This window comes from Natator depressus, chromosome 10, assembly GCF_965152275.1.
Source record: "Natator depressus isolate rNatDep1 chromosome 10, rNatDep2.hap1, whole genome shotgun sequence".
NCBI lineage: Eukaryota > Metazoa > Chordata > Testudines > Cheloniidae > Natator > Natator depressus.
The window spans coordinates 70,775,960-70,920,138 of NC_134243.1; the positions used below are offsets into that span (position 1 = coordinate 70,775,960).

General features: G+C 42.3%; 1 protein-coding gene across 2 annotated transcripts; it reads right to left on the minus strand.

The window, feature by feature from the left end:
* Positions 1–569: 569 nt before the first annotated feature.
* AKAP13 (A-kinase anchoring protein 13) lies at positions 570–106,530 on the minus strand. 2 transcript variants are annotated; one of them, XM_074966492.1, is made up of 31 exons: positions 106,435–106,530; positions 96,897–96,978; positions 89,093–89,229; positions 79,642–80,006; positions 76,481–76,534; positions 72,665–72,727; positions 69,533–69,725; positions 67,079–67,184; positions 57,087–57,129; positions 54,734–54,866; positions 44,968–45,139; positions 37,266–37,333; positions 34,355–34,421; positions 32,748–32,883; positions 31,667–31,779; positions 31,182–31,328; positions 29,696–29,946; positions 28,453–28,596; positions 28,220–28,337; positions 26,230–26,478; positions 21,366–21,442; positions 19,737–19,918; positions 19,571–19,653; positions 16,930–17,109; positions 15,846–16,010; positions 13,305–13,375; positions 12,737–12,781; positions 10,850–10,900; positions 9,892–10,341; positions 7,466–7,769; positions 570–6,428 (listed from the first exon to the last, which is right to left on the minus strand). In XM_074966492.1, the coding sequence occupies exons 1-31, from the start codon at positions 106,513–106,515 to the stop codon at positions 6,379–6,381; spliced, it is 4,380 nt and encodes a 1,459-aa protein (XP_074822593.1). In that variant the 5' UTR covers positions 106,516–106,530; the 3' UTR covers positions 570–6,378. The 2 variants fall into 2 exon arrangements, with proteins under 2 accessions (XP_074822593.1, XP_074822594.1); XM_074966493.1 differs by lacking the exons at positions 72,665–72,727; positions 76,481–76,534 and having other exon boundaries at positions 28,453–28,578; positions 79,642–80,003.
* Positions 106,531–144,179: the final 37,649 nt, after the last annotated feature.

The window sequence follows — 144,179 nt, forward strand, 5'->3', positions numbered from 1 at the left end:
CTGGGGTCTGGAGGCGTTACCATCATAAATAACAGCTGTAGCACGAAGAAGCTCTAGCTATAATTACTATGTCTGCACCTAGCCTATGTATTCTTCAGGGATACAACCAGACCTATTTTCAGTGCTGATGATCCCTGGAGGGTAGGGTAGACACAGGAACACAGCAATTGCCAGACTAGATCAGGCCATCTCATCCCATATCCTGTCTCTGATAGTGGCCAGCACCAGATGCTAGAGGAAGGTGCAAGAAACCTTGAAGTGGGCAGATGTGGGATAATCTGTCTCCCACATTATGTCTCATCCCAATCAAGACAATTCCTTTTTCTCCAGAAAATTTAAACTTTACAGAGGGGAAAATAAATATTCACATATTTTAAACATCCTCAAACATACACATAGGGATTCTTAAGTTAAAACTGGGAATATCTATTACTGGTAAGGTCAGTTCTGTTCCTCCCCATTCAACCTCTTTCATTGCAATAAATCCCGTCAATAAAAGGAAAACTACAGGGATGGCAGTAAATCAGACACAATGCTCAGACTCAAAATCAAATTTATTTAGAGGAAAAAAAATGACTTTACAAGAGGATGCTGCTGCTAACTAGAAAGGAAGATAAATAAAAGCTTGTTACAAAACCTGATGGTTTCTGGCAAATTACAGAAAAACTGAAGAATTTACAGTCAATAACCTGCTCACTTTTTACATAATTACAAATTAACATACAGCAATTATTGTTTTACCCTATTTTTTAAATTTCATTTTTGCAACGTTTAAACTTTTTTATTTTTATTTATTTTACAGATTCAACATGAAAAAATGCAAAGCATAAAAAACCCCCCCCAGAACTGGATGCAGAGGTATAGAGTGTTATTATAACGCACATCCTCTACATTCTGTGGATTGCTCTAGTGCATTCCAGATTAGTACAAAATAAACACGAGGCTAAACTTTAACCATAGGCAAACTGAACTGGACATGGATGTTCTGAGTCAGTGTTTATTATCAATAAGGAACAGAGTCAAAAATACGTAAGAGTGTGAATGTGATCCGTATGTATAGACTCCTAAAAATACACACAAAGCTTACTGCTGTATGCAAAGCAGCGAACCACACCCTTTTTTCCCTCCAGGCAACGGAAGCAGAATATTTTAGGGCTGAACTTCAATGTCAGTGAAGTGCACGTGCAGGGAAAAGGCAATGAGACCCCAAAAGGTACACTGATAGTGGTCTTCCGATTACTCAAGAGCATGAGAGGTCCAAGACTAAACCAGTTCAGCTTGCCTATCTTTAAAACTTAGCGAGATCACTGGATAGAGAACTAATCATGGATCGCTGCCCCTTCTGACAAATAAAATAAGAATTACGAGTACTTGGGGATGATTTATTTCATAGGTTAACTTAAATTATTTTAAGTTTACAAACCTGGCCAGCAGGCAGAATAGTTTCCAGAGTTCTGGTTAACAAGGAATGTTATGCTAAGTTTAAAGGGGCAATCAAATCCTTTGTTGCCACCTCTGACCAGTCTTCCCTTGCCCAACTATCCAGCTATCCCAGACAACTCCCATGAGATTTGGCACCCACTACGCTCTCCCTAGCCTGATGTCTTCAAGGCTCTCTGGCATAGTGGACTGGATCAGTGAAAGCTTCAGGGTGTTTTAGGAACCCAAAGAAGATGTGAGATTACCAGACTCTACAAATACCCATGAAAGAAACTATAAATCAGACCAATCTAAATTTATACCTGTGGTCAGACTTCAAGAGCTGTGTGTAGTGAAAAGCTCCGGCCACCTCAACTGAAAGCAAGTGCTCCCATCCCAGAGACATAGCCTATGAGATCCATGGATGTTCTGTATAGTAAAGAGCTTAGTTCAGGGAAATAGCCTCATTGCACTTCACTCATTGGCTATACCCCTTACTCTGGGTTTCTTACTAGAGAAAGAGGAGATAGAAAGTGAGACTTCAATGGAAGTGTCGCTCTTTACACAGCATTCTCCACCCTTGCTAGGGAGGTGATATCGATGCCAATGCCGTATCTCTAATTTACCCCGCGGGAAGCCAATCCCTCCTGCCCCACCTAACCCTCTGGCAGCATTGCTGCTCTTGATTTTCCTCCAGCGTCACACGTAAGATGAGTCTTCCAGGCTAGGGAGCTGGGCTAGGTTTCCGAAGGAATTAACCAAAAGGCTGAGTAATAGATGAATCCCACAAGGAAAGAGAGGGTTCTCAGCTCACTACATTTCCAAGGGGACAGAGGTAAAATTCATACTTTCTGAACTTTGGGCTAAAAAACATAATTTGGAAAGATTCTTTCCCACCACGGCTCCTAAATCTCTTCAAAGTCTAAATTATGCAGACTTCACACTTAAATATTTTGTAACATCTAACCTCCTTCCCAGATTGTACTAGGGATGGGGAGGGGAAGGAATTCGTCTGATTGTCTCAAAATAACCAAAAAGCAGCAAAGAAGTGACAAGACAGATTCCATTTAAAGCACTTTATGGCACTGAACAACATAGAAACATATATTGAGATGATCACTTCATTTAAAAGATGCTGACATCAAATCCCAGGCAATCCCTTTGATTCTACAGACCGTTTGCTACAGCTGCAGTCTGATCACAGATTGCTGGCGTGGCCAGAAGTTCCCTAACACTGACCACCTGACATATTTCATGCCGAAATTGCATCCCTCACTATGCTATTCACTGAAGCTCCTTCTACTGTGTAGTAACAGTTACCATGCCAAGCCTTGACACAGGCCTAAGGGAGATCTGACTCTCCCATCAATGACAAACTAGCGAAGGGAGCTCAAACTGCAGCTCCTTGCAAATTAATCTTATCCCCGCACCAGTATGGAATTCATGCAGCCACTTCTGAACCAGGCTGTCATGCACAGCCGCAGCACGATACGTAGTGGGTGACTTTTGAGAGGACCCAGGCCTTAGAAGCCCAGTGGGATGTCAGGTTCGCGCTAAGAAATAAAGTGCACTCAACAAACACAAGTTAGATGCCAAGCATGGAAGGGGAACAAACATAATTCATTAATTAAGGCCAGGAAAGGAAATTAATAAAACATTGGTGCTGCAAAAACTGACCCACTTAACACTACACCTGGGACCGTGCACTAACTGGGTAATGCTGGATAATCTGCAGGGATCAGAGTGGGAATCCATCTCCATGGACGAATTCCAACCTATCAAGGAAAACTTGAGCAAAATGGATGAAAAATAAAAACCTTCAGTTCCCTAAAAATGAAAGAAAATGGAGGAAAGAGGAAGGTGGGACTACAGGCTTTAATCTAATATAATCAAATCACACAGCAATTTGTATCCTCCAATGACAAAGGGTTTCTGTTCACCACAGTACAAACACAAATAACTGATAACATGGGCAGCCAACCGCTTGGTGAAATACAGACTGAGTTTATACAGTTCACTGAATGCCATTCTATTTACAACAGGACTAGAGAGACAAGCAATTCAGCCATGGTTTCATCCCCACTGCCCCCGGGTGATGTGCCTCTATTCAGGAGTGCTGTTTTGTAAGTTCAAGAAGTGCTGGCTTTGGGGAGAAGAGATGGACCACTGGGGCAGAAGAAAGCACTCCCACGGGCAAACACTCCTACAAACTAAACGGAATCCTTCAAAAATATTAGCCAGCTAAGTTCTGTGTACAAATCGGTAACCATGCCATACACTGGACTGGGTTCCAAAATTTCCTTTTAGCACATTCACTTTCACAAGCAGGTGAATATTAGGGCAGAGGTTCTTTAAATTAGCTGTGGCTGTTGTTTTTTCCTATTTCTAAAAATCACACTCCAGCTTTAGGGCATGAACCAATGCCCGCTGAAGCCAATGGAGAGACACCCATTGATTTCCAATGGCAGCGAATGAGGCCTGTACACCAAGAGCAAAATTTGGCTTTTTACCTTGCTTCAAAGAGGTATGGGAATATATAACACAAACCTGTTTAAACAAGAAAATGGAGGGCCAGCAAGGTTCCAGACAAAAAACACTGCCTCTCTTCCCAAATTTTTGTCTGGCCTGGAGATACTTTGCCTTGAAGGCAGCTCTCCAGTTCACTTGTACCTAACTGCTCTTCAGGCAGCACACGGGCTGCTATGCAGCACTGAACACACCCTGGTTTTGTGTTATGCAATGACAAAATAAAACCATTGGGTTGATCAAGCTCATCTTTAAAAAAACAAAAGAAAAATAAAAAAATAAAACAAAATAAATTTTTCTAAACCAGACCTCTTTCAAATAAACAGAAAGATAAATATTTTTGCAAGCCCAGCTTGCAATTAAGAACAAGCACCAAATAATATTTTAAAAAACAAAACAAAAAGATAACCTCAGAAAACATCTTACTTCTTTTTTTTGTTTTGTTTTTTGAGCATGAATTGTTTAGAGAGCTTCAAAAGCAAGCAGGCTATTCAGGAGTCCCCCACTGATCGAGACAGACCAATCTAAGCACCCATGTTGCTGTTGCTCATTATTAAAAATGCTAGCACTGAATTCTGAAATCTACTGCATGTAACTAGCTTGTGATGCGATATAAAGCAAATCAGAATCAAAACATAGTGCAAAATTTTTTAAAAAAGGAGAATCTGTGGGAAAAGAAATGACCACAACAGCTTCAAACTGCTCAAGGGATTGAAGCGGATAGAGTCTCATGACATTTACAAATCTGCTTAGGTAAATCTCCTGAGGCGTGTGGAAAGAACAATGAATTTGGAAACAATTCAGCTTTGTGCATGTATCTCCCTTGGTCTTCACACATGACCACCATACTTAGCATTTGTATAACACCTTGCATCATGAATGCATTGGGGGCATATCTGCTAATTCTCACAGGGAATGATTACGATCCCAATTTTGCAGATGGAGAAACTGAGGCAAAGAGTGGCTAAGAGACTTGCACACAGTGCATCAATGATGGTACTGGGAGCAGGACTCTGGAGCTCCTGACCTGAATACAGTGTTCAGTCCATTAGGACACATGGTCTCTCCAGTAAGTGTATGTAAGCACACACTACTGTACATGCATAATTACTGGGCTTTGTGTTCCTTCTTGTTCATCTGCTCACACAAGTTGTTCCCCATCTCAGGTTACAACCTCTGCCATCTCATCTGAGTGCTCTGGAAATTGCTATGATGTTGCTTTGGGTTAGAAATGAGCTATAGGAGCTGATGGAATCTGGAGAAACAGAAGCCCGGTGATCATACAGGTGGCATCGCTAAGAAACGCCAGGGGAAGGAAACCACAGGCAGTAGGTTCAAAAAAGTGATTCCCAAATGGAAGGTTCTCACAGGTTTTTATGATGGGACAGTGAATTTGTAACAAAACAGTGTTGATCCCAAATGACATCTTGCTGGAGAAACGTAAGTTGATAAAGAAAGCCTTGCTCGGGAAGAGGAGGGAATAGACTAACTCACACAGACACATTAAGAAGCAGTTGTCACTTGAACATGGTCTGTTCTGGCTTCCTGGGATTACTTCACAAGTACAGCATCCTTTTTCCTTTCCGGATCATGTTTTTAACACATCCAAAGACATTCTGTTTGGTGCTGGAAATGGATTAAATTTTAATTCCTCTGCCCCAAAGAAATCCTTGGGAGTAACTTTTGATTGTATTTTTTTTCCCACTGTTGCTGCTGCCTAGTGTTTGGTACCTTTCTGAAATGAAGAATGTAACATACAATGTGCTTGGAAGGGGCATGAGGACCAATAAAGATACACTCTGAGCATTAAGGCTAAGATATTTAATATCTACATGCTCCCTGAAAGTCATCAGGTATCCTTGGGCCGAGCTAAGCTAACCCAGCTTGTCTGTACAGACTGTAAGTATATCCCAGTGGATACATAGACACATACATATATATATATAGTATATCTATATGCCAGTGTGTACGCACCATTTGCAGAGTCCTGGCCTTTTGCTAAATGCTTGGTTTTGGTTGTATTCCCCAGGAAAGGAGAATTTGGAGGCACAGACCCCTTGGGCCATAGTCTTTCATCCTTTAGCAATAAGAAGAGACTGGGAACATCCATTCCTACTTTCAACCAAGATTTGCACCCGAAGTGGGTGCTGTTTGCAGTGTGGTCAGCCTCTGCAGCCAGAATTCATTAAAAAACCGCAGGGCAGAGCCCCTTTCCCACCATCTGCAGCCTTTACAAATGTTTTATTTAACACACAGAGAGCTGGTCGGGTGCAGGAGCCAGGAGTGTGCAGCAAAATGTGCTGTACAAAGGCTGAGAATGACTGATGTGCAAGGGCGAGCTGCTCATGCTTTGGCCCCCTCAGATGCCTGTACAGCTTTTAACACAGTACAGTGGAGAGGGAGGCTCATCCCTGCAGAATTAGGAGCAGACATTCAGCAGAAGATCTCCTCGCCCTCTGGTGGTGCTTCTGATGAATGAGCATCTGGGAAAGGAAAGCCAGCCATGAATAACCAGAAGGAACAGGGAAGGAAAGGGTCTATGTTAAAACAAACAAACACGGCCTACCACCCACTGTCCCATTCCCAAGCACATGACAACCTTTTTGGGTGGCTGACATTTAAAATACACCTTTTAGTTGCTAGACCCACCAGTCCCATGACCGTGTAACTGGTGTGCAGCAAAATTCCTGTGAGTAATCCACCAGCAGCCTTTCATCCCTGAGGTGCTGAGTTCCAATCTTCCCTGGGTCACAAGTATGATAGGTTTGAGGCTCACAAGCTAGTCTCCAGTTAACATAAATCCACATGACAAAGTGATACAACTGTATCACTTTACACTGGCAGGTCAGGAGTGATGTGCATCAGCTCAGAGGAGGAGAGGCAACCGGACTAGCAAGGGGTGCTACCGTCAGGAATAAGGTGCACTGACAGAGAAGGGAAGGACTCAAACAGCAGGGGGGCATTGCAAGAGAAGATTTCATGGACATAAGCACAGGTTTCAAAAGTTTTCCTAAGACCTAGCCCTGGCTCCAGGCAGTGTTTACCAGCACCTCCGTTGCATAAACATGGAGATTGCACAAAAGAAGTAGAAAAATATAAGGAGAGCCCAAGCTATGAAGCCACCTGGGTTAGGTTGGGAGAAGGGAGCACTGAGTGCGCCCTTGACATCTGCTGACGGGATGCAACCCATCAGGCTTGGTGTCAGCGTAACTCCCATGGGTGCAGAAAAGGTGCTCCCATATTGAAGCCCTGGAGAGCAGCAACAATGCCATATAGAAGAGAGCGGGGGGGAAAAAAGCAGAGAATGTTGTCACGTCTGTTCTCTGCACGCATGGGACAATGCCTCTCCCTCCCAAACACGCAAAATCACCTTCTGCCGGAAAATCCGCTCACGACCTCCGTTTTTCTCCACCCCTTGCTCAGTTATAACCCACCCCTTTGGGCTCCATGGCTCCCTGAGGTAAAACAGCCACAGACTGTTAACCCCTAATGATCTCCTCGGGCCCCATCTGACACTCACCAGCAGGTTGGGAGCGGTGTCCTTTGCCCTTTTTCTTCTTGTCCTTCTTCTCCTTTGGCTTGGATAAACCGAAGAGGCGGGTGGGCTGCTGCACCTCGGCTGCCTTGTTAGTCTGGTTCGTTGCGCTAAGCAAGTGGAAAGTGCCTTTCTCTTTGTGTGTCCTTGAGAGACTGTTCCTTTTGGGTGACACAGACAGTCCTGCATCAAAGTGCCCCTGTTTGGGTAGGGAAGAACCGTGCTGCATGGAGTCCTCAGCAGTGGGCTGGGAGGGGATCCTCACTGTTTTATCATGGGGATTTGAAACCTGCAAAGAGGAGAACAGAAGTGTTTTACTGGTAGCAGCAGGCAGGGCTCAAAATCATGGGGAGGGTAATATTACCACGACTGCTGCCAGAGCCAGCCTGTTGCCCGGCATGCCACCTATAACCACCACCCAAAAGTCATCTCCCAGTCAAATGGACATCCTAACGAAAGCCGAACACCCAGGGGCAGCGTTCTCCGTCCAAGGGGGAAGAGACAAAGATTTTAAAGATGAATCCTTCCACTCCTTTCCAGATACAGGGGTGGCACAACCACCTATGGGAGAGTCCTCTTTAAAAATCTAGGAAACCCAGGCTGCTTCCCCCTCCCGGATGCAGATTGTGGTAGAAGCCCTGGGAGCTTCCTAGGGAAGAGAATGTTGTAGGATGTACTGATGCATGACGACAAGTGGAATCTTTCTAAGTACAAAAGACAAGGCAAAATATTGTACTGCTTTTCTAATGTGTCCTCCAGCAACATAACTGAACCCAAGGTATTTAAAGGGGGGGGTTTCTATCCCTACACGCGCCATCAAACGTCCCTATTAATAGCTTTGACATGTTCTGGATGATTCCTGCCTCCAAGAAGTTGCTTCCTTTTGATGACCCTGGCATCTTATTGGTCTTCAGCAGTATTTTCTCTCAGGTGTTCCTATAGCCCCCCGGCCAGATTATCTGAGCTTCCTCCAAGTAAGTTAGATCTACATGACAATGCATACAACTTCTTTGCAGAACGTGGCATGTTTATCTGCTCTCAAATAGATCACAAGTCATAGGGCCGTGTTCATTATTCAAAATTGCATGAAGAAATTTCAGCTCCTGGGCTGCTCAGGAAACTGGGGGTAGCAAGTATTCCTCTGATTATCTGCTATTCAGAATTTACTGTTGGAGATAAATGGTTGGTCTATTAAGTCACACGGTGCTGTTTCCACTCCCTGAATGCACGACACCACTTACGCTTCAGCCCAAAACAAATTACATTTTGTTATGGAATTAATTCTGTGTCTTAATTAAAGATCTGCTCCAGGCCTGAAATCAGATTTCTGCACGTCTGTATGAACTACGGCTCACTGAGAAGTGTACACGGTCCCTGCATGCAGCTGTAACTCTGTACAGCTCTGTCCCAAGCCCCTCTGCTCTGTTCCCACCCTCGCTTGCTGTGTCGTGTCTATATGCTAGACTGCGAGCTCATGAGAGCAGGGACATGTCCAGCTAGCTGTTTGTTAGGCGCCTTGTTTTCCCCAGGAATTGAAATTAGAGGGAGTGTTCGAATTTACGGGTGTGTGTATGTGTGTGTGCGTGAAAATGCCTACATTGGCAACATTGCATAAATAGTTGACCACAGGAGAGGGTATAGGGAAACCACACTTTTGGGTGCTAGTTCACAAATATAAATATAAGGCTTAGCAATGCAGTGGCAAGGCTTAGACTGGGGGAGCTGTTCAGCACCAAACTTGTCACCACCAAGCTGCTTTGGTGAATGCTGAGGGGTGTGGTCAGCCCAACAGCATGTCCCAGGTGAATGGACTGACTGCATATGGAACAAATCTGTGCTTGCCTGTACGTTCCTCACAGGGGAGCAAAAACGGTATGAAAAGGCCAAAGTGAAATGCACCAGTGATTTCCCCATCAACATCCCTGTATATGCTCTTCCCTGCCATTCGCTATCAGACCAGTGAGGAACGTCTCAAAACAAGCTGGCCAAACACAGATACATTCACAGATGACCCCCACTAGAAAGACAAAAGGCACACTATGATTTCACATACCCAGCAGGACCTGCTAGGAATCTTGATTCCACAACACTCTGAAGAACGTCTTTTGCCAGATGTCTCACCCTGCAGCCTTCTGAGACATAACAGGCAAAACATAGCCCCAAACATCAGGTGCAAAAAGAGATGCCACTGTTAGAAATCAGGCCCCACGTATCAGCGTCATAGCTTCTAGATTTCTAGATCTTACATCTAGTCTGACTTCTTGCATCACATGGGCCACAGAACCTCCCCTGGTAATTCCATTACTGAGCCCATCAATTGTGACCGAACTAGATCATCTCTTTTAGGAAGACACCTTGTCACCCCAGCCATGTGCCCTGCCTGAGAATTCAACTGGGAGCAGGGTGATTACCTGTCTGAGGTCAGGCTCCATCTGCACTGGGGGTAATCGTGACACATCTCTCTTGAGTTGATCCTTCTCCCTCTCCAGTTGTTTCTGTGCTGCGCGCAGCCGCTCCAGATCCACCTGGTAGGCTTCTTTCCTCCACTTCAGCTCTTCCCTATCCCTTTCCAGATCCTTGTGCCCCTTCTGTGCCTGCTCCTCTCGCTGGGCCAGCCGCACCTCCCGCTCTGTCAGCTCCTTCTCCCGGGCCTCCCACTCCTTCTCCCTCCTCCGCTTCTCCTCCTGGTGCTGGGCCTGCTGCTTCTGCAGGTTGGCCAGCTCCTGCCGCTGCTTCTCCAGGCTCCGCTGTTTCTCCTGCTCGATCAAGGAGTTTGGCCGGGAGGAGCTCCGTGTCAGCGCTCTCTCACTGAGAACCAGCTTCTGATCCTCAATATAAGTATCCTGCTGCAAGACTACAGCCTGAGGGGAGAGGCAAGGACAAAGTCAGTGTAGTGCCTCCCTTTACTGAATGCACAGACATGCAAAACTCTAACATCATGAGGCATCTCGCAACTGTAGTACGGGCGGGGGGGGGGGGGGGGGAGGGGGGGGGAGGAGGGGTATTTCATTAATCATTGTTAACCCTTCTCTGAGTCCAGAACCTAGTAATGTTGGTTTATTTGCCCTGATGAATCAGAGGGCCCAGTAGGGCTGGTTTATTTGAGGTACTTATTTGTAAGACACAGAGTAGGCCTGACCTGCCAAGCACTTGTAGCCCCTTCTGGCCTGGGCAGCAAGAGAGCAGGAGACAGTACAGAGTCACTAGGACACTGGACTGGACCCTTCAGTCTCACTATGGATGGGCAATGCAAAGGGAAGGGGGTGGAGGTGAAATGCTGACCTCACCACAGTCAACACTCACTGAGGGGGGCTGCTGTTTGGGAAAGAAGCACGTCAAAGCAGGGTACTATGTTTACGACCGACCTACCTGCAAAGTGCTGAGCAGCTTGTGGAGGTAGGTAATGCTTTGGAGAACGTGCTGCAAGGAAACAAAAGCACAAGAGTGTTGCTGCTATACCTCACTTTACTGTCTGACCACAGGCAAGGCCCATTTTCTTTTCCATTGTAACTCTAGCAACGAGCAGGGCTCCGTGTTTGTCATGGAGGTCGTGGAAGTCCGTTTCTTCCTGTGACCTCCATGACTTCTGCAGCCGTCAGTGTGGCTGGCCCCATGCCCAGCTGCTGCTGGAGCAACTCTGCAGCCAGCCACTCTGGCGGCCCCGCAGCCAGCTTCTGCTGGAGCAGCCCTGGGGCCAGCCGCACCGGCTGCTGCTCTGGCGGCCCTGGGGACTGCCCAAGCAGCGGCCGATATGGCTATCCACAGGGACTGCATGAGCAGCTGGGCCCAGGGCATCTGGAGCAGCTGCTCGCCCCCACAGGGCTCCCCACACCTGGCAGCTGGCCCCACAGGAATCCCGCCCCCGGCAGCTGGTGCCGCAGGCTCTCCCCTCCACCCAAAGATTCAATCAGGAATATTTATGGTATAAGTCATGGACAGGTCATGGGCGATGATTTTTTGTTCCTTGCCCGTGACCTGTCCATGACTTTTACAAAAAATACCCCTGATTAAATCATAGCCTTAGCAATGAGGCTTACAAAGCCAGGCCATTTTATTTAAAGCCACACAGACATCCTTCTACTTCCCCCGACTCTTCCCATGCTCTCTTCCCTGTATTTACTTATCCCAAACACACGTACTGGTCACAGGTATCTATTTATCCATCCATTTCTCTCGGGCATCTCAGAGACATCTAAGATAATCTCACCCTGGCCTTCCTCAGAGACCAGTGCAGCAACCAGTCATTGAAAGAACCTGACCATGGCATCTGGTGTGCAAATACTCTCACAACAAGGTGCGTGAATCATGCACAGAACCATGGGATTGTTGATACCTCACAGGAATTTGCAGATTGTTTCTTTAAACTATTTCCTGTAGTATTAACTGGTTAAAGCGCTAATGATGCTAGGGGAAATGATACAAGGAGGGAAAGGAACTGGCATGAGCTGACCATATTTTCAGATGTGCAGGGAAACAACTGTTAGGGTAAAAATCATAAAAAAGGCCCAGAATGTGTGCCTGTAATGTCTGTTCACAAATGCAAACCCCTGCATTTATGGTGCAGGGAGACTGCAAAATAATGGGCACACAAATGCTGCATGACTATTATTGGAGGCCTTTTGAAAATACAGTCCTTAAAGGCAAGCGCTCTAATATCATATACTGGTATAGTGCCAACAGAATGCCTGATGCTTTGGGTGACTTCCCGTATCTCAAAACGCTGGCTAAATGCTTCTTTGAATCCTGATGAACATATTGTAATTACTTGTTTAATACAAAAATTCAATTGACAAAAAACTGCAGTATTTCCAATACTTGTGTAATAAATGTTATTAAGGGAACCTTTGCTCACCGTGATACTTAGCTGCTATTAAAGTTAATTGGGAGTTACCGATGCGTATCAAAGGGAGAATAGAAACCTAATTACCTCAACTCACTACACCTGCATCATACAATTACACTCATTCTATCTGCAGATGCATGGTAAATACAGTCATGTGCTTTCTAATTGTAATTAAACCTTGATGTCTACAATCAAGGTGTATCCTACAGCTGGCAATTAGATGCCAGTAAGCAAATCCTTAGTCTGAGCATCCAAGCCTAAGTGCACACATAACACAGTGGGTTTAGCTCTCAGTTTACTGTATTTAAGAGTCTTGTTAAACTTTAGCATCACCTATTGAAACAAATACACTTGGTACCTAAACTGAAGGGGGGAAAAAACCCACACACCTAAGCCAGGGAGATTGTTCTTACCTCGTTGTTTCTTTTCAACACGAACATCAAATTCGCATTTCCGCCCTGTAAAAAGATCACAGATTTATAAAAAGGCAAATGAGAAATTATAGTAAGTCTCTTTCTAAAAGTAGGATGAAGCATAGACAAACACTCCCGTTTTCCTTTTTGGAAGGGCAGAACTCATGTAGTTTGTAGTAAGTGAAAAATCATTAAATCAAATGTTAATTAGCGATCATTCTGTAGTGATCCACAGCGAGAATGGGTGTGAGGGTATGTTTGGCCTTGGTATTTCAATAATGATGCATAATTAGACATGTTTTACTTGATTTGCAGACAGATGGCAGATAACCAGTGCCACAGAAGAGTATATTACCCAGTAAAATTGTTTTAGAGAGGGAATTTTAAAGGGGAGTTAGAACAAAATTGGTTTGAGCATGTGCCCCCCATTGTTTTTTCCAGGGGGGTGAGTTTTAACTTGTTCTAATATGTCCAGAAATATACTTTTTCATATTAAAAAAATACAATTCAAGTGTTAGAAGTGTCAAAGGCCCATGGATGACATTTGACACAAACACAACAATAGTACCTTCTTCAAAATGCTGTCTGATTCTGTTCTCCGAAGATCCTGAGCATCATCACTTTCATCTTTCTCTCCACCTAAAAGAAACACACCAGGTTGGCACAGGTCATTTAGTTTTTCAAACCCCAGATAAAATCCTCAGTCATTAGCAACTGTAAAATGGGGAAAAAGGACTTTAAAAGTGGATGCACGCAGCTGAGCCATGCTCTTCACATATGTATGTTTGCTTCCTATTTGTACCAATAAATATCAGTCATTGCTGACCGTGAGTGGAGAAGAACATAGGTTGGGTTCCAGCTTTGGTTTCAAATAGTATGCTGAAAATTTAGCAAGCTGACTTCTGGCTCAACTGTTAGTTTATGGGAATTGAGAGACTTCTGTTTCCATTTCTCTAGCATATTTGCTCTGGTCTCCAAGACAAGTTGTTTTAGAACATGTAGTGTGAGTGACAACTATCAAGTCAGATCTTACTACATCAAGCTGTTTCACTGCTACCCATGCAAACTGGACTTGGAGGACTTAGACCAGGGATCAACAACCCTTGGCATGCGGCCCACCAGGGTAAGCCCCCTGGTGGGCCAGGCTGGTTTGTTTACCTGCTGTATCCGCAGGTTCGGCCAAACGCAGCTCCCACTGACCGCGGTTCGCCGCTCCAAGCCAATGGGGGCTGTGGAAAGGGCGGCCAGCACATCCCTTGGCCCACACCGCTTCCCGCAGCCGCCATTGGCCTGGAGCGGTGAACCGCGGCCAGTGGGAGCTGTGATCAGCCGAACCTGCGGACGTAGCAGGTAAACAAACCGGCCCGGCCTGCCAGGGGGCTTACCCTAGCATGTCGCGTACCAAAGGTTGCCGATCCCTGACTTAGACACTAGTAGTGCAGTATGTGTGTGCAAACAGGTAAGTTATTTTTTGTTAGCAGTTCACCCACAGTGTCGCACATTAGAACCCTGGAATTTTGATCAGGACACTCCATTTATCCACTGGGATCTTTAATTTCCAGCTGGACAGCTCACGAGAGTGCCTCCAATTGAGACATACCACATGAAAAACCCACCTGTGCCCATGGCACCCCTCTAGTAGTTTTTTTCCATTGATTTCAAGGTGCTTTACCAACATGGTGTAAGCATCCAACCCTGCTTTGAACAACCTACAGCACATCACATGCAATCTAACCATATCCCCTTCCTGGAGTCTGGCTTTACTGGTAACTCAAACAAACAATAACCAACCCTAAACCGCAGCCTGTGCTATCTATCCAAGCATCCTTTCATTCCTTTGGAGGGTCCTAGAACCTGCCACTCTCCTCCATGTAGATGGGTAAATGATCATTTACTACTATTTTATAGATAGGGAAATGAAGTTATGAGGCTTGCCCAAGGTCACATAGGGAGTGAGTGGCAGAGTTGGGAATAGAACCCAGGTTTCCTGACACCCACCCATGTGCCTTCTCCAGTATGCCCTACAGTCTCCTCCCAAAGCCTCTTCAAGATCTCTCATTATCTAATTAATGTGAACATATCTCTGCAGAAGCCCAGGAAAGGTAAAGAGTGGGCTAAGCAGTGAACAATTTCACCAGCCCGGCTGGAGGCTGTCCAAATTATTGCTGCACTAAAAAGCAAGGAAGTGCAACCTAAACAAAATCCCTAAGGTTCCTTGGGCCAATGCATTTTTCATTGGTAGGAGAGGACCTGCTGGGAACTTTGTGGCCTTCCAATGGCTAAGAAACTCTTACATACGGCACACAGCAAATTGTTTGGAGCTTAAGCTTAGTAGTGCAGGAACAGAAGGCTGGAAAGGGGGTCGGGGAGTCCAGTGCTGAGACAGCGATGCTAGCATAGCAGAGTTTATGACAGTTGGGGTGGGAGGGTAGGAGAGAGCACACAGGGCTGAGTTCTGGGGGGGGCGGGGTATGGAAATCTCTGGAGCCTGCTGTAGACAAACAGTGAGTTGGGAAGCAGTGAACTGTGCTGCCAAACTAAACACTCATTCATTTGGCTGTGGGAGACTAAATCCACTGCGGGATTGACATGATCGATTGCGTTTGGTTTACGTGTGTGTAGAGAGCACAGGGAGGGAGGACGGAAGGTGGTGTCAGGCCCCAGCTAAGACCTCAGTTTGCTCTCAGCCTGGGAGGCGGGAGCCCACTGGAGATGAGGGAAGAGGGCTGCAGATATAGAAGCACTGAAGCGGAAGTGAAAGAAACAAATACATAATTAAGGCAAAAGTGTCCAAGTACTTTGTGTGTAAAGAAAGAAGGATGGTTTGAGGGGAAAGCACAGGACTAGAAGTCAGGAGAGCTGGCATCTATTCCCTGCTTAGTCCCAGACTTTCAGTAACCTGGGACAAGTCATTCCACCATTATATGCTGCACCTTCTGCATCTGGCAAATGGGTATAGTGATATTTACCAATCTCACAGGGGGGGCTGGGAAGCTAAATTCATTTAGATATATAAGAACTTTCAGTTTCTTGGCAGGTAGCTGCCAACCAGGTATAAGGCATTATTAATACACACCTTCATGCATGCACAATGCACAGAGATACTTACACTTGGATGCATTCATCTGATGACTGTCAAATCCTCCAAAAGTTTCTGCTCTTCTAGGAAGGGAGATGGGGCCAACTCCCCCTTCTTGCTCAGCGTTTGGCAGCAGGTCAGCAGCCCCAAGTGCACTCCCTAGACTCCTACTGATCAAGCTTTGCAAATATTCAACTGAAAGGATAAAAAGCCACAGGAAAAAAGGTCCATTAAAAAACATCCTCAGTATTTACTGACTAGTGTGTTGTTTTTTCTGGCTTAGAGGTGTCAGGTCAGTAAATGTACACACTTGTTTATAAAAAGATTTAATGGGTTTATAGGAGGACCATGATGCAATAAGAGAGGTGCAGGTGCTCCACCTGCAAAAATGTCATGGTACATCAGGCCATAACTCAAACACACTGAGTCTTACACATGTGCTTCCCATCACCCTCTTCCCCCTTGGCAAATGTTCTTGGTGTATTCTTGTCCAAAGGCAGGATTTCTAACTTCAGCCTGCTGTGTAATTTACCAAGGGAAAGTGGGCTACATCTACTTGTTGATTTTCCAAAAGACTCAAGTGCCTCTTGTAGATACCAGACCCATAAACTCTTGCTGTGGTATGGAAATCCGTTTAGCCTAGCTGTTATATTCCATTATGTGGCAGGAGGGGAGCGTAACCAAAGATAGCATGGCCCATGTTTCAAACAAAAGACCAGATCCGGGGATGTAACTGAGTTGCACAGAACACAGACCAGTGTGTGGTGGGCAACAGGATGAAAGTTCATTTTTGCACTGCCCTGACACACGGCACACATTTCAAACTCTATGAAGGGCTGGCTCCCCCTGTGGTGGGTTAGCAACCTCCACTGCCTTCTTCTCACCGATCATTATCATCCCCTTCCTTTCCTGAATTAGTAAGCCTTGTCTGTCTCACACGCTTTACTGTCTGAGGATGGGACTGTGTCTTTAATTATGGTCAATATTATTATTATTGTTTATTCATTAACAGAGAAGGGTCATTCTCCTGAAGGTGGCATTTGAGCACTCATGGATTCAACACAACACTGTTGTTTTGGACACTGTAATTAATGGTACTGTTTAGTTTGTTTACCCTCGTTTATTGCACTTTTCATAATGGTCTCCCCTTTGTGTGCCTCCTCTGTATTGGACCTGAACAGCACTCTGGAGACCGAGCCATCCTCTGGCATGCTACAGTCAGTCATATCCCGGAAAATCTTCTCCTTTTCCTCCAGCAGCACTAGGATCTGCTGATCTTTCTGCTGAAGCTGTTCTGTGGGTGAACAGGGGAACACAAATTTAAAACAGAAAACAACGCTACCCTAAGGAAACTGAAATAATCCCTGTGACACGGGCCCCATCATGTGGTAAATCAAAGAATAGCAGGAATTGTGTGCAGTTTACAATCTACATTTAGGCCTTGCAGTGTTGTCGCAGCCATGTTGGTCCCAGGATACTAGAGTGTATACAGAATCTATAAGCAGGCTTGGCAGACTTTGATTTTTATTTTTTCTAATAATTTTGATGGATAACAACAACATTAATTTTTAAGCTTTTCCCCCCCAATTTTCATCTATTTAAATTTATATAGTTGCAGGAAATTACAGCTTTTCCCATTTTTATTGATTTGAATTTTCACTGTTGCAGGAAATTGCGAGGGGAGGGGGTGCAGTGTCAGACAATAGGGAGTGTCAGAGAATTATTAGTGACAATAGATGATGAGATTCAAAAAGTTGAAGCTTTATAACCATTAAAACACAAATTGTCAGCATCACATGTCAGAAATATACAAAGTAAATATCTTCAAATCAAACTAAGTTCTCAAGCAGCACCTTTCTTACTTCACCTATCTGCAGATTTAGATTTTTATTGATGGGAAAAAAATTTGTTGTGTGTACAGTGAAATTGACATTTACCAATAAAAAATTAATCCTTCCAAGCCTAGCTATATGCTCTCACAAGGAGCAGTCCCCATGGAGTCAAACTTTGTTTTTCCAAATGAGGTTGGGGGACATGAAAGTAACACAGATTGAGGAGGTGTCACTCAAACAGATGCATTTGATACACGTTGGGGGTCATAACCTCATGTCAGACCATCCAGGTTTAGACAAACTGTGACAAAGTATAGTTACTCTACACAGCAAATATCAGAGTCAATCACCAGTAAAAAATAACAAATTCTAAACTATTTGGGGCTAATACCCATAATGAAACGTTTCAGAATCCCCAGAGAGCTGCGGTACTCAGCAATATTGCATTCCTAGTACACAGGCTGCTCAATGCTCAATTTTCAATATAAATTCATACACACAATGGTGAAAACACCACAGGATAACAGTCCTAGAGGATCATTGCAATTCCCAGGTTCTTGTATTCACTTGTCCTTTGACCTTTTTTTTTACATCTCAGACCTGAGGGGAGGCTACAACATAGGTAGGCACTAGGCACAGTCCTCCTCTTCGTGGTACCGAGGCACTATGCTTTGCACTCATTTCTTTGGCCTCACTTCTACTCGTAGGCAGGAGTAACTTGGCAGCCATGCTGCTGTACTTGCATTAATCCAGGAATGGGCGCCCTTGTGCTCTCTGCCCTGCTTGCTGGCTCTTTTACTTTGCAGTTAAACATACGCCCCTGCACCTGTGCTACCACCACAGCCAGCAAACAGAATTTCTGCAGCTACGTTGGTCATTTGGCATCTCAGAAATAAAGTCAGCACAGCAGAGCTCTGTCCCAGGCTCAAGGCTCCCGCTTCAAAACTACACATCTCATCCTGGGGGCAGTATTTGTCTGTTAGCAGTAAACAGCTACCCTGTGACAATGCTCCCACCTGAATGGCATCTTAGCTTTTACAGTGCAGTAAAGGAACCGTGCTAGCGATACTTGCAAAGCCACATATCTGCTTGACCCATGATGCGGCAGAGGAAACAATATAGAATAGGTGTAGTTCTTCACTCTTTACTCCTCCTTCCACAGCCAAAACACCCTGCGTGTTGGGGCCATCCCCCTAGAGAGGAGGGCTCTCTGAAGAACCAGTGAATGTACCTCCAAGCCCTGGCTGGTGGGGATTACAACAGCAGCTCTCTCAGCTGCCTGTACATCTAGGGGCTGAGAGACAGGGACCTGAACCCTAATCCTCTCCCAAATATCTTGCCACTCCTAGACCATGCTGGTCTAGGCCACAAAATTCATTTTCTATACAGCTGAAAGCCACTGGCACCTGAAAAGAACTAGAACTGCTGACTAATAGAGGCAAGAGAGAAGCAGAGTACTTGACATATCAACGATCTGCCAGTGCCTCACATGTACTGCACCACAGTTATAAGACAGCCTTTTCTGAAGGCGCCAGTGGAGGCCATCACCCCATGGGAAGTCATTTCCCTGTCCTGAAGGACACGTTGTTGTTTCACTTCAGCTGCAGTTCTGTTTTAGTCCCAGTGAGAAGGGGAGAACTCATTTTGTCAAATTTGAAGCCCAACTGAAAATTGGGGGTTCTAGATTTGGACCAAAATTTGAAACTTTGGAGGTTCAGAGCTTTCCTTGGTACTGGCCCCTGGCAGCCTTACAACCCACGACAGACTGTCTTTGCAAACAATTAAAATCCTTGTTTGCAAAGTGCAGGCTTCTATCTTCCCTGAAAACCCATGGTTAAAATCAGGGATGAAAAAGTTTCACAAAACTCAGTATTAGGTTTGCAAAACTTCACCCAATGATTCTCTGAGCCCCAGCAGCCTTACCTTTTAACTCTCTGGCTTTGGTGTCCAATACTCTCTTCTCCAGTTCTGATTCACTCGGGATTCCTTCATCTTCATCTTTGTCCCTGCATGAGAGGTACCCCTCAATTACTACCACAACAAAGCATGTGAGAAACATCTAAACCACACAAATAGCACGTTAACTTACATGGTGTTAATTGTGTCCTGAATTATTTGTATCCAGCTATTGCGTTCCTCCTTGGAGCTGGCGTGGACTTCTACCATCTCTGGATCTTTCACTACGGTGGTAATCAGGAATAAACCCTTTTCCTCATGGGCCACTTCTCGTACAATCAGTTTCTTCAGAGAGATTACAGTGGATCTCTGGTCCTTCAGATGAGAGGAGATTGGTGAGAAGACAAACAAAAAGCCTCAGAGCTTTAGGCTGGCAATAAGTGCTCAAAAGCTCCTAATACCTGCAGTCACATCTCCTTCCTACTTGTGAGTACCTTTTATCAACTACAGGCCAAAAAAAGTGCGAGGCTCACCAAACATGTATATTCTGAGAGTAATTTATTTCACTGTGCCCAGAATGCTGGTGTCACCTCCCTCTGTCAATTCAGGAGGAACTGCCCTCAGATGTCCCTGGATACAATTCAAAATTGCCTTTGTGGTTTTCCAGACTCTCCAAGAACTCGCTCTGATCTCACATCCTGCTGCCTATGCTCTCTATTCCTGGACTCTTTATACCCACATCACCACTCTCGGTATGGCTTGCTGGTCCCTGTTTCACTGTCATCGCCTTTGTTCTTCCTCCCCCAGAACCCTTGCATCACATCCTCTCTTCAGATCTCACCAAAATCCTTCCTGTTCTCTGTAGCTTAAAACCGACTCCTGCTACGTAAATTTGTGTGAGACTGTTGCATCAAGGATTCCACAGAAGAGTATGTGCAATATGCTGCTAGGGTCACTGTAATATCACTGTGTAATCTCTCTGTTAGCATTGAAAGCCTCTCTTCCCACCTGTGGCATGCAGTGTCCAATGGGCTCATTTGTGGTCTTTACAGAATCCCAGCAATTTGTGTGTGCGCTTTAGCAGAGGTTTGCCAGCATGAGCCGTGTGTGCACCACAGCCAGCTGAAGAGCTAGGAAATGCCCTGCGCTGGCAGCAGGGGGTTTGGAAATGTGGCTCAGTGAATGGGAAGAACAAGAGGAACGGAGAAAGTCTCCTCTTTGAAGCATGCATGCCAGACCTGTGGCTACTCACTGGTTTGGGGGCCACTAGCATTTTTTTTTCATCAGGTCAGCATGTCTCATAGCCTGTCTCTTTCATCTAGGACTTTCTCTGAAAGTTCCTGTTTTTGTTTACATCAACTGGTCCATGACAAATATATTCCTATAGCATGCTGCTTTGTGAGCTTCTTGAACTTTATTGCAGCAGTAGGCTTTTGTTCCTGTGCTTTTTGCTTTTTAGATTGATTTATTAAGTCTGTTCTTTCTGCTGGGATTCATTTGTACACAGTTCACGTTCTTCCCTCCTAACTGAGCAGGATTTGCACAGGCTGGTGAAGAATAAATGTATCCAATGACAGGCTTATTTTCAGAGCCAATTACCAAATGTTCAAAATCACTGTAGAAATCACCGAGTGGGGGTGGGGTGGGGGAGAAATTAAGACATGTTTTCAATAGAAAATAATGGAGTGTGCTAAGGAAACAAAACTATTACATGCAAAGTGATCTGTCCAATAAAAACTAAGGAATGTAGCAGGCAGTGACATGCTTTCATTGCAAGGATCATCTATGTAAAAGAAAGGAAGAGAAAACATCAAAGCCTTACCAATGAGGCAAAGACATACTTCTGGTCCTTTTCCTGAAGGAATATCAGCATGTCTGAGAGGAGGACAGCCTGGACCTCTACAACGGAGAAAAAACACCAAGGTTTAACCATCAAATATATATCTATGTCAATCACTGGTTCTTGTGCCTACCAATACCTTTTATTTAGCAATGCCGTGCATGCTAGAGCTCCTGGTGAGCATAAGAGTGATAATTTGGGCTACCCTAAGAAAGTGGATTAGTCTGCTGTGTTTTGCTTCCTAGTTAGTAGGAACCGTAAGCATTGCAGAGGCAATATGCTCAGCTCCTAGAAAGAGAATGGCCTCTATCTCTATAGCGACTCCTGTGGGCAATGTAAAATCACCATTGAAAGAAGTCAGACGGAATCATATCTACTCGTTCTTGGCTGGGATGTTCTTTTCAAACCACAAGCCCTCTGAGAGTCATGGAAGATTGGGGAAATGGAAGCAAGGGATGCTCACTGAACATATACCCTATTCATTCACATAATCAATATTTTTATCCTCAAGCAAAATATCTGTTTGGTTTTATTGCTCTCCTCTCTTGAGTGATGCAAATTAACTTGTAACAACACTTGTCAGCTGCAGTTTCTTCCCCAAGCACTTTAACTTCAGCAGCTAATGTTGACTCTGCCCACAGATGTATATGGCTCTCTCTGAATTCACGAGGAGCCAAACGGGTGTGCCTCAGAGGGGAGAATCTGACTCAAACAGGAGAAAAGAAAGAAATGCAAAGAGGATGAAGAGAAAATTCTGAATCAGAGCAAGGATATTTCCCCAAAATACACATGCTACCTTCCAAATCACCTCATGATACAGTACATCACAAGATTACATAGTAAGTATTGAGTGCGATGCCCCACCCAAGCCCCACCGCACAAAGAGTTTCTGTGTAATACACTACAAGACCTCGTGACATACAGATGAGGTAAACTCAAAAGCTAACTCATCCCCTGCGTAACTCCTTCCAGGCATTTTGGAGGAACAAGATCCCTTTCAGATCAAATACGAACCAAACTTTTGCCAAAGCCTCAAACCAAACCCAAACCTCTTTGGAGGTTTGTAAAAGTTCAGGTAAGATTTGTTTTACTTTGGTTTGTTTTTGTTTCCAACTGCACTTTCTGCTTTTGGTGCAGAGGAGGAAAGACCAAAATACTTCAAGGAAAGCTATTTCTGTGTTTCTCCTGGCTCCAGTTCCAAATCCCAGAAGTTAGGGTAAGCAGGTTCTAAACTTTTGGATGCTTTCCCATCTGGAACTTCTGACTCATCTCTACTGGCTAGCTATAGGCTCTGGTAGTCGGAGCTATTATTTCTATAGGAAATGCATAATAAAACGTATGCTGAGAAATCTCATGAAAGTGTAACCCACATGCCAAATAGGGAGATATCTCTTTAAGAGATCTATTGGGTAGGAATGAGTTGTGTCTGCATCACTGCTGCTAGGCAGATGCACAATTAACATTCCACTCAGAAGTTTCTGAAATTGGGTGTGGTAGTTTTGGGTATGCTCAATAGGTTCCCCGTTGCTGGACTCAGACTTCACGAGGGTAAGTAGTTAGGGCAGCTGCTTTGCAACAGGCCATGTGCACTCTGTGGGTTGGGAGAAGCTGAGCTCCAGGAGCAGAAAGCAGGCTGTTTTCCCTAACTCTGAAGCATTTTGCAGCAGGTTGGTGGTGCAGTTCACCCAGCAGGGAAGCCCTGACAGTGTTACTTATAGAGAGGAAAATGGGAGGGAAAATTAATTTCTTTTATTTTAACTGTATACTTTGAATGCTGTTTAATTTTAGCTAAACTGTTTTAGTTTAAATTGTCTCAACCAGTATGATTTCCCTAACTTCTATTTAAATGGGATAATGAGGAAAGAGTCATTTATATTTTGTTATTCTCAGTTTTGTTTTCTTATAACAGGATTTTTTTAAATCTATAAACTTAACTGAGTGGTTAGTTAATTGGTTAGCCGACTAGCTGAGTGATTTCAGCAGAGGAGGAAGAGTCTGCATGGATTCCAGCTGAAGATTTCTACAGGCAAGTGGAGGCAAGATGTTGGTTTTGACTCAGCGGACTGTATAGATTTGGTGATCAAAGACTAATTGAGACTCGGGTGAACTCAGCCTAAGCTTTTGGGAACTCTGAGTTTCTTCTCGCTGTGTTTCGGTGGGGACTGACCTGTAATTTTTTTTCTTTATGTTTATGTATAACTGTAAAGGTAATACATGTGGATTATAAAGTAACCATGTAATGTTGCAGAAATTACGTGGTAATTATTATTATTATTAATTATGTTTTTTATCATGTTATAAAGTTGGTACTTAAGAATTAAGTTCATTCCTTTTGTTCTTCTGGACTTGATTGTGGGGAAGTTGACCTTGTGGAATCCTTGCTGAAAATCCTCAATGACTAAATGCTGGGTCTCCAGGTGCTTTTCTATGGGTTTTTTAGGCACTGGAGAAGGGCAATGAAGTAAACTCTATCGTCCACCCAAAGATTACAATAGCAAGAGAAATAATTTGCCTTACCACCGTCCATAGTCACAAACATTCCTAGGAACTAGGGCTGTCAATTAATCTCAGTTGACTCAGATGATTAACTCAAAAAAATTAATTGTGATTAATCACACTTATAACAATAAATTGAAATTTATTAAGTATTTTTGGATATTTTTCTACATTTTCAATATTGATTTCAATTACAACACAGAATACAAGTGCACAGGACTCACTTGATATTATTATTTTTGATTACAAATATTTGCAATGTAAAAATGATAAACAAAAGAAATAGTATTTTTCAATTCACCCCATACAAGTACTGAAGTGCAATCTCTTTATCATGAAAGTGTAACTTACAAAAGCAGATTTTTTTTTGGTTACATAACTGCACTCAAAAACAAAACAGTGTAAAACTTTAGAGCCTACAAGTCCACTCAGTCCTACTTCTCATTCTGCCAATCGGTAAAACAAACAAGTTTGTTTACATTGACAGGAGATACTGCTGTCTGCTTCTTGTTTACAATGTCACCTGAAAGTGCTGATGATGCTCGTTAAAAAAATAATGCGTCAATTAAATTTATGACTATACTCCTTTGGGGGGGGCGGGGGGAGAATTGTATGTCTCCTGCTCTGTTTTAAATATATTCTGCATATATTTCATGTTATAGCAGTCTCGGATGATGACCCAGCACACGTTCGTTTTAAGAACACTGTCTCAGCAGATTTGGCAAAATGCAAAGAAGGTACTGATGTGAGATTTCTAAAAACAGCTACAGCACTCGACCCAAGGTTTAAGAATCTGAAGTGCCTTCCAAAATCTGAGAGGGACAAGGTATGGAGCATGCTTTTAGAAGTCTTAAAAGAGCAACACTCTGGTGTGGAAACTACAGAACCCGAACCACCAAAAAAGGAAATCAACCTTCTGCTGGTGGCGCCTGACTCAGATGGTGGAAAATGAACACGCGTCAGTCCGCACTGCTTTGGATCGTTATCAAGCAGAACCCATCATCAGCATGGAAACATGTCCTTTGGAATGGTGGTTGAAGCATGAAGGGACATATGAATCTTTAGCACATCTGGCACGTAAAAATCTTGCAACGCCAGCTACAACAGTGCCATGTGAACGCCTGTTCTCACTTTCAGGTGACATTGTAAACAAGAAGCAGGCAGCATTATCTCCTGCAAATTGTGATCAACCTTGTTTGTCTGAGTGATTGGCTGAACAAGAAGTAGTACTGATGGGGTTTTTTTGTACATAATTCTACATTTGTAAGTTCAACCTTCATGATAAAGAGATTGCACTACAGTATTTGTGTGAGGTGAATTGAAAAACAATTTTGTTTTGTTTTTTACAGTGCAAATATTTGTAATCAAAAATAAATATAAAGTGAGTACTGTACACTTGGTATTTTGTGTTCTAAGTTAAATTAATATTTGAAAATGTAGTAAACATCCACAAATATTTAAAATAAATGGTATTCTATTGTTGTTTAATCTTGAGATTAATTTTTTTAATCATGCTATTAATCGTGATTAATTTTTTTAATCGCTTGACAGCCCTACTAGGAACCTAGAAACCATCTGTAAACTTTCCCTCTCCAAACCCTCAGAACAGATCATAGCATATTTGGAATCTAATGGCACAGAATATGGAGGGATCCACAGGTAAAAACCCTTCTACTTCCACCTCTACAATCAAGATATTCTTTGGAGCCACAACATGGAAGCCCTCCCACTGCAAGCCCTCAGCGAACAGCTGTGCATCACCATTCACACCAGCAACGGCACTATTGCGCCCTGCTGCTCTCATTTTTAATTTACTCTTGGTGGCCAATTTTCTATTAGTCTGGATCCCAGGTCTCCCAAGGAGGTGCTCACTGGAAGAGTGGGGTTGGTTCTATCATGAGCTCCTCCATGACTGCTAAGGAGCAAGTGAAGCCCAGATGACAGTGAGCAAGGTTTCCCTTCCCTGGGGGTGGATTCACCATCACACTCATCACTTAGCTTGCTGGGCAAAGCTTGGAAGGTAAATAAATAAGCAGCATCAATGGTGAGCAGTAACAGAAATAGCAGAAATATTTGTGGCAGTAATCTAGGGTGTTACTAGGAGCACAGGGAAGGATTTTTCATGGTTTTTACTTTGACAGCACCTTTCTAGAAACAGAAAAATCAATAAAATAATATGAATAATAAATGGGCCAGCGATTTCAGAAGAAACCCTGTGTAAAAGGCAGAGGAACCACCAAGCCAAAGGAAAGGGAATGAAGTGGAAGGTCATAAAATGGATGAGCCCTGCCATCATCTGGAGACAGGGAGGGTACGTCCTTTGGGTGCATGATTTGTAGGATTTTCTCACCTTTCAGTCTCCCAGCTGAGTTTTTCAGTGAGACAGGCCCATCTCGGATAAGTTTCCTACGTCTCAAGTCCTCCCTGGCAAACATCTGGCCGCTCTTCATCCTCATGATGGACTTGCTGTCCGTCCGGGTGTAGATCTCAGTAAGACGCGTTTTCTTTTCATAGTTGTTGACTTTGCTATTGACTGCAGCAATCACATCTTTAACCAGGTTTAGTGACTGGGTCAAGTCTTGATGTTCCACTTCGTTTTCTTCAGGAGTGAGAGAGAGATTTCAATTTCAGTTCACCCTTATTGTGAGTATGCAGAGCCTAACTTCTTACTTCTCCCCTTTCCCTTACCCGTGAGTCATCAAACGCTATAGCACATGGATGCGCTATTTTAAAATATCTTCCTAAGACAAGTTCCATTTGGAAGAAATGAAAAGTTTGTCACAAACCTTAAACAGACACCAAGACAGTGACGGGGAACCATAGGAAATATACTCTGCATAAGCTATGGCAAACTAGGACAACGTAAGTAAGGACCCCATTTTCAGCCTCTGCACGTGCATGGCTGCCTGACCGCGTGTATAAAAACGGGCGCGCGCTGTTATGATGCCCTGTGCACATAGCCGTTTACGTGAGACTATCAGGTGCAGCCATTTTTGAATACCAGATTCGCTTAGGAACACTCAGTAAAGCTGCAATGAGAGTTTTAAGGGTCTGGATTAATGGTCCCCCTCCGGTAGCAGCAAAATTTTCATCTGTTTGGGTCTTGATGAAGGGACACATTTGTGAAATAAATTGTTTCACATTTCACATTCAGAGATGCTCACTCACACTTCTATAAACCACGCCAGTGAGACAGACGACTATGTATGAGGAGGATAATGTCCCTTGGGAACATAAATTTACTTTATAAAAAATGAACAAAATATCTGAAAACTTTTGAAAGGTATGAATGATAGAACATTAATGATTATAAAGACACAGTGGTCAGCCTCTGCCACTCCTTGGCTCATCAATGTTAGCTGACATATCTGTAGGATGCACACCTGCTGATAAACTGGAATAGAAAGCATTACATATACATAATTCTCCAGAGGATTTTGTGGGTGAAATCATATAAAAAACACCCCTGGAGTTTACCATATCTTAAATGAAGTGGCACAGATAAACCACACCTCATCCTCACCTAATAAAGGGTTTCCACAGAGATTAAACAGAGTGCACCAGCAGAAAGCAGGTGAGATTAAACTGTAAACTGAGCCTTTTTGCTCTCTAAGTGAGAGACTGAGAGAAACCAGGAACATAGTGAGCATGTGCTCTGCAGGCTATTCCCACATGTTTCTACGATTCTAACCCCTGATCCCCTCTGGCATTAAGAGTCTGTGGCCACTCCTGATGGGTTGATCATGCAGAATCAGAGAGGTGCTTACGTGACACAGAGAAATATGCGAGAGAGTTGATTGAGGACCTATCACCTGTAACCACTTGATCACAAATAACTCATGAAGAGTCATATTCGAGGCCAAGTTCTTTGAATACAGTATTTAGAAGTATGGTAATGTAGGATTCCTGGGATGGAAGAAAGGTTCAAAGCGAGTGTGTGAATCCTCTTGGAGATCTGAGAATCTTATTCTTCCTTATTTTGCCCCTTCCCCAAGGCCCTTTATCGCAGCCACTATCCGAAGTGGACAAGACAGGAGTCTTTGGAGTCCATGCATGTTGCTCCATAATTAGCTAGAGATCGCTGTAGTGATGAGCCTACCAAGGCACTTCACTTCTACAGGGGCTGAGTGCTGTATCTCTGCAGCACTCTCAGGCCTGTCTAGCCTGAGGATTGAAACCCTGTTGGAAGAAATGAAATCCAGGTCTCTAATTACGGCAGTAAGCTGGGCACTAAACACTGGGCTAGCTGGCTGATTCTGAGTTAGGCGGTTTTACTGGGAAAGGTCCTGGAGAAAGATACAGAGGAAACAAATGTGCTTAGGAAAAGGAATAGGCTCTACCTTTGGTATATTGTAATATTCTTTGTAGTATCACGGGATACTTTGTGATCCTTTGAGTTACTAGTAAGATGCACTCAGGTATCCCCAGGCGCCTCACCACCGTGCTGCTCATTTTTTTCTAAAAAGACAAGACGTAAATTAAAACGTTGCCACTGAAGCGCCCTCCAAGATGTGCCGACGTGCAGTATGCACCCCCTGTGGGGGTCAGCCACAAATCCCCCACCAGTTCCTACCTTGATGAATGCCTGAAAACGCTTCTCTTTTGACTGCAGGTCTTTGAAATAATTGACAGCCTCATTGTGGTGCCCGCAGAATTTGCCGTAAGTTTTCTTCATTCGCTCCCCATTCTCACCGGAAAACTGCAAGACATGAACAAACTTTTGGCCCCTCACTGAGTTCTTGGGATCAGTCACTTGGCATCACCCACCATCCATCACTGAAAAGGGCGGCTACACAGTCAGTACAAATCTAGCCCGAAGTGTAGCTTTCAAAAAACTAGATCGATGGAATTTAAAGAATGGAGACTAGGCAATGTATAAACCCAGAGCGAGAGACCCTACCACAAAGAGCTGGCACTCCAAAGAGACAAGATGGACAGAGGGAGGGAAAAAGAGCTACAGAGGTGTGAAGCGGCTTGCTCAGAGTCACAGAGCAAATCAGCAGCAGACCCAGGAAGTGGAATCCAGATCCTCTGCTTCCCAGCTTAGTCCCATACACTACAGTCTGTACCGTAACCAGCGCTGATGCTTTTCCGCCCATGAGGCATAAACAAACAAAACAGGCATCGACCCTGACAGCAACCCTTTCACCTGAAAATCTCTAAGTGCTTGACAAAGATGGACAATTATTGTCATCTCCATTGTATAAGCGGGGAAGCGGAGGCACAAAGGATATGTCTACACAGCAAAGAAAAACCCGAGCTCTGGGGCCCTCCCACCCCATAGGGTCCTAGACCCTGGTCTTGGGCTGGAGCCCTGAAGTCTATACAGCAGTGAAACAGCCCCACAGCCTGAGCCCCACAAGCCAGCGCCAGCTGGCATGGGCCAGACACGGGTTTTTCTTTGCTGGGTAGACATACCCAAAGAGGAGATGCGACTCACCTTAGGCCACCAATAAGACAGCACAAGGACAGGTCTACACTACAGAACTACTGCAGTATAAATAACTATGTCGCTCAGGGGTGTGAAAAATCCACACCGACCTAAGCACTACGTGTAGTGTGTAGGCAGCGCTATGTCAGTGGGAGAGCATCTCCTAGTGATGCAGCTACCGCCTCTTGCTCAGGTGGATTAACTGCACTGACAGCAGAGAGCTCTCCCGTCAGTGTAGAGCATCTTCACTGAAGCGCTACAGCAGCGCAGCTGTACCAGTGCAGTGTTTTAAGTGTAGACCTGCCCTAAGAGAGAGAACTGTAAGTCAGGAGTTCCTGGCTTGCAGTCTTGTGCTTAGGGCATGCAGGTGTCTCTCACCACTCACCTGATTCACCAGGATGTCTCCTATCCTCTTGATAACAAAGTTCTTTTCACTTTTGTCCATCAGGGACTCTTTCTTCCTCTCCAGAATCCGCTGGAAGAACTGGTTGTGGATGTTCAGCAAGTCATCCAGGCAAGGAAAGACCTTTTCCACCATTTGCTGTTCAAACTGCAGCTCCTGCACCATCCCCCTGCTGTACACATCACTCATGATCTTCAGAGTACGGACATGATGCATCTCTGTCTGCATCAGTTCTGCATGAGACAAGGACAGGTCCAACAGAGGAAGCACATGGGTCAAAATTATTATCCTCTAGGACAAGGCGCTGTATCAACCCAGAGTACTTGGCATTGCTAAGACAAGGAAAGGCATTCACCAGATCTAGCTGGTTAGAAGGGCTCATAGAAGCTAACAATGTAATGAAGTGCTATGGGGTCATAATTCCCCATTCTGACATGTGTGTTACTTGCACTACTATTACTGGGATTTATACATGTGAACTCAGGGGAAAACAGTCTATAATACATTAAATGCAACACCAATACCATTGATATATACCAGTTTCATTCTTTTTTTACCTCTTAATAGTTGCTGATTAGATCATCAACGTGAAAACATTTTTTCTTTACAAAGTGCATGGTAGGGCTTAACTTGGGGGTGGATCAGCCCTCCCCATACTGTTTATATGAACAAGTGCTCGCTCTCATTACTGCTAGAACACTGGTCCCCAAACTTTGGGGCCTGCCCCCCTAGGGGGGGCACGGAGGAACATTTGGGGGGAGGGGAGGGTAGAGCATGAAGTGGGGCCTGAGCCAACTCCACACAGGGAAGAAGGGAGTGCCACCCAGCCCCACTCTGGCCCCAGCTGCAGCCCTGGTCTTAGCCCCTGGAGCGGCGGCGGCTCTGCTCCCGGTCCCAGCCCAGCTGCTGCTCTGCTCCCAGCCACGGACCTGGCCCCAGCCTCAGTGCCTGGCTCCCAACTGCAGTTGCGGGGGAGGGCAGGGAGCAAGGGGGGCGCAAGGTAAAAAGTTTGGGGACCATTGTGCTGGAATCTGAACACTGCAGAAGGACAGATAACAATACCAAAACACTATGTTGCTCCTCTCAATATAGTTATTTTTCTGTGCAGCACAAGAGGACTCTTATATCAAGGGGGAGAAGATGCTAAAACAAGTAATTGACTACTCTGTACTCATGGATAACTGTGTATAAAGGTCATCACCAGACAAACCAGGAGATACAATTTGTTTGGATGGTTCAAGGTAAGTGAAATCCAGAATTCCAAAGCTTAGTAAGATGGTATTGGAGGTCTTCATTTCCAGTAGACACCAAGAGTGAAACTCTGGCCCCAGTGACGTCAGTGGCAAACTCCCTTTGACTTAACATTTCCAAATTTGTCACAAACTAAAAGATATGAACAGACCATCCAAACCTAGAGGTTTCTACAAACTAAATTGGATCACTTCTCTTTAACCAATACACATCTCACCATATATGACATCTTGCCGTTTGACGACATCCTTCTTTTGCTGCCGCAAAAACTTGCTGTCCACTACTTGACTCCAGGATTCTGCCTCCAGCTGCTTGGAATCCATCTCGAAGTCCCCCATGAGTTGTCCTTCATTCATGTCTGCACCTGCATAAAAGCAGCATAAAGAGATGTCTGGTCCCATCTGAAATTCCCATTGGCTTTCTACAGCTTCAGGCTTTGTTCTGAATGCCACAAACATCATATCTACTCTCCTTTACTGACATGGAAACAATTATATCGAATTTTACTGGGTAAGTACCAAACAATGCAAAGTACTTTTATAGGTTACTTGCTAGTTGCCCCAAACAAGTCCACAACTATCATGTATACTGAACTCTGGTTTACAAGACAAGCAAGAACCAGTTATCTGTCATGCTTCTGTGTTTGGATGAATACGTTGGGATCTCCTTCAGTGTTTGGATGAATACATTGGGATCTCTTACCCTCATCAGTTAGTGACTCCGTGGATTCATTCACCCGGCTGATTTTATGTAAAGAGTCTGTTGACTGTGACAGGAATTTCCAAGTATGTACTATGCTTTCATCATTGCCAACTCTGCAGAAAACAGGAAATGCAGAACCCCATTCAGGACTCCAAAATTCAAATCAATCACTTTTTAAAATACACAAAACAAATATAATTTTAAATAAAACTGAAAGCTGCACTAAGTGTTGACGATTATGCACAGGTATATGTATTGTGTGCACGTGTATTTATATATTTTATATCTAATGCTAATAACTACAAATTAGGGCTCAACAAACTGGATCATCTACATTTCTAACTGAAATAATCATTTCCCTAAAACCTGAAGTGAATATTTGAGGTCTGAAAGAGTTTGGTAAACTTAATTTAATTATTTTCATTTTTGTATTGCCATTCCACCACCTTATTTTCAAGATACTGTATTTCCAGCTCAGCTAATGCTGAGGAATATCGGAAATCTCTCAAGAGAGTCTGTACATGCAAAGTTCTAGATGAATGAAATTCATCTAACATTTGGATAAGCAGTTAATCTTGTGGATGTTTTTCTAAACTAAGCCTTTTGATAATTTTCCCCTTCACAGCTCTGCAAACACATATCCAACACAGTTTTCTAAAATCACTGGTGTTAGGGAAAATGGAAGAGAGAATTAATGATCATGGAAACTCTATGTATAGCAGCACTCTGTGCGTGTGTGTGTAATTATTTTATACATATATACAAAATGTATGATGATGTGTGATGGTATGCAGCTTCTACTAGCTTGAGTTCTGAATGGCTGCATTACATGCAAACTTCTGAAAATTTTAATTCCCAGCACACAGGAAATTTGAAGTTATAATTCTCACAGCAACTGCATCTTGACCCCTTTCCTCAGACAGTATGTGGTATTTGTCTTTCTGTATATGTTGTGATATTTTATACATCAATATACGTGACACACACCCATAAATGTATTCCTAATGAAATATGGGGAATAATGTAGGTTGCTTACACTATGCATACTGTATGTATATCACACATACACACAGAGGCTTACCCTGCAATGTTCTGTATTGAGACGCTTTTTGAAAGTGTTGTAGTCTGCTGTGATCTCCTGTTATTGAATATTGAGGTTACGGTGCTTTCATCAGGGGCAAGTATTGCAGACCGAGGGCGCTCCTTAGGTTGTGAGGCTAGAAGAGAAATGCCAGGTATCTGGTAAGAAACACCATCCAAACTCCTTGCTAACGCATTATGATGACTCGACCAAGCAAGATTCTCAAAATTCACTTCCTCTTTGCTTAGAAATAATCACCTCTTCAGCTGGTATCAACTGTCATAGCTCCACTGAAATCTAGCCTCATTCTCTGTCTTTACTGGTTTGTTAACACAGGGCCCATTCCGGATATCCCTGCTCAGGACATAATTTTCATTCACTTTAGTAGTTCTGCCTGAGTAAGACTTCAGAAGTAGTCCCCAGGTAAGTCTGGAGCCTACACTGAACACCAATGTAATTTACATTTGTTTGACCTATCTGGGCAGTTCCAAACTCTTAAGACACAATATTCTTATGTATAAATAACTTCTACGGCAATATAGGAAAAAATGAACAATGTAAATGCTCAGTCATCATCTTCTGTGAGACTGTTCAATTGTTCGATTGTGTTCCTGTGCAGGGAAGTGGTGACCAGAGCAGCAAATGGAACACTGGGCTTTCCTAATGTCGGAAAAAAGACCTTTGACTCCTCACTATAGTGCCTGCTGGAAGGGAGGGTTGGGTTGAATACACAAGTCCAGAAACACTCTCATGGGAAGCTGAGCAGAACTTTATTACAAAATGACCAAAACAGTCACTTACAGCAACTCGTCTTGGTGCTCTTATCACCTCCTTTGAGCTCTTCCAACCCTCCATTTGCCCTGACCCCCTTAGGACTGAGTTTCTGACTATCCATTGGTTCACACGATGGAGAGAGAAAGACCCTCCAGTTATGCAGAAGGGCTTGGTCATCTCTCCACATCATCACTAGCGACCGCATCTCACTCCCTCTTTCTTCTTTCCCTGTTCAGCCTTCCTGTTTCCCACAGTGATGCTGCTGGTCCATCTGACAAAAGCAGCTTACTGAAATGGCCCAGTTTGGAACTACCCCTTCCATTTTAACTTCCCCATTGAACAAAACACGCAGTTCGATGTCGTTTTAAACATTCTCACAGTTTATGAATAACGCAGGTAACACCTATGATGTCATCTTTCCAGCCGAGAGCTCACTCGCTCCAGGAGAATTGTCAGCTGGCCAGCTACAGCCAAAATCTAGCTCCATTGCATTGTGTAAACAACAGAAAGGAGCTGGATCACTAAAAATACGGTGTCTCCAATACTGAAAACATGGCCTCTTTCTTCCATAGCTTGTATCTGCATAAGGTTATATGGGTACCACAAAACTGGGCCAACCATTTACACAACATGAGCAATGCCTCTAAAATCCCAAACGTTCCGTATCACACAGGATATAATCACTTATTCCTATATCCTAAACTGTTTTATCTTTCATCGTATTGAAATGGATAACAGTTGAACATGAGGGTAAAAGATTATACTGAATACAATGAAAAATAGCAACTTTTAAGGAGCTACACCAGAAAAAGAGGGAAGGGAAGGCTTCTTACTCTTGTTTCTCATAATTACTGTGGGTAACGAAGAGGTATCGTGTGCCTGAAGCGTCCCTTTTTGTAGCTGAAAGAAAAAGAGATAGGTTTAATTTTTCCCGCTCCCAACATAAATGAAGGGCCGTGTATATCCACAGACACCTTACTTTAATTACGCAGTAACACCATTCTGAGTTCCCTCAGAACAGCTTAGATCCTAGATACAGTACCCATCTACAAGCAGCATTATCTTCAGCATGGTGATACAGTCTGAGCCATCACAAGGTATGCAATCAAATATGGAGAAATATTTGCAATAAGAAGTAAAATAGGGAGACAATAATTCTGATATTGCTAGATAGCTGAAGAGTATTAAAGCCAAAAGGATCATTGAGGGAACAGTATACATAATTGTAGTGACTAGCTGTTAAACGTAACTATGTGCTCAGCACAGTGAACACAGTCCTTGCCTCAAACAGCTTATGATTGAAAGACAGGACAGCACTGTTCCCTCTCAGCTGTGCGTGTGCGCGCACGCACACAGATCCTAAACCCCCACGCACACGGCAAAACACCACGTGCACAAAAATTTGCACAGAAGCACAATAATTTGCACAGAAGAAACTTTTTGAGCACACGGCCTGTCAAAAATTAGAGGGAACATTGGACAGGAGCGAAAGACTTGAACAAGAAGAGCATGGTGGCTTGGTGAACCAGGATGGGAAGGGGGCTCCCCACACATGGGACAACCATGAATTCCAATCGGAGGCGCTCATCTATATTAACATACAAAAACTGCCTTGAAAGAATATTAAGGTTGCAAAGTCTAGCACTTAAAAGTTAAGAAATGCCAAAATTAAGGTTGCCCATGTAACCTTAATTTGACTCCATGGTGCACATGCATTATGTTGTAGTCTAATTACAGGATCAGATGCTATTTTTTTTTTTAAGAGGATCCATGCCTCATTCAGTGCACAGGATGGACGGTGCTCACAGACTGGGGAGCTATTCTATATTTCATTGCAACCTCATCCCAATCTCCCTGCTCACTGTGCCCACCACACCCAGGCCCGACTCCTCTCCCTGCTGTAGTCCAGACGGGCCTCTTTTCCCTGCTGCCAGGGGAGTGTGGAGGGCACAGGAGAGAGTATCTTCCTGATCTGGGTTCCTGTGCCCATAGCCACAGCGGCCCCTGGTACCAGGAGGAGCAATAGCAGGGGAAATCCAGTGCAGTTGTGGGCTGCAGCATTCTCAGTTGCTCGGTGGGGATGGTACATGCTCACTCGGGTCACACAGAGGTGCACAGGACAAGGGGTGCTCCATTAACAAACAGCTATTCAATATCTGTTTTATCCTCGTTGTTCAATGCATGGCTCCGCGCTGTGCTTACTGCACCCTGTTCAAACCCTACTCTGCAGAGAGAAGTATTAATCTCCTGATGGCCTTTTCAATGGTGCTGTAGCACCTGAGTGTTTCACAAATGTTAATTAGTTGATCTTCACACACCCCATGAGGTAAGGTATTATTACTCCCAGGAGTGTAGTGGAGGGTAAATATGGGCAAACTCTTCTGATTTGGGGAATATGGAGTGTAGGTTAGAGTAGTTTACTCAATTCTTCTTTTTTACCGTTTTACTGATAGGGAACTAAGGCACGGAAGCAGAAATGTCAAAAGTGTCCATTAATTGTGGGTGTCCGATTTGAGATGCCCGTAGCCTGATTCTTCAGAGAACACACCACTTTATCTCTTCAGAACAGAGCTCCCACTGACTTCAGTTGGAATTCTGCAAATCAGACCTCAGGATCTCAAGTTAGGCACCAAGAAAGGGAAGGACACAGGGGTCACGTTAGAAAAGTTTGGTTTAAGTGACTTGTCTAGCATCACAAAGGAACTCTGTGGCAGAGGCTGGGTGGCACTCGAATGACTAAACAAAAAGACTATCCTTCCTCTTCCTGCAAGCCCCAGCCTCATTCACCACACACCTTCCAAGTTCTACAACAAACGAGGCCAGGAATCCTAAGTACAGCAGCCACACTAACTACACAAGTCTGATTCATTTCCTGAGCACTGTCCATCCTCTGCACTGAATGAAGCGGGGGTCCTATGGAAATATAGTATGTGATCATGTAAAGACTGTATCATCATGCATATGCACAAGAAGGAAAATTAAGTTTGCAGAGGCAAACCTTAATTCTGGCATTTCCTAACTTTTGAGTGCTTGACTTTTCAACTACAATGTTCTCATACAGTAGGCTTTTTTGTAAGTAATTTCCTAGCTTTTTTTAAACTCAAACCAAAAAACCAAATTCTATATTGTGAAACCATATTGACTCCCATATTATATATATATATATATATATATATATATATATATATATATATATATATATATATATATATATATATATATATATATATATATATATATATATATATATACATATAAAATCAGCAGCATTGCTGGAGTCTTTAGATCCACAGCACAGACCTGTCACTTGGGCTCACATGGTAACTCACAGCAGTAGTAGGTTGGCATCCTTTATATGGGACAGTCACTAGAGGGAGATGAGCAACCTCCTCCCCCTCCCCTGTGCTCGGCTCCAAGTCCCAGTCCTTGTTTCCCTCTTCCTCCACCACTTGTCCCCATCCCTGTCTTCCCATGGCTCTAAACAAACAGAATTGCATTTTACAAAACTTAGAATATGATTTTTCCCTAGTCACATCAGACAAGGGAAGCAGAATTAATCTACAATTTGGGCGAGTATCATAAATTTCAGGAGAGTTGAGGAAAATGATCCCTCATAACAGGGGATTATGACGTTATGCCCAGCAGACTGGAAATTCCATTCCTGCACATGTTGCAAAAGATGTCTGCATGCTAAAACACTTCAAAATAAATGTCATCTTCAGCAGACGACATGAAGCCTCTCACCTTCATTTTGACTTTTGCACAGGATATGAGACTCTCCTTACAGCCTTTGTGAACAATTGCATTGCAGTCTGTAAAGCGGGAAAACACACACACAAAAAGCCAGGTCAGAAGTTTGCCTTTTGATTTCCTCTTACATTTCTATGCGAGACTGTGGAGCAATTAGGGATTGTCACTTCCACTCATATACTAGAAGAGCAGCTCTAGATATAGCCAAATGTGCTGCCTTCCATGATAACGAGGCCATATGATTGATTGATTATTAACAAGATTTCCACACAGATTTCAACTGATTGGGAGTTCTACTTAAAAATCAATAGCATACTATGCCCCAAATTACACAAACAAAGATGCTTGTTATTCTTTAGATGAAAAATAAGGGGGTGAACAGGAGCCGCTGAACAACTAGGCACATGCTTGAAGACTTATGACTTCACAGGCAGGCAGAAGTAGGGGTCGATTATAACAGCAAAAGATTCTCCTTAAACACAAACATCTTCTTAATTAGAGCAAGAATGACAGGAAACCAGATGCAGGAAAGGAACAGGGAAAAAAATCTTGCACGAGTATGAAAAAAGATCACTGCTTTATATTTATATCTTCCACCACTCTGCAGAGACGCCAGAGAAGGTAACAGGAATGAGACTCCGGACACTGGGTTTGCGATTTAGACTCTTGTCCACCTAGACTGAATTCCTCAGTTCATTTCATATAGGCCACTGATACGTTCAAAGGTTAACAACTCTCAACTCACTACTTAATACCAACCCGGCTTGCACATGACCCAGCGACCTGGAGGTGAAAAAGCTCCACATCCTAATGCCCTGAGTCAGCCAATTACTCAGTGCATCAGATTTTGTCCTAATCATCCTGGAGATAAGCTGTCCATTAAGGCTGGGCTCTACAAAGGGGGCGCAGGGAGTAACATGTCCATCACACACTGATTTATAATGGGATTTTGGTTACTAACTAACTCCTTGAAAATCCCCAGCCTAAAAACATTCAGATGAAACTCAATATAACTAGATTCAGCAAATATACCTGGTCACTTTTGTCGAGACAGGGAAATCCATTTTAAATATTTAGTTTGCAAAATATATTTAAAAGGCTTCTAATAAAACCAGAAATAGCAAAACCCCTGAACGAACAAACAAAAAGGCCCAAATCATCATTAAGTTCACAGATATGTGTCTGCTAAATGGAAGGATGTGCATGCATATTGAATGTGTCTCACAGCGGTAATGGGCGTTAGGGTTTATGCTCTTTTGTTGACTTCCCACAATTTCCTGTACATATGAAACAGAAAGGCAAAAACCTGCTGTGCTGTGTAAAAACATAAAGATGATCACATCTCGGATCAAGGGAAAAAACTGCAACGGACCCAGAGAACTTTCTGTCTCTTTCTTGCCTCAGAACTCCTCTCCTTCCTGTTTGATATAACATCCCTTTTTCCTTGCTCATGCTTCTAGTAACATCTCCCATGATCCTCACAGCCACAGGAGGACTGGTCAAGAATCCCTAATCTTGCTGCTCAGTGATGCTCTTGAATCGAGTGAAGTGATGCCACTGGGGGAGTTGAGACTGGCCCTGGCCTGACCAAGGCTGAAAGCATTGCCAATCCCGCTAGATTACCAGGACATGCAAAGTCAGAACTTGTCTGAGGTTGAACACACGTAAGGTTTCCTATACATACTCTAGTTAGGAGGTTGGGAAGTCTCTTACAATGCTAGTGCCGTTTCTGTTTGGTATACTGTCTAGCGAGAAAATGCTTTTACAATGAGTTGCCATCACCTTAGTGGATAGCATAAGTCTCCATGACTAATAAAGCAGGAGAGACCCAAGTAAGTAAAAAGCTAGAAATATTATAGTCCAATTATTTGAGTTAAAAGTACTAATAGCCCCACCCCACTTTAGGTAATCCCCTTGGCCCCTCCAACCCTGTACACATCTCACAAATGAAGCTCCTGGAAACTACAAGAACAAAAACCTTTTCTGAGAGGAAAGAATCTCTAAATCTGAATCCCTTCGCACTTCTGGAGGTGGGGTAGGATTGGATTCCCTTGAGTCAAACCTGCCCCTCCAATTCTGGTTCTGGGCCTAGCTCTGATGGAGCTAAAAATCTCTTAAAAACAGATAATACTGTGATTTCCCCACCACACATGATGGAAGAAAACTCTCAAAAATTCTCAAATGATTCCATAAGATTTCCGCTGTCCCGGAACGGACATCCTGTCAGAACAGCTTGCGAGATTTCAGTGCCGTCAAATTCAAACTCAAGCCCTGATTTGGCTTTGAACCTGTATTTCAAACCCTAGCCTAAACCAAATCCAGACCCAAATGTCACTTCCTCAGCTGATCTCTACAATAAAAACCCAAGCACTTAGGACAAGATAGGAGCTGGGAGCTGGCCAGGCAGCAGTTATTAATTCACTTTAACTGGTGCAAAAGTCACTGGATACTTTTATATGGAAATTCTGGACCAGCAACAAGTTTCAGCCTTGCAGGGAGATTCTCCAGCTCCCCTCACCCCCTAATTACAAAACCATTCATAATTACAGAAGCGAAAATTTCTGCTTTGCCCAGGCTGGTATTTTATATTAAAAAAAGAAATGAAAGGGGAAAAAAAGGCCAGAATTATTCAAAAATTGACCTTTAGAAACATCTATAACAATAGGCCAAAGCTCTGCAGATGTTTTTTTTTAAAAAGTCTACTCTCTTAAGAACTACCACAGCAAATATTGGCCATTAGTGCAGAAAAGTAGTAGAGCCTGAAGCAACAAGTGCTTTGTGAACAAAGGAACTCTGGACCATTGCTGTTGAGTATTAGTCATTTTAAAAGGGCATCAGCAGACTGTCATCATCAAGATGAAGAACTGGTTTAATTTGTGAGACGTGGAAACTGGCTGGTGTCCTCTGATATAACCCAGGCTGGGATACATGAGTGGCAATCATCCCCAACTGACATACAAATCTAGTATTCCTTCTGTGCACAAACCAAAGGGCTCCATTAACAGAAGAGGAACAAAACAACGGAGGAAAGCCACAAAAACCAGCCAAATCATCCGAGTAAAAAATCAGACAGCAACTGTTTTACACAAAATATATGGAAGTAAAAATGTGTGACATAATCAAGAGGCTGAATCTCTACTTTTTGTGCAAAACTCAACACAACTTTAATTATGAACTTGCTACTGGCACCTCCATAATGACGACTTTCTTTTGGTGTCACAAAAACACACTTTGCTGCTTGGCTTGAAAGTTTCACACATGGATGTGCTGCATCCCATTTCCCAAAACAATACGCTTCCTCTCTTCGGAAAGAGTTTTGCAAGTTCCAAAATGAAGCAAGTACTGCAAACGAACCAGGCCCCTAAAACCAGTGTGTCTTTAATCTGACACAAAACACCCTGACCGAATATTTGATTCTTAGGCTTCATCTGGCCTACTGAATATTCCACGTGTTCTACAGAGAGCTAACATACACTGTACATTACTTTAATGTTGACAGAAGCTGTTGGCTACACCGACACTACACATCACCAGTGGTGGCATGTAGTGTATGTATAGCTATACACTGCAGTGAAAAGCAGGCTGCGTTCACACTGTCATTTGTAGCTACACACGTCAGTGAAAGGTTTTGGATGGGAGAGTCAGTGGGGATAGGTGGGCCTTTGCCAGAGCCTTTCCCTGCTGCCCCTACCCTGCCGGAGCCTTTCCCCGTGCAAGGGAAATGCTCCTGCAGCAGGGAGCTGGTGGAACCTCTCCCCCCTGCCAGAGCCTTTCCTATTCTGCAGCAGGAAGCTACCCAAACTTTTTTCCACTACCTCCTGCCGCCAGAGCCTTCCCTTGTTGAGGGAAATCTATTCCTGTGGCAGGAAAGGCGCCAGAAGTGGGACACAGCTATTTTTAGCAGTGTAGACGAGGAGACATGACTTTGGCGAGTAAAGAGCATGTAGGGTACATACTCGCATACATACCCATACCCTTCAGACATGTCTTTACTTGCCTAAGCCATGTTTCGCCAGCTTTAATCCTATTTATTTTTACCTGTGTTAGGGGAGTTCTGTGGGATGTACCCCAGATGCTGCCCAAAAAGTGTGCAGTGTAGATGTATCTTAAGGCTATATCTACAGTATGTTACAGTGTACTGCGTGCCACCGTACAGATTATGGTGGGCTTGAATAGCCGTGTGCACTCTAACGCTGCACTTTAACATCCCTGTGCGGACACTGCGGGCATAAATTAGAAGTCCTGTTTGAAGAGAACTATGTTAACACAAACTAGGAATCTTAGTTCATGCCTGCCGTGTCCACACGAGGAAGTAACAATGCACTGCTATTCGCACCCCCACAGTCCAACATGTCGGGCAGTGCAGACAATCCCTAAGTCAAGTAGGGCTGGATTACTTACACCCATCGAAGCAAAAAATAAAAATACAATCACACAAAACTTATGCCCATGTTATAGCATCCTTTACAGCGGACATCATACAATGGAGTAGATGGCCCTTGCGGTCCCTTCTAACCCTATGGTTCTATGACTCTTGGCTAGGACACAGGATGTATATTTAGGCACAATGCTTAAGTGAGAGAGATTTCACATGTGCATATGTAGGAGGAGATTTTGAAAGGCACAAAGAGCGGCTAGATACCCAACTTCCATGAAAATAAATAGAATCTGGGCACCTGATACCCATTTGTATCTTTGAAAATCTTCCTCTTGCTCTCTGCATGCCGTGACTGACTGCAGGGAAGCAGCTACCGTCGTGTAGCAAAGATGTTTAATACCTTTGTTTGATAGCGATAGCCATCTTACTTTTCTGTGTCTATATTTGTCTTGTTAGGAGAGAACCCTCAGCAATTTTCATTGTGCGCCACACCCTATGCTGTGTGCATGCATATTAACTTAAAATAAACCTTGCACAGTTTAAACCTGTATACTGAAAGGAAATGCAACCCATACAAGTACATCCAGGACAATGTTAATTTTTTTGGCATGGAACACGTATCCCTATCTGCACAGGTCCACAGACAGCCAGGAATTTATTAGCAGCTACTTTCTGGAGCAATTTCAGCTCATCAGAATGTAACAAGTTAAATCAGGTGATGTTTTGTACCCTAAATGGATTGGGAGGATTTAAAAAATAAGCACAGGAGGGGAGAGGATGGATTTAAGCACACATAATTGTTAAAATTTTCCACTTCCTGGCAGGTTAACACGGACCAGGCTTCATACAATCGTGCTGCTGTCCTTTCTCCTTCAGGAAACTCCAAAGCTGCCTCTGACTCTAGAGATACAACTAGTTATTGTTCCCTTCCCTCCCCGCAACATTTTTAGACACTGGTCATCTATTGCAGTTGAGTGTCCTTGTGCTGCCTGCATCCTCTAGGAGGACAGGCCATTCGCAGCTTCCTATTTTGCAGTAGTTTAGGGCCAGAGCCTCTCTCCCAATGGAAAGGCAGCACATGCTGAGCAGTTCTCAGATCAGCAGCCAAGCACCAGACTGAGAGCCAGTGGCCTCTGCTTTCGACCAGGAGAGGTACTTGTAAATACTTCGTATTGTTTCTAAACATGAGGATAAAAATTATCACCGATTCAACAGCAAGCGATCAACAGCACAGGGCAGCTTTCTAAATACCCTGCGGTTTTGAACTGTAAACTGAAGGAGTGACTGTTTTGGTCTCTGCTGAACTAAGTCTGACAACTTTACTGAATTTCATGTGGCGGACTGTAATGTGAAGAACATTTTGCTTAGGGGCTAGAACAAGAACATCAAACTAATTTAAATAGAGGCCCGTATCTCCCAGTGGCCAACATTCTGTCTATGCTCTGTTTAGGCTTGGCACAATTTGATTTTTTTCTAATTTTGACGATTTTTATCCATTTTTAGTTGACGATTCCCCTCCCCAATTTTTAACTTTTTTTTTTCTATTTGTAACTACTTTTATTTTTACAGCTGTAGAGTTGGATTAAGGGCAGTGCTGACAGTTGGGCTGAAGAGGTGTCCCTGTGCAGGGGGATGCTGCAGTCATCATGGTGCAACGGAAAGAGAACCCCAGCCAGGACTGTAAGGAGGAGGACAAGCTGCCAGCTGGAGGGGAAGCCACCCTGCTGCTGAACAGTTCCAGCCCTGGGAGAGCTTCCACACTCCTGGCTGGTGAGTGAGCAAGTGGGGCCATGACAGTGTAGCTGTGGAGGGCTCCCGGCAAAGTTGCGTGGCCAGTGACACTGGATGTCTGCACATACATGGTGTGGGGAAGGCTGGAGTCCTAGTGGGGAATAGCAGAGACCCCCCCCCCACCAACCTTGGTCAGGACCTCGAGGAGGAGGAACGGGTCCCCAGCTGCAGAGACAGCAGGGTGGCTACCTCCGCAGCCAGGGACGACGACGACGACTCCTCCTCGCAGTCCTGGCCAGGGGTATCTGTTTTGCCCTGTCAGGACCGTGGCCTCTCCACCACACCTTGCGTCTGCAGGGATCACGTGTCGTTGGCCCTGAGGCAGCGCAGGAGAGCTTTATTGTCGTGGACCCACTCACTCACTCACTCAGAGGGCTGCCCGCAGGCAGGCTGGTACCAACAGATATTTTTTTTCTTTGATTTCAGCGTGGCAGCTGAAACCGACATTTACCGACAGTTATCTATTAAAATCGAATGTGGCCAAGCCTAGCTACCTTATACCTGCAGAGTGTGGATTACATATTCTGCAACACCAATGCATTTATACGTCTACGCCTTCCCCACTAATTCGCACCCTACGCCTGCATCAATAAATAGCTGTTGTTCATATAGTGTTTTCAGCATTATATTCTTATCCCTTGAGCCTACATTAGTCCAAGCCAACAGCTACTACTAGGCAGGGAATAGATAAACTACCTCGTTTTTGTTTTTCGCCGGCAAGGTTTGTACCTGATGCATCAGCAACAAGTAAGCACATCTCAGGGACCTGGAAATTCCCCTTACCAAAAGCACCTGAATGCATGGTAAGATGCACCAATGAGTAGGGCAGCTACTCTTAACCTTTAGAGCACAGGATTTATTCAGGTCTGAAAGCTGTTTAAATAGAACTGCTGCAACCAACTTAGCTTGCAAAAAAAAAAAAAAAAAAAAAAGGTAGTCCTTTGATCTGAGACACACCATCATCACCTTGCACATATGTGATGGGAAAAGTGGGAGTGTGTTCCAATTTCAAAATGTTGTGCTGCTACCACCGAGATCTCACTGGAACACTGAATCAATATTTGCTGGAGCTAAAGCAGGAGGCAGGCTAGGGATAGGATAGAGAGTTCTTTTTTTTCCTGAAGTTAAAATGGAAAACTAAACAGTCATGATGCAAGCTAGCTTTCCCTATCACCCCCAAAAGCTACATAACAATGCAGCTCAGTCCCAAGCACTAGTAATATACCACAGTCCTGATCTGTTACCTCTAAACAGATACAGATGACTATACTGAACAGCATCACACCTGTAACTGGGCCAAACGTCAGCTATGAATTAGATTGAAAATCAATCTCCATTTCACTTGAGAGTCATATTTGAACCCTTGCTACTTGACATGAAAGGTTGAGACATTAATCAGATCGGGTTCTCCCTGATCAGAATTCTCAAACTTGTAGGGGGAATAAAGCAAAAGGTCCATGACCAGCATCCTGATTCTGGCTGACAGGCTTTCCACCAGCAGTGGAACACAAAGAAAAAACTACTTACTTGCACAGAGGTATGAATCTTTGTTGAAAGGTTTCATACAGTGGTAACAGTTGATTGGACCCACAGTAGGGGCTGCACTGAAGAGGTGTCCATTTAACATCTTCTTGTCTTTTTCTTTCTCCTTGGAATCTTTGTCCTTCTCTTTAGTCTTCTCCTTATCTTTCTCTTTTTCCTGAAAAGGGAAAAAGGACCAGTAGAGTCTAGTGACAAATCCCCCCTGGTTGGAGCTATGAGTACATTGATCCATACACACCTTACCAATAGCCACATGTCTTCATAGATCTTAGCTAGGGAAGCAAATTTACAACCTTCGCAGAAAAGCATTAACACTATGGATTTCCTGTGTCCTCTCTCTACACAGGCATTTTGCAAGTACAGCAGCTCAAGAAATTAGGTCTCTTCTCATCAAAGCATCTCTGTTTCTTCCCATCTTTGTCTTTAAACATATGCCCTGGTTCTGATCATTACTAAATGGCACCCTGAGAAAACTCAATCTCTTCAGCACTTTCAACGGATTGTTGCATAACTAAAATAACAGGTTTTGTGTAGGCCAAACTTTCACCGTGAAGTTAATTTTTACGGCCAATGTAAAAACTAATTTTTTAAGTGTATTTTAAAGGAGAAAGACAGACCTTTATTTTGGGGTGGGCTGATAGAATTCTCTTCCTTATTCTCCTCTTCACTAGTTTGAGCTGCCTTCTTCAGTTTCATTCAATCAGCTGTGAATAATCTCCTTGGGGAAATGGATTTTTCAGAAACTTTCTATCCATAGTACAGTAGATTAGGTTGACTTACTGAACTATGGCTAAATGGAACTCCAGGTTACCCAGTACCGGCTTGTTCATTGTGCTCTGTCTTAATTGCAGAGACCAGTAAAGGCAGATGATGGCTGCTTTGCAAAGCCTAGGTTCTGAGTTCCCCATGTCTCGATAGCAGTGGAGATAAGGCTGGTCAGATACATAGCCAGACTAGCATCAAAGCATTATATAAAACGTTAAAGAGGCCACACTGGTTACTCTCACTTTGGGAATCCAGAGCACAGCCGCTTTTGGCAAGCTGACTAGCAAAGCCTTCAGGCCCATCCGCTCTGATTTTCAGAAGGGTCTCTCCTCCTTCCCCCAAAGAGATTGTTATATCAGCAAGATTATGCTGCTTTAAATATGCAGGCTTGAAGTTCCCTCACAATCTTGAAGCTTAATGGGTGATTCAAACGAAATCACAGAAAATGCAAACATTCCCATTTTGCACAGCCTGAGGTAGCAGATGACTAAATACTGAGATGATGAAATAATATAGGAAGTGACAATATGTTGATTTCCTTCTATGTTTGGAAGTTCCATTAAATAGGGGTCTTAACTTACAACAAACACAGGCATTTGAGCTCTCTAGTATGTGGCCTGCATCACTGCCACCTTCATGGGAGCTGCACATGCAAAATACAAATCTGAGTAATATTCAACCCTTCAACAAATATATATCTGCACATACACACACAAAAAATGTAACTGCTCATTACACGATGTGACCCCATTATCATCTCAACAATAATCATTTCTGTCTCAATGGATTATTGAGACCATGATGGCTTTTGTAAGAGAAGACACCATGGAGGCGAAAGTGAAATTATGAAGGTTTTCTGTGGATTTATATGTTGTTAAATGATATGTAACACGCCTGGAGCTAAACATTTTTCCAATAGAGGTCTAAATAAACAAACAAAAGAGCCCTCCTGCTGCTCAGCAGCAGGCCTGAGGAATAGCAACAAAGCAGTTAATACCAGGACAGTGACTACAAGTTCTGCAGTCACCATGAGGAAAACTTTGAGCCTTCAATCTCTCTGGTCACTTGATTACAGACCTAAAAGTGGCAATTCTTCAACAAAAAAACTTCAAAAACAGACTCCAAGGAGAGACTGCTGAATTGGAATTAATTTGCAAACTGGATACAGTTAACTTAGGCTTGAATAGAGACTGGGAGTGGATGGCTCATTACACAAAGTAAAACTATTTCCCCATGTTTATCCCCCACCCCCCACGGTTCCTCAGACGTTCTTATCAACTGCTGGAAATGGCCCATCTTGATTATCACTACAAAATGGTCTGCCGCCCCCCCCCCCCCCGGCTCTCCTGCTGGTAATAGCTCACCTTAAGTGATCACTCTCTTTACAGTGTGTATGGTAACACCCATTGTTTCATGTTCTCTGTGTAGATAAATCTCCCCACTGTATTTTCCACTGAATGCATCCGATGAAGTGAGCCGTAGCTCACGAAAGCTTATGCTCAAATAAATTGGTTAGTCTCTAAGGTGCCACAAGTCCTCCTTTTCTTTTTGTGAATACAGACTAACACGGCTGCTACTCTGAAACCTTTGAGCCTTTGATGTCACATGCAAATAATTAGTAATAAGTTTAACATTTCTGTCTGTCTCTCTGTGAATCCAAAGCTGAGTCCATCCCTATACCGCCTTTAAACTAAAGTTGACTATCTCCATTACTGGCCCCAGAGCCCCTCTCAGTATTACTTCCACAGAAATGAAAGATACTTAGGATGCAGTATTAAATGGGACAATGGTATCTGGGGCAGACAAACCTGAAACTGCCAGCAGTCCCCTAGATCATCTAGATTGAATTAGAACCCTGTGACCTACAGGTGAAAGGCTCCATGTCCCACCCACAATCTGCTGAACTGTGCAAATCCAGCAGAGTTCACTTTGGAAGGGGCTCGGGACTTATACTCTGTAAGAGTGGTAGTAAATCAAGACCAAAAGGTTTGCTTGAATGTCAGACTCTGAGGAACTCAGACCTCCAAGGGAAGGATCTTACTCTCAGCCAGACTCTAGGCCTCTATGAACACTTAAACACTCCTAGCAATGCTAAACGAGATTAACTTTAATAACTTCCCAGGGAGTGCAGCTGGTATTTAAAGACAGGTTTTTGCAATTTGTAATTTTGGGGTCTGGGATATTAACTGTCCTTTATGATTTTATAAAGAAAGAAAAAATGTTTAAAAAAAACGTAATGATTTCAGTTAGACACAGGAAATATTGCACCACCTTTAGTGAGCAAAAAGCCAACTTTCATATGTCATATGTCTGACTGCGAAGTTGGGGTGCAGGACCCTCTGGCTTCCCCAGGAGCCCCCCCTGGGCAGACTCGCTGTGGGAAGCGCACGGAGGGGCAGAGGATGCTGAATGCTCCGAGGTCAGGCCCAGGAAGGTGGAACCTGTGTGAGCTGTTTGCCCTGGAGACAGTTTTGAGCTGTAGCTCACGAAAGCTTATGCTCAAATAAATGTGTTAGTCTCTAAGGTACCACAAGTCCTCCTTTTCTTTTTGCGGATATAGACTAACACGGCTGCTTCTCTGAAAACTTTCATATGGTGGGTTAATAACACATCACAAAGCATTAACTTAAAATGAAATGTTCTTTCTACACTACACATTACTGAAGCTTCCTTCAAATAACAGCATGAAAATAGAAACATTTTTCTTCCATAATAAAACCAGCAGCATGGTTGAAGGAACCAGTTCACTGGGCAGCGTACTTAAGCATCAGATTTCAGTGTGAAGTAACAGTTAAGTTCTTACCTCCCAATGCGTAAGTCCTACTAGTCTCACTGTTATTTCAGGTAATTCACTAAATCTACACCGTTTTACCGACATGATTTCTCAGGGACAGGAGAGCTGTTTTCTAAGCGTATTAGTCCATAGTGACTGCACACTGGTCTGCTCAGTTTGCCACGACAGACTATTGGGAGAGGAAGTCAGATTGCTTGGGCAAGGGAGGGAGGGAGGTGTGTTAGCTGCTGACTTCCTTAAAGATGATTGTAACGTTTCCCCTAGCTAGACCTGTTTACAAAAATCAGAGGGGCAGTGGGGAGGGGAAATGAATTTTAAAAGGAAAGTGGCACTTAAATTGGAGTCCAGAACTTTAAAAGAGATTTAATAAAACAACCCTTCTATGATACTTAGGGCATTTATGAAAAGAAAATTTTATTCTGTTAGAAATAGATGCACATTTAGTGTACTTCCCCAGTATTTAGTACTTTTGCAATATCAAAACACTTATACAGATGGCTAGAGAGGTTGCTTTTGTATATCTCTAGCTACTGGTTGTTTTTTATTTAATTCACAGATGTTTACAATCTCACAGTTCTTTGAAATGCTATTTTGAAAAGCTGGTGGTGTTTAAAACTCCCTGGATGCAGACACCCACTCCAACTGCACAAGTAAATGACAGGAGAAATTACTTACCCTGCTTTTCTTAATTTGATTCCATATTTGCTGTCATGCCCCAGAAATTCATTTTGAAAATGGGAGAAACGCTGAATATTTTTCTGACTAAGCGCACTATCACACAGTAGAGATTGTGTGTATATGAACCATTACATGCAATTGAGTTGAATGGAGTTTCACCAGTGTAAAACTGAAGTAACATGATGTGGCACACTAGACTCACTGGTAAAATTACCCACTTATCTATTCCCCCTTCATGTTTAATTTCCCTTGTGCCTATATGTCTCTTTTTGCATTGTTGTTAACATAATTTTAAAAAAATATATATTGGTCATGGTCTTCGTCAGAAAGCTGATTTTACAATTGATCTTAGAAAACTGCATTATCTAAAACCAAGTTCTGAGCAGAGCAAAATCTGTTAGGAGCAACTGTATGTTTATAGCTCTTGCTCTACTAGAAACAGTTAGAAGAAACAACCAAATCTTCCTGTTCCACTTCCTCTTTCAAGGGTTGTTTTTTGTCTTTCATGTTTTAATCTAAGAAACTCTTCTTCTCTGTGATGATCCAGTTCTGAGGAACTTGAACCTGTGTTTCTCAGGCTTACTGTATAAAATTGCAGTAATTAACACAAAAATATTCAGAAGCAAGAAGAAAAAAAAAGTGTTTGACTTGGATATCACTCTGCATTGCCAATTAGTAAAAAGTCAAAGCTGCTAGCTATTGCGAGCTTTTAAAAAGCAAATTGTGTTTACCATCTTGGAGTGACTCTTGTTTTATCAGAAGGTTTTAAAGTGAACAAATAAGCCAGCGTGTGGCAGTCTCTGTGGCCTTTGGTTTAATAGACGAAGATACGGGAAGTATCCCAATGTGCATTCTCCATGTACTGTCTTATCCCTCATCCTAACAGAATCTTAGAATCTTTCTCTATATACAACTGTGATCAGCTATGATCTCCCAGTTCTTACCTTATGGCAAGGACTGTCAGCAAATCCCCCAACTGTACATACTTCACAAATTCTCACAAGTGGTTTGTATGAAGGGTTCTATATAAATATATTCTCTCATATTGAACTTTGCACTGGAGAACAGGGACAGTTATCATATTCTTTTGAACTTGTCATAATCGGATGCAGCTCTGGGGTTGTCTATGACCACAGCATGCATCCTGTCGAGATAGATCAACAAACGGGAACTGGTCTCCCTTGCATAAGGGCTTAAAGATGTCACAATCTCTAGATGATGCACCAGAGATGACTGCATTATTGTGCATTTATTGTATTACCACACAAAGACCTACGTTAAAAGAATGTTAAGTTTGGAAAGTCAAGCACTCAAAAATTATGGCTTGGCAGAATTAAAGCTGCTTATGCTACCTTATTTCAGCTTCCCGGTGCATATGCATTATGATATAGTCTTATTATATATCATATCATATACTGTTTTTTCCAGAGGACTCATTCAGTGCACAGGATGGATGATGCTCATTGAACAAGCAATTATTCAATATTTTGCTTTATCCCCATTGTTCAGTGTGCGGTCCCACACCTTATTTACAGCACATTATTCAAACCCTGCTCTGAATGAAGAATTATTAATTTCCTTTTACATTTTGGAATGGCACTCATCATTACAGTATCTGACTGCTTCACAAACGTTAACGAATTAATTTTCACAGCCCCTTGCAAGGTGATGTGGTATTATGCCTAACTTTTGAGTGTTTGACTTTGCAACCTTAATGTTCTTTCAATGTCATTTTTCCTGTGCAATTTGCTACGTCTTTAAAAAACTGGAAAACCAGAAATCCCACCATATGGAACCATACTGACACTTAGACCTATAGCACAGACCTCGACCACTTGAACGAATGGAGTAACTGATAAAAGTAGAATGCGGTCATCCTCTATGACAGTGGTTCTTAACCTGGGGTGCAAGATGCCCTTTCTGGGGGTGCGAGACATGCCAGATTTTTTTAGAAGGTAAATCATCGAAAACACAAATTAACCACAGGCACTTAAGTACAACTACTTTGTTTCATCAAACCTACGTTTATATGTATATAATTCTCTCTCTTTCATTCTATAGTTATGATACATCTAGGTTTAAAGAACGGACCCATTTCAACGATTTTTGATAAGGGGCGCGAGAACATATTTTGAGAACTAAAGGGGTGCAGGGTGCAGTAAAGGTTAAGAACCACTGCTCTATGAGAACCAGACAGTAGAGGGGGGCTGAAACACATACTTTGCCTGTGGGTTTCACAGCTATTTGCTGACAGCAGAGGAATGGGGGCACTCATGAATCATGGGGTTCCACTTCCGGTTCTGACAGGGGGTGTGCTCTAGTGGTCATAGACCTTTCTGCCTTTGTTCCTTCCACCCCCACAAGCTTGGCACTTTTTGCCCCATCCCTTTCCCAATCCCATGTTTTCTCCTCCGCATTCCCATACTCATGCTCCTCATCGGATCTCAGTCTCCTGAGCTCACCCTTGCACAGAGAGTCCTAGTATCCCACTCTGGGGTCCATGTCTGAGTTCCATTCCTTCCTCCACCATGGCTCCCAATCCCAGCCTTTGTCTCCTGGCTCCTTGCCCAGCCAGTGCCAGTCTTCCCAATCATCGGGCTCCCCATTTGATTTCAGTTCCCCTCCCCCTCGGGTTCCAAGTCCCTTTGCTCAGCCAGTCCCAGTTCCGCTCTTTATCTGATCTGTCTCTCCTACCCTACTGACTGCCAGTCTCCTTGACCATAGAGTATCAGGGTTGGAAGGGACCTCAGGAGGTCATCTAGTCCAACCCCTGCTCAAAGTAGTTAGTCCCAGCCTCTCCCTAGCTCCTAGTCTGATGTCAGCCCCCTGCCCTCCCACGTACCTTTGCCCCAAGGCTCCTTGTCCCAATCTACTCCCTTTACCCCCCAGGTATGGACCCTTGTTCCCTCAGCATTTGAATCATGGTGCTTCGTCCTCCAAGCTGCCTGGGCCCAACAGTGAAAACGCAAGCAAGACAGACTCCCTGCTCTTATTTCCAGTGTCTCTCCTTAATCTAGGACCAACTGCAGGAAAAGTCTGGCTCCCCCTATGCAGCCTTTGTGCTGCAGCATTCTCAGTGGAGATGGAAATTTTGCTGAAATTAGCTGTCAAACATTATCATGTCTCTACTGAGCATGTGCAAACTGATATTCTTCAAAAGCTTATAACTTGGCAAATGTGGGCATTTTTCCCATGAGAAAAGCAAGAGGTATATTCCTGACACAAAGGCAAACCTTCTGCCAGACTACAAATTCTTGCTCCAATGCATGGAGATGCTGGAGCTTCTCAATGAACCAACTGTAAGAACGTTTTCAACACCAGTGAAACAAAGTATTTCCCCCTAATCTTGTTCTTGTAAAAGACTGGAGTATTTCAGCTGAAACTAAAAAAAAACCCCGAACGCTCAGGGGAGGCACCCAACATAGCATTTCACTGCAATCTGTTCTAGTCGAGCAAAGTTATGAGCAACTGGCAACCGGCTCTTATAACGGGAAGTGCTGGGCAAACTCAAGTATATGTGGTGCTACCAGCAGCGTCTCAAATAGTTTTTTTTGCCAACCACAACACATTCTTTGTCACTGTTTGTTCATAACATGCAAGCTGTGACAAGGTCTCTAGTATTATTATTATTATTAAAAAGCCATGTCTTCCACGAGACCAGAGGAGACCATAAAGAACATGTGGGACAGACAAGCAATTCTGTTTTGCCTGAACTGAAAATATAGCAACACACTTACATAGCGAGAGGCAACACTGGCTCCAGAGATTCAAATTTAATGGAGGCCATGAATGTTTCATATCTTCAACTAAACCTCCATCCAAATCCCTCAGCAAATGCAAAAATATAACTGTAAAAACTCCCCTCACTCAGTAGTAAGGGAAAAATCCATCATTACTTATGAGGCAGTATCTCTTTAAAAACAAAAAGGCTTTGGGGAACATTCAGCCAGTTGAATTATTACAGTGGCTGAATACAGTGTATGAGGAAGAGAAGTATGAAGGCAAAATCTGAGTGGGACTGGTACCCACGCTGAGCACAAAGGCATGTGCACTATATTCTTTATACACCACCCTTTTCCTCTTGCTAGTTTGTATTATTGTCTCAACTTGCTTTTACAATGATTTCCCCCCTACACAGCAATGTTTCACTAGGAGGAAAACTGACCTCTCCAGCCAATGAGGATTCTCCAGAGTTCTCAGAGCTGCATGGAATGGTACATTTATCTGTGGGCTTTGGAAATTTGGAGAGGTGCTAATGTTTTAAATAATCACCGATCAGGTGCTAAAAGCACAGACACTTTTTAACTGAGAGGTGGAAATTACTATATCACTCCCGTTTAGTATTGCAAATTCTGCTAGTTTTCCTTTGCACGCACAAACTGCAGTTTTCTAGAAAGGTCTGCAGTGCACTATTGTCTTGGGCAGTGACAGCTTATGTCACAATAAGATGTGCAGAGCTGGGTAAATCCTTGCAGACAAAATAGCTTTTCCCCTTTACGTATAGGGACCAGCAGCAAGCCTAACTGTAGAACTCTAGATATTTGATTTTGCTTTTTCAATACCAGGTTCCTTAAAAGGACACATTCTCTATCAAGTTTCAGAGTAATACACTTACATTTTGACCCAGTTCTCCTCCCTCGCCATATAACTGTTTACATAGTCTGCTTTGTTCTACAAAAAAACAAAACAAAAAAACTCTATTCTAAATAAATCTAAAAATCCAGGTCAGCAGCTCAGCCCCCATGTTAACAAACCAATGTCTCTCAGGATCAATGGGATGTCATTACATAAAGGAAAATTTAGGCTGAATATCAGGTAAAACTCCACCTTTCAATGGGATGTATCAAATCGTGGAATAACCTCCCCAAGAAAATGGTGGGCATTGCATAGCTTGAATCCCTGAAACCTTTGGAGAGCAAAGTACTAGGAAATGCACCATAGAGAACAGCCCTGCATTGGCTGGGGCATATAGTAAACAGGATAGATTAGGTCTTTTCCACCTCTAATGTCTGTGATTCTGTTAAATGTCTGTGATTCTATTTTTGTTATATTTCTAGCACAAGAGTACATCAAACTCTGTAAGGAAATCAACTTCAGCATCAAGTTTCCCAGAGGTTGTTACAGACATGACAGAGATTTTAGAAGTATTTAAAATACCTTGAAAGACCATCTATTGCCTTTTACCAAAAGCAGCTTGTTTTATCAGAATAAGCAGTGTTTTCCAAACATCAGATTTAAATTTGTTTTCATTACATTTATGTCTCTTTGGTACTCATTCTATGGGCCACATCCCAAAAATTTACAAGTCCTGTTGAAATCAGTGGTAATTCCTGGTGCTCACCACCAGGCACTATGTTAGACTGAACATATTTCTTTGAGGCCTAACAGGATTCATTTAGGAGCTCTCAACAACACACTAAGAAGTCTTATTCACAGGGAGGTGAACATCAAACACATGGCACTAACATAATAAACATGATTAATAACAACACATGGGCACCAGATGCCACTTACTTTGCTCTTCTTGCTGCTGGACATTTTATTCCTGAGGTAGCTGAAGGTGCGACTGACTTTTGTTCCACTTTTCCCTTCTAAATCTTTCCTGGAGGGGCTGGGAGGCAGGAAGTTGCCGCTCTCTTCAGACACACTAAAGCCAAAAGACAGAGACTGTAGATTTTGTTTATGTTATTTTTTTTCCATATTATGCTGGGCAGGGAAAAAGATTCGAGAGGAAACCTTGGTTTTTTTAAAAGAGCAAATACATTTTTCATCCAGCTATTGCAGCTAACCAGAGTCATTTGTCAATTTACATTTTTATATGAAATATGACAAGCTAAAGAGAAAACACTAATCAGCCACTTAGTTACATATCGCAAGAGACTGTTTCTTTGGTAAAATTTCAGTACTTCAGTCTCAAACTATGACATTGTGCCCTCTACTGCTTTAAGGGAGAAACAGCTTTTCATTAACACAGTAGTCAGCAATTGCCCATTCTGTACTGCTACACATACCCAGTCTTAATTTATTGGCATAAACTACTGCTGTCTTCCATAACACACACAGAGCAGATGGTTATAAAGAAAGATATGTAGTGAAATCTGCACGAAGGACAGTCTCCACTGGGAAGCACCCTGTCTATAAAGTACCCCCAATTTTTCCAGTACAATTTAATTAGAGCTTTTGTTAAAAATTATCTTTGCTAGACTACTAACTTTTCCTGGTCCCTTAAAACAGAGAAAATAGGACTCAATTTGTGTTTGTGTGTTAATCTATAGGTTCATTTCATGTCAAACTTCGAGCTATCAATAATTTCAGAAGGGGCTGGTGAAATGGGATGCAAAGCCAAAAGGGAAGCCATATTGTGGTGGGGACAGCGGATAAAACAATTGTCCTGGCGCTCAGCAAATAGAAAGATATGTCAGAGATTTCAGAAGATAACACACTGCTGTGCACTAAAGAACATTTTAAAAGGCTGTTACATCGTAAGCTCTGTGGGGCAGGGACCATCTTTTTGTTCTGTCTGTACAGTGCCTAACACAGGGATCGGCAACCTTTGGCACACTGCCCCCCCAGGTAAGCCCCCTGGCGGGCCGGGTCGGTTTGTTTACCTGCCGCGTCCGCAGGTTTGGCCAATCGCGGCTCCCACTGGCCGCGGTTCGCTGTTCCAGGCCAATGAGGGCTGCAAGAAGAGGAGTGGGCCAAGGGATGTGCTGGCCGCTGCTTCCCGCAGCCCTCATTGGCCTGAAGCGGTGAACCGCGGCCAGTGGGAGCTGCGATTGGCCAAACCTGTGGACGCGGCAGGTAAACAAACCGGCCCAGCCCGCCAGGGGATTACCCTGGCGGGCCGCGTGCCAAAGGTTGCCGATCCCTGGCCTAGCACAAGGGAGCCTTGGTCCATCACTGTGGCTCCTAGGTGCTACCACAGTGCAAATAAACAGGAGCATTTTTATTACATTATGGAGGTAGCAGGCACCGGGTCCTATAAAAACATGCACCATTTCCTGTCCAAATCCCCAGCATGCACTGTAAGAATTAAGTTCCAAAGGGGAAAACTAAAATACCTCCTCCCCCCAACACTCCTCCACTCCCCCACCCCAAAAGGAAAGGAACCACTGCAGGGATGTACATAAAGGAGTCATATTCCACATAAAATACACAATCTTTCCAAGACATGCCAGAATACAAAAGTGAAATAGTCAGCTGAAGAAACCAAAGGGAGAGGAAAACAGCAATAAAAGGTGCTCAAGAGCCTTCTGGGCATGTCAGGCAAGCCAGAACTGTCAGGAGAAGTAGCACAAAGTATGAAGAAGCGATCAAAGACCCAGCTCCCTCAATGCCAAAAATGCTATCTTGCCCACATGCAGAAAGGAACTATTAAAACAAGCATCCACTCAGAACAGAGGATCTCTGCTTACAGCCATGCAAGGATGAACAAAGTATATCTAAAAACCATGAGAATCTCTGCAATCATAAAAAAATAGACAAAGGGAAAGGGAAAAAGTGGGAATAATATTTGGGCCTTGTGTAAATTTATGTTGATTAATAACAAAAATAATAGTATTCCAAACTTTTCTCATTTGTGAATAAACATTAAACATCCAGAATAATCCAGAACTGTTCGGGAAAAGACAGCTGCATGGATGGACCCGTTTTCATTTCCAGTGTCGCAATGTTAAGAAATATTTTATGGTTCTAAACTGTTCTTCAACTTACAGAAATAGTGGCCTGGTTCTCAGAGGGTCTGAGCACTTGCAGATCCCCCTGAAGTCAAGAGGGGATAGGAGTGCTCAATACCTCTAAAAAAATAATCAGATCTATATTTTGGGTATTTCAACAGAGAAAAGATCAGACAATCACAGTACTGTACCTCTGAGACAATGAACTACTGGTGCTGTTGAACGATCGTGTGCCTGGAAAAGATTAAACGAAAACGTTAGACTGCGAAGTCTTGCCCACAGTAGTGCTAAAAATATAGTTCCTGGATTCAGGTAGTTTATGAAAAAGAGGGGACTGTTTAGAAGTTAAGGGTTCAGATATGTTTCTTCGTGTGCCCGGGGAAAGAATGTTCACCACAGCCCGTGGGATTCCAAGTTAGTGACAGAGGTGGAAAACGAGGTGGGTTGCTTAGCAGTTTTATCATTCACCAGCTGTAAGGCAAAGGATGTGAATCTGTGATCCTCACTGGTGCATTAAGGGTACATAATTCCAAACTGCTAATTTAATTACAATAGGTGAAAATGAGAGACTTTGCCTCAGCGCTTTTATTTATACTGCATCAGAATGAATCTATTGTAAGATACGTCCTTGTTTCATGTATAAAACAGAATTCTAGTTGATAAAATTATAGTTCATTTTCCCTTCACAACCCTTAGGCATGTAATAAAAGGATAAAGGAAACAAGAGAAGCCTTATTAATTTTTCCATTGAAATGTCTGCAGAGGCAGGGCTTAATCACCCAAAATTGTGCTCTAGGAAAAAATGATGTACAACATGCTACTGAAGTCCTCCAGTGACACAAATTCCCCTTGTTCACCAAGAAACCTGCCTACACAGTCTGCTTCGAGCAGATTATCTAGCTAATGCTAGATGTTACTGAGTAGCTGCTTAGTATCTGGGAGTGCTAAAAAATCCAAATAAATCAATTCAGATGGAGAAAGATGCTGGATCCTTTCTCCAGGAACTAGGCATGGCAGGACTCTAAAGGACCCCTTTAAAGTATTTTCAAACATGCTACAATGACAGCAAGCAACGTAGCTGGTCTTCTTATTAGGATTTTGTAATTGCCACAAGAACAATGGTACTTTGGCTTCAAACACTGTTAACAGAAGTTAGAGCTACGAGCTAATGCAAACGAACTTAGCACTTGGCATCTGAAGCAAAGGGCAGATTAGTACCCAGTTTATTAAAAAAACCACATTTATTCAGGATCGTCCCATCCCCATTTCTAAAATAAATAAATACAGTCTCAGTTACTGACTACAGTTCCTAGAATAGCATGAGAGAAGGCTATTTTTTTTTACCTTTCATTCTTGGATATTCATGAATTAAACAGTGGCCTAACCTGGTCACCTAGTCCTGGTTTAGAGGAGCCTTTTTGTATGTCCCCTGTTGAGCCTTTAGACTAGCAAGTGATCGGTCTCAAATCCATCATATAGTATAGTGCAATGATACTCATTCAGGCAAACTCCATGCTATTTACTATCTATCTCAGGTTTTTGAATAGTGCCTATTCCCTGAGTATCTAAGCACTGAACAAGTAATTTAAAGGGTCAAACGGTTGTCCATGGTGAACTTCCTAGTGGTCTCTGCTCTTCACATCAACTTCAATCTGCTCTTCAACACAGGTTAAGCCTCTTTGCTCGCTCACTCTCTCTATATTTAACAATCATCTTCCTTGACTGAATTTAAACACTCCATATAAAACCTATGAAGTATTTTTACCATCCTATCCCGTCACCAGAATAAGTCGGATGAAGCAACATTTAATCAAGAGCTGCAATAATTTGTTGTTCATGATCCAGTTTTCAGCATCTCTGAGAATCCCTGAGCTGCATGACATTTCAACTGTTCAGTGGCTGTTCATCCCGTATTGTGAGCCGGTACTTTATCTTGAACAGAGAGAATCACCGATAGTGGTGTGCAAACTGATCCAGAAAAAATAAGAACCAACCCAAATTTTGAACTAAACTGGTTTTTACTAAACCTAAAACGAAACTTTTTCAAAAAGGACTGTGTGAAAGCATTCAGATACCTGTTATATTCGCCATAAAGACAGAGGTATGGACAGAGAGATTTTCCTCCCTCCATATTTTCTGTATTCCCTCTAGCCCGGTGCTTCCTGGCTCTGCCTGGAACCAAAAGCGGACGTGCTGGGCAACAGCAAGAAAATCTCATCTGTGCCCTGACAGGATAGCACCTGAAAACATCTGTTCTTGTGAGATTTCCAGCCCCACTGTGGAACTCCAATGAGTCTGGATAAGCAGCCAAACTTTTGGGTGCTCATCTGAACATCTGAACCTTCACCATCAACAATAATTTCATATTGTAGATGGACTTAAAATAATTCATAAGTTTCATGATACAGGAAGAAGCTGCAGGATTGGCATATTCCAGTGAGAATGCCTGAATGACAGAAAGCAGCTTGCAGCGCCCTAAGACAGGTAGTAATTAAATTTAAGGGGACCAAAGAATTCCAAAAGCCTGCTCACAACCAACTAAACTTGGTGTAAAACGTACAGACCAGCTCGTCAGGTAATAATTTACCCACCTGAAATCTACAACTTGTCCAAAAAACCAATCTAAATATATGATTGTGTCAGACTAACTGCAGCTAATTCCAAAGGAAAGCTGGGGTGTGGAGATATTGGAGGAAGGTAATTAAAATGCACACTTGATCTGAAAGTAAATGCATCCATCTCCTCTGTCAGATATGAGCCCTGGAGAGGTAGAAAAAATACAAGCCTAGGGTTATTGTATCTAAAAATACGTGTGGTTAAAGCAACCTTTATATAAAGCCATCACAGAACTGTTTGAATGAGAGGGATTACAACAAACACCAAGGGAAGTAGGAGCACAGGACATAGGTCCTCCTGGGTTACTGAGTCTAGTCTCCTGTTATCGCGGGCAAATCCATCATATAATCAGATTATAAACGTGTCAAGTTCTATCTTCAAAGCAGTGTGATAGTTTGTACCCTATACTACTATTGTTCCAAAACCACACTTCTATGATGGTTTGAAACCTTCTCATTTCCAGCTACATTTATTCATGGTCAATTTATACCCATTTGTTCTTGTACCAACATTGCAATAGCTCCTATCCCACTTCGATGTTTACCCCCAATGTATTTAGATAGAGCAACTGTATCCCCTCTCAGCCTTTGTTTTGACAGGCTAAACAAGCCACCCTCTTTTTAGTCTTGTCTTGCAAGATCGACTCTCCATTCCCCTATCATCCTAGTAGCCCTTTTCTCTGCACCTGTTCCAGTCTGAACTCATATTTCTTCAACAGGGTGACCAGAACTGTACATAGTATTGTAGATGAGATCTTATCAGTGCCTTTTACAATGACATTAATACTTCCCTATCTCTACAGGAAATAGCTCACTTGATACATCCTAGGAGCGCATTTGTTTTTTCTGTGGCTGCATTACATTGGTGGCTCACAGTCTTCCTACAGATGATTAATACAACCAGGTCTTTCTCCTCCTCTCTCATTTCCAAGTGATGAGCCCCCAGCTTATGGAACATTTTTATGTTCTGGGGCAGTAATAAACTCAATTTTTAAAGCTCACTGGTCATTAGTGGATGGTTGAGGGAAAAAACACAAGACAGTCTGAGCTATTCTGATTTTAAATGGTCACTCTGCTTTCTGGCAGGATGACTATTTTTTTTTTTTAGGTTGGATGGGGAGCAGTCCCTTTTATTATAATGAGAGGGGTAGGCCATAATAAAAAAACCCAATCAACCAACCAAAAACCAAAATCATTGCATGGACATCTTTGTCCTGGAGGGAAAAACACTACAGGTGTGGCCTCAACCAGAAAATCTGGATCCAGATTTTGAACTCCCGAATTTTGAACGTGTTTGGCTCAGATGTGTGCTTTTAACTCACCAGATAACAGGGGCAGGTGTGAAATTCTATTCTGAATCAATGCTCAGACTGCAAATGCCCATAGCGGACAAACGCTCACCAGTGCAGTTTATGAGCATTCAGATCCACACGCATGGTTTGGGGTCCCATCTCTACTGATATTCCCAGCGTGCTGGAAAAACCACAATACAACAGTTTTTTTGAAAGATCAACAACGGTATTTCTCATTCTCATGGCAGTAGGTACACCACACTTACTGACCTGATACAATCAACCTTTATAAAGCCTCCTTGATGTGTCAGAAAGGAAGAATATTGTGAACACATCAAAAACTAATTAGCTGAGAAGTCAAGGTGTTGGAATATTAAAGACTTTGGATTAGAATCCTTTCATTCTGCTGTTACTGAAGCATTTAGACACAATGGCGAAGGTGAAGCTGTTAGGCATCATGCAATGGAAAGATTAGTTTAATGCTCACAAGCTAAAACAGCCAGGTGTAAAAAGCAGAAATACCTTTCCTTTACCTCCACCCATAATGACTGCAGTTCATGTAAAATGATTACTTACTATCCAACTCCTCCTCCTCCTCATCACTGGAAGAAGAGCCAATAGAAAAGAGAGTTTTAGACTTAGGGATGAGCGGAGAGATGTTGAAGGAGAAGGAGATTCGTCCGGATGGTCGAGTCCGTCTCTGGGCTGAGAAGTGGGTTAACAGCAGACATTAGAGCATGCATGAAAATGCATTTAATAATAAAAAGGAGAGGAAAGCAGCCAAAAGCAAACTAAAAAGAAAGCAAAATAAACGTCTGCAGAGCAGCTGGTTTCAGAAAAGGCATGGGCAGCAAAGAATTCAGCATGTTTTCATTTTTATTTTAAAAGGTGCAAGTTTAATTCCATGCATAACTGTGGGGTCAAGGCTTCTCTTATTTTCACTGGCAGCTTTTTGTAGCAGTGCTGAACAGGATAATATATTTGAACAATTATTTTTCCAAATACAGTAAAATTCACCTAACGCATCCCAGAATAAATAGCACCTACTGAACTTATTGGGATAATTGCCAGGGAATCCATTTTAATGTCTCAAAATACTTGTAAAGTGGCACACCAGGTGCTATTATAGCCATACAGTGTTGCTGAACTGTTGGCTTTATTTATTTATTTATTTATTTAGTGTTGTTGCCACCATTGCCACTCTTAAAAGATCCAGTTAATTTTATGCTTGTGAAAGGCGCTAAATGCCCTAGTTTATCTTTCAAACAATATAGCATTCACAGCAGCAGCCTTCCTTCTCCTGTTCTTTTCGAAGTGCATACCTCATCTTCTACAGGAACTACTTACAGGGAGGATGAATCTCTATGACCTATTCAGTCCAACTTCAATGAGTCTGCCAACTAGGGCGCCAAATTATTTCGTGATGTGGACCCCTGTAACAGGACTGAAGCTAGCAAAAACTCATAAGTATAATTCTGTCACATACTTAAATGTTTTGTTTTTTTCTTATTTTAATGCAGTTTGTGAAATGACAATGTTTCTCTCCTGGTCTGTTTTTTTTCCTAGGAACCAGGGCCAATGACTCCCGGCATATTTCAGTACTCTCGTAAATCTCCACAGAGGAGGAGCATTCTACTGCACTTGCTTTTTAAATTAATGTATTTTAAGAGAAGTGTCTTAATAGCAGGAGACCATCTAATCTTTGGCTAAAGAGAGTAGTTTTCTTGAAATAGAGGCATAGTGTCCTATCAGGCATAATAGCTCTTATGGAAAAGAACTATGGAATTTAATAGGGATAAAACAATATCAATTTAGTAGGACTCTATAAAGTTACTCTTAACAAACCTGTAGGATGAGTATGATTCTCTATTAAATCCTGTAAGTTTCTAGCCACACTACAGAATTCTACAGCACAGATATGATTCCCTATTAAGTACTGTAGAGTGACTATTATTTTCTATTAAACACTACAGGGATTTTCCATATGTGAAAATAGAGGCAAAAAGGAGAAAGAGGGAAGACTGATACTCAACTTGAAACGTGCATAGTTTTACAGATTTATGGAGAGGAATTGCTTTTCAGTGCAATTTAGAGTCATGCAAAAGTAGCCTTTTCTTTAAAGAGCAACCAAGCAGGCATAAGATAGCACATCAATTTGGAATACTGCAGTTAGCTGCAAGAAGTTACTAAAGAAAATAGGGAGGTAACATAGTTAGTTACCTACAGGAACAACTGGTGTGTGTGGGGGGGAGAATTGACCTATCTTTTAAAAACCTTTCTTCAAAATCATTGTAATTCTTTTGAGTCTTCATGCCTTTTACCACACAAAACAATAAAAGCTTTAATGCTTTATTTTCTTAAGCATACTAGCAATGCCTACAACAAAATTCTGCCTTTCTGAGCAACGCCACAATAACAAATCAGCGCATATATCCTAGAACTTGTGAGCAATCCTTTGTCACACATAAACTTGCGTGCCTGCATGCACAATAGAGGAAACAAATGCTAAGGAACCAAATTTCAGTTTTAAAGAAACAACTGAGAAGAAAACACAAATGTCTTTTTGACCATTTATAAAGAGTCTCTTGTATATTTTTGGTTCTGTACCTTAAGACAAAATGGAAATTCAGAATGCACAGGATTACCCAGACAAAACAAGCAACATGATGAAAAATCTCCCACAGTGCTTTCTCTGTCACTGGACAATATGCCCACGCATGGGAAGGACTGGTCAAGGTCATGTGACACACTCAAGAACCAATGGCACTGCTTAATGCAAAACACTCAGAGATGCATTTCCCAGTCGAAGGCATTTAGCTGGGACATTTGCAGACAAAATTAAGTTTTTGTTTTATTCATATATCCTCTTAAACTTGCTGATGGACAAACAAATCGCTCATGTTCCCTGCATCTTGGCTCTGAAAACCACAATGGTGAATAATTATTTTTTCTCCTTTTTAGGTTACTATCTTGTCAGACTATTCTCGAAGAGCAAAGATGAGCCGCAATATTTTAAGTGTACAGAGAACAGGCTCCCCAGGCATGGCTTAGTTCCTGCTTCAGTTTAGTTATTTTTATTTTTAGAAGTTCCTGACTTTGTAACAATTCTCCTCACTGGAAATGTGTTATTCCAAAATTGGGAGCAGCCTTCAGCATATTCCAGCCAACAGCTCTTGTGAACTCTCTGATTATATAAAATGCTGCAGCATTAGCATTTGTGAATGCTAAGTGCACATCAGTCAACTCCTTCAGGATAGTGTGGATGCGGCAGGAACAACAGATCTGGAGGGATTAGAGGAAGTGCAACTCTACAACCAGCTCCCAAACCAACACATGACAAAGCACATGCAGAGACCAAAATCAGGCCAAAATCCCCCAAACATTTACCCAGCTGGGTTTTGTTTTTAAAGCTTTTGTGCAAAACAAGCTGTTTTCTTCCCATCCAGGCACCTTTTAGTGTTTGGGATACACTTTATTTTATATCATCTAGCATAACACAAGAACTAGGGGTCACCAAATGACATCAATAGGCAGCATGTTTAAAACAATCAAAAGGAAGTATTTCTTCAGACAATGCACAGTCAACCTGTGAAACTCCTTGCCAGAGGATGTTGTGAAGGCCAAGACTATAACAGAGTTCAAAAAAGAACTAGATACATTCATGGAGGTTAGGTCCATCAATGGCTATTAGCCAGGATGCACAGGGATGGTGTCCCTAGCCTCTGTTTGCCAGAAGCTGGGAATGGGCGACAGGGGATGGATCACTCGATGACCACCTGTTCTGTTCGTTCCCTCTGGGGCACTTGGCATTGGTCACTGATGGAAGACAGGATACTGGGCTAGATGGACCTTTGGTCTCACCCAGTATGGCTGTTCTTGGGTTCTTATAAAATTATTCAAGTGGACAGAATAATCATGGACAACTAAACTTGTTCTAGATTTTATTTACTTTATTTACTTCTATGAAATCACTGAGATTTATTCTTGTATAACTAAGTATGCAGTAATGAACAGATCGATGTTCAGTTTTGGAAATCCAATAGAAGTTATGTATTATACCGTGAGATCCTCCAACAAAAGGCACAAAAGCACTTCTCCAACATTAAGACTCAACACACCCTTGGGCTGGTAAGAATCATCATCCTGCCTCTTTTAAAGATGACCTTGCTAAAGATTGATCCGGGTGGCGCTTGTTCTACAAGGAGGCTACATCCCTTTGGTATTTGCCATGATGATGATGATGATATGGAGACACTGAAAGGTGAAGTGTTTTACTCAAGTTTCCACATTCATAAGTGGCAGAGCTACGAACAGACCTTATGACAAAAATTTTCAAAATGACTAATGAGTTTGGATGCCTTACTTTTTAGCTGTCTAACTTCAAACATCTTAAAGGGACCTGATTTTCAGAAAGTGCTGAGTGTAAATCAGGCTTCTCTAAGGTATCTCAAATTAGCCACTCAGAAAGTTAGACAGTCTTGAAAATTTAGGCCCATAATTTGGCCCAGCTCTAGCCACCAGACTGACCCTACTATTCCACCCTAAACTGGTTTGATTAACAATATTCAATTTCCATAGCCTCCTGTTTGAGTTACCACTTTCATTCCCTGCATATATAGCGTGCTCTGGTTGGGCTGACGTTAATTAGACAAAAACAAAGGGAGGGATTTGTGACCAAGTTTATCTGCTCCCAGTTCAGGTCTTGCTGGTACCTGTAATGTGCATTATGAGGGAAACATTTTTATGAAATGGGTCGGAGTTTACTTGAAAGTGAGGTGGCGTAAGTCTTCTCCTGATGCAATCTCCTCAGTGAGCCCTACAGAAAGTTTCCAAGTAATGGGGAGAAAAGCATTAGGTTGCCAAGCTTTCTTGTCCTCTAAAAAAGTCTGTTTTTTTGGGACTGTGCTATTTAGAGTGTTTGGTTAGCAACTGGAAATGATGCCAACAAACTGTTTACTTAAAAGAAAAAATGAAGGGCTTGAGCAAAAAGAGGAAAGAGGGTATGACATAATATAGAGTAAGATGTAGTTTTTTTTATTGGATGGATTTCGTGGTGTTTTGGTTACTGTTGCTATGGGACACATCCTTTAAGCCACATGCTTATTAATCATGGAAGAATGAGGGCACTGAACTTAAAAATGTCACAAGGCACCCTCTCTGTATGGTTCTCCCTGTAAGCTTCCAAACGAAATAAAACTCTCTACTTTAAAGCATGTCTTTTTGCTAGGAACAGGTCCTTTTGGGTGTGATGATCCCACTGAATGGCTGTTTTGTCACTGAGTTCTGGGGAGGAGCCCCATGATGAATCTAGGTGAGACAGAATTGTTTTTTATAAATGTAAGGCCAAACAAATCTCTGGTGTAACTGTTAACTTTGTTTGGATGATTTTGACAAATGGGCCAAAAACAGACAGGTTATTTTTAGTAAAATGTAATCCACAATGTGTAAAGACTGAAGAATCAACCATAGATCATATGCATTTCAGTAATGAGAAAAAGCTCAGAGCTGGTCTCATAAAGCCAATGAGGAATTGTATAAAAGCAGACCAAACATACTGCCTGGCCAACACTTAGTGAGGATAAGAAGTGTGTGATCTTCTCAAGTACATCTGGAATAAAGAAGACTTTGCAAACTACTTATTCTTTTCACTGAAATTAACTTAAGAAAAGCACCCCAGACTTTTGACATTTCACTTCTGCATCTGTTGCTTCTCCTCAAAGCATGCAACTTGAAGTTATGCCCTTCAACCCACAGAAAGGTTGATTTGGGTAACAGGAATATTAATGAATAAACTCCTTTAGAGAACAAATATCATGAAGACATTCCCTCTCCGGCCTTAAGAGTAGTCTTATGGCTTTTCTCCTGAAGGATACAGATGATTCAGATTCCATATCTCTACATCTCTCAACTCTCCAAGATACGGAAAAGAAATACCTCAAATGAGGAAGCATTATAGTAACAGCAGAGGAAGAAATTCAAAAAGGATATAGGATTTATCATGAACATAATCAGTTTTTTACAATATACTCAAGAAACATCAGTTCTGATACCAATAATTTATGTTAACAGAGTAAAATAATTCTATGTATGCAAGGTGGTAAATTTGGGTCTAAAAATGAGAGATGCCCCTTTTTTGTAATTAAATGCAGTAGAGAAGCGTACCTCTACTTCAAATAATAAGACAGAAAGAAAGACAGAAAAAGTTGGGGGGATTCTATCTTGGGGAGTTAGCAAGGTATACATGAATACTGCATATGGAAAGTCATGTTTACTCACTTTCTAGTCCTGGTTGAGTGATTGTCATTAGCGAAATAGATTTGGTCAGCGGAGAAGTGGCAGAAGTACAGAAACTAAATCCATGTGGCTGTGATCTTTGGCGTGTCTATGGGATAGAAAAAAAACCTCTATTAAGCAGATATGCCAAGCAATGCCCTCACCCCAACTGCAGACTACAGTCTAGTGTTTAAATGTATTAGTTGCCTATCCCTTTAAATACTGGAACATTAAAACACTCAAGAATATCTTCCCCAAAGGGATGGGCCCAACTAGGGTGGTAGGGCACAAAAATGGTGAATTGCAGCATGACAAAAACACTGAGGAATTGTAAAAGTGAAGTGCAACGTCTTTAAAAATGGGAAACAAATGTAAGTATCAGAGTAACAGCCGTGTTAGTCTGTATTTGCAAAAAGAAAAGGAGTACTTGTGGCACCTTAGAGAATAAATTGGTTAGTCTCTAACCACAAGTACTCCTTTTCTTTTTGCAAATGTAAGTATGTAACAAAAATAGAGGCAAGCACAGGGTGCTTCCCTCTCTGGCAAGCCAATAAAATGTATGTTTGTTGTCTGATGACCAATGAAAATACTGCTGTGATTTCAACCCCTCCAGCTGTAGATGATATTTGCTTATGTTAAATAGAAATGTGCTGAAATATAAGTAGAAAATATGCTTTTGGGCCTTAAATTTGGGCTTGATAATAATAAGGCCTAGTAAAATGTGAGTAAAGTGAGATAATTTAGAGGCAAGTTAGAGATAAATTTGGACACAATCCTAGACCGCGTTGTAAACAGATTTTGGTTTGAACTAGTTTTAACAAGTGTTTTAGACAAAATGTGAATGTTTTGGAAGAATGCTATCTGTACTGATAGTTATTGGAATGATATTTACATAGACATTAAGAAAGATTATGTGTAATGTTAAACAACCAATGAGAAAGCAGAAAATATTTAATTATGGTAAATACAGTAAAAGGTAGACCTAATGCTAATTAATTAAGGGGTGTTATAATTGATTATATAAAGAGTAGTATGCTAATTTGGGGTACCAGAGAGAGAAATGATGATATACTTAATATTCTCATCTCGGGACTGATCACCCTGGATGTACCATTTTATCCTGGAATGTGGGTATAAATGCACTGTATGGTTACCCTGTAATGCCTGTCTGTTTTAATTATTTTATTTTAAGTAAAGTCTTTAATTCTGTCCCTCACTGTGTCATTCACAGTCCTCCATTACATGAAATAATTTGTTACTGCCCCAAAAGCTTGAACCTTAAAGAGTTCAGTTTGGTTCTATTTCTTATTCTTAGCCTATTAATTGGGAACACACAAATCAAGGTTACACACCGGCTGTCAGTACAAAATGGCAAGAGTCTGACACGGAGGGTATGTAGCTGTAACGATGGACTTTCAATGAATACCAGTCATCAAAACAATGGCTAAGAGATACAATCCCACATCGTAATGCCAGCTCTCACAGATCAGTTCTCATGAGCCCTGGTTACTCCATTCACCTTGGGAAGTAAGGATTTACTTAGGCTGTGCCTCAAATGCCACTTTCAACAACACTTTGATGCTCAAGTGACAGATGCACCAAGCAACACCAATTTCCTCTGTGTGAGACTCATGAAGATGTCACAGAAAATCAGTGTGCCAGGATCAGTCAACAAAGACCTTCTCTGGCAGCTAAACAGGGGCAGCTGAATAACCCCCAGTTCTTTTGTGTCTGCCCAGAGAAGTATTAGGGAGGAAGTGTGGCTTTCAGATATTCAAGGCATTTAATATATTTGCCTTTTTAATAAAACAGTTTGAAGATACATGTCCACAAAACACAGGCCCATCTCTCCAGATTAAATCATCCCCATCTACCTCCTCTCCAAGAAGGTGAACCTAAATTTGCATAATTCTCCATCTGTGATAATGCATTTAAGTTGCTGCTTGTAACAGTAGGGTGAGACCATTAAAAAAATCAGAATACGGGTTATTATGAAAGAGAAAGGTCCTCACTTTCTTCTACATTATAGGTATAAACCTAAAAAACTTAACAGATAAAATAATACTTAGTACTTATATATGCTTCACATCTTCAAAGTGCCATACAAACATTCGTTTTTTTAAACCTCATAACACCGCTATCGGAGAAGTGTTATTAACTCCATTTTACAGAAGCAAAGTGACTTTTCCAAGACCATCCGGTCAGTAGCAGAGAACTCAGGAGTTGCTTGTTCCCTGTCCTAAGGTCTAACCATGCTGCTTCTATGGCTGAGTAACAAGTCTGCTTTGATCAAGTGGGAGTGATGCATCTTTTAGCCTTTGCCAGGCATATCTCTACATTAAAGATGAAAATATCTCTGTATTATGCATGCAAAGGAGACCCTCACTTGGGCAAAGTTTGGGAGACTTTGATTTAGAGTTTTATGAAAACCCAACAATAAGAAAAGTACAGCTTTACCTGATGGTCAAACCCTCTGATTTCCCCCTGCTCAGATTCTACTTCCTCTTCAGTGAGTGAGACCAAGGAGCCACGTTCATCATTAGCAAGTGGACTTCGCCTGAGGTCTTTGGAACTCAAAGAGGAAGTCTCTAAATTTGAGGAGGGCTTCTTGTTATCATCGGAGTCTCCTGCAAGGCCTTCTAGGCTGTAACTGAAGAAAAATCAGAGAGGTTAGACCCTGAAAATTCTTAATGCTTTAATATACAACGTGTGCATGAGCCACGTTCTAATTCAAAGAGGATGCAACCTCCACATTCTCCGTGGAGTGAAAAACATATTATTCCCTCAGTTTGTGTTACTTCCTTGAGTAATATACGTGACCTAGCGCAGGTAGCTGCTTGTGGTGTGATTTAATAATTATATCCCTTTCACTGCAGACAGCAGTATCTTGGTACACTCAGGCAAACGGTTGCGTGAGAATAATGGACCAATACATTTCTGTGTTATTGGACTCCTTCTCACTCTCTTGAACAGTGCAAAAGAAATACTGGGAGCTTTTTTAGGTGTGCTTATTTCCACTCATTCCATTTTCTCAGCTTTAAATGATATACTGGATGCGGCTCAATTTAAGCTAGACATAGCTGGTATATCCTGATGCTATTTGCCCCGAACAGATGTTCTATGCTGAAATATTCTCTATCCTCCTACACCTACGAAGCTATTGGTTTATAGACAGCAATATATTGAATGTGTACAACTCTTCTTCGCAGAGATATTCCTTGATGCTGCTTAGCATTTGCCACTGTACAAGGCTTTGGCAGAAAGCAGGGCATCAGTGCCAAAATCTAAGTATTAAATAAGTGCTGTCTCCATCGGCCAATGAATCACATTTCAGCTTTTGCCTCTGCAGCTAGGTTATCCAACTGAGTCAGACACGATCACTTAAAACAAAACAAAAAGCATTTGTCTGCAACATTGGTGCTTATGAAAGAGTTGGCCAGACTCAGCCACAGTGACGGCTGCTGATATGCAAGTTTTCCCTACGAAGAGCCATGCTAGCGTAGCTCAATTCTCACCTGCAACACCAACCTCCATTCCCTGCCACCACACATTACATTATCTTCCCAGCCACACCATTCTTTCAAAAGCACTGTATCCAGCACCTCAATCCTGACCTGCAGCATCCCTTGCAATTCCAGGCCTGGGTCAGCCTACAGATCTGTAGAGTCACCTCATTCCTGACCTGCAGTGCCCCCAATAGGGTGACAAGATGTCTGGATTTTATAGGACAATCCCGATATTTGGGGCTTTTTCTTATATAGACACCACCCCCTGTCCCAATTTTTCACACTTGCTATATGGGTCACCCTACCCCAACTATGCCAGTCTTAGATCCCCAACAGAGCTCTATCCCTGAAGTTCAATTCTCATGTGCAGCAAACTCTGCTATTCTGATCCAGGGCCTTCCTTGAGAAAGGTGGCTTTTGTTATGGTCCAATATACAGTAGAAACTAAAGATGACACCAATACACACATTTTCATTTTTGACATGAATGAGGATTTCAACCCGTTTCTAAAGGTGAAAGATGAACAAATTAGTTCCAGCGCACCTCCTGACATCTTTCGGATAGGATCCTGCTATATAACCTTAGCATTTCAAACACGTCTTTTTTCAAACTTTGGAGTTAGGTCAATTGCTATTTAATGACCCACGAGTGCCTGAAGACAAGATGTCAATTACCGTGACACTTTTATGTTCTTTTGATTGTCCTCTATATGCATCATATATTATATGACAATTTGCTGTGGTTGGATGAGGGGCAAGTGTTTTACAGAAAACACGTAATATGTACAACACACTTGGACTCAAGGTTAATCATTAAATCTAACTCACTATTGAGTTAACATTCAAAACGTGTTAAAAGGAAAGAAAAATACTTTGTAATGTACAGATTATTCACACATCCAGTGGAGCTTTAAATCCATGTAGACACCAAATGGATACTAGTATTCTACATATCACTGGAGGAGCTGGTGGTTGACAAACATGTATCATCTTGAAAGCAAAAGCTGAAGTAAATCTTAAATCAGAAGACTCCGACATCTGGCTTCCAAAGATTTTTTCAGGTTAGTAAATGAGAGGGGAGACAAATCATGAAATCTGCAATTTTATCAATTCACAAAAGCCTTTAATTGCATTGTGTTTAGCTATAGCATGCATTGTAAAGTTTACTCCCAAACATCTGCAAGGGGAAATCTGTCCCACTCCTATTATCTAGGGAGGACAGGCTTTTATTCTTCCAGCCCAAAATCATGGTGGTAATTTGCTGTGATCTTGACATCTATCTTCTAATAACAGGGCTAAGAACAGCAACTCACTTCAGACATGCCATCAAATAGTCATCTGCTGATAATGATCTGTGGTTTTTACCTACTGTATTTGGATCACATTCAAATCAGTGTTCTAAAGTAAATGATCTGTATTTCAAACTTCAGAGGTATCTAGCTTCCAGAAAATACAGTTAGAATTCTATCCTTTAATTGTTGGAGGCAAAAATAAATCTGGGTCCAGAGCTTCAGCTCTGCCAATGTACCTCTGTTGAGGATCTGACCTGTGATAATTAATTCTGACTCTGGACTTTCTACAGGACACACAAGTTTTAAGTGCCTGGGAAAACCAAATCTGTGGTTATCAGATTTTGTTCTAGAGAGGTTTAAATGATTAGCTTCTCTGCTCAAGAGAGAGCAAAAAGAACTCTAATTGTACTAGAAGCAGTCTGTATGAATTTAAATGCCTATAAAATATCAGTCAGTCTGGAGGAAAACATAACTGTATCTCATTGACTCTGGCTTAGATTCTCTTGCTGTCACTTTCATTGCTCTGATTGTATGGAAAGATGCACCTAAAAATCATCACAGAAAAAAAGCAGCTCCAGGTGAATAATGCAGCTTCTCTGACACTCAAGACTAGCAGAGAGTACTTCACTCTCTAGAGGACCCAACACCAAACATGACTCGGGGGGAACAGCAAAGCAAACGGACACAAGCGCATTCCAGCCAGAGCAGCAGAGAAACAGACTACCACACAAACAGCTGACAACACTGTGTTTGCAATGCCCCTTTGCTGTTGCACATTTATTTATACCATACCTTCTACAATTAAAGTCAGCACCCATGGTAATGTACTGTACTCCAGAGGGACACCAGCTCAAACTGGGGATATCAAAGGCAGACAAAGGAAAAGGACTGCAGTTATTGGATTGTCACAGAAAGGGAATGCTTCAGGACTCGGTTAAACTTATTTAATTTTAGAAAGATTTTTTACATTGTATGTTAATTAATGGTGGGTGAAAGGTACCAGATTGGCAGCCCCACAATACAGGGAGTGCATGGAGGCATAAAGCCATCTTTCCCTTGTCCCTCCTCCGTTCCAGCACTCCAAGCAAAACTGGAAGTACTCAGAAACGGGGCCAAGGAACTTAAATGAATAAATAAGTAAGAACAGTTAACTGAAGAACCCATGGTATTTAGTCTGAGGGTATCCAGCAGCAGTTTGTCCAGGAATCCAAGTAGTTTCATTTTGAGGTTGCTGATTGGGTCATAATTAGAACCCTATCAAATTCACACGTCACGGACTGTGAAATCTGGTCTTTTGTGTACTTTTACCCTATACTATACAGACTTCACAGGGGGAGGCCAGCGTTTCTCAAATTGGGGGTCCTGTCCCAAAAGACAGTTGCGGGGGTGGGTGGGTCACAAGGTTATTTTAGGGGTGGGGGGTCGCAGTATTGCCACCCTTACTTCTGCACTGCCTTCAGAGTGGGGCGGCCGGAGAGCGTCGGCTGTTGGCCAGGAAGGAGCCCAGCTCTGAAGGCAGCTCTGCCTTCAGAGCTGGGCTCCTGGTGAGCAGCCGCCGCTCTCCAGCTGCCCAGCTCTGAAGGCAGCAGCACAGAAGAAAAGGTAGCAGTACTGCAACCCCCCCTACAATAATCTTGCAACCCACCCCCACAACTCCTTTTTGGCTTAGGATCCCTACAATTACCTCACTGTGAAATTTCACATTTAAATAGCTGAAATAATGAAATTTACAAGTTTTTAAAATCCTACGACCGTGAAATTGACCAAAATGGACCGTAAATTTGTTAGGGCCCTAGCCATGACGCATCTGTTAGTGAAGCTCCTGTGCTCTGCAGGCTGTCAGATATATAGAGAATATCTTTTCTGATGGCTTCCAAAATATTACCATAAATATCCATTATGAACAATTACCTTGCTGTAACAAGCACAACCCTTAAAGTGCATTATAATCAGCAGCTAAGTAAACCACTGCAGGATAAGGAACTTTCTCCATTTTACAGATGGAGAATCTGAAACAAAGGGGATAAGACACTTGCTCAAGGTCACAAAGGGAGTCAGTGTATTGCTATACTACGAGTACCTCACATCATTTACAGCTCCATGGCTGCTCTCACCTTCAGAGTCTGCTGACACCCATAGATGACCTGTGTGTCCCTTAAGACAAAGGTTCAACATACTCATGCAGCTGTGTGTGTATTGTGGGGGTGAGGTGGGGGAAGGAGAGTGTATCCAATTTCCTTCACAATGAAAACTGACCTACAGCAGACAGTTCTGTAGATCTGTGTGTATATATATAAAATCTCTCTACATACATATATTTCTTAACTATATTAATTTTATAGTGTGGCGACAAAACTGCAGGGCAGAAACTCTATAATTGAGAGATGAAGGAGTAGGAGGCTTGGAGAAAATGGCAGAAGGTCCCAGAGAGGAATAAAAATTCTTGGCAAGAGCTGTGGAAAACACAGACATATAGAATTATAATCCTGCTGGTGAGCCACCCACAATCAATTGGCAACACTACGCAAAAGTGAAGACAGTGGCTCGTCATACAATATATACAAACCCTTGGCAGAAGGCTGGGGGGGGGGGTGTGGAGGGTGAAGAGGGAAGAGCCGTTTGTGTGACCAGCTACAGACTGGAATTAGTTTGAGGCTGTGCCATTGTCTTCTCTCCAGCACTAGCTTGTAGGGTATCAACAGGGCTACGGCAGTGGTAAAGAGGTAGAATGAGAGTATATTGACTAAAGAATCTGACCTAAATTGCAAAGGTAAGCAGTGATATTAAGTGGCCAACTTGAAGACTTCTCTTTATGATTAGTATAGGGACCCAAAGCTCCTCTGTAGAAGTCAGGTGGATATCACTGTGCAACTGGTTAAAAAGCAGTTAGCATGCATATGCTCACAAGGCAATCCTTGCATGCCACCTTACAAAGTACAGAGCAGAGTGGAGTCTGAGCGGCATGGAGTCCATAGCATTTCACTAAGGGTGGGTGTATCAATAACCTGAAGTCTAGTATATTAATGAAGATAATAAGGATATCAGTAGGTGTGAGCAAGCATGAAGAGATACTGGATTGAGAGCCTCAAGGGGAAGCACAGAGGAAATCTCACCATTTCCCCCTTCACTTGCTCTTCTCAGAGGCTATAAAATCATAATTAGATATGCTAAGTACTTCACTGAGGCCTGTGTAGTCTGTGTTGCACTGTAAAAGGAGGATACTGTAGAAGGCACATAGAGCACTAATTCCTTGAGGCCGTGCTTGAGAATTTAGGTTTCTGCATGTTACAGCAAGGCGTGAGAGCGCGTGCTTCTGTGGAGCTGAGAGTCAAGGTCAACGGCCATGTCAAAGGCTTGTCAAGGGCTAACGCTTCACTCTACACAACTAGGAAAACAACCAAAGATCTTGTAGAAAAAAATGCTCACCGGTGCAACCGAACCAGTTATAGCACTAGTGGGAATATTTTGCTGAACCCCTTTACTATAGACAAGGCCTTAGGAAACTACTGTACACAAGAGAGCCATGCTCTGTGGCAGTAGCAGATCGAGCGTCATGGCACATGAAGTGAACCAACACAGCAGGTACTTAGTCTCTCCAGTCAAAACAATGATGCAATCATAAATAAAATGTCAGAGAAGTGGGTACATCAAAGGAATTAACGGGCCTGGGAGGTGGCCAAAAACAACAAAACTCCCCATAAAACTGGGGCCATGGAGGGCGAAGGAAGGGTCCCCTACTGCACCTCCAAGAAATCTAACAGTAACAGCAACAACAATTTTTGTAGGGCCTACACAGGGCTTGTGTAGAACTAGCGCTCAGTTTTTTTAAAAAAGCTCTTTCCTGAGCTGTGAACATTGCTACCCACATAAACTAATCATGCTAATGCTTCGACAGCGAAACATGGGTAAGTTTGCCTTGTCCTTATTTTATTTATACATATAAATAAATATGTATGGGGAGGATAAGAAATCATAAATGTTTGCCAGATAGAAAGGAACAAAAATGGGTTTGAAAGTCATGCTCATTTTCCAGCTTTTAAGAGGCAGAGTTAAAAAAAAAACCCAGAAAGTTAAAATTAACCAAATCAGCTGCTACAGGTGTAACAAGTGTATTATGTATCCTCTGTACTAGTTTCAAATATGTTCCTATGTGCCTATCCTGGAGATATAGGGATTTTGATATATTTTAAAGAATAATTAAAGTGAACAGACAAATAAACAATTACTTGCCCATTTAAATTCAACCTCCAGTCCTAAATATATTTTTATAATATAATTTTTATAATAATATATTTTATTATAATAATTTTATAATAATATAATATTTTATTATTTTGTTGGATGCTTCCAATCCACAACATCCAATATCCTTCAACCCACCCCCTCAACTAGAAGCCCTAGAAAGAATGACTTTGCAGCTTGCAGTGAAGGTTGTAAAAACGGGGCTGTGTCAGGCTAAGGGTGAGAGGGATGAAATTGGACGTGTGTCTCTGTATCAGACAAATGTTCCGAGAAGTACTGAATCTAAACTGGATTAACTAACATGAGAGTATGAAGTTAGTAGACATTCAAATGCAAAATGGTTAGTCAAGTTAGTTGGCTCTGTACCTTCTCCTATGAATGGGAGGCTTCCTTATACCATCCCCCAGAACTCGCATTGAACTGAAAATGAATCATGGAAAGTGGTCAGAGATGAGAAATGGAACAAAATGTACAAATGACAGCTGAAGGGAAAACACCCATTCTTCCCCCCCGCCCTCCTCCCCCAAAAAACAAACAAACAGCAGAAGGAAGGAGTGAAAAGGGGAGTATAAAAACTATAGCAATTAAGGGAGCAATGTGTCTCCTGTGAAGTTATCTTTCTCCCTCTATTTCACAGTAAAGCCTTGTTACCAGACAAAGTATCACGGCCACTGACGATGGTTGCATATAAGCAGGTGCCAATCATGGGTCAGCTGCATGTGTAGACAAGGAAAAACTAGTCAGTGCTAGTTCAACAGCAGCCACTGTTAGCAACCCTCACCAGCAACAGCTCTATGTGGTAGTGTAGACAAAGTCTAAAGGACCATCAAGTGAAAAATCTAATTTTTTTCTTTCCTTCAAAAGGGCATTAAAAACACGGCAATTAGTGGCACTCTGAAGGCATGTCAATGCCAAAAACATGGTGTGTGACTGCAGTTCATGGAGACATCCTCGAGCCAGCTATAATCCAGCTAACTTGGGCACAGGCGCAGTGACGCACGGTAGCACGATTCCAGTGTGGGCTGGCCATATGAGTAATTGTCCTGGGTTCCAAGTGGCCTTGTACATTCCACCATGAATCCTGTACTGCTCCAGTACCTGTACCTGAGCTAACTAACTAGGTAAGTTAGCTGGGTATGTCTATATGAGCTGCAATCCACCCCATGTGAGATGTATAAAACTCAGCATGAACTCTAAGAATTACCAAGGATGAGCATGCTCCATTGGAGCCTTATAAGTATTCTTCAGGAGATTTATAAAGGAAAAAAATGTTTTAAAAACCATATTTTAAAAGATATTTAAAATGCTCAACAGGTTTTGTCTTTCTTCTTCTTTTAATAAAAAAGATTATGCTCCACTAATTTTTTACCATAGAAATAGAGAGAATATCAAATCTGTTATTCCCAGCTTTTGCTAGAGGACCCGTGGAGGGAGGGTAGAGTCTCACATGGGAGCTCTCTCAAGGCCTGATTCATCTTTCATTATAGCCAATGGAAAGACTACCTTTGACTTGAATGGAATTGGATCAGGCCCTCAGCCCTTAACTGAAGGGATGGAGGAGTTAAATCCCAACAAAAGTATTCTAGTTAAATAGTTATTAGCAAAAACCAATCAACCAAATAGAGATTTAGGTTTGAATAAAACTTAATTTTCAGGCCTTTATGCATCATAAATAAGCAAAAAAGTGAAAAACCCCAACTGGTTTTCCCTTTGCAAGTCACCTTTCAGCCAGACATACATCTTGTCTATTGGTGGCTATGTACGTGAAAATATGAAAATAATTCCTCTGTTTCTTTACTTAAAAAAGAATATATCAATCATTTACAGTAGGTATATTTTCCCATGTCACAAACATATCCATCCAACCTCTGATTCAGAAGTTTTTAACTCCATCTGCTTAGCATTAGCTGTAATTGCCAACTATGCAGAGTTTACTACCCTCAGAAATCCTTACATAATAAGTTGAATACATAAAAATAAATCTTTCTAAATGAATTTATGAGTTTATAAACTCAGTCTGTAATAAACCGGCTTTGATCTCTGAAGTTGCCTCTCTCGCTGTTTTAAAATATTGGTGTGATTTTATTTGTGTGTGTGTCATCCTGGGACCTGGAAAGAGGTCCAGGAAGGGGTGACAAAGTCATATAACAAAACAAACAATGCATATAACTTTCCGAGTACTGAATGGTTTCTCAAGTTTAGCTTTAGAGGAGATAAAACTTATAATTTAAGGATCTATTATTTCTCTTCAGTGCGTGCAAATAACATTTAGAAATGTCAAGGGGATTTATGCACATGCATTAAAGGGTGACTAATATCTCTAAATCAGGGGTCACCGAACTCTGCCCTCTGGCAATTTACCAGGAACCAAAGGACACCTATTGGTTTTAATATAATGCAGACAACTCTGGCCATGTTATTTGTTAATACGGAGCTGTGACCCATGAAAACAACTGGATGGGTTCCAATTTGACTCCTGATGGACTTGCAGTCTCCAACAAGCCACACATCCATACTGCAGATGAGGGTGGTATCCAATATATGTGACTTAGGGAACAAACTTTGACTACCCTGGCTCTAAAGGGATGTTGGTCCTATTTAAATCAACGGCCAAACTCACTTGGTTTCAACAGAACCAGGATCTTAAATGACTATGTAAAACTAGAGTAACTTTTGTGCGGTGTAAATGAAGAAAGGCTGATGCGCATAAGAACATGCTGGGTACAAAGGGAGTCAGAGAACTCGATAGTTACTCAGAATGTAGAGGGCTTACTTCTAATCAATTACTTTATGGGTGGAATTTTGCTGCAACTGGAGATCAAGGGAAGAGTGGTCCTGGAAAACAACATTATTTCTTTTCACAGTAGTTGATGTAAAGAGGTACATGGCAAGCCTTGCCTTTGTGGCATTCCCTAGTCTTTTCTGAAAGGAGAGAGAGCAGAGGGGGAAACTGGAAGAACACCCTAGGCACAGTGTATAGGGTCTGTCCACTTCATTCTATATGCAATTCTATCAGGAGTCAAAAATAGGCCACCCCAGACCCAAGACTGAAGGTCTATCTTTTTCCATTACAGCCTTACAGCCCATACAATACCTTAATGTAAGAACCTTACTGATTAATAGTGGCTATGTTTATTCTGTGGTCACCTAGATTTAACACTCAGATAACCTTTCCTTTAGCAAAACCCTCTGCATAGGAACAGGTGGTGATAATTCACATTAAGGACTGGTCAAGGTGTTTCCATTCACTTCAATGGGCTTTAGATAAGGACCTAAGTCCTCTGAAAAGCTAAAATATATTGTAGACATAAAGTACTTTTAATTCAACATGTAATTAAAATCAGGAAGATTAGTTTGTTTGAGGGGTATTTTCTTTTTGGTAATAGGTGGTTCTCTCTCTCTTTCCTCAGAGTTCATAGAATGACCTCACTTTTCTGTGTTTTTGCACATCCTTCAAATGCCAACCACAAAGCCCACATGCATGTGCTTGTGTGTGTATAAACAGCTTTAAAGAACCCTTCACTCACCTCCTGTGATTGATTTCTGCCTCATTGGCAGCATTCTTCCCTGGCCCCCAGCTGTGCCGTCGGAATGGTGACAGTGGTCGCATGGAATTTCTTAAGACAGAGGAGTGGGCAGGCACTTCTGTAATACTGTCCATCTCTTCTTCCATCTCGCCTGAGCCACCAAGTTCACTCTCCCGTCCCCCTGCGGCTCCCATGTTAATGCAGCTGCCATCCACAGTGTGCCTCTCCTTAGGCCTGTTGAGGTTTAGGGCATGTGGAAGGGATATGTCACTCCCAAGGGAGGAATTCCTCTCCAAAGACACTGTGTCATCTGCTGATGAGCTGTAACTGGTGACATCACAAGCACACGGTTCCTCTTCAGGCTGCTATAGCAAAAATAAAAACATGAACCTTAGCTAAGAGAGGTCTCAACTGATAGCCCTGGCCAGAGCCAGTCATCACAAAAGCTAGGCCTGTTTCTTCTTTTTTGTGTAAGTCACCCTCTACAACTTTGCTCTCTTGTCTTATCCTACCCAATAACTCATCCTGCTATTGTAAAGTTGGGCTCTCTACTCAGTTCTGCCAACACAATCCAATCCTGACACTACAGCACTTCCTGCTATTCTACTAATGTCCCTCTCACAGTTCTGTCAATGCATCGTAACCCTACACTGTAGCTTCTCCTGCATTTCCAATCCTAAAGCCTTTTACCAGGCAAAGATTTGTAAGCCTGCCAAATACTTATGTAGTTTAAATGATGGGCACAGATGATTGCTAGGTCATATGACTTCAGTCAGCAAACTCAGTCCTCTTTGTATGAGCTGAACCAGATTTGTAGCTTCTAGTTATTACAGCAGAAAGGCTAATGTACTGTTCCACTGCACCATACAGCACAAACTGAACATTAGTCAGTAGCATAAACAAACACACACACACACACACACAAAAGGATTAGTCCCCTCCCCCAACCACCTTCCATTTATCAAAAAGTTAACGTCAGGATTTTCAGCATTTGTCAAATCCAACTATAATTGAAAAATACTGTTCCACAGGACTGGCCGCCTTGTGGGACGGGTCTTTATTCATACTGTAATCTTGGGTTTAGTTTGCTCCAAAAGCAGTAAGTGGAACCCAAGCTAGCTCTATTTGGCTATCGGCCACATTCTGACAATACATCCTAAAGCAAGTCTGTGATTATCCTGTGTTCCCGGTGGCTAGTATAAAAAACACAAGCATGTTGATGATATCACTTTCAGACAAAAGGCCAATGTGGAAGTTTCAATGTATACTCCTGCAGAGCCCAGCACTGTATCATTTAAAATAATAATATTCAGAATGATCCATCCAGTCGTATATAATGGACTATTCACCAAAGCCACAGTGGCTAACTGCTTTCAACTAGCAGGCTCACTGATACTCACTAGGAACTGAGCATTCAGGGAGCTGCACTCTGTCAAATCTCATTTGCAAAAAGATAACAAAATACCAAATTCAATTGTCAGATGAGAGATGTGCCTTTACAAATGTAACAGACAACAGGGATGAACATGAACACAAACGCCATTACCACATTCCCACTATGGGGCATCTCAAAGTCCAGCATTGTGGGCTCTTTAAAAATCAGGCAATTAGACCACTCCAGATCCTGCATATTTCTGTTCTGCATTTGTATCAGAACAAAAATATCAGCTAAAAGCTGCTATGGCAATTAAAAAGGGAGTATGAGGTGTTTGAAAACAGTCATTGGTAAAATACTTCAAAATTTACTGACAAGTTTGGTGGGCATTAGCCCTGCTTCTTGCATCCGTTTAATAAGTACAAGATACATTTTTTAAGACATGTATTAAAGAAATGCTTCCACATTCTTACCCCCAAACACATCCATCAAAAGCCAATATCCACAGAGGAGACTGCATGAGTAATACTTTCCCCCCCGCACTGTAAGTATATATTTTTGGTTGAAATAATTCAGTGAACTGTGTGTCATGATAAGGAATATCGGCCATTAAAGATAATTTTTGTGTAAATATATTCCAGTGACAAAATTATGATGTAGTGTTAGAAAAAGTATATTACAGTATATTATTAAAATGCGGTTTGGGGTGAAACAAAATAAAAACAGAAAATAACTGGAGAAGCAGCCTGATAAAGTCACTGATTTTTTTTTTTTTTTTTACATCATGGATGGTAGCTAGCATTTGCATGTCATGATGGGAGTTTATTGAACTGCCTAAATCCAGACAAATTACTTAGTAGTTATGATGAGAACAATACTTTATTAGAGAAGGAAATAGTTGGTTTCTTTCCCGGGTCACAGGAAGCTGTTGTCATAATTAGGGCGGTGTCCCTGAAGGGAAGGAAGATTGCATCCTGGCTGACCACCAGAAGGGTGCAGTTAGTTAAAGGACATTAATCCTGGATGCAAAATGAATGCATATAGTGCACAATTGCTAAATTACTATGTTTTGCTGTCTAACTCCAAAACAGGCAAAGGGATTTTTATTTTCCAAATGGAAATAATTTACTAAAACAAAACATCCCTATTTTAAAAAAATCAGAATTACTTTCCTTCATATATGCACTTGCTTGTTTCTTAAATTACAGCTGGATAGAATCAAAATATAATTTAAAAATGTGAAATACATTTGGTCCATTTATGGTTTTGCCTTCATCTCTTAGACTGGTTTAGTAAAAAAAACAAGGTACAAGTTGCTTGAGCCTGCAGCGTACAGTCATGGCTCTAATATCCCTCCTGTTCTTCAGGAAAAGTTCTCCTAAATAACACTGATTTCCTATTTTAAAAAAGACACTCCCTTCTTGTAAGACAAAGAATTTTAAAGAGCCAAAACTAACAGGGACCAAATGTGGCCTAGTGGATATAGCACCAGACTGGGACACAGGAAACTTGGATTCCATTCCCAGGTCTGCCAATGGGTGATCTTGAACAAGACACTTCACCTCCCTGAGTCTCAGCTTCTCAATCTGTAAAATGGTGATAATGATACTGACCCCTCCTCTGTAAAATGGTTTGAGATTTATAAATGAAAAGTGCTGTATAGGAATTATCATTATTATTTAAATGTGAAATAAAAGTTAAGCTGTCCAAGCGATCTGTTGGTCAGATATGAATCCAATTCCTTTCTAGATGAGTTCAGTGCAAATAATATTATTATACATACATCCCAAGGTGCTTTACAAATTATATACATGCAGTATCACTGAAATGCAGCCTCTTTGGTGGTGGTCAAGGGCATTCAGTGCATCACACAACAGTTTGGGGAAGGAATGTTTTGGCTAAGGGTGCTGTGAAAAAATCCTATTCTGATAAAAAGTACTATCTTTAATATCCATACATAGCAGACAAGAGTTAGCTTTTAAGGAAAAGCATAAAACAACTTTTCAGCTCCAATGAAGATTAACAGAGGAACTAAACAACTGTAGGAGGCTCACCTTTTATTCAGTGATTTTGTTTTACCTAAAAATTAACCTCATTGTTGCTGTTACTGAGTTAAATACCTTTAAAATATCTGTTGGAGTGGGCTGTTGCTTCAGTAATGGAAGAAACAATCTGTCAGCCAAAAAGGTTTCCTGCTCAAATTTATTCTTCAAGTTTTGAGGGTTACAGTTACAATTAGAGACACAAAACATGGTTTTACGTAAACTAAAAACAAACACACACAGAGCAGAGTCTGGGTGACAGCCCATTCCCAAGACAATGGAGCGTTGGTTCCTGGCTTCTCAAGAACCTTCCTTTCCTTAACTAGCTGTTCTTAGCGTGTGGAAGCCTGATTGGGCCTTCCTTCCTAAACCCAGCCTGTAATCCGCACGGTCTAAGGAAGTTAACTTCTTGTTTGCCGAAAAGCAAGTAGGGCAGGGATCAGGCAACCTTTGGCATGCAGCCCGTCATTGGCCTGGAGCAGCGAAACATGGCCATTGGGATCTGCGATCGGCCGAACGTGCGGACGCTGCAGGTAAGCAAACCGGCCCGGCCCGCAAGCGGATTTCCCTGACAGGCCGTGTACCAAAGGTTGCCGATCCCTGGACTAGACCCATCATGTCTACTCTCCCTAATTTGAATAGCTAATTAGAAAACCATAAGAGCTGCACTAGGAATAACAATGATAACTGACTGCTTAAAAACGAGAATGGTACAGCACAGGGGATTGTACATGTGGATGGGAATCATCATGTTGGAAAAACCTGTACAAAATTTCAAAACTTGGAATGCAGAAAATGTCCCTCCACTCCATTAACAAAACATCCTCTTTTAGCCTCACCTATCGGTTGCATGTAAATTCCCTAGATAATGATGCAAACGCAGAAAGCAACACACACAACACAACGCTGGAACCTCTCAATATCACAAGCCCTGATAGTCATAAGCTATTCATCACCACCACTACACAGAGGGTTTTTTTTTTTTAAATTTAGCCATCACAGTAGATTAAAAAAAAAATCTATGTTAATAGAACTTGAAAACTATGCTATGCAACCCCACTGTAGTGGCAGGTCCAGACCACTATTTCTTCCAGCTAATGAACTTAGGTGCTCAATTCTAACCCTGCTGATGACCCACTGTTGGGGGTGATTACTAAACTAGCAATGACCGTGGCTCCCAAGTGTTAGCTAATTAAAAAAACAAAATCCCACATCATCATACACTAGCTCCTGGGAACTTTTTAAGGACAGCAGATTAATTAAGGTGATGGGAATTTTAAAACCCCAGAATAATGTCATGTGGTCTTAATACGTGCCAAAAAATGGGAGGGTCTTAACATTAAATTTAGAAACACACAGTTTCCTTTGTTTCGTTTATGCTGTTGTTCAGGGGAGTGTGGAAGCTTCTGGGGAAAAGAAAGAGATCATAGATGAAGGAAAAGAAAATTAGTGAGATGGGGCCATCACCCATGAGGAAGTCTTTGGGGGAATCCTAAATCATATTAGCATTTTGGGAAGTGAAGGCCAAACTGTCTACTCATGAAAATGATCATTGTACATCTCTACATATCACTGACTCCCTATCTACTGCCCAACTGTGTGCAAGATTGGAAGCTTTAGGATATACTCCACAGGATTTCTCTTCCTTTTCTAGTTGTATGCAGTGTACCACAGCTTAAATTGTAAGACTGCTGTGTGGCTCAAAAAAGATAAGGAATAGAGTCTCAGGTGTGACCTCTGGTTCTCAGAGATAATCTGCTTAATAATATCTGCAAGGGCAGGTTCACAAGCTGCATGGTGACTTTAAGTGTCAATGGGAGCTTAAAAGCTAAGATGAGCAAGCAATACTAGTTATGCCCCAGGAAGATAGAGTTACACAGACGACAGGAAATTACCTTTGACAACATTAATCATTCACAGAAGAGAATGTTGCAATATCTGCCTACTGCACAGATAGCTCTTTAGAGAAGGAGGAGGAGGATGACTAGGCTATGGGAATAAACACTAGAATAGAGCCTGACATTTTGCTGGAGTCTTAGGGCTCATTGTGTAAATGACTCTTGGATGCCAGCAACTGCAAAGTATCTGAAGAAACAAGTCGTGCTTTGATGATAGGGCCTCTAACTGAGAAGCTCTTGTTTCTTTGGCGCGTGATGCTCAACCCTGCATGTGCCAATCAGAACAATATAGGAGATGGGTAAAACACACAGTAATGAGAACATATATACACACACCTATAGTCAGTTGCAGTCCCAGGCATCTCACAGAGATGGACTGCTCAGAGGACCTCAAGCCTCTGGAGCCCCTGAACAGAAGCAGGGCTTAAAATGGATGAAATGTTAACAATCTTGTGGAGACTACAAGAATTTCTGATGTTCACAGGAGGCTCCATATAGCCATGGGCCTGCTCTGCCTACAGTTTCCTGACTATATTAAACAACTAATATTGGATTTCCAGCCAGTGCTATCGTTCACTTCACTGAGTATTTGTATAGTAACTCTTGCTATGAAGAATGGACGTTTCATGCAGCAAACAGCTGCTGCAGCAAGCAGTTCAAGTGTAACTCCATCCAAAGGAGAAACAGGAACTTTAGAATAATAATAATCAGGAATGGGGCAACATCAAAGTGCTCGAGGTTTTGAGACCCTCACATGCTCTTTGTTTTGTTTGGGTTTTTGTTGTTGTTCACACAAGTAGTTTACAAACTTTTTTCTTCTATAGTTTAAATCTATTCCTCTTCCCCCCGACTCCACCGCAATTCAATTAAAACAATACTGACCTGGATAAAGGGAAGCCTGTTCTCATTACTAGGGACAGAACTACCTCACTAGCTCTAAGACAGACAGGCTATAAGCAGATGACCTACAGTGTATGCTGTGCTTGTTCACTAGGATTTTTCTCTCTTCTTTGTTTCTTTTTTAAATTAAGTCTGTATTTATTTTTCAGTCTCTCCACTTTCCACTCGATTTTTTTTTTATCCCTGCACCTTTTCCGCAGTATTTTCTATAAATTTAACACAGACCCTGATACATAAGAACTGGTGTGCACATGTCACAGAATTTCTAGCCTGACCTGTCTGTATTTTGATAGTCTCTCTCCCCTGCACAAATTAGAGTTTGTCTACACTACCACGCAGGGGTCAATCTAAGATACGCAACTTCAGCTACTTGAATAGCGTAGCTGAAGTCGACGTACTTAGATCTACTTACCGTGTGGTCTTCACTGCGGTAAGTCGACAGCTGACGGCTCTCCCATCGACTCTGCTTGCGCTCCTTGTTCTGGTGGAATACCGGACTCGAAGGAAGAGCCCTCAGCGGTTCATTTATCGCATCTATACTAGACATGATAAATCAACCCCCGCTGGATCGATCACTGCCCACCAATTCAGGTGGGTAGTTTTGACAAGCCCTTAATCTTCAATTCCTAAACCAGAACTCATCAACATTCGGAACTTGAATTGAGAGAATGGTCTAGGATATACTTAATAAATTTAACCCCTTGCTGTTTGTGTACAAACATGACAAGAAGCAGGGCAGTGAGCAGATTCTGATTTTTACAATGTTTACAACATTTGCTGAATGAGTTCCGTGAACATTATGGGTAGCTCATAAACTATTTGCTGTGACTACCACTCAGGATTTGCTATGAATAGCTCTCTATTTATGCTGTGTCTTTGCTCACCTAAGTTACATGATCTTGGCTGTGCTCCAGAGCTGGATGACTCCCAAACCCACACACACTTTTAAGATGGCCATTTAAACATCAATACTTGTGTAAATGCATATTTTCACCATCATTTCTCTGAAATATGTCAATATTCACAGCACTTTCCATTTTGAAAACTTATTTATGGACAAAACATGCTGGTACTAATGTTTGTGAAAAGTGAGCAAACACGGCCACAAATGCCATCTGATTGAGTTCAGCCCTCATTCGAATGCATGTTCAAAAACACTTTCTTTTTAAAACTGATTTTTCCCATCTCTAATTCCAATCTCTTGGAAAAAAAGATAAATGAAAACCAGAAAAAGCTACTGAAAGCTTAATGGTATCGATGAAAGCTTCTGGTATTTATAAATATACAATGGATGGAGGCACAAATGTAGTAAAGAGGTGCCAGACATATAGGAAGGAGAGAGATAGGGAAAAGGGAACCCTTCTGTTTAGATTTGGAGGGTTAGCAATGGGGAGACAAAAGTGCTTGTAAGGCAAAGGTCAAGTAAGTCATTTCAGGTTTGAATAAGCTTCCAAACTAAATTGCTAAACCTTTTCAGTTGTACCCATCCCTAGATGCAATCCACTGCATAATGGGAAAGACTCAGAACACTGATTTGATAAGAGCTTCCCATTCTGCAAATGAAACAATGATCTCAGTACTTGCCCTGTCGCTGTAACGGAGCCATCAAAAAATCATATATCCCACATGCACACTTCCCTCGGCCCCGCACCTTGATGTTTCCTTCCCCTGTGACACTCCTGCCATTTTGGATTACTGTGTCATTTTGAGACTCCATTTTTGTGGGTTATATTTTGGTAAACACACCCTATAACATGGGGGGGAAAGTAAAACGTTTTGCCATTATATACTTTAACTCCCCACTGCCACCTCCATGAACAACGTTATTAAGATCAGACTCAAATAATGAGCAATGCTGAACTCTGTAACTCGTGCAACTCCCTGAATGGGATAATTGGAGACAATGCTCTGCTCCGCCCGGAGCAAAGCCCTATATAGAGACAAGTCACCCCTCCCCCATTTCGCGAGTGAGATGGGAAAGGGAAAGGCTGGTGAGCTCCACGCCCTGCCACATTCATTAACGGTGACTTTCCAGTGCATTTATAGCACATGAGATCACTTAGCCCAGGCCGTGATCTTTCCCATTCTGTTGGAAAATGTTCGCCATCATCTGCCTTGATTTAACCAAAGGAGACATTCAGTTTGTTAAATGCATTTCTCTGGAAGTTTGCATGAAAATCGCCCCAACTTCCCGTTACTCAAGACAGGAAACACATGTCTGCATAGCAGATAGACATGGGATGGCTACAGATGATAAATAACAATCTGTGAAGAATTCTAAGCTTCACTATATACACACAGATGGTTGTTCACAGGAGCCTAGCGAGCCTTCTCATTCTGGAGCATTTTTTCCTGAGGCACCCTTTCCCCTGCTATGCTATCCTTTCACCAGGTAGAGTGGGTGATGGCAAACAGCTTAACATTATAAATTGGTCAGCTGGAAGTATTTGAGGGTGGGTGGTTTCTGCTTCTCAAGATATACCAGGCTGTCCTGGTCCAGGAAGCAGTAGACCCAAGGCAGATTCTGAAACAAACCAACTCATATTTAAGAGTCTGATCTTGTATCTTGGTTTTCACCCTCATCCTCATCAGGCCAATGATGACTCTCGGGATGTTTGGGCCCCATAGCAAACTGGAAGCACAGTCACTCAAAAACATCCAAGAACTAGAGCTATTACTGTCACTTATATTGCTACTGCCTGGCAATGTTACCATGCCACTCAGCACTGGTTCAATTGGCCCTCCGTATCCAGAGTGAGTGTTTTCTTCCTTTTAACATACTCTCACTGAAGTGATGGAATCACACTGGTTCTCCAAAAAACCATAGTATACAGTGCAGAGGAGGCCAATGGAAACCTCAGTGCTTTGCAGGAGGTCTCTGTTTGTAGGAGAAAATGTAACATTTGTAACACTGGATTTCATAGCCTCTGTGCAACCCTTATTAGAGGCCTTGAAAGAAAGTGTACCTTTTCAACTCTTCCCGTTGTGTTTGATTGATCTGCAGAAAGTTAAAATCAAATTATTGCCCTTTAAGGAACCCTGCTGGAAATCAATAAAACGTTGTGCAAACCACAGCAAACATGTCCCTTTTGAGCATCACTGTAGCTGTAGCTACACAAGTTCCAGTTACTTATCACCAGTTGTTACATAGGCAGAACTCCCCCAAAATCAATGGGGAGGGTCGTCCGGATCAAGGCCCCCCGGAGCGGTAAGCTGGCCTTCTGAGACAGCCCTACCTTTCCAAAGACGATGTCATCCATCCCATCGCCAGGCAAAGAGAAGAGTTCAGACTCGATTCCAGTTTCTCTTTTCAGGACACCCTGCGATGAGGCACAGTCTCCACTCAGCCCATCCTCCAGGAAATGTTCACATTCTGGGGAAACAAACAACAAAACACCAGAATGAGTGACAACCTGGCCTTTTCTTTTGCAGTCACATGCAGCCACCTCTCATTTTTGCTGAGGTACAAAAACAAACTCCATAAAATCACTAGAGAGGGCATCATACCTGCAATTGGTTGTGGACAGCAGCACTGGTCACGTCAGCTACTTGCTATTGACTTATTTACACAGGCCACAAGTGTGCAACCCACTTTACAAACAAGTGTTTGTGTCACACTCTGCGTGCACCTCCCAGAAAGTCAGAGCAGGTTTTTAACATTTTATTCAACAGTTTAGAACGCCTTCTTTAGCACTTCTCAGACTCTGTCTACACAGTACGTGGGAGGGTGATTTCCAGCACAGACAGACATACACACGCCAGCTCTGCTACAGCTAGTGCACTAAAATTAGCTCTGTGGCCACAGCGTCACAGGCAACAGCTTGGGCTAGCTGCACAAGGACAATCCCATCCGAACCCCTGGGTACATACTTGGGTGGCTAGACCAAGCCGCTGCTTGTGACGCTGTGGCCACACTGCTATTCTTAGCAAGCAGAGCTCGTGCATGTATGTTTATCCAAGGTGGGAATCACCCTCCCAGCTGCTGGGTAGATATACCTGAAGTGGCACAAGTGCATCTGTGTAAAATCGACATGCCATGAAAAACACATATTCGTACCTGTAGTATATGCTGCCGGTACATATACAGTATACATTTGGGGACCAATTCAGACTCCACTGAACTCAATAAGGGGCTTACCTCTGACTTAAATGAGAGCAGAATTAGGCTCATATTCACTAGGCGTAAAGCATCTGTAAGTGAAACGTGTGCTCCTCTTTCTCAATATCAGAGAAAGTCGATTCCATTTAATTCCTTAAAGCCAAGGTTAGGATTTATTTTGTGCTTAGCAGGAGAATTTGAGGATGATTTCCCACATCTTGGAGAAAGGTAGGCTCTCTTAAGAGATTAAGTTATTTAGAATTCATGTATTTTTTAAATTTTGTACTTGCACCTGGAATTTGATCGTTAGAGACATTTTATAAATTAAAAATAAATCCATTTCAACCTAATGCATGTTTTCACAAATTGCCTCTACCTTTCATTATCCTCGTGCTGAGCCCAGGATGAACACCTAGAGTACAGCTGATCTGAAAGGGATTACCTCCCCTCCATAATTTTTTTAAAAGCTAACAAAAACGTTTGTTGCTGTTGATATTTCAGTGCAAAATGTCAACATTTCATTCAAAAACCCAAAACCTGAAAATCAAAATATCTTCAGCCTTTGGCAACCAAAAAATGTTTAGCCAAAAACCGAACAATTTAGTTTCTATTTTTTTTATGAAAAAAATTGAAAATCGTTGAGAAAAGCAGGCACTTTCTATGAACATTTTCATTTTAGCAAAAAACCAATTTTCCATAAAAATATTTTTAACTAAAATATTGTTTTAGTTAAACATCTGGCCCTAACCTAGGCAGATAAACACATTTTGATGGTATCTGCTTGAATGAAACATGTATTCACTTTTAAATTACATCTATCGTGCACAACCCTCAGCTGTGTCATACTTATACTCTGCGTAGCTGAAGTGGGTTTGGGATGGGGAGAGTAGCCATAAGCCACCTTTGTCTCTACCTTGGGCCAGCCTAGGGCTGAACCCGCCCCCGACAGCTCTACTTCAAAAGTAAGCCTCTTGGAGCAGGGACCATCTATTGCTCCTGTGTTTGTACAGCGCCTAGCACAACAGGGTCCTGGACAATAAGTAGGTGTCCTAGGTGCTACGGTAATACAAATATTATTACGCCAGCTGTAGCCAGCCTCTGCACAAGGGATAAGGACTATCAGAGGAAACAATTTCCAAGCAAGTTGCACTGCAAAGGTCTCCCACGAGCCTATGTTCACATGGTCCTAATTCAAAACTCAACTCTAGCTAAATAGTGCATGTAAACTCAGTACTTCTCAGCTGATCGAGGGGAGTTCACTCAGTGAATATGTGACAGGAGAAGAGATGCCAAAATGAAGGCTGGCTGCACTGTATAGTCTACTGAGTCATTGAGGGATGACTATGTTGTGGTAGTGACATGCTTGGCTTTTGGTGGTGGTGGAGAGAGAGCATTAAACAGCCAACCATCCGCCCCTGGCACCAGCACTGAGCCATTACATCCAGGAACAGCATGGGTCCACCTATTTCCATCTGTGTCCCCGGCTAGTGGGAAATGGAGACAGCTTGATAGTTATTGCGCAAAAGAAGAATAGTGGAAAGTTCAAAGAGTATGAAAAAAATGCTCTTTTGAAAGCACTCAGATACAACGAATGCTTCCCTAGAAAACGGTTTTCCACTAATGGAGATTAAGATGTTCCCTGTGGTACTGTAATTATGCTCAAGAAAGAAAATAAGGCTGGAAACACCAATAATCCAGAGATGAGTTTCCAAACCACAGAGAAAAGGAAAAGTACTTATTGTACTAGGTGTGGCTGTTCCCCACTCCTTCTCCCCTTTCAGTAACCCGGAAAATCTGAACCTCTTTTCCACAACTTTGTGGGGGGAAGAGAGAAAAGGAAAAAAGAGAAGCTGTAACAGACTGAGAGCCAACATCCCGGTCAATCCAGCTGGCAATTTAACAGAGCATGTCCACATTCCAGACGGAAAAACAAACAGGCCCAGAGACGTTCTGATGGAAAATTCACAGGGAAGCTCCAGATTCGCCAATGGACGGATACCTCGCCCAGAAAATAAATCAGAACAGGCATTAAACCGGACAGCAGGGCCAACAGAGGGGCATGAGAGGGTGGAAAAGGAAGGAGTTTCTTTCTTTCAAGAAACAATGGGGGGAGGAGGAACCTGACACATACCTCATCCCAGCTGTGCTGAGAACTTTCCAAATCCAAAGGCTGTTTGGAAGAATTCTCTCCCCTTTTTAGGGGCACTTTATTTATTGATTTTTTTAAACTGTACACATGTTGCACAATTTGGGACTCCACACTCCTACACCATGATCTGATAAGCCCTGGTGACGACACTATGACAATGCCTTAACAGAACTAGATGGATGACTCTCATCACATATACGTCATGTACTTACTGCGGATAAATGATTTATAGTTTAACTCTGCTCATATGTGTGTGTGTGTCTCTCTCCATGGCGACGCATATGAAAATAAAATGACACTGGGTGCATTTTTATGTGCATCATATGGAGACAAATACAAATCAAACTAAAAACCCATGGGAAGGAAAATTCCAAGCAGTTCACTGCACAGAATTAACACAGCATCATCCCGTCAAAATGGGGGAGAGTTAAAGGAGGGAGAAGGCGTAGCCCTCTAACTGAATGCTTACACTGAGATCCATGGGGAAAATCATAGATCTCAATGTATTCAAGCAACCTATATGTTTTTTATAAGAATATTAAATGAGAACCTTTCTATAGGTGAAAAGAAAAGGAGTACTTGTGGCACCTTAGAGACTAACAAATTTATTTGAGCATAAGCTTTCCTGCTCAAATAAATGTGTTAGTCTCTAAGGTGCCACAAGTACTCCTTTTCTTTTGGCGGATACAGACTAACACGGCTGCTACTCTGAAACCTTTCTATAGGTGGTTGTTTTTAATGATCCTATAAAATTTAAGTGAGCTCTGGCTCTACTAGCAAATTTGATAGGATTCAATTCCATACTGTACTCTTGGAGAAATTCTGTGCCACTGCAAATGCACAGAATTTATGTGCCCCACAGATTTCTTTGCTTCCCTGCACAAAAATGACTTTTGGATGGGGAAGCAAAGGGAAGCCACATGAGCCGTCATGCAAGCCTCCCCAGCAGCATGTTTTGCGTGCCCATGGCAGCCGGCAGAGAAGTAAATCACTGTGGGGCAAGGGGCGGGACTGGGGAAGACACGGCTGGTGGCTACTACCCTGCACTGGGCTCAGCTGATAGTCCCGGCTGGGCTGAGGAGGACGGGACTTCCTCTTCTCTTGCACAGCATCCAGGGCCGCATCAGATCCACCCCCTGATTTCTCCCCCAGCTGTAGGAAGCTCTGCAAACTCCCCCCCCATCCCACACTTCCTGCAACCATTGCTCCTCAGCTGCAGGGGCAGGGATCACTATACAGGGAGCTGCTCCTGCATCTGCCCAACCTCTGGGCATCGAGACCACCTCATACCCAGACCCTCCCACCGTATCTCACCCCGCCCACACCCAGAACCCCCCCGACGAGCCCTACTCCCCCAGCACTTGGAGCACCCCAACGAGCCCTCCACACCCAAATCCCCACCCTACCGAGCCCCAACCAGCTACACCTGGAGCCCCACTCCACTGAGTCCCACTCCCCCCAGCATCTGGATCCCTTCCAGAGCTCCCCACACCTGCACCCCCCGCTGACCTCTATCCCTCCCTGCACCTAGTTGTCCCCCCCGCTGAGCCCCAGCCACCTTCACCTGGACCCCCCTGCAGTGTCCCATTACAGTTGCGCCTAGAACCCCTCAACAAGCCCCTGTGCATCCAGATCCCCCCCAGACCTGGTTCCCCCACTGAGCTGCCCACACCCAGATTGCCCCACACAGAACCCTCTCAACCCACACCTGCCCCCCCACACTAAGCCTCTCCACACTTGGATCCTGCCTTGCTGGGCCTGCCTGCCCACACCTGGTATGGAGGGGCAGGGCCGCGGGGTGTTTCTGGGGCAGGCCCGTTACTTGCACTGTGTCAGAGTTGGGTGCAACCTCACAGCTGAGTCCGTGTCCTGGGGTGGGGGGAGGAGGGGAAGCTGCACAGTGATCTCCCATCTCTGTGCAGCCAGTGGACTGTGCTCCCTAATGCCATGCTGGAGCTTCCACATTTATTTGACAAATAAAACTTGCAGAATTTTAAAATATTGTGCGCAGAATTTTTCATTTTTGGCGCAGAATGCCCTCTGCAGTAGTATTGAATTCTACTGGTTGTTAAGTTAATGTCTGTAGAACTCTATTGGTTTCATCTCTGTCACATTCTGTCAGACATTTGCCTAAAGGGGAGAGACGCACCTGCATTCTTCCTTGTCCCTCCTCCCATCCCGCAGAATTGCAGCTCAGTCAGGAGCTGTGTTGCTACTGTGATCCTGGAAGCGTTTGTGCAGTAACCACACCACTTCAGAAAGGGACAGAAGCGGAGAAGCTGGAGTACATACACTGGCTTCAGAGACGGTAACACCAACACTCCCACAGTCAGATCAGTGGTAGATTTGGTGTGCCCTGTTTTCATTATTTATGGAGTAATGGAGTGCTATGTGTAAAGGCATTTTGCAAACACAGAGCACACAGGCTCTGCCTTGAGGAACTGAAAATCAACTTCACAGAGGCAAATACAACCCACAGGGAAACCACATATGCAAAAGATGGCAAGCCACGTTGGAAGGTCTCATGAAAGAAGTGCAACTGAAAGAGGAGGCTGAGTGCATCTTGGGAGTGCTAGGCCGTTCTAAGAATAGCGGGACATATGAAAGAAAATACAGTTGAGGGTGGTTAAAAGGAGACAGAAGAAGCAGCTAAGAGATAGGATTATTAGGAGACGTAAATGGGGGTGAAATTCAGATGAACTTTGAAAATGCACGCAAGGAGCTTAAACTGACGTAATAAGAGACAGGAAGGCAATGAAAGGATTGATGCTTGCTATTGCCCATCAATCTGGGGGGACTCAGGAGTGGAATTATTGACTGTTTAGACGATGCTTATTATCTCACTGATATGGTGGATTACTATCAAGTGTTTCCCCAGGGAAAGTCTAGTTTTTAAAAGAGTTTTATTTTATCTAATAGGGGCCAGAAGCTGAACCTGGATAGACCCCTGGTCACTTAACTACCCACATCACCCCCTCTTAACAGCACTTTGGTCTTGCACAGAGGGTGAGCTTCAAGGCTGTATCCTCAATGAAAAAAATAGTTTAACTAATTTCACTTAAGAAACATCTCACATTTTTGAAGCAGATGATGAAGTTCCAATTGAAGGAATGCATGAGCTTGGGCAGACACTAGACTGTTATGAGAATTCATCAGGACAATTACATTGCCACCTCAGGAAACTGCAGACATATAGTTAGGGCTGCAGGTTTGTCACTTTGCTGAAAACATCACAGATACTCTAACTTCTCTGTTTGGCTGTGACTTCCATGCAGGAAGGCTCCAGGTGGGTCGTGTCAGAAGGGTGGCAGGGCCAAACCTCAGCAGCTCTGTGACTCCATGAGCCAAACTGCAACACACACAGCAGGGAGCGGGGCCCAACCCCACAGGACACAGGAGCCACTGCTGCCCGGGATAAGTGTAGGGTGGGCTCGCTCTCAACCCCAAGGCCCAACCCTGGGACACAGGAGCCACCGCCGCCTGGAGTGAGTTTGGGGTGGGCTTGCTCTCCGGCTCCCTCTCCCACCACCCCTCACCCCAGCTCCACGGCCTTCCCTCCTCACCTGGCCCAAAACAGGGTTGCAGTGCTGGGGTGGTTCATTTGACAGGGCTTTTTTTTTTTTTTTTTTTAAATAAAAGATCATGGAGCAGTCACTAAATCCGTGACCTTTACTACATTGATCATGAATGCTCTGTGATCTTTGATAAAAAGAATTGCGGTGACAAATCTTCCGACCTATGTATGGATTTGCAATGGATACTTCAGTCAACATGTTGCTTGGTCAGCATGCCCAGGATCAACCAGACAGCTCGCTACTTCACTCCAGGATCTGATGCGAGGGGTGTCATGACACGACAGTGCACGTCTAAGTGCATTATTCAGCAGGAAGCAGAGGCAGAACGTTAATGCACTAACCAGAGTGTTGCTGTTGGCCAATAATGCACACTCAGGAGAGTTACCCTTATCTTCCAACTCATCACTGAAAACAAGGTAATACCCCTCCTTCTCCACATCTCAACCCCTCCTCAAGTGTAATTTCTTTAATGAAAAAAAAAAAAAGAAGCAAGAAATGGCCGCTGTAAGAAAAGTCCACTTCAAAGCCACCATTAAGGGACCAGAAAAACTACTCCAATTTATGCTGTTTTAAACACAAGTATTAGAAGACAGGAAACGTTCCCTCTTATCTGGGATATCAATGTGCGCTGAAACAGGCCAGGCTAGTTTTTCTGTCCATGTGGAAGGAAGGGCAAATATTAAACAGCATAAATGATCATAAACTCAGCACTGCTCAGGGGCGGGGGTGGGAAAGATGGCTTTGAACCACCTTTCTTCTCCCTGAATCCTGGGAATCAATGGAGGCTGCTGGCTGCCTCATACTTTTGAAAGATCAGGCTACTGATTTAGGTGTCTCAATACGCATTTAGGAACCTAATTTGAGGCACCCATTTTTTAAAGGCTTGGCTATAATCTATACACCCATGCACCCCTAAATTTTATTTAAGAATCAAATAAGTGAATAAATATTTTAACACAGAATTGCATCATGAGAAGATGGGCTATCTAGCTGGATGTCTCAGTACCAGTCATATAAGCACAGGAACAATCGGCTAATAATTACATGTGCCCTTTTCGCCCATTTGTGCATGTTTTTATTTTATGGTGATGGGAAAGAGGAGAGAAAGAAAAGGAGGGAAAGAAGGATACGCCCCTGGTAGAAGGTTAATTGTAAGGAAAGAGACTGGTGTCTCAGCTCCTTGAACAAAGGGATTGGGTGCACAGCATTCTACTTACCTCTAGATTCATGAGTTTGCGTTGGCTCCAGCAGTGACGGATCTGAACATGGCTCTATTGAACACCAGCTTTCACGGTTTATCTGAAAGAGCAGAAAGTAGGCCAAATAAGTAAATGTCGACAGTGAGGCCATTTTAGGGAGTGCACCGCTCCTGCTTTAAGGGCATAGTGCTCTTGCTGCATGGAGACCTGTCTGAACTTTCCCACCAGTGGCACTGTGCTGATTTGAAGATTTTAGGACCATTTCCACTTTCCAGCACTGAGAAAGCAATGTATTAAGGTCCACAGCTCCATTACCTAGGGTACTTTGGCCTGCTTGAGGCTTGGGGGCAGAACATGACCTGTCAGTCTCTGGCAGCAGGGGAATTCCCCACTTCCCAGTAGTTCCCACCATTTGAGACAGCCCCCACAGCCTGATTAATTTAATTCCACTTCCCCGAATTACAGATTGCGTTAACTATACTGTGAGGAAAAAGCACAATGATTTCTCCTGCTGCACGGGAGGGGACATTCCCCTTAGTGAGACAACACCACATCTTTGGGTGCCAATGTCCACCTCTGTTTCCTTTTGCCTTTGGATTTTCTTGGTCTAGCTCTGAGGAACGGTCTCAGAAGCTGGCAGGGCCTCAGCTGCTGCAAACACTTCAGACGGGGAAGTGGAGCCGAGAGGAACCATCTCCCCAAAAGTCAAACGCAGTCCTGGGATTCGGCTGGGAATCAGGCATGACTGAGCGAAACTGTTGGTTATTTGATTTAAAAGGTTGGCCTTTTTCTTTGGAAAGTTCTGCAGCAGGGAGGGCTGGGGGAGCCGCCAGGGAGGCAGAGACAACCAGAGGGAACTTCTGGGGGCAGGGCATTACGTTGCTGCCAGTGACTGACACCAGAGGTCTGGTTCTGTTCCTAAGCTACAAGCAGACTGAAATATCCATTGTAATGGATCCTCAGAACTTAGCAGAGAGAAGAAAAAGATGATGCAATATTTTCATCACACTTCAGCGCTCTCTGCCACTAATGTAGAGAACGTCAGAAGGGTGGGTTTGGAACTAGATTAGGACATCTGCCACCTCTTAACTGACCAGTGCCATAGCAGAGCCAGCTGGTAAAGTGATAGAAGTAAAAAAAATAAAATAAAAATCAGCATTAGGCATCCTGGAAAAGCGTTAGGCATCCTGCTCTGATGTCCTGGCTAAATCTTACTATAATATAATTACATACAACAAACAACCCTAATGTTATACGGCTTTCCTATTGCCTCCTGGGCCAAAAGAATCTCAAAATTAACTCACAAAGTGATAGGATATGTGTTTAAGTGGCTAATGAAATGTCCAAACATACTAGATCATTTCCCAAGATCAGGGAGAGATCCTGCTTGAGTGGACAGGAAGGATGACACAGTGTTTACAGGTTTACTTGCATCCGATGAAGTGAGCTGTAGCTCACGAAAGCTTATGCTCAAATAAACTGGTTAGTCTCTAAGGTGCCACAAGTACTCCTTTTCTTTTTACAGTGTTTACAGTGCTAGCTTTAGACTCAGGAGACCCAGGCTCAATTCCCAGCTCCACTTCCTGCGAGACCTTGGGCAAGTCACTACTCACTCCGTGCCTCAGTTCCCCACCTACAGAATGAGCATAGCACCTCAGGGGCGCATTCTGAGGAGATACAATAAAGATGCTCAGATACTACAGTAATGAGGGACACAGAAGAATCCGAGATAGAGTGGGAACCAGAAGCCCTTTAAATATTTCAGATTTCACATACGTGCAACCAGTCTAAGTGACGGTTACGATGAAAAACACAAGACATTTAATATTAAACACACATAGACTAGCCATGAGGCATGGTGGATGTGGGTGAGGGGAAAGGATTGGCACAGTCCCATTCATACATATCGAATACCTGGGAAACACTGATGCACAGCACATAATTAAATGGTTTAGTAAAGCCTGTAAACATTATATAGACCAAGTTAAATATGCACTGGTTAGAAATTGGAGTTTTTTAAGTGTCTGATTCAACTCTACAGGAACAAATGTGGCAGCAAGGTTGATAGGCTGTGTCCAATACAGAGAAGTTGCATCTATCCATTCCTGGATTTACATGCATATATTTCACAATTAAGAACATCACAATAGAGATAGCTAAATACCATAGCAATATTCTTCCATTCTTCCAAGTCAAACGAGAATGTCTTTGGAACTGATACGTAGGCTTTCACTGACAAACCTAGAGGAACTATCTGCAAACACACATGGCAACATAAATTCAGGTTTGCCCAAGCTTATGTCTCTGAAGAAAATCCATTGTGGTCATTTATTTGTGGTGTGGGACCAACCGTCTCTCCCTTCAATACTAGCTTGCACCTAACCTTCTCTTGCAAATATTGGGCCTGATTCTCCTTTCACAACAATTTCACACCAGTGTATCTCCACAGAACCAAGGGAATAACACCCAATTTACATCAACATCAGGGAGAGGAAAATAATACCCAACGATGTCCTGTCCTACAAACAATGCTTGGAAAACAGACAGTGTTTGCAGAGCTGATCAAGAGACTGATCACGAGACAGAATAACTTGCACTAAGTTGGATTAACATCATTATCTATCATTTTCTCTTTTTCTATCAGAGGTAGTTGAATAAAATCACTGCAAATTCATTACAGATTTTGGCAATTTTTTCAACAGATAATTATTTGTGATTTTTCCCCATTAGCCAGCCAGCTCCATCCTCTCTAGTCTGTGGCTTTTCCAAGTATCTAAACTGTTGTATTCTAAAACTAATTAATAAAAAGTAAGTAATGAAAGGGTGCTACTGAAGGGAAACCTTAACAAGCCTGTGTAACCCACACACCTTCTGGGTGTGGTGGTGTGTCCCATCTGGTGGCACTGAGACACTTATGGAGAGAGAGAAGGTTAAATGAGTCTGCTCTACAGCCTTAGCTAAGAGGCCGTTGGCTTTTAGCTTATGCAGTGGAGGCTCATGCACTAAGCTCCAGAGGTCCCTGGTTCAATCCTGCCCGCTCATGACCAGGGTCTGTTGGTGTTACACCTGCTTTTAGAGCTAATTTAATATATTCTGTTTTTATAATACACCCAAGTATTCATTTAACAGTGCTAACATAGGAAGAATATTTATTATGCACCAATATAAAAACAAATAAAACTACTTGTGTAAATGAATGCTCTCTACACTATAGAAAGCCAAAGCAGCAGCATTTGAGAGAAGATGGCTTGATGATCACAGAAACTGGGTGATCCAGACATACTCAAAACAAAGGGCTGTCCACTTAAATTTCCTTACCAGAGCCCCTCTTCATCCTCATCAAAACCCAGCCCAAAGTTTACATTCGGCGGTGACTGAATATTGAAGCACTGGGTAGACAAGTGAGGCTGGTCACACAAAATCAGTCTCAGCTCTACCTTCCTGTCGCAACTTGGAGATTTTATCATGGACACCGAACCATTATCAATCACTAAAACTAATTCGCCCCAGTCTTTCTGCTTCTTTACGAGGGATGCTAGGAACAGGAAGGCAGACTGATTTCTACATAAAATTCAAAGCCCTTCTTTCCCTCTGCACCCACACTGATCATAGCTTGTTGATTCTGAGCTGCCAGAGGCTTCCATCTTGAGTTGCTAGTGTGGGAGCAGAGATAATACGGCACCATTTAACAGCAGAAAATCTGCAGCATTCTCTATGGACAGAGCTTCAGTATGCAGACTTTCGGGAAAAGGTCAGCAGGAAGCCAGGTATTTTTACATACACTGGATTGAACCTGCTTAAGACAATGAACGGATCAAGGAAGCTCCTCCACAACAATTAAAAAGTGTATCCCGGAGGGTTTTGTTTGTTTGTTTGTTTTAGAGCTGTATGTACAGGACCGGAGTGTGGATATGGCAGAGTAGCAGCCAGCTCAGTACCAAAGAAAACTCAATTAGGCCGGCACCAGTGTGGATGTGCAAACATTGCACTGTTAGATTTTTCTTTCAGGGAACATGTGCGCAGTGGCTTCCAGAATCTCAGAGCCAACTTACTGCAGACATTTAATATAAAATCCAAAGCAACTTAATACCAAAACCTCTGTGCAGAGTAAAAGAAAGAGGAGACATAAGACAGTCTGCTAGACAAAAGGGGCTGTTAAGTTACATTCTGCACCATGTGGGAACAATTAGTGACCACCAGCTCTTATTTCCTTCAGCTAAACACAGAGATCTTTCACTTTAAAGATCCACAATGGCGCCCTCCCTCCCTTTTCCTGTGCTCATCAATGTGTCTCAGTGGAGTTCTCTAACATCCTTTACTGTAGTCAGTAATGTTCCACTTCACTGGCTCTGTTACTTCTTCTCAGACTTTTAAAACACTGTCACTTTCCTCTTCTGCTGCAGTTTGTGTCTTTTCAAACAAACAGCCACCAGACGTTCCCAGAGGGCTCGCACTTAAGCAGTAGATGATTAGGTCCATCTTCATCTCTCACTCACGTCTACCCCTCTTGCTGGGGAGTGCATCAGTGTGAGACCTGAACATGGGCCCTAGTGTTTCCTTTCCAAGAGAAGAGTTATGTTAAGTTTCGTTAAGATCAGCAGCTGCCATAACAAATGCCATCAAAAGCTGGATTGTTGGCAAGACTCATGCACGTTAATGGTGCTAGGTTGAATTGCAACAGAGCTCTTCAGGTTGCACACCACTAGCCATATAGTGAGACAGCAGTGAGTGCTCCTGTTTAACCATACCTTAAATTCCCCAAAGGAGCGACTCTTGAGTAATAATGACTAAGATACGATAGTTGGGGCCACTATAAGATGTTTTAATGGAGAAAGGTCTCATTTCCATTCTATTCTCAAAGTGTTCCCCACAACTACACATATCCTGCAATGACTTGCACACGTGCTTAACTTTATGCACTGTGAGTTGTCCCCTTGACTTCAGTAGAAATACTCACGGTGCGTGAAGTTAAGTCTGTGCATAAATCCTTACCAGATTAGGGCCCGGACCCTTACAGTACAGTGAACAACACTGCCATTTCTCCCAGTTTCCAGGGGCACGGGTATTCAAAAAAGGGCCTGTGGGATATATTAATAAGTAAGTGGAACAAAAGAGACAGGGCTATCAATGACTGTAGTTTGAACAGGGGGCGGGGAAGAGGCTCCTATAACCACAAGACCTTTCCAGTTGCTCGGTAAATTGTTGCTGTGTAATCTAACACCAGGGGATTCTCAGGCTGCAGCATTCCCTTTGACAATCTTCCAAAGGGAAAGTGGATAAACGTGCCAAGAATATGTTTTAATTTTTGACACAGAGAGATCCCTTCCCCATTATCTGGGACTAGATTGCTGCTGAAAATCATTGTGGCGTAGATGTGTGAGAGCTGCAAGGAAGCCACCTGCTAGCCTTATATTTTCCCCTCTTTCCAAATTCCAGGTATCTGAAACCTACAGGCAATCTGAAAATGCCCTATTATCCCAAACGAACCTGAGTGATCCCTCTGCTTCCCTCTGGAGAAACAAACTATGTTCAAAACAAATGAAACCTACATCATATTAAATGTATCCCCTTCCCCCAAAAAAACAGAAACCGCAAACCCCCAAAAGCTAACATTAGTTCAACATTATGGCTTTGAAATCGAACAGTCAAAAAACAGGAAATTCCAAAAGTTGAGGCTTCCTTCCCACAAGGGGCATTGCATATCTCATATATTTGATTGTAATGCACAAAAATCCAACAAATTCATGAATGTTTTTATTTACTGAAGAAAAACAGGTCTATAAACTAAATGCTCAGAGGGAGATAAACTGGAAACCTTGGGCTTAATTATGAGCTGTACCAAGGTGGGAAGGATAGCTCTAAGAAAACTTTTACACACACCCTTCAATTCTTGCCAGACTGGAACTGAAACAGTCCACTGCATAATTTAGAATAGAGAAAGTATTGCTCTAAATTGTGCTGGCTGCAGTGGTCCTACAAGGACAATTGCACTGACAACCTATCGCACGGAATGTCATCTGCCCCAACCCCTTGCAGTCTCATACACGGAACAGAGCAATCTGTCTGAACCAGAGGTTGAAAAACTGGTCCATTCACTTTCAAAATATCAAGTGCTTGTTTTCATACCTTCACATTGCGCTGCTGCTAATTTCTGCATGTATGGTCTGATTCAACCTCTACTAAAATCAATGGGTGACTCAATAGGAGATCTGGCCCTCAGTATCTCTGATTGAGAAGAAATAAGCAAGGGAAAAAATCCTAAACTAAACTATTTGACTCATACAACTTATAAACTCTGCAGGCAGAATTTAAGTTCTCTGACCTGGAGCTAACAGTTTCATAAGCATGAAGCTACAAAGACACTGTGAAATGTACAGTGAGCTATTTAAAGCAATTTTTTTTACTGTGACTGCTCAGTCCTGAATTGGTTATTTTAAAACTTAGCAAAGCAAATACTGGTAATCAAGGCCTATTTACATATAAATACCTAGATAAACAGACAGATAGACATGTAAGGTTCCAATCACTGAGGTATCTGGGTGCTATGCCTAGGTTGTATCTACATCAATACATTGGTAAGACACCCATACACAATGATGATGGGTACCAGCATAAGAACCCAGAAAAGATAGTTACCAATACTTTGAGGCTCCCTGATCCTATGGCTGGCAGGACTGGTTCCTGGAGTAATTTAGAGATGGATCAGAGCCTTCCTAAGTTACACCATGCTACCTAGAACCATAATAAGCCACTCAGGCAGGTGAAGATATAAGTATCGTAGAGGCACTCTGACCGCTCCCCTTCTCCTACATCTCCTAGACAGGTGTCCGGGAAGGGAGGGTGGCATAGAATCACTATGTCAGCTCTATGCCATCCAGGACTTCCTATATACAGTCAGAATCCCCTTGTAGCCCACTAAACCAGCTTTATAATCTCTGTGCTACTGCAGTGACACAACAGGACCATATAGTAGGAAAGAGGTTTTGGTCCCAAATTTCAAATGCTAGGAATTTTTGAGTTGCTCCCAGGAAAAGGAGGTCAGATTATTGTTTTTTAAAACAGGGGGAGGCAGGGAAATTATTTTTACCCTCTGAATCCCAGAATGACTGATGAGTATTGATTCAAACTTTCCAAAAAACAGCTTTAGGCAGTCTAAACATGAAAAAATTCAGCCCCAGAGTTCAATCCTTAAGAAAGTTATGAGCATGTAAAAATAATCAGTTTAGAACTGAAATTATTTTGCAACTTTACCCACTAGTGGTTGCAGCCAATGTAAATGCAACATCATTTATACTCTGTAGCTAAAACAGCATTAGTTCTCCTGTGTTCAGAGCTTATCCCAATGATATTCCCCTACCAGCTATTTTTACTTCTGATGTCACAGAGATCACCTACCTAAAAAAAAACAACAACAGGGTTAAGGGCACACCAACACATTACTGGCAGCCCTTGATTCAAGAGTCCTTTGAGAATCAAATCAATGCACCAATATAAAAGCTACTCGCTCTCTTATTATCTACTTCACCATGATTTCAAAGGCAGACTTATTACTGAAGGGTATTTTTGTTTGTTTGTTTTCTTTAATTTATCTATTGATATCTGACCTTTGGACACTTGAAGCTAAGGAAACAGTGTGCCACCCAAACCAAAATAATTACTTGGGAGAGTCCTCCTTCCTTCTATAAATAGTTTAATTAAAAAACCGCTCCTTGCCTAAAGGTCTGATCCAGCTCTCATCAAAGTCAACAGAAGATTTGCCATTGACTTTGCCTGGTGTTGCACTGGGCTCCCACATCTCTAAAACTAGCTCAGGTTGTGTTATAGATGACAGATTAAAACATGAGGCACTAAAAACAAGGTAAATGTTACTGTAATTCCCAGTTGTTTGTGTCTCTATGTTCCCCGAATTAGCATGGCACCCCACACACAGTGAATCATTTTCAGGAACAATCAGTATCATCCAGAGTGTTGGAAGCTGATTGGAAAAATATTAGGGTGATTTCACAAGAGCCATACTTTGTTATAAATTCGAAGTTTTACTTAACAAAAATTAAGTTAGGGAACGGATGACTTCAGAAATACGAATTCACTATAATCGTATAAAATAACAGTTCAGTCATGGCAGACAAACACAGCTTCCAAAAAGACTGTGCTTTTTAACAAACAGTTGAATCTGTCAGTGGGTAACAGTGCTGCCTGTCTATTGTAGGGGACCATTCAACACCACAGCTAAAGCACTTTTTGTATAACATGTCTGAACATTTATTTTGTCTATGACTCAGAGGGGTGTCTAGAGATTGCATTGCAGGGGCTTCCAGTTTCTCGTAATCAGCATAGTTAAAGATAGTATTAGAAAACAATTCACCAAATCCAACATGGCAAGAAAACCAGCAAAGGTTTTTTAGGGGTGGGGGAAGAACACATTAAGTGGGAGCCAAAAGTAATAATCCTTCTATAGGTGAATGCAAGTTGGCAAGTGCCAGGCTGATCTTAGTGCAGGTGGGATGGGTCAGGGAATCGTTTGGGAAAACATATCATGGAAAAAATAACTACACTGCTTATAATTCTGGATTGAAATTTTTTTTTAGTTTTTCCACTTTTACCTCTGACATACAGAAAGGAAAAAAGACTCTAGGAGCCATAAAGTGCGACTAACAAAAATTAGCCACGCAACCATGCAGCAGGAACCACCTACCCATCCAGCACCCCACCACCTCCAGTTTTAAAAAGGTGATTCTCCTCCATGAGTTAAGATTATCAAAGTCAGGCTGTGTTATGAAGTTACTTGGGCTGCCTTCCCATTTCCATCCGCTGTGCCAGGAAACTGTTCAAGCTCCAAGCAGAGCTGTTACAGTGACAGAACATTCCCAGACTGCCACCATACCGTTTGGTGGAGTACTTACTAATTTTAGATTGGAGGAGAGAGCCCTGGACAATTAGCCAAGAGGCATCTGAGGCTTTCTTCCACCCATTTTAAGACAAAACAAACATTTAAACAAACAAAAACAACTCCTCTCCTTCTCCCCCAAAATAGAAAAGTTTTATACAGAACCAACAGCCAGAGCCATGTAGCACTGACAAAAAAAACCTACCATGCCTTTTTGGGCTGAACACACAGTCTTCCAGGTGAAGTGCAGAGGACCAGTGGGTAAAAACATTTTTAGTTCAAAAGCAACTTAATACAGCAAAACTCAACATGTCTCCTTGGGAAGTTTGCAAAATATTTGCAGTACCACTGATGATTTTGATAGAGGAGAAATGACAGACAGCCAGAGCACTTGAAAAAGACATATTTAACATAACGTCTCTATCACCATACAAAGTATCTGTCATAGCAAGAGCAAAATCACTTGATGTTATATCATTTTAATAAATACTCGAGATCTAAAAGCTGCACAGTCACCTCCTGATAGCTGCCTCCAACCTGCTCCCCCTTTCAAAGGAGGCACAAGAAATCTGGCTGCTTGGGGTGCATTTACAGCAGGGAGTAGATTAATGAAGCCAAGATGAGTAAGCAGCACTAATGAATAGGAAGTGTAAACAAACAATACTGTACCTTTAACAACACAACATCTACAGTCCTGTCCACCTTGGAAATGTCACACAGGCTGTACCGCCTCTTGTGTCGTTCATACATTTTGTCCAAAAAAAGGAAAACAGAGGTAAAACGTGAGGAACAGAGCCCACCATTAACTCCAGGATAAACTCGGCAAGGCGTTCAGTCCAAATCTCTCACATATGTGCTCAGAGAAGTCCCTGCATCTCAGCGTTCTTTGAATCACATCAGCCTCTCCAATTCTCTTAACAGGAAAAAGAAAATCCCAGAGCTGTGACTGTTTGATAAAAGTCTTCTTAGAACACAGGGTCACTTAGGCAGATGACGTAAGAATTTATAGCGAACAAGACAGATATGTTTAGAGAGATTATTCTAAATATGAAAATTAAAAATAACATTAAGTGAAAAGGATGGCACCAGCATTCCTGCTACATTTGATAAAAAAAAATTTTCTAGCCAATGTTAATGGCAGACAAGCACCAAAATTAAATTCTGGAAAGAGAGCGAGAACAAAAGCCAGATGCATGCAACTGGAACTGTGTAACATACCAAGAGAAAGAAAAAAAAATACCTAGGCTAGACTCAAACACAATGTGTCTAATTCAAAGAAGAAAAGAGTCTGGCCCTCAAATCCAAAGAAAATACTGTTGCGGACAGATTTTTTCGTCCACTATTTAAAAGTGTAAAAGAAAAACAACAAAAAAGACACTTTCCTCGTTTCAAGAAAGTCCACTGTTAACCAGGCAAGAGGGATTGGTTTAAAATAAGTTTAAATTTCTAATGACAGCACAGGGTAAAAGAGGAAAACATAAATAAAATAAAGCCACTCCCTCCTGATTTCAGCTGGAACGTCACTGCTTGCCTTTTTAGTGCTGTTCCAGCGTTCTTTGAGTCTTGAAAATTTAATTGCAGTTGTGGGAAGATGATTCATCTTTTTTGAGAGAGGAAAAAGCAGGGGGACAACTGGGTTTTCTTTTTCACCCCATTTCGTTCACCTCAAGATGCAGCCTCTTGGTGGACTTGGTTAATCGAAAGAGATGAAGAAGAGTAAAAATGTGTATCTTAAAGAAAAGGATCAGGAGAAAAGACAGCCCTTCCCCCCACCCTGGCCTCAGGTGAATGAAAAGAGAGAGTTTCAGGCTTACAGCTTCTCAAAAACAGGAATGGAAACTTGTGATTTAGTGTGTGGAAAAAAAGGAAACCAGCCATTTTCGGTGCTTGCTCTGTCTGCAGTACACAGCAGAAGAAGCAAAAGGCTTCAGCAGCTTGTTATAATATTTACAAGATAAAAAAATACAATTCTCTCTCATTTGTTTTAATCTGAAAAGCACTGTTTTAAACAAAGTTTTTAAGTCTCTCTAATGCTGGTCTAGCCAGCGAGTCTCCCTTCCTCTCAAAAAGAAAAGGAGGACTTGTGGCACCTCAGAGACTAACAAATTTATCTGAGCATAAGCTTTCGTGAGCTACAGCTCACTTCATCGGATTCATTCCTCTCAATGGCTCATTCACATCAGCCGGGCCCTCATTTCACACTGCCACATGGTTTCCTGTTTTCAGACTGATTCAGCCCTCTCCCAGCCCCTTTCAGCTTCCACCCCACCCTGACCTCTCATGGGACGAAATGTTTCCATACTTCCCTGGCTTTAGACATTCTCTCACTCATTGCTGAAAAGGGAAGAGGAACAGAGAGAGAGACAGAAGAGGAAAGGAAAAAGGCTTTCTTCACTTTAAGTTGCAAAAATTCAGAGATTTTTACAGAGCAGAAGAACTCACTGCTGTTGCTAGAGAGGAAGATGGGAATTAAGGGAGCTTTTAAGTCTGCGTCACAAAAGGAAAAAAAAGAACTTTATGTAATGGCAATATCAAATCAACCTTCCATTGCAGATATGGAAAGATGTTCTACTTGAGGCCCATGACACTGGCTAATCCCCCAGGACAGGGATTCACTCTATTAATACACGTAGTTGAGGATTTTTGAGGCTGTTGATACAGTCCCAGAGGAAATGACTCAGTGGTCTACATCTCATTAGCTGTTCAACGCTACTTGTAACTGCTAGCTCAAATTCTGGCAGGGACTACTCAACCCTGCATCCTTCCAAAACAGACGACAAGTGAGCTTCACCCACGTCAATGCATGAGGACCTTTCAGAAGCATCTTCAAAACCAGCGGTCCCATCTGAGCTGACATGTGAGAGCTCTTCTCACCCTTCTGCAACTGCAGGAGTCTGCGGCAGCTCAAGTTCCTCTCTTCTGAATGCTGTCAAGTCTGTCGGGGCATGTTGTTGGCTTCTGCCCCAGAGGATCTGCCTTTCACTGGAGGGCAAATTGATTCTCATAGGCAAAGAGTTTGTAAAACACTGAGATGAAATATGGTCCAAAAATGTAAAATATTATTTTGAGCTGCTTTGCAAATGCCACCCCAATTTGGCTATCCTGAAGCCATCAGATCAACCACCACAACCAGTACACTCACCATGCAAGCTGAGAAGAGTGGCAGTCTCATTCGACATGTCAGAGTGGCTCGGTAACAGCTACCACTAGGAAGATGAAAGTGTCTGATCTCCTCTGAAATCTCCAACCCCCACCTCTCATTTCAGCTTTCCACAGCCTGGAGCAGTTCCAATCTCTCCCTCACAACCTATAACATCACCGCCACAACTCACCCAACTGGACTAAGGAGGTTCCCATACCTGAATCTTTCATGTAGCACCATCCACTGGCTCATGAGATCAGTCCTGGAAATCTTTTCTCTCTGCTAGTGAATGCAGCTTCTGCTTTTGGTATTAGGACATACCCCGAATATGACAATACAGTAAACAGGGACTTTCAGGAGTCACCAGTTTCATCCAATGATGAATTCCCAGCAGTCATGCAATCATAGAGATAAGAAATCACAAATGTCTGTGACAGCTCTTCAGGCTCTTCCATATAAGGCAGGGATTTCCTCAAACTCAGATGTCCCCCAGACAGTTGCTTGTAAACAAAATCCCGAAGTTAATTCAGATAAGGAAAGCTGTGATGAGCAGTGTGAAGGGATGATGCTCTAATGCAATGGAGTGTTGCAACCAGTATCTACAACTCATACATTTGGCTTTTTCTTCAGTTGTTTTCAAAGGAACTTAGTGATTTTTTTTTTTAAAACTGAATTTCCTGGTGACAGGTTCTTGAGACACTGAGACACATAAGTCTTCTCTTCCTCTACTGAGCATGGCTGACCCATGCAGCAGCTGTACAAGCTCCTTCAGACTGCCTCAGATAATGCATCTCATCTTTGAGCTGCTGTGGGCATAAGAGTGGCTATACTGGATCAGATCAAAGGTCCATCCGGCCCAGTATCCTGTCTTCTGATGCCAGGTGCCCCAGAGGGAATGAACAGAACAGACAATCACCAACTGATCCATCCCCTGCCACCCACTGCCAGCCTCTGGCAAACGGAGGCTGCGGACACCATCCCTGCGCATCCTGGCTAATAGCCATTGATGGACCTATCCTCCATGAATTTATCTAGTTCTTTTTTTGAACCCTGTTGGCACCCTCTTTTAATGATGAGAGAGAAGTTCAGTGATCATGGCTCACTTGGTCCTTGGCCTCCAAATGAGACAGCCGCACAGGCTAATCCGTGTTAATTATGGGTGGGTTCTGGGCAGAAATATGTGATAAGACAAACCTCTAAGGTGCCAACTCCACTTGTAGCACAGGCTAGAAGCAGCCACTTCACCCTTTCTAAAGGCTGGAAAGTGACAATGACCTCTAGCCGGGGACAAAAAATAGAGGATATCCAGGCAGGTACTTTCTGCACCTGGAGGAAGAAGAGCAAAGAAAGGATCAATATCTATCTATCTATTCATCTTGTTAGCTCTGTGAAGTGAAGTGACTTCCGGAACTCCATTCAGGATTAACACGCTTTGATCTCATAGGGTCTGGAACTCAGTGGCATGGTCACCAACGAATCCCTTAGAACTCCCCTCTCACATGCACAGTGAAGTGACCAATTCTTTTACAGATTTTTTTTTTTTAATTGAAGCTCCCTAAGTTGCTCCTGGTGGTGGCTACAAACGCTCCTGCCCCTTCTCCAGGTTTTTTTTCTCCCAGGTTCTGTGGTCAACAAACTTCACGTTGTAAAACACACACAAAATTATCTGCCACGTGCACTCCCACGTGAGAGAGAGTCAGCCTCCTTCCATCTAAGGTGGGGCTTTTGCTGCATAGCCAGAGACTGGAAATCTCATTTCCCAGACATCCCAATCTCCTTACATACACATGAAGATGCAGGAAACAGGCTTCTGCTGAGTCAAAGCAAAGCAATGGTATCCTGGTATTTTTTGTTTTTTTATTTTTAACACATGCAGGCAGTCCCTGGATACACACAGTCACATACATACACCCAGGCAATATACGTATAGTGTGTACATGCTGAGGAATACAACCACAAATGCATGGCACTATCAGTGAAAAAGACAGAGAGAAAACAAATGAGCTAGTAATTCTCTCTTTTTCTGCTCTCCTTTCATGAGAGTTACTCAAAATGGAGAACAGAAACAATCAGCAACTACATCCATTGGCAACAGATTCGACAGTTCTGGGCACTTTATGAAAAACATCTGGAAATGATGAAGAGTTTGAAACTAACCAATCATTTCATATCCAAACCAAAACCAGTGCTGCAGATTTCAAATGAATAAAAAGTCTTGTTCAACTGCATCATATGAGCTCCTAACTCCTCCAGATAAAACCCCTCCCCCCGCTCCACCCCACGAGCTAACAGACCGCTTAATGACAAGGAAATCATGGTTAGCTGAAACAGACAGCATTATTGTTATCTGTTTCAAATTACATGATCCATATAGTTATGAAAGGCTGAAAATGATGCAATCTACAGAAACACTGCAGAATATTAATATTTTAAACTGTGGCTCTGATATGAATTAATAGAGTAGAGCGCTAAAAATATCCTCTTCCTTTTAATCAAATCAAAACCCACTTCTGATCACTACATGCAGGAGTTGTTAAATGCATCAGAAAGAGAAAGCAGAACAAGGAAAGGGCTAGGTTTTAAACTGTGCTTTTAAAAAGATCTGACTTTCTGCAAAAAGTGTTAAGATTTCTGCCCAAATGAGATACAAAACACTATTTCCTAAAACCAAAGAAGAGGAAGGAAATCTGCACCAGAACATTACAAATCTAATAAAGAATTTACATCCAAGTTTGGAAGAAGTGCACATTTAGCTTATTTGGAGAATGGCAGGTCAGCAATGGTGAGAGAAAAAACGTTAGATGACGGGGATCCTAGGGTGTATTTTCAAGAGGACTAGGCAGTTTCTCTACATCAAAGAGTCACATACAACTCAGTACTGAAAAGACAGGCATTTTTAAAAGTATATGTATTATGTCAGATTTTATATATTTTGCATTCTCACAACATGCTTCTAAAAACAAAGCAGAATTTTGAAACTGAACCCTCTGAGAGGACAAATGAAGTCTGGAAAACATTTTGTTTGTAGTTATGCTTGTTCTTTTTCGATCCGATGAATGTTGCAGCTGAACATGAAAACAGAACCAGCCTGTGCGCCACCTGGTGGCTACAATTTATTTAATTATTTAAAGTTAACAGATGTCCCTCCTAGAGCAAATGAAAGCTCTTGAGGTAAGTTTGCAACAAATAGAAAGTTAGCAACTTAGACAGTTATTACCTTGGATTCCCCTATTAGACATTGCATAGAAAATATATTGGACAACTGAAAGGACGGAGGCCTAAAGGAAAATGGTAGGGCACATGTTTAGCTGCTTGTAAGGAATAAGCTCTGCTCAACAATACAGAAGACACAAGAACACCAAAATCCTGCTTATATACCCTGGAGACAAATTCCTTCCTGGCCCCCCATATTTGCCCAAATTAATTATATTGAACTCACTGCTAGGCAAATTCAAATAAAAAGCCTGAACCTGCAACCGTTACTCATGTAACCCCCATTTAAATCACTGAAATATTCTTTCAGTGGCTTTAGAATCAGGCCCGTCCCCTCACAATTAGACTATAACAAAACACAGTGGGATAACATTCCAGAACTGTACTTGTAAATCCAAACAGACACAAGATTTACACCGTCATACAGCTTACACAAACTGTAAAATAAACAATTCTGAAACAGTAAAAAATAAGTGAGAGAGAATGAGGAAGTTCTTCTAAATACAGAAACATGGAGTGCGTATTTAAAAAATAAAAATAAAAGAGTCAACCTTACAGGCCGTTTAACTACTTTCCAACTTTCTCTTTCTTCATACCTCTGCAGTATAAATGTCTCCTGCCAAATTTGTATATAACTGTGGCTTTTTTTTAAAAAAAAAAAATAAATGCCGATACTTTTATTAGACTTCAGTGCATGTCTGAACATCTTTTTCAGAGGAAGTAAGCTGCACATTCTACAACTCCCAAAGAGATTAGCAACTTCTCATCTCATTTTACATCAGTTTGCAACGTACAGCTCTGCCCATACCAAAAACAAGCTGCAAATGAAGATGTCTGGCTGCCTCAAGTGCAGTGGGAACTCTGTCAACAACATGGATGATTCTTCCAAGCACGGTGGGAGTGTTAGGAGAAAGCGTCTCCCCACTGCCACGAATTCTGACCATTTCAAACTGTGCAGTGGGGATAACTTTTTGAAAATGACAACAGAAAACCTCCTATTTCATATCTCAGTTGGTGATCTTCTAAGCTTATTGCAAGCACCATAACTTTGAAACACAGGGTATTAAAAGTAACTCCTCATAGCAGTGTGTTCTGTTTGTTGTTTGAACTGTGTGAACTTAGAGCTCACAAAACTGAGGAAGTAAGAGAAGTAGCTAAAACCAGGAACACTGCCAACAGGCTCTGCAATTATCACCTGTAGCACTACACTAGTATTCCAGAATTGGGCTTCAGAACACAGCTCTGTCCATGCGCCTATCTCCTCAAGTACCCCTGCGATTTGAGTCCTTAAACACTCCAGGCGGGGCAGGAAGTTTTGTGATATGGACACTGTTGTCAACAGAACCTTAAGCCCATTTCGAACCAACATCTCTTGATATGAGATATTGCTGAATTAATCCTTTATAAAGCATCTGCTCCCCAGTCTTCCATCTATCACTGTAATTACTGTATGTCTTTCTTGATTATTACTAATAATTCTTCTACTGAAAAGTCATTTTTTGCTGGAACATGGGAACAAAGTCTGCAGCCAGAAGCAAGTGTTTCCTTTGAAATTTGTTTTAACAAAAAAGTTGCTCACATGAGCTTGAAGGAAGTTTTACTTTGTTTATGATTTTAAGATGCTGGAAATTGGTGCACTAAGTTTAATGCGAACACACATGTTTAACAGACAAGTGGGAAATTCATCAAAAGAGACGTTTCTTACAGAAAACTTGACAGCTACCCTTGCTATCCACAAGGTCATTTCTTGCCCTACAAGCCCATGGAAGAGAGTATGGGGTATAAAGCATCCCTTTACTCCCCCACAGGAGGGGAGAAAGTCATTTGCAACTCTTCCTCCTGTGCAGGTGGATGAGCAGGGGTGGGGAATGGGAAGGGCTTTGGCTCCACCCCAGAAACATGCACAGATGAGCTGGTGTAGAGGGAGAAGTAATTGGCTACTGATATAGACCGGCAGGCACATTGATCCCCCCCTTAGAGCAAGAGGGAAGCCAGAGAGAGCAGTTAACTTAGGCCTGGACTACACTTAAAAGTTAGCTGACAGAGCTACTGCAGTCACAGGTGTGAACAATTCACACCTGAGAGCCATAGCTATGCTGACCTAACCCCCAGTGTAGATGCGACTAGGTCAATGGAAGACTTCTTCTGACGACGTAGCTACAGCCGCTTGGGGAGGCAGAATTCCTTCAACGAGGAGAAACCCCTTTCCATCACTTTAGGAAGCATTTGCACTACAGTGGCACAGCTGCAGTGGGCTGCTGTAGCACCGGCAGTGTAGAAATGGCCCCAGACTCACAGTTCCCTCTTTGGTCTACTCCTTATTAACAGGTGTAGGAGGTGCAATGGCTAACTCCTACTTCTGAAATATTCTGTATAATAAAGTCCCTGCGATATATGATGTACTGCTCTTGAGGAGTGCTGATTAACAGAGTGAGAGGTAATCTTTCCTAACACCTGCTGCAGTCAAATGAACATTTACACTAGACATTGTGAAATAATCTGAAAATAATGAAAACTGGCTGCTTATGGTCTCAGTCCTGCAAGGGGCTCAGTGCCCCTCCACTCCTACTGACGTTAATACCTCCCCTCCTTATCCTCATCAACTTCAGCATCTCAACTGACATCCTCCTGCAGGGGGGTTTACACACTGGTCACCGAGGGCACGTCTACATTGCCCCAGAGTTTGGACTAAGGGGACGTGAAGAGCAGTGCACACCAAAAGCGTGGTGCTATAAGTCCTCTATGTGGATGCTGTGGGCGCAAAGGTACAGTTCCTGAGTGCTATCATATCCCCTTAGTCCAAACTGTGGAGCAGTGTAGGCTTGCCCTTAGAAATGTTTAGAGACACAGACATTAGCTGAGTTTATATACACAGGAGAAACGCTGGAATTATTTAGTTTGCAAGGAGAAGAGTATGTCAGGACTTGACTGAGGCATAGACAGCAATGTGTATTTCACTCAAGTGATCAGATGCTTCTTTCTGCCCTGTCATACGGTAATACGAAGACTAGGGGAGACTATAAAACCTGAAGGCATCAAATGGAAAACAAATAAAAAGGAAAGGATTATTTATGGAACACAAAATTGACCTACGGGATCGGCTCCTACAAGAAATCACATGGATACAGAACAGAGCATTTTACAGAATTTTAAAGACAACTATATACTATTAGAAGTGTTAACCATATTGACAACTATGCAAACTAAGAGAAATCAAGCCTCATACTCCAGAACAGAAGATAGTGATGTGTGGGGTTAGGAAGGAATGCTTCCACGCCTTATGAAAAGATACTGAAAAAATCAGATTGTTTACCTCAGAAAGGAGATGAATAAAAGGGGACATAAAAGTACATAGAATAATGAATAGTATAGAGGAGGTAGACTGCAAGCTTCTGCTCTCCTTGTCTCATAACACAAGAACAAGGGGACATCCAGTGAAATTAAAAGGTGGCAAATACAATACAGATAAAAGGAAATAGTTTTTACACAATGTGCAACTAGACTGTGGAACTCATAGCCACAGGATGACATTAAGGCCATAAATTTAGTAAGATACAAAAAGAGATTGGACATTTATCTGAATAACTAAAATACCCAGAGTTGTAACAGTTAATGCTAATAAGTTCTGAAAGAGATATTCCACACAATGCTTTAGGGTTTAAATTTAGGATTTGGGTCTGATGTAGGGGTCAGATTATCTCTCATCTGCCTACTCCGAAGCATCTGCTGCTTGCTGCTCTCAGAGTCAGGATACTGGATCAGATGGACCATGGGTCTGATCCATTATAGCAATTCCTGTGTTCCTACAGTCATACACAATTATCTTAGAGGACTCAGGGCAGGTGTATTCTTCCCCCAGGAAATATTACATATTTAGTTATCTAATAAGGGAGACAGAATAGCAGATTAGATAGACCAACTGGCTGACAAGGTCCAACAAAACCCACACACAAAATGAGGAAAACTAGCAGACAACATAAAATGGCGCAGTTTAGATTGCAAAAGTATTCATATTCTACTTTTCTTCTAAGCTTTTAGTTTAAACTGCTTTTGTCAAACTGAACAACACAGAAAGATAATTCAAATGCACAGCTCAGGCCAGAAAATGATTCAGCTTCCTATGGCACTTTTCTTTTCTTTAAGTCTGTAGGATTCACACACTTTGGACTAGACTGGGGAGCACACACAATCCAGCCTATAGTCCCTGCTGGGCATTTTGTCAAAAGGGTGGGGAAAAAAATCTGCTCTTTCATCAAGCAGCTTGGAAGACGGGAAGGAGAAGCGGTGGGAAAGTAGAAGACTGGTGTACAAAAGCATCCACCATCAGACTGCATTTCCAGGTCAATTTTTTGCTTGGCTGCTACTGAAGAAGGCAGGGAAGAGAAGACACTGCATTACTTGTTTTGTCCTTCCAAAAAACATTTGGCGGGGGTGGGGTGTGTGTGTGTGGGGGAGGAATGGAGATGGGTAGTGCATCACAGACTCCAATGGTAATTGGAATAGTCGGTGATTGCAGCAATTTAAGACATGCCCCCCCTCCTAAGCAGACGGTGAACAATATCTATGATTCCAATTAGATCTTTTACCTATACTCATATAAAACTGATATTTTCATGACTTCTTTAGGATAAAATGACTTGCAACAAAACACAGCAGGAAACAAAGACAAATAAAGCCCAACTTTACGAGGAGTGCATTGGCCACAACTCCTTCGGTCTGCAAGTTCTGTTTTGTAACCAATTTTTAAATACCAACTCGTTTATTCATCTATACGTTTATGTTACCCGGAAAGTCCTCTATCAGAGTATTTTTGCTCACTATTATTTACAATGGATGAGCCCAGTAAGGAATTGATAGACATTTGGATCCTGCAATGAAGGGCACTTTAGAAATCCATACACTTCATGTACCTTTGTGCCCTGTAGATTTCAATAGGGGACTGGAGGGAGGGAATGGGTAGGGTCCCCAAGGAATACAAAACTAAGCTCTGATTTACAGACATATTCAAAACATGACCACATACTTCTCTGCTGTAGCAGAACATGCCTAAGATGCCTCTTCTTCACAGCTTTATATAACACTACAAGAGGCACTGGAGGGGATAAAAAGCATCTCTTACTTAACAGCCAGATACCACAGCCTAAGCCTTATTGTTGACATTTTTACAGAAAATAAAAATATTTATTTGTATAATTATGGAATGCCACATTCTACAGCTATTCAGGAAGAATTTTGGCTCATAATATGGTACATGAAGGTTGTCATTCCTTCCAGTTTATCACAGAACCCCACTGGAATAAATCTGTTCTTGCTGGCAGAGCATCTCAGTGGAATAGTGCTCTCTTTGCTTCTAATAATGTCAGTGCTACCTTGGAACGAGCTTAGAAGCTGTGTGAAGCTCAGGCCACTGGGTATGTTTTGGAGAGGCTTTGTCTATTCCACTTTCATGACCACATACCTCCCTGTCACAGTTACCTTATCCTCCTTGAAACCACAGCCCCTCAAGGCATTGGAAGTGTATACTTGCTGGTACTGCAGTAAACCCCACCTACTGGGCACAGGATGCAATGGGGGGGGGGGGGGAAATGCCACACAGAAGCATTCAAAATGCTTGGGAGTTTTGGAAGTTCCCTGGAGTACTGGAGAGACTAAACTGGGATCTTCCCTTCTCAGTTAAAACACTCCTGATGTCACAGGTAACTCAGCAGTTTGTTCTTGAATAAAAAGGAAGATCTCCAGTCTCTTGCTAACAGTTCCAAGGAAGGAGATGAAAAACATTAATTAATTAAATAAATACAGATTACATTACATTAAATGAGGGGTGAAGGGAATATTTTCTAGCATTCTCAGGGGCCTAACAGCAGAAATGTTTATTAGACTCAGAAGCATGAAAACCTTCAGATAATCAGCAAAGTAGGTCCCAGTGAAATCAATTAAAAGCAAACCAAAAGGATTTGGAGAATGCAAGAATTACAAGAGATTATTTTGTAAAGCAAGAAAGAAATTCCTTCCCATTACGGAATGGTTAATTAATCTGTCTACAAAGCCCTTCCACCCAACGCTGGAACTGCAGTTGACTCAGCTAGCCCTTTTGGCTATTACACAGCATTAGTGTCTCAAGTTTTTGAAGTTAGCAGTTAGAAAAAAAAAAGACTACTTCAAAACATGCAAAAACTAATGAATCCCATATGTGGGATGCTGTCATTATTCCATGTTTATAGGAGGATCGGATTTTGTTAAATGGGTTTATTTAATACAGACGGTAAAGGGGGTGAGGTGAGGGGGAGACTCAGCAAAAAATCCAAAAGCTATTGAAAGAAAAACATTTTCTTTCTTAACCAAAGCAGTCAGTAATAGGGGAGCAGACAGAATTTAAGCTAAAGTTAGAAATGTTTAAAGAAATACAATATATTTTGGTGTACTTCTGTTTGCAGCTTTTCTGACAGCCTGTGAAGTTTTGGCCAACAGCAAAACCTTTTTTAGAGGATTAAAAATAAATATTAGGATCCTCCTCCTCCGTCCCCTTCCCTCAGCTTATTGGGGCTGGGACAACTTAAATGCCTTATGGGAACATCTGCTGGGATAGTCAAACAATTATGGCTTTTTCAACAGCTGTTGCCATTTCGTGCTCTCTTGACTAGGTCAGCTTCAGAGAAATATGGAAAGAAATATTAGTCAAGTCCTTCTACCAACGCTCACCCCTACTCCAGCACTATAGACAGTCCCCTTGGGGGGCCTGGTAAAGAGGCAGACAGAAGCCATGCTCCTTGCATTAAAGCTAAAAGGGTGATGGCCAGACTATGCTTAAACTGAGAAACTCCTTTTCCTTTTTCAATTCTTAATCATTGGCATTAGATATGAAACCAAGAAAATGCAATGCCCAGAGGGATGCCTACACTGCACTGTTCATGCACTTTAATCCTGACTTGTAGCACACCTTGTTATTCTAGTCCTGGGTCCACACACAGCATTGCTAATGTACCAAAATTTTGACCTGCAGCATCCTGTGATACTCCACACCTGGCCTCCTTACCCCATGTCCGCCTTACAGCCCTGCCAGTAACCTCGGTCTCAGCCTACCACCCCCCTTCCTATTTCAGCACTGCGACCCCAGACATCTGCCAATGTATTCTCCATAAAAGGTACACAGAATATATTTAAAAAGCAGACCTGCCAAAGGTAGCTAACCCGTCAGACAGCATTTCTTACTAGTTGGGGAACAGTTATTACTCATCACAATACATATATACATTTCATTTTTGTGCTTTTCTCAAAAACAAATTTCAGTTAGAAAGCATTTTAAATTAAACCAAAAACCCTAGTTTTCAATGAGAAACATCTTAGCTACTGGGTGGAACACAGTTTGTCTGTTAGCTTTATTCTCCTAACAGAGAAGGAGCCAGAATGAGTTGGGAAAGCTCTTGCGTTGTAGTATCAGTAAGTACTTTACGAAGACCTTTTCATTATATTCTTACGTAGACAGGGAGAAAAGACAATGCTCAGAGAATTTTCCTTCTACTCCTCTGGCCTAAATGCAGTTGCCTGCTTTTCCCTTTAAAACTTCTTTGTTTTTATGCTATAATGTGTTACTACAATCTGGCTGGATAGCTGTTTATTTGCAGCAACACTTTCCAAAAAGAATGGTAACAACAAGAAAAGCTAATGCAAACAGAGCTCACTTATCTGAAATAGGCAGAGCCCTGCTCTCGAATGGAAGATAGGTTTATGAATCCAAGGAGCCATACAGTGAAGAGGCAACACTGGTACCTGGAGCACAATAAAGACTATAATACCATGAAGGAGAGGTCAGCCTAGAAAATCCCAAAGGCAAAGTCCAAATTAGAAGCAAGCTAGATGCACTGAGAAGGGCTGGGGTGAGGAGCTAGGCAGAGCATTCTCTAAGTGTTGGGTTCCCCACTAATGGGACAGTTATTTAATCAATCTATTTATTGAGATTTATAGCAAAAAAGAGAGCAAGAGAAAAAGTGCCTACTGTGGAATTCAGATGCCTCTGACAATTTTAAAAATATAACACAAAACCCAGCAGCCTCCCCAAAGGATACACATTTACCAAAACTGACAAGCTAGCCAACCAACACACCAACAATATCCCGCCACAACTGCAAAGCCCTGTCCTCACTATTCCCTTCCTCCCCAAAACCTTGGTTAGAGAAATGTGACATGCAGAGGACTCTTAAGCCTATTTCAGACTGAGGGAACAGCAGGGAGTAAAGAAGTTAAATACAGAGTTAAGGTGCCATTCCTACCAAGAGAGCTCCAGCTTGAGCATCTCTGCTGACCACAGCAGCAGTCTGGCATAGGAAGAGAGGAAAACAAATCCCAGGCTCCTTTCATCTACACCCTCTTAAACCACTCCCACAAACCAACAGGTAGTCAGTGCAGATACAGAGCACAGGTGGTGGTGTGTTACTGCCAAGATGTACCACTTTATAAGCAGGCTGCAGCATTCTGCACCTGTTTACGTTTCAGGGCTCCAGTTTCGGAACTACATAATTTTTCCCCTGTTCTGTCTCCCTCTATCTACTACTACAATGATTGAGGGACCCAGACCTTGCAACCATTATCTCCACCTCAGCATCCACATTTCCAGTGTGTTGTATCGTTATTCAACCATCTCAGCCACCCTAAGGTAGCAGTGCAGTGCTCCAGATGAGAGTCCAAATAGAGACTCCAGGGCAAGCTGTAAGCACAGGGTGCCTCTTACCAAAAAAGTCTACTGCCTCCCTCTGCCTCCAGTCCTCCAAAAAATAACCTGCCCCATAAAACCCAACTCCACTCAACCTCTGGGGTCTCCCATTCCACAAGGGACTCACTCCTTTCTGGGCATCCCCAAAGAGACAGCACTCTCAGAGGCACCAACCCAACTCAAGCCAATCCCCTCTTACTGAGGATGGAAAGTTGGTCTGATCCCCAACTAAGAGTCCTGCCAAATAAAGAGAAGTACAATATTTGTTCCACCTTGATCCCAGGGGACCTAATATTAACAACCCTTCCCATTAAAAGGCATCTTTTGCTACTCCAATTCCCCTGTGGCAACCATAACCTTCCCCTTTGCCAAATATCAGAGAATGCTCAAGCACAAGTGTGAGGCAAACAGCTTTGTCCTCCTCCTTCTGGGCATGCAGGTGTTCACCTTGCAATCACAAGGAAAGAAATGCGAGGTCAAAAAGAAAAAAGAAAAGGAGAGAAGATGGGAAAGGACTCAGAAATACTTGTCAGCGATGACAACAGAACCCAGCTGTCCACATCCATCAATGTTTCTGTGCTTGATAAGCAACACTGAGAACTGTGCTGCAGCATTTAGAAGAGATTTCTAAGCTCCTGGGTGCCAGATCTCAGACTGAAAATTGAAACAGGAGTTTTATCACCCACCTTTCTACAATTGCATTATATGCCAATCTGAAATAGCAATATCCTTCCTAACGGCTTTTAGGTATTCTCTTTAATGCGTCCAGCTGTGTACGGCGGCTGAGCTAAAGTTGAATGTGAAATAAATTAGAATTTGGGCTCTCGGTCTAATTTATGGAGGCAAGTACAGTCTCAGACAGAAGAAAAACAAGTCACCGTGCTTGATGTTGAGCAGGCTCAATACCAGGTCTTAGACCTAATGAGTTAGAAAAGGCAGAGCTTCGCTTTCTTGCCTCTTATCTCACCAACAAGGATAACCAGTATATGAAAGAGGAATATACAATATTGTGTATATAGTGAAATGCTGGTGGGGACACAAACAGATCATTGTCACAACACTGGTAAAAGAAACTATTACTCTACTACCAGAAAGACACACAGAAGGGCACTCTCTGCATGAAAGGGAAGCACATGGCACTTAAAGAAACTAACAAGCATGTACAAAACGCACACAGGCACCTTCCTGCATCCCGGTATTAAAGGGATCAGGAAGACTTCCAAGAGAAAGCCTCTTCTTAAGGTGATTTTAGCTAAACCATGACCATTTGCTTTAGGCTTAATTTTGCAATTACTGCAAGAACTTTCCCAGAGAGTTGTTCCTATTAAAAAGAAAAAAAAAAACCCCACAGAGCAAGCAAAACAAAACAAAAAGCCCTCCCAAGAACCTTCGTCTCCCGCCCAAAAAAGCAACACTGTTTCTACATCTATTCTATATACAGTAAATTGTTTGGGACAAGAACTGCCATCACTTTTGTTTTATACAGCACTGAGCACGCTTAAATGATAAACAGGAAGAGGAGGGAAGAGCTAAATTCACTGGTGATTCAAAGGAGATGTTTCTGAGCCCATTTAGAACTTGAAATCCCATTATAGTGCCAATTTTGTTTTTCATTAAATACACGTACATACAAATCAGATTAAAAAACCCCAAGCAAGCTGAGAGGAGACGGAAATAAGACGACAAGAACTGCAAGCAGGCTGGTTGCAATGCAACCTCTCTCGCTCTCCCACTGCTGCTACGATGTACTTCACCAAACAACTGCAAAAGCTGAGTCACATTTCTGGTTTTACAGGCCCCATGGTGGGTTTATTGCAAAACAGCAGGCCAAACACAGACCACAAGAACATCAACAAACTGTTGAAGGGAATGACCTAAGTGGTGGTAAAAAAGAACATTGTTCTGGTGTCCCACTCACACTTCTGGGTTCCCCTTCAATAGGAAAGTCAGTATCATACAAGCATTTTAGAAGCATCTGCATCTGAAGACGTGATCTGGCTTTTGGTACCAATGGGGGTGAATACAGAAATTCTACACGAAGCTCAGAAGTCCCTATGGTGAGTTACTTCATGGCAAACCAGGTTATGCACCAGCCTGTCATGTAGTAATGTTTCACATGGACTCTGCTACAATGCAGTGAGAGTCCCCGACTGCAGTTTGGTGCACTACACTTTCCAGTACACTAAGCTACACCCAAGGCTTTCACTGTGCTGTAGCCATGTCCACATGGGACATTAATGCATGGCAAGTGCTGTAGATTCATACCCTGGCTTGCCACACAGTAATTCGCCATGCAGACATGACCTTAACTTGGAATTAGGGTGACCAGATAGAAAGTGTGAAAAATTGGGACAGGGGGGTTGAGGGTAATAGGCACCTACATAAGAAAAAGCCCCAAATATCGGAACTATCCCTATAAAATTGGGACATCTGGTCATCCTAACTTGGAAGTGTTTTGGAGAATTCAGTGCCCATGAAAGTGAGGGGCTTCTGGTGCTGGCTGTAGTCAGGCATAACAAGGGCAGACACTGCTGAGGGTTTCCCATCCCTGTAATGTAAATGCGCTTCAAATCCTGATCTGCAGCACCTTCTGCTATCCCAGACCGGGGCCCTCCCATAACTTGGCTGAAGCTCTTTAAATTCCAAGCACTTACACACCAAGGTGTGACCAATATTGCAACCCCGTGCAATATTTTGGGGATCACTCTATTAAATTTATGAATGGTTAGTGTATGATTATGTTCTACTCCATGGGGAAAGGTTACCACTGCTCCTCCAGGAAGTAAAAACAGTGGGGGATAATTAAGGTGAGACACAGGCTAAACACCTCTAGAGAGGTACCAGGACCTGGAGAGGTTTGCATATACTGGTTCAAATATTTTTTTTCCCAGAGACTCAAACACAGAAAGAGTTTTTGAGTTTGAACTGACAAAGGCCTTATTTCTGGATCCAGCAAATGAATAGGACCTTATATTCAAAGCGGCGGTGGTAAGGGGTAACCCTTGCAGAAGGGTTGGAAACACTTAGGCCGACTAGGAGCCCCTAAGACAAATGGTTGACCTCTGGCAAAATTTTAGCATGTGTATAGGAACTTTTATTGCTTTTATATGCTGTCTCTAATGCTTTTCTCCTAAGAATAAATGTATTTTGCTCTGTGAGGGCTGGTTGGTAACTGGTGTACCCTGTTGTAGCCACCGGAGGAAGGTTAACCACAGCTGCTGGACCCTTTTGGACCTACTGGGGAAGTCACAGTGAGGTGCAGAGGGGCTGCAAGCCTAAACCCCCAGTCTGGAGGGAGACAGATGCATGTCTCTGCCAAAGAGAGGTTACACTTGACAGCCTGAAACCTTAAGTGGGTGCTCTCAAGGATTCGGGATGTGGGGGGGAGGGGGGAAGAGGAAAGAGTGTCAAAGGTTCAGTTAACCCTGACACTAGCATCTAAAACAGGCCTAAAATAAACAGATTTTTAATCCTGCACCGCAACTCCAACCCCTCACCCCATCTGTGCAATTCCAGTCTGGGGGCCATCTCAAACTGTCACCGCCGACTATACCAAATGTTGTGGTTGTAGAGACAAGGCGGAAGCCACCGCGAATCAAGACACTGGTGATTTAAGCTATAGCTGAATCCAGGTCTACACAAGTGAGGACAGAACAGTGCACTGCATTAACCCTCTGTGGGCAGAGAGGGAGAGGAATGGTAACATCTGGGCTGCCACTTGACTGGATATTTTGAAATTCCTGTCATCCTAGAAACATTTTGAAAAATCAAAAAACATTCTGTGAGGTTTCTGGGCTGAACTGACAATTGATTGTCAGCTCAGGTCACACAAATCAATACGAGGCATCAAGCAGCAATAGGGCATAGGCCTTAGAAGAATAGGACTTAGTATTTTCACCTTTGCATAAAAAAAATTGCAAAAATAAGCATTACAGTCTACAAAAGAAGGGGGAGGTGCGGGGGAAGGGGAGAGGTTGGAGAGAGAGAACAAAAACTAAACAGATTCTGTGAAGAAACTGTGAGGCTAAGTTCAGTTTTCAATTCCATAATTCCAGAGAAAGTGTTTTAATGGCACTGGGTAAAATGCCAAATAGATTTTCATAGCAATTCACACGGCATGAATGGAAATACTTAACAGAAGAACTGTTCTTTCTAATCTGCACTCTAGCTTTAAATAAAATGCTCTCTCTCTCTTCCCCTCCCTTTTTCTTTCTCGCTCTCATTTCTTTTATATTTTCTTCTGATGCACAACCCTTTTCAACCGCTCTGTCTGGAAGTGCCATTCCTGGATATTACCACCAGCCTCTAACTCTCCATCTACTGCCAGGACACTGGTTCCAGCACATCTCTTGAATAATCACTCACATCCATATCTGGGTTCTCCAGAATGCCATCACTGTGTCTGATCTTCTAACACAGAAGTGACATTTATTATCACCTGCTGCATAACACATGCCAGAGAATCTCATCCAGAAATTTCTACATCAAATCCATAACTTTTATTTGCACTACAGCAGATCTTTTAGAAAGACATCCAGTCTTCATTTAAAGACTTCAAGTGATGGAGAATCTACCACATTTCTAGGGTAAGTTGTTTAAATGGTTAACTACACTTAAAATGTGTACCTTTTTTCTAGTCTGAATTTAATTTCAGCTTCAGCCACTGAATCTCATTATGCCTTTTTCTGCTAGATTAAAAAGACGTCTACTACCAGAAATCTCTTCCCCATACATGTACTTTTCCATCATGATCACGGCACCTGTTAATCCTCTCTTGGATAAACTGAATACAGTGAACTTCTTAAGCCTCTCAATATCAAGCATGTTTTCCAGATCACAAATCATTCTTGTAGCTCTTTTCTGAGCTTGTTCCAATTTTTAACAATGTTCCAACAGCCAGCCTGATTACGCTTTTTAAAAAATGAAGCTCATGCATATTAAAAACTCTGGATTCACAGACAAAATCATCATTGGCGTTATTAGGTTACTAGCTTCAGTACGCACTCAATACAAAGTAAACCTTGTGCCAAGCAAAAATAATAGATGGGAAAACAAACATACTGCAGATGCTAGAACAACCAACATCCAGCTAGCATGTGTCCTCCTGTTGTCACAAGATTCCAGAAGAAGGGATGAATTCCTTCCCCAATGCCAAATCTAGTAGTCAGTTAAACTCTGTAGCCCACTCTTGCTCTTCTGCATCATTCCACAAACAAGAAAATTCACTGTACTGCAAAAGGGTTTTAAACTCTGTATGTACCACTACCATTTCCCACCCTCTTCCCCTTCGTCTCACTATCTCCCTCCACCAGACTCATGGGGGTCTTCAAAACCAGGGATAGGAACCAAAAGGATAATCCATAAGTACACCCACACAATATCAGTCTACAGATGAAACAGCAGGAACTTCTCCATGCAAATTACTCTCCAGCAACATATGTGAATAATATACCACCACAAGGTTAGAGATTTAAGATACTGGATCTTCACGGAAAGTCTATAAAATATAGGATTGGTCAAAATGTGCTGAAATATTTTTCAAAACATTTCTGAAAGATGTTGAACAGGTCTACTAATTTTGTTTTAATCTTTGCTTCCAGCAAGAAAAATTCTTCACGCTATCCACAGAAAGTGTGCCCAACCAGACATCAGAGGAACTAATAGGCAACTATGTAAGACTGGTCTGTGTAACACTTCAAGGGTTTAGAAGTGACTTTCTCCATATCACCTGAAATTAAATACTTCATTTCCAAAAGCAGCAACACCAATTATAGCACAGGATATGGAATGTGTTGCTGCTATAAAATATGTGCTCCTACACAACAGAAAAACAACATTCTTCTTCTGATGGGGTCCTGGGAACCACTTGCGATGAATACTTGTGAGAGAGAATTAGCATACTGGATGAGGGTCAACAAGTCTGTAAACATCTTCCCAGGATGGAGAGAGAGCTAAAGACCATTTCAATTTTGTCATATTTTACGATGAAGGGGGGAAAAAACCCCAAAATCAAAAGGCACACGTATGGCAATTAAAAACCTACCACTAGTGTAGAATTCTTGGCTATAAATTTTCTTTCTAAACCATTCTAATAACCAATTAGCCATAGCCTATATATCTAGCAGTAAGTCCTTGCTTATCCAGGTTACAGGGTGCTGATTTCAAATGCCAAAGTACCAGAACGGAAACAAATGTAAAAAGTAAACATTCTATAATGTGACTTCCAAAAATACCCACTTCTCATAATATATAAGTTTCCACTGAAAATCAGCATTTGGTCTTTGAGGTTGGTATCAGCTTTTCTCTATATTTAGAGTAGGAGTTAATTATGTAGTAATTGTGTTTGCTATAACACGACAAGATTGAAAGTGTTAAAGTAGAAGTGAAAGAGTCCAAATGCCTGGGTTCTCCTAATCATTTAAAGTACAATTTAGTATTTCTTCAAGAAACAATGTTAATGCCAGCTCTTACATGCCATTGTGATGGATACCTTTGATTACACAGCTGTGTTAATATAGGAAACAATTTAAAAAAAATCAATATCCAGCAATAAATTAACCACATAAAGAGAAAGTAATACATTATTTACCAGTGGTGAGATATTTGAGAGAGATTCCCAGATTGGAAGCCCTTTGTGGTTGAGAATCAGTCATCACATATGTTTGGAAAAGCTCCTAGCAAAATGGGGCCTTGATACTGATTAGAGTGTCAGGGTGCTACTGTATTATACATCTTAACAAGAGCTAATCTCTTCTACTTAATGTCCAACAAAAGTATTACAGTAAGATTCAATACTACATACATATTCCATCTCAACTTTTACACCACAGCCTTAGAGGTTTTGTTCAGCAGAATGGCATCTGCGGAATGCAATGAGAACTCCACGTATCTCATGAAGCTTCAACACTCAAGGTGAAAAAGCTAACCGATAAATACCCTTTGTGACCGGTATTGGCAGGAAATCTGGACCAAAGGGGTAATAATGAGGAGCATGGCTCCCACACACGAGCTAACATGGTCTTGTCTCTGGGACTGCTGAGAATCTTCTGGCAGTGGAACCAAAGCTGTTCTGGCCCCTTTCACCCAGTGCAGCAAAAAGATCCTGGGGAGGGCGTGCATCTACCCAGCATGATGCAGAACTCAGCTTTGTAAGGGAATCTTAGAGGTCAACCTGCGGGAGTTGGGGGCATGAAGATGACAGAAAATCAGAACCCCATACAACAGCCTTTGCAATCTGCAGACCCCAGCTCTGTGGTGGCTTCTTCCATGTCATCAAAGAATGCTACTCTGCAGAGGCAGGTGCAGATAAATCCATCCATTACTACATGGATCTGCCATCTCAAGCCACCAGCAGGTACAACAACAGTCTTAGTGGCTTCTACTCTGTGACCTGGGCTATGGGGGATGAGCATTCATCCACTTCATAGTCCTGCAGAATTGTCCAGTACTGAGCCTGTGAATATGGTGTCGGCACTGGATCTGGGATTTTGCCCCTTACTTTATGGTACTGCTCCTCTTACTGATTTCCAGGAATCCTGAGATCTGAACTTGGACATTATTATATTCATCTGAGGATTACTGGGATGTAGGCATGAAGGAAATCTCAACTATGACATCATAGATGAATCGTGGGAAGGGTGGGGGGCGGGGAAAGGAGTATTGTGAAAGCCTTCCTGCCGCCAACTTATTAAAAAAAAAAAAAAAAAAAAAAGAGTTCTGCCAATATTTGTTCAGGATAGTCTCAGGCTAGTCACTATTTTAGTTTCCTTATATTTTATAGTTATTCTAACTCTAGAAAGCACACACTGTGGAATATACTGCTTTGGTAATCCAAAAGCAAATATCTGAGCTGAGGGGATAGTATGATGGGATTACCTACAAAGGCATGTGGCCCACTGGTGACTGCCAGTAGCAAAACTCCCCAACTGATGGAGATGGGGCAGTAGATGGGGAAGGCTCTGAGTTACTACAGAGAATTCTTTCCCAGGTATCTGTCTTGGGGGTCCTGCCCACACGCTCAGGGTCTAACTGATCGCCAGATCTGGGGTTCAGAAGGAATTTTCCACTGGGTCCGAGTGACAGAGACCCTGTGGGGTGTTGCCTTTCTCTGCAGTACAGGGCACTGGTCACTTGCAGGTTTAAACTAGTAAATGGTGGATTCTCAGCAACTTGAAATCTTTAAACCATGATTTGAGGACTTCAGTAACTCAGCCCAGAGGTTAGGGTCTATTTCCGGAGTGAGGGAGGTTCTGTAGCCTGCTATGTGCAGGAGGTCAGACTAGATGATCACAATGGTCCCTTCTGACCTTAAAGTCTATGAGTCTATTTGGAGATGCACAGACTTTTCACTGGAGGGGGAAAACGGGGGACAGGGATAACTGCATATCCTCAGGCAGCGTTAACAGTGAAAATCACCTTTGTGTAGTTCAGAGGAGCGGGGGAAACTGAAATCAGAACATATTTATCATTTAAAGCTAACAAACATAAAAGGGAATGTTATTCAATAAGACACTGAGATTAAAAGTAAGAAGGAAAAAAGAAAGTTTGACCATCTGACATAATTTCCCCTCAGACCACAGGAGCCTGTGCTCTGTGAATGACCCAGCTAGAGACAGGATACTAGTGGGTGTGAGAAAGGTCTGTGCCGATGACCGGACTAAAGTTCTGCCCCAGTGTGTCACCCTTACTAGGGTAAGTACAACACGTGGTAGTGGAAACACTGATAAAACATCCCATTTTTGGCTCATTTCTCCCACTCCATTCCTCTCCTTGTCAGCTCTGGAAGGGTGGGTGGAGGAGATTGATCCTCACTGCATCACTCACAGAAAAGCAATGTGGTCTTCAAGAACTGCAAGTTATTTCAACAGGATCCTCTCTCCTGCATGGCTTCCTTCCATGTTCACTACCATGTTCCTTCAATAGTTACAAATGCAGTAAAACATTTTAAAAAGGCAAACGGCACAACGAATTTAATAGCCAGAGAATATAGGGCTACCTACAGTTAAGTTTCTCAGTTGCTTATAACTGCCAAACTTTGGACATTCAATTGAAGTTTTCCACACTACACAAGGTCGAATAGAAAATATACCATGCGGTCATGCAATTAAAGATTAACAAGAAGGCCAAATTCGGATTGTACAGACAACCCTTAATTTTGGCATTTCCTAACTTTTATGTCCTTGACCTTGCAACCTTAACATTCTTTTAATGTCTCTTTTGGTTTGTTTGTTAAAAGTAATTTCTTAATTACAAAAATATAAAACAGAAATTTTATCACATGGAAGCATATTGATGCCCTGCCTCAAATGATCAACAGACATTTGAACCTTTACATCCACAGGCCCAGACCTCTATCACTTGAGCTGACAGAGTAACGGATATCCAACACCCCCCACAATGCAGCTCCTGCATCCCTCCCCTTCTGCTCCTATCCACACTCTTCCTAGCCCTCAGCCCCACAACAGCTCCCCCTACCCCAGCTCCTGCTCCTCTCCCCCTCTCATGTCCTCCCCCCGGCTCCTGACCCTCTTTGCTCCCAACTCCTGTCTCCCATCCTCCATGATTCCTTCAAGGAGGTATGGACCCTTCTGCCTCCCAATTCCTCACTCCTCTGTATTCTGAAAACAAAAGACAGTGTTCTAGCACTCGGTTCCAGTGCTGGGTGCCACACTAGCCCCTGGCTGCCAGAAGGTGCAGGCATAGGGATAGTTTACTCAGCCCTGGCCATCCGGGTTGAAGCATGCTCAGTACAGTCAGAATCTTTGGAGAATTTAGCTACAAAGCTAACTTTCTACTGAACATGTTTAAACTGAGATTTTTTTTGGAGTCATATCTTGGCCAAATTTGGGCAGATTTTCACAGGAACATCAAAAGACACAACCCTGACACCAGGGTGACCCCCCCTGCCAAATTTCAATTCCCTGCTCCAAAGCACGGGGACACTAGAGTTACTCAATTAAATGGTTGTAGGCATTTTTTTTTTAACTTGGTCAAAAGGTATTTTTCCTTAATTTCAGAAACAGATGAATCATTTTAACTAAAACCTCCCCAAAAAATTCAGATTGAGGCTGACACTGGGCATGGAAAATTCCAGCCTGAATGGCTACTGTCTGTCAAACTTATAAGCAACTCTGAACAAGGTCTTATGATGGGAAGTAGTGGGCAACCTTAACTTTACACATCGCTGCCAGGAACACCTATAATTAGCTACACCTTTAACATAGTCTTTTTCTTCACTGCCCACGGTATGTTCTGGGTTTTGCTCATTTACATCATTCCAAATGTCTTGGTCAATATTTTAAGTGGGGACTATAACACTCTTCTACTGTTCTATTAGCACAGTGCCCAGGTTTGAAAAGGCACTGGCTGTGGTTGTCATCCTGTCCAATAAAACCCTATTACGGCTGCTACTGTTGCTTCAGAGTCACCTATTGGGATATTCACTACACAGTACGAGTCATCGGTGCAGCTGCCCCTGAATGGATCCTTCATTGTGAAGGGCTACAATGGGGCATTAACAAAAAAGAATGACACATAATATTGGAAGGATAATAAAAAAAGATGACCAAGATCTCCAAAAGCGACTAATGATTTTAGGCACATCAGTTATTGGATAGCTAATGTGAGATGCCTTAAAAGGGGCTTGACTTTTAGAAAGTGCTAAGAGCCCCACCCTCTGAAAATCAGGTCCCTTTAAAATGTGTCAAGTTGAACCCCCAAAAATGAAGGTGCCCAAAATCATTAGTCACTTTTGGAAAATCTTTATTTTATTTTCTCATTTCCCTCTGGGGCAGTGGTTCGAGCACCCCAGTGGCAGAGCTACCAGTGTCCTGAAGGTCTAAAAGGTGCCCCTGTCCTAAAAGCCACATGAAATAATACAAATAACGCTACAGAAAAAGTCAACAGCTTTTTTTTTAAAAGGCTTATTTATTTATTTATTAAGATGAGGTAAGTATGTAGCGTTGAGCTCAGGGCTTGTGGATAAATAAAAGAGAAGGCGGTTTCAAATATAATGCTTTAAAATGCAGTTTTAAATTTTAAACTGATACACTTATGTTGCTAATTGTTTTGGCTCTAAAAAGAATTTTGCTTTTGTGTCTTTTGGGTGCATATGTTTCTCACATAAGTAACCCTAAGCATATATACAAATATTAGCTTTAGTAATTCAATTCCATTTCTTCTAATTGCTGTAGCTGAATTTAAGTGCTAACAACCTCAAATGTGGGAGATTAACTTTCCTTCCAGATTAAACAATTTATTATTATTTTTATTAATTTGTACTGCAGTAGTGTCCAGGAGACATGTCATGGACCAGAACTCTGTTATGCCGGTATTGTGCAAACACAGAACAAAAAGGCTTATGGAAGGGCATATAAGCAGCATTATCTAGTACAGTGGTCCCCAAAGCGGTGCCTGCCTACTGACAAGGGAGCGCTTCCGCTGGACAACCCACTGCCGAGGAGCGCAGCCGCCGGACAACAAGCCGCCGAAATACCGCCCAGAAGCAAGAAGCATCGCTGCCGAAATGCCGCTGCTTCTCAGCGGCATTTCGGTGGCTGGTCGTCCGACGCCCCCCACACTCTTCTGGGAACATGAACATGCTATTGCGACTGAAAGGTTGCGGACCACTGAGTATATTCTATTCAAGCATCTACTGCATCCATCACCATGGTACCTGAGCACCTCCCAATGAAGTAAATGATGCGGCTAGCACCTGTCATTGGTGTTTCCTTACTGCAGAAGCTGGACCAGTGGACATGTGGAAAAGTGCAAACGGCTTACTTAGTTTAGTTTCCCTCCACGCAAAGATCATTACAAATTCCACTTTTACCAACAACGTACTTTTTGTTGAAAATACATACAGTCCTTTAAAACCTTCCATCCTTTAAAGGGAGGGTGCATAACACTCAACAATATATGGTAAATAAATCAAATAATAAGCAAAAAGGAGAATTCCTAGTGAACCATCTGTGTTCTCATCAGCCAGCTACCGACTGTTACTCTCAGCCTTGGACACTCAAAAAATAGCAAGAACCAAGAAAGGCAGTTTCTTCCATTGTGTCACCACTACACAAAGCAATTCAATGAATAAAACAGCTGCAATTTATTTCTGGGGTGAACACAAAGGGAAATGTAGTACGTCAGAAAGTAGTAAGTGTTATTTGACCCCCCACAGCTACCAGATTCCATTTCTAAATACAAACACAAAGTCATGCTCATTTATCTCTTCAAAAAGTAGAGACTTAATAAAGATTTAAGGCTGTCAGTGCACAAATAGTCTGACATCCTGTCAGTTTACTGAAACTAAGTCATGTCTGCTAAGCTTGAACATAACCATGTATCGAAGGTAGGACTGATTTCCCATCAGTATGTCTTGACCCCTGGATGAAGAGTCTGGAGTCATTCAGTTTCAGAAGTGATAAAGTTTAACATGAATGGATCATATCCTGCTATCGTCCCCAATTCCACTTATGTTCCCCAAACAAAATACAAAAGGAGAAACAAAAGAGTAGCTAATTAAATCTCAGACATAACCACAATTTATAGTACATACTGCTAAATGCATGAAGAACAAAGGTCCATCTGGCCCAGTATCCTGTCTTCTGACAGTGGCCAGTGCCAGGTGCCCCAGAGGGAATGAACAGAACAGGTAATCACCAAGTGATCCATCATCCCCTGTCGCTCATTCCCAGCTTCTGGCAAACAGAGGCTAGGGACACCATTCCTGCCCATCCTGGCTAATAGCCATTGATGAACCTATCCTCAGTGAATTTATCTAGTTCTTTTTTGAACACTGTTATGGTCTTGGCCTTCACAATATCCTCTGGCAAGGAGTTCCACAGGTTGACTGTGCGTTGTGTGAAGAAATACTTCCTTTTATTTGTTTTAAACCAGCTGCCTATTAATTTCATTTGGTGACCCTAGTTCTTAGAACAAGTTGGGAAATTCTTGCTACAAAATTGGACCTAAAACTGAACAAATATAATCTCTAAGTAAGCAGTTTTAAGACATTTGAGAAATGCCCACTTTAAAAGCCCACTTTAATTGGAGAAACCCTACAGGAAGGAGGATGGAAGAGCAAATAATTTCATCTCCCAATAATTGCTTGATGGCAAAGAGCAGCAATGGACAAGTACTTTAGAACACTCAGCCCTACCACTGTGACAGTAAAGAAGATCTTCCTAGGTTGTGTTTAACAGTATTTATGACAACTGTAGCTATTTATGTCAATGAACTCAAAGAGAGCGTGTGGTTCTGTGTACAGAGAAGCCAAATCCAAATGTTGATTGTTAAATTCCAAAGCTTCCACTTAGAACTACCTTCTCATATACCCTTTTCCTGTTATATTCTTAATGTTTGCAACTCTCAAAGCCACACTTTTCCTAAATCCTTTTCAGCTGCAGCCTTTCCATCACATGCACAAGATCCATATTCAGGCAAAGTCTTCTGGGACACGATAGGTACTTGTACAGATAATGCTCAAGCGAGTACAATCGCTGTGCACCAGCTACCCAATTACTCCTCTGGCTAGGAGATTAAACCATAAGAAGAGGTATACAGAACTCCACTCACCCCCATGTTCACATATGTCATGCAACAGACTCAGGACAATGAAGCTTCTCTCTTTTAGGGACTGAAAGTTCAGTGCTTACTTTTCTCTGCACAGAAGTTTATTTCTGAATTATAGATATGCAAATACTACCATGCAAATTTCAGATGTGAAAAATGTGGTTACCTTCACTTTGCTTCCCAACAACATCAATAAAGTATCTTTAATAAACAAAACCCATGAGTAGATGCAAACAATAAAATAGTCCCGATTTGGAGCAAACTAAGAAACCACTTTTACTAACCACCAAATGGCCCACTAATGAGAAGGCAGTGGACACCTGAAAAACTCCGGGCTATGTGAAATTAACACTACATGAAGCAGTAGCGGAGAACAGAGAGAGCTGCACATCTATATTTTGAGATTCTCCTCCCCCATCCCATCCCCAGCCTAAACCTAGCCACTAGCTAAACCTACATGTGTGAATTAAGCTCTATTTATAAATCTTCAGCTGTTTTTTTTAAATGGCCTTAATATAGTACAGTTGTTATGTTGTTTTTGTTGAACTTAGCAACAGGAAACTGTGTCACTCCTTCTGCAGCAAACTTTCCATTCTCTTGGCGCTCCCAATCCCACACCAGAAAAGCCAGATTTAAAAAGGGGCCGGGGAGGTTGGCTAATCTGAGCATGCTCCTTCCCTCTGCAGGGAAGCAAAGGGACAGGACAAAGCTGCAGCCAGATTTATACTAAAGTAGCATACCACCTACATTATGAAACATAAAACAAAAACTAAACTCAGTACCTTTCTTTTTGTTCCTCTTTTGAGATGCATGTTGCTTGAAATAAATGAAATATGGGGTGTGTTCTTTTTGCTTTTGTCTAAATAGATCCTGCTATACAAGCAGACACCCAGGGATTAGTCATGAAAATTATCTATCAAAAGGGGCGGGATAAAAACAGTCAGCATCTTTACACTACAGCATTATGATAATGAAAGACATTTATCAAAGTGCACACATTTTAGATTGGAAGGTTACTAGCACTATTCCCTGGTTAACTCATTGAGTTAACAATTATAAACTCAGCCTTAACTTGTTAAAAACATACAAAAATAAGCCTGATTTTATTGTCTGCTTTGGCAAGATCATTTTACCACCCAAAGAGCTTTCATTAATGTACAGAAAAGATTACAGGCTCCACCCTGTAATGTTACTTCATCTCTATACTGTTTACTATTATAACATTAGCTTCTTAATTATAAACTAACACACATATACTGCTGCTCTAAAACAGCGCACATGCACACTACTGAAAATGCCTCAAAGACAATTGGGTCAGATAACATCGAGAAAGACAGCTTATAACAGAGCAAAATGCACGAAGCCTGTTTTAAACCACAGCTTAACTCCATCTCAAACAAATGTATAGCCTAGCTTTTATTATTGTAATTAATCCTCAAAAATGGTGACAGCTGAAGGTGACAGAAAATGTTTAACACAAAATAACCCCACTTCATTTCAAACTTCCTGCCTGGTCTTTTTTCCTGGTTTTATGGTTTTGGGGAATTTTATGGTTCCTCCTTCCCCCTCATATTTGGTTCCCCCTGTATTTGGGCTTATGATTATTATTTATTTGTATTACTGTAGTGCATATAGATTCCAAACAAAATTGGAGTGCTTGGCACTGTGCAAACACAGAGGTTACGTCCACACTAGAAACACTACAGCAGCACAGTTGCAGTTGTGCCACTATAGCACAGACGCTTACTACAGAGACGGAAGAGGTTCTTCCGTCACTTTAATAAATCCTCCTCTCCAAGAGGTGGTAGCTGCATCGACAGAAGAATTCTTCATTCAACCTAGCACTGTCCACACTGGGGCTTAGGTCGGCTTAACTATGTCTTTTAGGAATGTGAAAAATTCATACCCTTGAGGGATGTAGCTAGGTCAACCTAACTTCCTAGCATAGAGCAGGCCGTAGTTAATAGTCCCCTGCCCTGAGGAATTAACAATTAAACAAATGACTTGTGGTAGGAGACACAGAAGCACAGAGATGAAGTGACTTGCACAAGGAAACAGGACAGAGCAGAGCCACATACACCACCAGATCTCCTGACTTCCAGTGCTGTGCCCTATCCACTGGACCATGCTGTCTCTCTGTACACACTTATGAACAATCATTTTATGTTAACTACACCATGAGCTACAGTAATACTGTAGGGGGAGGAGCGAATCTTTCACCTCCCCAACTTTTGACAACCTCATATTGTGGAGCATCAACAGACCTGAGGTACCTATCGTACATTATGAGACGTCAAAACCTTTTGTGGCTTTCATTTTTAATTTGTCTTTTATCATCTTTTTATTTTAAACTAAATACTATTTCAAAAATAAGGAGGACTAAAAATCAATGCTAGTTTTAGAAGGTTAACAAGAAAAGCCACTCTGTATAACTTACGTTTCGCTTCACAGCAGCTGTGGAAAGGAAATCAGCAACTCAGCTGATCATCAGCAGCTGCACAGACATTTCTTTTTAAAGCATGGCAAAGTACAATATAAAGATGCGAAAATGACACTTACTGTTCCTTCAGAAACTGCATGCTCTCTGAGGTCTTTCAAAAAATCCACCTCATCTTCAATTTTCATCTCCAGCTTTTCTGCAAGGACAGAAGGTTTGCAAAGTAGATTTAAGCAAACTCCCTTTGTTTAAGGCTGCTGTTTTTCTGTTTATTCAAATAGTTCTAAAAAACTCAACAGGCATTATTTTCTTTCCAACAGCTGGTTTCATTCCTGACTTTGCTGCTTGTTTGTTAGTAATTTTACAACTACAGTGTCTGTGAATGAAGGAAATATGAAACAGCAGTGAGCACACAGAAACCACAGGACTAGACTTCTACAGATGGCTCTACGTGAAGCTTGAAATCTAGGTTATATTTGCATATATGTTTACACCAAAGAAGACTCGGCTTCCATTATTCCTGCTGTATGACCAAAAAGTATATATTTGTTTTTCTCCGATTTAGTTGGCATCGGTCCTGCTTTGAGCAGGGAGTTGGACTAGATGACCTCCTGAGGTCTCTTCCAACCCTAATCTTCTACGATTCTATGATTTTTACCATAACATGGAGACAGGTGGGAAGCAAAAATATTTTCTCAACTTTCAAGTGTTTAATGCAATGCCAGCTTCTCCACACATGCCTCTTTTCCTTAACCTGAAGTGGTGGATTAGGTCCCAGAGAGTAGTAAGGCAAGTCAGTCTCCACCCAAATTTGGCAACCGCCTGGAAAATTTTTTTTTCTGGTGATGGTGCTGACGAAACACAAGAAAAACTTTGTAATCCCATTGTCCTCTCTTCCCAGCAAATTAACATGTAAAACAAACGATCACCATTTACACCAGCATCTTCTTTCTCTGCACCTTTCCCACTTTAAAATAACCATTTTTATCTTGTGATACCTACACAGACCAGGACTTAAATCTAAAACCAATTTCCACTTCTAAAGACCCATGGATTACAAAATACTTCAGAGACAGTGAATGAAGCTTCACTACCCCACATTGTGAGTTATGTAAATATTCCCATTTTACAGCAGTGCAGAGAGGTGAAGTGATTTGACCAAGGTGTCCCAGTGAGTCAGTGGCTGAGCCAGCACAGAATGCAACACCCCCGTCTCCCGGCTCTGACCACAAGGCACATCATTCTTCTCCTAGCCATCTGTAACTGAGCACTATGGGAATCAAAAGGATTTTTAACTGACAATTTGTAGTGGATCATTTGTACAAAAGGAGGCTGCGGGAAACCAGTTCCATCTTAAATTAAAATCACTGAAAAAAGTAGTTTGCACAGATAGTGCAAGCTAGTTCATCTTAAGGGCATTAAGGGTACTTTGCTACACACCACTTGCTGTGCTAATTCAAAGAAATTACAAATTAACACAATGCTGTGGTATCAGATAGAAAGACCTGATGAGTTTATGGGTTGTTAACAGCAGAACCGCCTACGAAACCAGAGCCAATTCAGCAATAGTTCTGAGCACATGTGAGAATCACCCAGGGGACACCAGTTTGTTGGCAAAACAGCCAGTGATCATGTACTTATGATAAGGAGGAGGGTTCAGCTAGGAAGGATGACCCTCCCCCACAAACTCTTGAAATGAGCTGTTGGAAAGGATAATAATGCCGCAGGAATGGGCCCCCAGGAAATGCGAGCCTGTTAATGCCCAGTATGTGCACCCTAACTCCCCCAGGACCATAGAGGGGGAAGGGAGCCACCTTGGGGCCCCAGGCTGCACATATGAACAAGGAACTGTGTTTAGGGGGAACAGATAGACTGCTGTCATGAATGCAAGAAGATGCTCCTTAAGTATAGGAACAATCTTGTTGCCAAAACACAGTACTGGGCATCAGGACTCTCTTCCTGGCTCTGCCACAGATTTCCTCTGTGGCCTTGGACAAGTCACTTAAACTGACTGTGCCTCAGCTTCCCCATCTGAGAAACGGGTACCATAATGATACTTGCCTCCTCCCCAGTGGGGTTGTGAGGATAAATTCATTCACGTTTGTAAAGTGCTTTGAGATCCTGAAGAGAGGGCAAGGGACATGTCTAATCCCACTCCCATTAAAGCCAACAGTTAAACATCCATTGACTTCAATGGGAGCAAGATCAGACCTTATTGTTGTTGTTATCCTATACAACTGAGATTGGCTAGATGTATAATTTAAGGACTTTATCTTTGCAAATCATTCCTTGAGCATTATTTACATATATGGTTTCAACCCAGCCAGATCTGACTTCCAGGTTTTGACCTTTGTGGGCTTCCATATCATCACACGGACTGGTCCAGCATGTGATTTGGAAGAACCAAGTTTTGTGCACTTTACCTCCAGAACACAAGCACTTCTACTAAGAATGAATATCCCAAACCCATAAACTAGTGTTGAAATACATCACAGAGGCATTCAGACATGGAGCACCTTATGTAATATTATTAATATTAATAAAGCTTGCCTCCAGTGGAACCTGCCACCCTAGCTGCTGAAATAAATGCTAGTGAAAACCTTTCTGGACATCCAAAGTGGATGTTCTCATGGTGAGGATGAGGTTAGGAGCTTGAAAGTAGAAATGGTAAAATTCTACTCATGGAAATTAAGCATATGCCAGCCTCTAAAGGCCTAGACCTGCCAGGAGATCCATTATGGCAATTTGTTCAAGGGGAATCTCTAGAGAATAAGGCATACTATTTGTGATTTAGTTACTGTAGAAACCAGGCCAGTGTGTCTTATTATCTGTTGGGTGTCCAAACTTCAGCTTCATACCCCAACTGCTTGCTTGCCCAAATACAAGTCAGGCCAAATATGCACTATTCAAATAGTTTGCAGGAAAATCCCATTTCACAGGGGTATTTGGTGCTGAATAAAAGGCCAAACCCCTAGGTACTGCATGAGGTTCATAAAACTTTCTACAAGAGGCATGGGAGTCTCCCCTTGACTTCACCGCCCTTGAGGACCAGGCCCTGAATAGCTGTTTGGATGCAGAATTGATTTTTCTTTTGGGGACTCTAAATCTTATTAAACTGATCACATGACGAGGGAATGAGATGAAAGAGAGTGATGTCATGAGGAGCAGTTAACATAAATGAAACCCTTACACAGCTAGATGGTCTTGCATTTTTCCCTGCATCTCTCATTGAGGAGAAAAATCCTTTGATTGCATATCACAAACTGTGACAATTTAGCAATGACAATTAAAAAAAAAAAATCCCCAGTAACGTGTGTTTCCGGGAAGCATCCACCTGACCCGCGCCTCTCTTCTGAGAAGGGCTCCAGCCCAAAGTCTGTCAGAAAAGGATTTTGGTTCTTTCTGCTGAGCAGCAGTTACGTCCCTAACCGCAAAATAAATATATACACGTCCCTACTTGCCAAGATAAGTTCTGACTCAGAACAAAGTGAACTTGAAAAACCTCACAGTACTTAGTAATTTGCTCCTTTGACAAGACAATAAGTTATCCAGGTAGGGCAGTCACGACACAAAGTTTAAATGCCCTCTCTCTCTCCCCCCATCCCCCTTACACCCCTCCCACACAGTGCACAGTAATAATAGAAAACACAACACATCTTCTTGTCTTTGCTTTAAACCCATGTCTGGTCTGTGCCCATATAGCATTATTCTGCATATTGTTCCAATAATCCCCGGGAGAAGCCATTCTACCCTAATTTGTCCTTTGTGCAGCTTCAGATTGTGACCATGGTTTTTCTTATGGGTAGAAGAGATGAACATATGCTGGATTCTTGTATGTTACGTCCCTTTTACATTTTTGAAATCTGTAACATTCACCTCCCCAGTTTCCTTTCCCCTACCCTACCTTAGTATCATGTTTTAACATTTTTATAAAAACACAAGTTGCATTTTTCAATATGGGCACTAATTTACAGCACTGTAATTCCTTGTCTCTGATTTCTATACATCTTGCATGAAAAACCTGTATAGCCAACAGCAGGTGCAGAATTAAACCTTAGCTACTGAGACTTAGAGGGCAGGAAACAAAAAAACAAGGAGCTCCCAGAAGAAATTAGCATTCCCAGGTATTGACTTACAGCCACTCCCATTGTATTGAAATGTCAACCTGCCACAATACAAAAATAGAAGTTTCTTTTTTAAAGGAGCTTTCTGATTCATGTAAACAGCCTGTTACATAGCAGCTGATAACTTACTATGACTAATAAAACACTTTAAAATCCCTAGCTCACCAAAACTTACAAAACGTTCACCACCCCTACCCCCAAAGAATAGATACCCACAACTGTGCTGCCAGTCAATGCTAAAATAAATGGCTTTCCACAACTCTATTTGACAAAATCTCTTCCCTTTATGCAGTAAAAAGCAGTCACATATTTCTATGATTTTACAGCTCCTGTCACTAAACTGCTGCATTGATGGATGCATTACATCTATTTTGATTATTTTCTTTACAATTCTAAATTAGTTTTTTGTTTTGAGCTTTTTAAAGGAAAGATATGTCTTACCTATAGATTCCTTATAACTAAACAAGAGCAACCCAGAGATAGGTCAGCTGTTTACATTTAACAGCTGCCTGAACACATGTAATATAAAGCCTGGATCAAACCAGCTGCGCGCTTCAGTAGAAATTTCACAATTTCACGTGTGATTTCAATCCAGACTGGAAGACTCTGAAAGTCAGTTATTTTTTGTTGTATTTATCAGAGGAAGAGTTGTTGTTTTGTTTTGTTTTTATTTTTTGACGGTTCCTATTAGCTCTTGTTGAACACAGACTGACTCTGCCAAAGCTCTCCTGATTCAGTCACTTATCTCCTATGACATCACTCATCAGAGGTCCCCACTGATCCTTCATTCTTGCTTATTGCACTGAACGAGTAATGAGCGTTTGAATTCCAGCACTGCTTAAATACAGGGAAAAGACTGCGGCTTTGCTCCAGGATGGCTTCACAGTCAGGAAAAGTGGGTTGAGAGATGTGTTCTCTCCCCCTCTTTTTTAAATGACTCAATGCCACCAATCAGAAAGCTTCTTTGCCCAGTTCAGAATGACACTCACCGCTGTTCCAGCTGACCAGAAAGGAAGCTTTAATACAGCACTGTTATATTCTTTTACTCCAGATTCGCAGAGAAAACGGGGCAGAATTGAAGGAAAGTCAAGTTAGCACAAAACCCTAAGGCACCTGGTCCAGAAGGAAACACATAACTAACACACAGCAAATTTCAGCATCACACTCCCATTTAACTGTTTTCTTCCCTACTAGGGAACATAATTTACATGTTAAAGATGCCTCTAAAATACTTTGGCATAAATATAAGACTGTTTCCTAACTGTGATGCAATCCTAGAAACATGTACTTGTAGTGTAAACCTTTAATATCTATTTCAGATTTCTGGTCTCTGCAGGAAAAGTGAGTGCACTTGCCAAGGGCAGGATTCCCCTCCCAGGGCTGGCCTCTGACACCCAGTTCTCTACCCACCATGGCCTGATTTTCATTCTTTAAAAGAAAGAAATATCTCATTTAAGTTGGAAGCTCTTTCTCGCAAAGAGCTTCTTCCTTTATTTGCATGTGAAATGCCCTGCGCATATATGGTGCTATATAAAATACACACAACACTATTTTGCCTACCTGTAACAGGCTCAGATCCTAGGACTTCTGAGCTTGCATCCCCCCTTTTCGTTGGTTCATCAAACTGCAAACTTAAATCCATTTCTCCATTAAGGATGTCTCCCGCAATCACTCCGGCTTTGGAAGGGGATGGGGGGAGAACCCCAACGGGTACACTCTCTAGCTTCCCAACTGCAGACTCAGGAACAGAAGGCGTTTCCAATATAGAAACAAATCCATCCAGCCAGGAGCCATCAGCCTCTGGAACCAAGCTCTTTGCCCCAGCATCATCTGTAAGCTCAGCAGCAGCATTGATATTGTATAGATGTGACTGTGAGAGACACGCTTCCAGCATGGCATTGCTCTGCTCCTCTTGGTCTTTGTTGGGCCAGTCCAAGACCTGTTGCTGGGCTTCTTTCACTTCAGATCCAGCTTCGCTCTCACTGGCCAAACAGACAGTGTCAGTGCTGGAGTCGCTGTCGCAGGGGGGTTCTTCTGCAATAGGCTGAAGCGATGCTCTGGAGAGTACATTGTTCATATCCTCCTCCTCTTCTGGATCACCTGGTATTGTGGATGTCTCAGCTATACCTAGAGGTGCCCTATTCTCAAAGGCAACAGAAGGTGCTTCCATAACAGAGACCTCCTTTAATTCTGGTGCTTTGTTTTGCAGAGAGCCTCCCTGTGGCCCCTGACAGAGATCACGTTCTTGGTTCAACATTGCGTCGGGAGGAGGGTCATTCTTCGCATCCAGCGATTTGTACTCTGATTCAGACCCTTGTACAATACTTTCTTCTGCATCCACTGTTGCATTGTCATCCGCTTCCTGACAGGAGATTTCCCCTTTCAGCCCAATATCTGCGTTACTGTCATTTGCTGCAGATTCCTCACCCTGACGGCAAACAGAGGATTTCACAGTAGCAGCAGGCTCCTCGGACAAACCCTTTTCTTTGCCAAGTGTCCCACTTTCACACAGCTCCTGACTGGGTTCAGCTTTGCTCTCTTCAGCCGGCTGTGACAGACTTTTCTCATCAGAGTCCTCTTTTTCCACACTGTCTTTAGGCAAGCCAGTTTCTGCTGTTATCTTACGATGCACAGAACTGTCCTGTTCAGCAAGCACTGCCGTCTCTGCTACTGCTGCTACTTCCTGGTTTTGTTTAGATTCTTTATTATGAATTGCAGAGGGTGTGTCCATTAAATTATCCTGGACACTCTCTGTCCCCATGCCACACGAAGAGAAGACAGGATCATTACCATGCACAGACGCCTCCTGTCCTGGAGGTGCCACTGCAGCATCTCTCTCCTGACCGACTGCCTGTCCCTGTTGTACATCTCCTTTAAATAAGGGAGACGAAAATGATTTCATTTGCTTGCCAACCCCCTCCTGTTTGGAAATACTTTCTGACGTCACCAATTGGTTTTGCAGATGCTCTTTTTCTGCTGAGGACAAACCTGCGTCAAGTGGAGGTTGTGACCCAGGGTCACATTTGCTAGCTGAAGCAGTCTCCGGTTTTAAGCTGTCACACATTTCACCTTTTAAAACAGCTTGATTCTCAGTGTGGCAATTGCCAGCAGACCGCTGGCCTTCCTCTGCTGAATCTGTGTTTCCTCTGCCAGTAGTTTCAGTTCTCGGTGACATCTTTTTAAGGGCTTCACTGTCACCTTCGCCTTCAGCTAGAATTGCAA

Excerpts from the sequence above, each read along its gene's own strand:
- AKAP13 (XM_074966492.1), bottom strand. The coding sequence starts at position 106,515 with ATGTATGAACGACACAAGAGGCGGTACAGCCTGTGTGACATTTCCAAG. Across the intron at positions 80,007-89,092 it reads ATGACATCGTCTTTGGAAAG|CAGCCTGAAGAGGAACCGTG; the intron begins GTAGGGCTGTCT and ends TTTTTGCTATAG. Across the intron at positions 28,597-29,695 it reads GAGACATCCTGGTGAATCAG|TTTGTTCATGTCTTGCAGTT; the intron begins GTGAGTGGTGAG and ends AGGGGCCAAAAG.